Source organism: Sphaerodactylus townsendi, linkage group LG02, assembly GCF_021028975.2.
Source record: "Sphaerodactylus townsendi isolate TG3544 linkage group LG02, MPM_Stown_v2.3, whole genome shotgun sequence".
Taxonomy (NCBI): domain Eukaryota; kingdom Metazoa; phylum Chordata; class Lepidosauria; order Squamata; family Sphaerodactylidae; genus Sphaerodactylus; species Sphaerodactylus townsendi.
In genome coordinates this window covers 31,458,208-31,602,386 of record NC_059426.1, presented here as the reverse complement: position 1 = coordinate 31,602,386, position 144,179 = coordinate 31,458,208, and the positions used below count along the sequence as shown (strand labels likewise).

The 144,179-nt window shown below is 44.7% G+C and overlaps 1 protein-coding gene across 2 annotated transcripts; it reads left to right on the top strand.

Moving 5' to 3' along the window:
- The first annotated feature begins 40,007 nt into the window (after positions 1–40,007).
- CERS6 (ceramide synthase 6) lies at positions 40,008–143,687 on the top strand. Of its 2 annotated transcripts, XM_048484293.1 has the most exons (9): positions 40,008–40,115; positions 71,325–71,382; positions 102,372–102,422; positions 105,535–105,627; positions 111,721–111,849; positions 119,497–119,603; positions 131,577–131,733; positions 132,431–132,454; positions 137,225–143,687. In XM_048484293.1, the coding sequence occupies exons 1-9, from the start codon at positions 40,078–40,080 to the stop codon at positions 137,378–137,380; spliced, it is 813 nt and encodes a 270-aa protein (XP_048340250.1). In that variant the 5' UTR covers positions 40,008–40,077; the 3' UTR covers positions 137,381–143,687. The 2 variants fall into 2 exon arrangements, with proteins under 2 accessions (XP_048340250.1, XP_048340252.1); XM_048484295.1 differs by lacking the exon at positions 132,431–132,454.
- The last annotated feature ends 492 nt before the right edge of the window (positions 143,688–144,179 follow it).

Genomic DNA, 144,179 nt, shown 5'->3' with positions numbered 1-144,179 from the left:
GGGGTGGGGGGGGGGGGGGGTGGGGGGGGGGGGGGGTGGGGGGGGGGGGGGGTGGGGGGGGGGGGGGGTGGGGGGGGGGGGGGGTGGGGGGGGGGGGGGGTGGGGGGGGGGGGGGGTGGGGGGGGGGGGGGGTGGGGGGGGGGGGGGGTGGGGGGGGGGGGGGGTGGGGGGGGGGGGGGGTGGGGGGGGGGGGGGGTGGGGGGGGGGGGGGGTGGGGGGGGGGGGGGGTGGGGGGGGGGGGGGGTGGGGGGGGGGGGGGGTGGGGGGGGGGGGGGGTGGGGGGGGGGGGGGGTGGGGGGGGGGGGGGGTGGGGGGGGGGGGGGGTGGGGGGGGGGGGGGGTGGGGGGGGGGGGGGGTGGGGGGGGGGGGGGGTGGGGGGGGGGGGGGGTGGGGGGGGGGGGGGGTGGGGGGGGGGGGGGGTGGGGGGGGGGGGGGGTGGGGGGGGGGGGGGGTGGGGGGGGGGGGGGGTGGGGGGGGGGGGGGGTGGGGGGGGGGGGGGGTGGGGGGGGGGGGGGGTGGGGGGGGGGGGGGGTGGGGGGGGGGGGGGGTGGGGGGGGGGGGGGGTGGGGGGGGGGGGGGGTGGGGGGGGGGGGGGGTGGGGGGGGGGGGGGGTGGGGGGGGGGGGGGGTGGGGGGGGGGGGGGGTGGGGGGGGGGGGGGGTGGGGGGGGGGGGGGGTGGGGGGGGGGGGGGGTGGGGGGGGGGGGGGGTGGGGGGGGGGGGGGGTGGGGGGGGGGGGGGGTGGGGGGGGGGGGGGGTGGGGGGGGGGGGGGGTGGGGGGGGGGGGGGGTGGGGGGGGGGGGGGGTGGGGGGGGGGGGGGGTGGGGGGGGGGGGGGGTGGGGGGGGGGGGGGGTGGGGGGGGGGGGGGGTGGGGGGGGGGGGGGGTGGGGGGGGGGGGGGGTGGGGGGGGGGGGGGGTGGGGGGGGGGGGGGGTGGGGGGGGGGGGGGGTGGGGGGGGGGGGGGGTGGGGGGGGGGGGGGGTGGGGGGGGGGGGGGGTGGGGGGGGGGGGGGGTGGGGGGGGGGGGGGGTGGGGGGGGGGGGGGGTGGGGGGGGGGGGGGGTGGGGGGGGGGGGGGGTGGGGGGGGGGGGGGGTGGGGGGGGGGGGGGGTGGGGGGGGGGGGGGGTGGGGGGGGGGGGGGGTGGGGGGGGGGGGGGGTGGGGGGGGGGGGGGGTGGGGGGGGGGGGGGGTGGGGGGGGGGGGGGGTGGGGGGGGGGGGGGGTGGGGGGGGGGGGGGGTGGGGGGGGGGGGGGGTGGGGGGGGGGGGGGGTGGGGGGGGGGGGGGGTGGGGGGGGGGGGGGGTGGGGGGGGGGGGGGGTGGGGGGGGGGGGGGGTGGGGGGGGGGGGGGGTGGGGGGGGGGGGGGGTGGGGGGGGGGGGGGGTGGGGGGGGGGGGGGGTGGGGGGGGGGGGGGGTGGGGGGGGGGGGGGGTGGGGGGGGGGGGGGGTGGGGGGGGGGGGGGGTGGGGGGGGGGGGGGGTGGGGGGGGGGGGGGGTGGGGGGGGGGGGGGGTGGGGGGGGGGGGGGGTGGGGGGGGGGGGGGGTGGGGGGGGGGGGGGGTGGGGGGGGGGGGGGGTGGGGGGGGGGGGGGGTGGGGGGGGGGGGGGGTGGGGGGGGGGGGGGGTGGGGGGGGGGGGGGGTGGGGGGGGGGGGGGGTGGGGGGGGGGGGGGGTGGGGGGGGGGGGGGGTGGGGGGGGGGGGGGGTGGGGGGGGGGGGGGGTGGGGGGGGGGGGGGGTGGGGGGGGGGGGGGGTGGGGGGGGGGGGGGGTGGGGGGGGGGGGGGGTGGGGGGGGGGGGGGGTGGGGGGGGGGGGGGGTGGGGGGGGGGGGGGGTGGGGGGGGGGGGGGGTGGGGGGGGGGGGGGGTGGGGGGGGGGGGGGGTGGGGGGGGGGGGGGGTGGGGGGGGGGGGGGGTGGGGGGGGGGGGGGGTGGGGGGGGGGGGGGGTGGGGGGGGGGGGGGGTGGGGGGGGGGGGGGGTGGGGGGGGGGGGGGGTGGGGGGGGGGGGGGGTGGGGGGGGGGGGGGGTGGGGGGGGGGGGGGGTGGGGGGGGGGGGGGGTGGGGGGGGGGGGGGGTGGGGGGGGGGGGGGGTGGGGGGGGGGGGGGGTGGGGGGGGGGGGGGGTGGGGGGGGGGGGGGGTGGGGGGGGGGGGGGGTGGGGGGGGGGGGGGGTGGGGGGGGGGGGGGGTGGGGGGGGGGGGGGGTGGGGGGGGGGGGGGGTGGGGGGGGGGGGGGGTGGGGGGGGGGGGGGGTGGGGGGGGGGGGGGGTGGGGGGGGGGGGGGGTGGGGGGGGGGGGGGGTGGGGGGGGGGGGGGGTGGGGGGGGGGGGGGGTGGGGGGGGGGGGGGGTGGGGGGGGGGGGGGGTGGGGGGGGGGGGGGGTGGGGGGGGGGGGGGGTGGGGGGGGGGGGGGGTGGGGGGGGGGGGGGGTGGGGGGGGGGGGGGGTGGGGGGGGGGGGGGGTGGGGGGGGGGGGGGGTGGGGGGGGGGGGGGGTGGGGGGGGGGGGGGGTGGGGGGGGGGGGGGGTGGGGGGGGGGGGGGGTGGGGGGGGGGGGGGGTGGGGGGGGGGGGGGGTGGGGGGGGGGGGGGGTGGGGGGGGGGGGGGGTGGGGGGGGGGGGGGGTGGGGGGGGGGGGGGGGGGGGGGGGGGGGGGGGGGGGGGGGGGGGGGGTGGGGGGGGGGGGGGTGTGGGGGGGGGGGAGGGGCGTGGGGGGGGGGGGGGGGGGGGAACCTGCAATCTCCAGATGTTCAGGAACTACAATTCCCATCAGCCTCTGTCAGCATGGCCAATTGGCCATGCTGGTAGGGGCTGATGGGAATTGTAGTTCCTGAACATCTGGAGAGCCGCAGGTTCCCTACCCCTGTCCTAGAGTATTCAGAAAATTAGCTTTCTCCCAGGAACGCCTTCTGCAGTTCATTCTTTCATCAAGCTTTAATATTTTGATGGATGCTTTCCCTTCAATTAAAACAGTTTTTAGTGTGTAGCCACATTCCTCTGCAGTAGAGCACATTCCTCTGCAGCTAGATTTGTCCAGTAGTGCCTTAAAAACTAATAAGATTTCCAGCAGTCAAAGCTTCCTTTGTCAGATTTGGATTTAAGGCATTTTAAGAACAAAATATCTTGGGGTTCATTTTTCCTGTACCTCTGGCATCAGGAGACCAGAGGATTTGAGGGTGTTTCCATTTTGGGGGAGGGGGTGGTGGCAGACCAAGCATCAGAGGCTGCCATTGTTCCAAGTAGGGTTGCCAGGTGGTCCAGTTTGATGGGCAACCTCCCAGCCTCAACATCCATCCCGCACTGCTGCTTGATATAGCAGCAAGGGGCGTGAGCAAGGGGGGGGGGGTATGACATCCTGCAACTTAACAGCATCATGGGATGCCATTTGTATGTCTTAACCCCCACCTCCAATCTCCCACGCACTGCCGACCAAGAACGAGCAACCCAACTTTCCTGTCAGCATGTTGTAATTATGAAGGATTACATCCAATCCTGCTGATTTCTGTTGGTTGTCAGCTTTTGCATTGTAGAAACTGATGTCTGTTCTGCACAGCACAAAAAAGATGTAATGGGAACATCTTTAAAAGAGATGACTTCTTCTTTTTACTCCACACACTCAAAATAAGATGTCCTGGGGAATGTCTAAAAAAAACCTGCCTCTCATGTTTTGTCCAGGCAGCACTGGCGTCTGAGGAGAAAAGAGGCTTTTTTCCACCTGATCTGTAGGCACTCCAGTAAGCTCTTTGGTCAGTTTCATCTTCAGCTTGGACCACACATTTTGTGGGCTGTTGAACAGATTCTCCATGCCTCCATTTGCTGAAGGTAGCCCCAGGACGTTTGCTGTGCAGGCTCCTATCCTGGGCGCCTTTTCAGCCTCAAGAGTGCATAGTTATACTCAGCTCATCCTGCCAATTCTGGCAATATATAGTTTTCCTATTTTAAAAAACTTTTCAATGAGGTGTCTGCGAAGAATCACAGACATGAGTACAAGAATCTTAGCCACTCGGAGGACTGGTCTACCGCCCATTGAGAAGCTGGGAGAATCCTTTCAGCAACACCCAGGTGCAAGCTGAGGAGGAAACTGTCTAGAGAGCTTAATAGTTGGTCGGGAAACGTAAGATGCTTCCTGACCTTCTGAACTCTGCACAGCCAGGCAGGAGACATCTTGCAGACATCTTGAAGGAAAAATGTCCTCCTATCATCTTCAAAATAAGATGAGTTGGGCTGAAGTAAGACTTCCTGAGTACATCTTGGGGAAAAAGCTGTGCAGAGTTCCTCCCTAAGGCACCTATTTTTCCCATCCTCAGGATGTCTTATTTATGCTTTTCAGAATGGATCTAATTTTCTGGGCCTCAAAGGGCCGCAGAGAAGTGCTGATTTCTGTGCCAGGATGGAAGGAGAGAGAGGAAGGCTGCCCAAATGAAGATTTGCTGGCAAAATCATGTTGTCCTCTATTTATTTATTTTTAAATAGATCCATCCCTTGTTTTAGAAGTGAACAAGTAGAAAAGTCTATAAATATACGTGGCTGTAAATAGTATGAAATTCAGTACTTTCTAATGGAATTGTAAATGGTTCTTCTGTTTGTATGTTTATTTAAAAGTACTTAACTGTATTGTTAAATGCTTGTTTGCTGGAAGTGGCATATCATCCGAACAGGAGGAGGCTGGCAGAATTCTGTCGAGAGGGCTGGCAATCAGAAATACGAATAAACTCTTTTAAAGAAAAGGAAACCGTGGTGATTTTCAGTTTCCTTTCTTCCCTTCAGAGTCTGGGAATGCCATATGATGAACCAACAGGGGAGGAAACCACCCCATGACTCTTGCAGAATTGATATTTTAATTGTAGCTTGCCTGCTTATGAGCTTTATTCTTTTTGGTTTTCTGAACTTTAAATCATCGTGACTCATGTGTTGACAGTGCTTGATAAGTCTGGAATACAATGAAATCTGTTTCATTCAGGGATTCCAAAACATGCCTCTGCTTCTCTGGTGGCGGGGTGCGTTCTTTCACAGGTATGCTATAGGTTAGGCAGAGAGTGAGAGAGAGAGAGAGAGAGAGAGAGAGAGAAGTATTCTGTAGCAAGGAATTCACGTTTGCACATGTTTTCAGGAATGGAACACGGAATTTGCCCCATTTTTGGCAATATTTCTAAGTCTGTTTTGTACAAAAAAGGTTGGCGAGATTTTTTTTTTGAGTTGGCATCTGTTATCTTCATTTTTCCCCTTTTAAATGTCTCCTCAATTAAATTGACATTCTTCTGGCATGTCTTCCCCTCCTCTTTCCCTCTTTATTTAACAAAAATATCAAACTCTAAGACATGGTAGATTTGGCTTTTCTAAACTAGAGAAACTGTAGTGGGAGCTGGTTTCCCTATTTGAGCTTCTAGCTGCACACAGAAAAATATATACTGCTACCATGAAAGAGTCTGGAATGAATGGAGACTTTTTAAAATTTAAAAGTAAACCCCCCCAATTCCCCCCCCCCCAACCCTGAAGTTCAGCAAATTGGCTGAGATTGGCTATAGCCACTAGAGAAAGATCTGACCTAGTTCTGTCAATCTGTTCAGTGTACCAGACAGTTGTTTAATCTGCATTGTCTTAAAAATGAAACATACACATGTTTTTGGTTAGAAAAATTCACAATTGTGTATTTTAGTGCTTTCAGATAAAGCATTAAGACATGCATTGAAAATAGTAATGTCAAGCCTCTTCAAGATTTTTTGGAGAAAAAAAAATGCTTGTTATATTTTCTTCCTGTTTTGCGACACAGTCAGTGGAATATGTCCAACTGTGTCATGGAGGACGTAGGGCATATATTTCTGTTTTTGCAATAGTTCTTTTGAGTTTAGAGCTGTATCAAAATGGCAGGCCATATTAACATCTGGTTTACAACATTCTGGTAATTTTATATTGTCAGCGAGATTTTCCATAATCTGTGGCATTATTTGTATGTTGCAACTGGGAGGAGAAGGCTTGGGGGATGTTTTCATCTATGTCAATTTTGTGTGTTGCAACTGGAAGGAGACATTTGAGAATGTTTTCGGCGTTTGACTGGAGCCTTTGGCACTATTACAACACACAGCCCGACCTGCTTCCCATAAGCCTTATAAGATAGGTGATATAAATGTCAATCAGGTAAAAATGGATACTAGTAACATCAACATGCTGATGTAATTCCGCATTAACTAAAACAAGGAGTGTCCTGTTAAGGAGTCTTCTAAGAGGTGGGAAACCTGTTTGGAGCCTGTTTAAACTACACCAGCCCATCATTCCTGTGCAGCTGTTAGATGTTCCCCTGGATTCCAGTAGAAAGGCAGGACCATGATATTGTCATAAGAGCTTTTAAGAATCTCACCAGTTTCTGTCTCTCAGGCATAGTTCAGTCTCTACTTCTGATATTCACCCACATGCATAGGAGTATTTAATTCCAAAGGAATGGGAAAAAATAGGCTGATTCCACATAAGCCAAAAACAGCAGTGTGAAAAGGGTGTAAAAGGGTTTAAAATGGTGTAAAAGGGTTTATACTGTTTTCACACCAGTTTCACACCACTGTTTTTGGCCCATGCGGAATCAGCCATAGAGCTCTTTCTTTTCTGAGGAATCTTGCATTCGTCCATAAGTCTTGCTGGGGAAGATTTTTCTAAGCTCTTCAGTGTATTTATCTGATAACAGTTTAGATGCTACATGTGGTCAGAATAAAGGTGTTCCCTCAATGCAGATATGTGGGGAATATGGCTTACTTGGCGACTGGGCCCCAACTTGACATTTAAAATAAGTCCCATTTAAAGAAGCTACCTTCCCCAATTTTTGTTAAGTTGCAGGGTTGAACACCCAAGTATAAGCAGTTGTCAAATTTAGACTCTGGTACATATCCACATTAGTTATTTAATTACTTTTTTAATACCTCGTCTTTCTGCCCAGCAGGGACCCAAAGCGACTTACATCCTTCTCCTCTTGTCCATTTTGTCCTCCCAAGAACCCTGTGAGACAGGTTAGATGGAGACGGAATGATTAGTCCAAGGTCACCCGGCAAACTTCCATCACAGCATGGGAATTCAAACCCGGGTCTCCCAAATCCTAGTCCAGCACTTTAACAACTATATGAAGCCCAGGTAAAATGAAAATCAGAAATGGCATTTATGTGGAAGAATGCTAATTCCTCCCCCTGTGTATTAGGACGTCTTAAGCCTGTCAACAATACTAAGTACTTAAATCTGAGTACATGACAAAGGGCAAGTTACTGCAAGTGCCCAAGTTTTAACCAAAATATTCCACTCAGGATGAGAGGCAAGGGCAAGGGCCTAGCAAGGAAGGAAGAGATTTACAATGATTGGTCCTAAAGGATGAACCAGGAATCTAACATCAATTCGGACTTGGGGTGTCAAATATAAATCTTATAAGGGCACACATGCAGCCTGCAAAGCAGTCCACGCCCCACAGCAGCTACTGCCTCTGTCCCAGCCAGTCCAGCTGCTGCTACCACACTGATAGTTTGCTTGTGAGGAGGACAACACACTGCTGTCTTATCCTGAGCAAGCGTGCCTGTGCGAGCTTTTCTGCCACCCCTTTTGCATTGGTGCACTTTAAAAAAGTAGTGTCTTGGGCATTCACATGTTTACTGTTCAACCAGTGTGGCATTTGCAGCTGGGCTTACTGGGGATGGGCAAGGCGCGCTGCCCATATCACAGCAGCTAGGGTCAGGGGCAGCACCATAGGGAAGCAGGTCTTGCATCCTTTTATGTACGTGTGTACTCATGCTTCTCACTTCTGTACACTTCCTTTGCTTCCCCAGTCATCTGTGCTACTACCATCAGACACTTGTCCAACTGCCGCAGCTGATGTCTGGGCCTGGCAATTACTGAGGGTTCAGGTGTGATAGGAGAAGAATCTACAATTGTGACTTGGGAGATGGCAGAAGGACTTGACAAGGAAAGTAGTTGTGAAGTTGGCCCCTCTCACAGTGTTCACTTGCCTCTTTTTCAAGTTTCAGAAGGAACAACTAGCCCCATGTTCATTATTGGATTCTCCCCCACTCTCCTGGTAGATAATTTAAAAATTGTCAGTGTGATTCTAAAGAGAAGCAAGTGTAAGGAATTCCATAGAAGCAGAAATAAAAGGCTTTTTGGGTGCAAAAGTCCGTTTATTAAGACATCTTAGAAAGCTCACGTACACGTAGTGGCAGGAATGACTCTTCCCGCCAGAGGCACAGGTTATAACACCATTCACCTTATCCCCCCTTCCCTGCTTCCCATGGGAGCGGAGTCCCTCATCTCCAGCGCTGAGATAAAGTCTCCGCCCGAAGAAGCTGGCTATCGCCCGGGCTGTGGGAATGCACTCAAGGTTAGCTTCACCATCGCTTCCATTGAATCCTTTACACTCTGCCTCCCTTAAAGAAGACCCCTCCCCCCCAGGTTTATGCGGAAAGTAGCGGTGGAAGGAAAGCAGAAATAAAATTAGAGACTTCAATATTCTCGGAATAAACCCATTGATTATACCCCAGAGGAATATCCCACCCAAGAGACTAAATATTGCAAAGCGTTTCTGCGATTAAAGCGAGAGTCCAGGATAAGCGTCAATTTTAAGTAGTGCTTGTGACCATCAATAATATTAATTAGAGTGGGGGCCTCTCCGGTAGACCGTGCCAGGCATCCGGAAGCGGGAGCCTCGCCAGAGCAAGCTGGAATGGAAGACAGGATGAATATTTACTAAAAGAGAGTTAGAGCCAAATCTAAAGGGCAGTGACATCATTAATCCCCTTTAGTAATCACAAAGGTCCCACAAAATCTTTTGCCAAGTTTGGAATATTTATGCACGTCTCACAGGATTTTTTTGTAGATAAATACACCCAAGAGCTATGCAGAGGAAAATCCGAGCGGTGTTTATCCGCTTGCAGTTTTAGGGAGTCCTTAAGCTTGTTGTAAAGCCGGTCTGGACCGTCTTCCATCCCTCGGCTAGGGATGAAATCCATTGTTAGCAGAGGGAATTCTGGGGGGTCCAAAATGCATGGTGAGATTTGTGGCAAGCAGCGGGAAGGAGGCGACCAGACACCAATTTCAAAGGGGGTTTTCTTTGTGCATACTATGAACCGCATTGTTGTAGGCGTACTCAAAAGCGGAATAAGCTTCAGCACCAATTGTCTTAGCAGTAGTAGTTGGTGTAACAAGCGTAAATACTGCTCCTAGGGTTCTGTTAGTTCTCTCCGTCCTAGCCGTCGCTGGGCATGCAGTAGAGCCGGCGAAGGCCGACTAACAACCCCAAAAGCGCTTTCCAGAACTTTGAGATGAATTAGGGGCCTTGGTAGGAATACTACCTTAGCGAGTAGCGGAATGGAAATGATAAACATGTTGAATAAACAGCCGTGCCAACTTAGGAGGCCGGAGGAGGGATGGAAGCACATGGAATAAAATGGGCTTGTTTAGAAAATAAGTCCACCACCACCCACACAAAACCGTGTTGCCATGACTTTCGGGCAAATCTGCGTAAAATCCATGGAGATGACTTTAAAGTGCGGGAGGCCACCGGGAGAGGTTTCAATAGCCCATAGGGCTTACACCGGGATAGTTTTAGCTTCTGCACAAAGCTGAGGCAGCCCTTAATGCTTATGCCTCAATGTCTTTGCGCGTTGCGCGCATACAGAAGACTTTACCGGCCGGGCTAAATGCAGAGTTTTCAAAAAGCCAAAATGTCCAGCCCGAGCTGGGCATGCGTGGCAAGCTTCAAGAACCTGCTTGCGGAGGGAGGGAGCCGCGTGCCAACATTCCCCCCTCCGTAGACTCCATTGCCAAGGCAATTTGGGGAGTCACTTTCTTCCGCTGGAAGCTCAGGAGCCAGCCCCGCCTCCTCAAGTTCCCGCTTGGGAAAGGAGAGACGAGACTAGGAATGGGGGGGGTGGAGGAGGGAGGTGAGCGTTTGGGATGGGGTGACAGCCAGCCCCACCTGGGAGGGGGAAAGGAGCAGTCGCGTGGAATGTCACAAGTAAAGGCAGCTCCGCACCCCTCCTGAATTGGCCCGAGAGCAGCGTCCAGCCAGGGTTATTAGTTTTCCCAGGGAAAAAAATGGACTGTAAAAGAGAGAAGCGAGAAAAGAAATGTCATTGCTTGAAGTTGTTTCTTGAGGACATCTCTTGAGGGGGGTGGAAAGAGCTGCCAAGTTTTTATGATCCGACCAAACCTGAAAGGGGTGTTTAGCCCCCTCCAGCCAGTGGTATGAAGTGGAGAGTGCTGCCTACTTTGATGGCATGAGTCTCTTTATCTCCCACAGTCCAGTTAGGTTCAGCACCAGAGAATTTCTTAGACAAATAAGCTGGAACCAGCCTACCCATGCCTTTATTTTTCTGCAACAGGGCTGCCCCAAGTGCTTTGTCCGAGGCATCCATGTGAGCCACAAGCGGGAGATCTGGAGTCAGGAGTGCTTTAGGATAGGTTCGGTAAGTAGCGCAGACTTTAAGAGTTAGAAAATGACACTCCTCAGACCAGGAAAGGGGGGCCCCGGGCTTGGCCGGACAGTGGATCTTTACCCTTAGTGCGTATTAAGAGGTCTGTGAGAGGGAGAATCCAGTTCAGCGGAGTGAATTATAAGAATCCTGATGTTGAGAATTAGCAAAACCAAGAAAGGACTAGGAGTTCTTTCTTGATTTGGTGGGGGGCAGGCCATTGGAGGACTTCGTCAATTTTAGCAGGATCCATTTTGCAAGCCCTCGAGAGGAATCCGGTATTAAATAGTCAGCTGGAGGTCTGATAAAAGCTTAGCATTTGCAGAACAAAGAGAGGTTTATCAAGTAAGCGTTTCTACCAATCCCGAACCAATATTTCATGCTCTTCTATGGTTTGTGAGTAAATTAAAGCGTCATCTAAGTATACCACAACTCCCTTGTACAATAAATCATGGAGAACTTCGTTGACTCAAGGCCATACAAAGCAGGGGGCCCCAATTGCCGCCGAATGGCATTATTAAGTATTCAAACTGTGTCAAACTTTGTGTTAAAAAAGCGCTGATCAAGTGTTCATAGCCTTCCAGCGAATTCTGACTCTGTAGTAAGCTTCTCTCAAGTCCAGTTTAGTAAAAATAAAGCCCTTTGCCGAGTGCATCTAAAAGGTCCTTGATCAAAGGAAAAGGATATTTATTGGACAGAGAGACCGCGTTGAGACCTCGATAATCTATTGCAAAGCCGTAAAGACCCATCTTTCTTTTTTACAAACAAAAGCGGGGAGCGAAGCGTGTGTGTGTTTGGTAGCAGCCGCCCGTATGAACCCAGCGAGCAAAGGTTCTTGTCCAAGAAGGCCGCGAAGTTCCTTCTCCTCATTGGGACTCATCACGGTAAGATTCTACTGCTGGAGGTAGTTGCGCCCCTGGTTGTATATTAATTTTGCAGTCATTATTCTCTGTAGGGTGGCAACTGATAGCATTCTTGCTCCTAGAAAAACTCATGATATGCAGGTGGGATGCCAATAGAGATCGGGAGCAATATTTCAGAAGAAGCCAGGGGGGGGTGTGTGTCAGGAGGCGTTGGGTTTCTCCCCAATTCATGTGTTTCACCGCAGGGAGGGTCAGTGAATTCTAAGAGTCACGTTCAACTTTTAAAATGAACTTTGGTTCATGTAACAATAGCAAAGGCATACCCAAAACTATGGAGTGTTTGGCCACTGGCGCCAAAATAAAACCTAATTTTCTCCCAATGAATTAAGTTACTTAGCGGAGGAGAACCGGCTGTGTTTTGTACCTGGGCGGTCCTTACCGTTCGAGGGCTGCCGATCCATTTGGGTGTTGAAGATGGTATGGAGCTTAGCCAGGGGAATTTAGTCCAGACCTAGGCTCACTCTGCCACCTGGGGCCGCGATTAAGCAGTGGGAGCAGCAGCGGAAAGATCCCACAAGGAGCGAGGCTATAATGCGAAGAGTGTGTTTAAGCGGGGAGTTGGCCAAGAAATGCTTGGACAGTAATGGGAGCGCTGCCTTCACTCACAGCGTCAGGAGTCGGGCCCATGTCCATAGGGGGAGCTGAAGAAAGGCAAACAGCTGCTTCCCCCTCCTCTCTGGAGTGTAGCCGATGACCGCTTTAGATGAGCCCGTCGGAGGCTGACCCCTGACCTCGCGATGGTAGTTTGGCAGATGGAGTCTTGCAGCCCGGGGCTGGGCGGTTGGGTTTTGTTTCTTGGGACAACAGTTGGCTGGACTAGATGACCTGGCCCTCGCGCCAGTAAAAGAACCACAATCCCAGTCCCGGCGACGGCGTTCAGAGAATTGAAAAGTTTTGGTAGAAGCTGGCTGGGCTTGACTTGGTGGACACCAGTAGTTGGTTTTAGTGAAGTAAATGACCTCCGGCCGCAGCGCAGTGTTATTCCAAGCGAGGCGCCACTTAAGGACCCCAACTGGATCAATCTGCAATGATACGAGGGAACCCGAATTACAAAACACCGTTTCACGCAGCTTGCCGTCCACTGCATCCGAGAAGTATTGATAAGCATTTCATCGCGTTCCAAGAGCCCACTCAGGAGGAAGTCGAGGCAGCACGCCGCCACCGGCAATTCCGCGGGCCAAATTCTGCCAATGGGCGGTTGCCTTGCTGGATGGTTTTGATGGATGCGGACCAAGCTTCATTCTCGGCGCCCTGGATCTTGAAAGCTGGCAGCTCTTAAGGAAACTTGGAGGAATGCGGGCACTGTCGCGAAGGAAGTCTTCATCCTGCAAATCCAAAAGAGTCACGAACCAGTCGGCTGCTGCCCCATCCAGGACTGAGCCCGATGTCCCGTATTATTTTCAGCTCAGACCCGGTATAAATCATCATGTAGTCTTCCAGAAGTGGGCATTGAGTTGCAAAATGAAGTAAGGAAGGTTTGGAAGCGGTCCCATCAAAGCAGGGCTGGTATCGGGGGGGACGATAGTAGCAGCCCGTTCAACGACTCTTAAGTAGCCTGCTGGGAAGCGGTGGATTTAGCGGAGTTGAGCAGGTTGGGCAGGCAGCTGTTGTAAGGGGGGGGCCGGAATCGAGCTAAAGCGCTGGCGGTGCCGCTGGCGTTTAGAGTGCTTAGGACCCAGGTCACGTGGCCCCTGGCACAGGCAGTGATCAGTAACTAGCATAGACTCCAACTTGGGGACTTCCTGGTCTGCCTGCCTCCTTAAGGCTCCCTCTCCAGCGCAGCTTATTAGCTCCCTTTCTCCTTAACGAGTCAATGCATCACTGAATGCGCTATGCAAAGCAGCTTTTCGTTCCAATTTAGCCAGTTAAGATCCCGTTTAAGGGCTTCCAGTGGAAACTCACTTTGCGTCGCGCCAGGGCCTGCAAACGCTTTTCGGCGTTTACCGTTGTAAATCCAGTCTGGAGTGTTCCAGGACTTTATCATGGACCTGACAGATTCTGGGCATATTATGCGTTGGAGCTAGCGTCTTTGTAGCGGTCCAACTCGAGGCCTGGAACTTCTTTAGCGTTGCCCGTTCCGGTCCCCTCACTGCAGGTTTTAAGCTCTTGCTGCAACTGTGCCCGTTCCTCCCTCCCATAGCGGCTGGCGTTCCGCGGGTCCATGCTTCTTGGGCATCCTCGCGGTCGCCCACTTCCTCATCCCAGGATGCTCCTTGATGGGAGAGGAACAGATCCGGCTGGGAGTGCAGGCTTTCTTCCGGACTCTTACCGTGCGTCTGGAAGCGAGACATCGGAGACACCGTAGCTTACGCCCATTATGCCACGGTGGCTCCCGAGGCCACCCTCAGGTCTGCGATTAAGGCTGGCCACGGGATCAGGGGAGTCGATTAGGAAGTGATACGGATACCCCTCAATTCCAGGTTTTAGTCGGTGTCCTTTGGCCGGGCCCCGAATGCGCAATGCCCGCGGTGGTTCTTTGGGAGCATCACCAAAATCCCGAGTCAGGAATCGTTCAATGGATTCCTGGGTTGCCAGCGTGAAGGTGGTCAGGCCCGTCTCCTCCATGACAAGGTTGCATCTGGAGTTTGTAATCCACACGAAAGCGGGTAGAGATCCAGATCCACAGGCGCTCGATCCATAGACCGAAGCGCCCCAAGCGGCTCATGGATGATGTCCCCATGGTAAAATGCGTAAATCCGTCCCTTCGATTCCAGCGGAGTAAAGGAAGACTTCGTGCTTTGTCACGAGGCCGGGAAAGAGCCACCAGCGAGGCCGTTCTCCCTGCCCGGTTCCTCCAGATCCAGAAGGGAAAGGTGGGAGACCCTCTCTTAAGGAGGAGCTACCGCTTTTACCTTCCGCCAGTAACATTCAAGCCTCTCCATGTCAAGACACCCAGAGGTCAACTGCACTAGGAATATAGATGAATTAAGGATTCCGCACCTGCCACAATGTAGAATTCCGCATGAGAAGCACCGAAAATAAAGAAGGCTTTGAAAAGCAGGTGCAAAAGTCCGTTTATTAAGACATCTTAGAAAGCTCACGTACACGTAGTGGCAGGAATGACTCTTCCCGCCAGAGGCACAGGTTATAACACCATTCACCCCATCCCCCCTTCCTGCTTCCCATGGGAACGGAGTCCTCATCTCCCGCGCAAAGATAAAGTCTCCGCCGAAGAAGCTGGCCCATCGCCCGGGCTGTGGAATGCACTCAAGGTTACTTCACCATCAACACCATTGAATCCTTTACAGCAAGCTGGAAATGTCTTCATTTTAATGGGTCTGAACAGCAGGCAATAGATCCCTATTCAAGTCCAGGTATGAATTAAGTTCAGGCCTTCTTCCTTTGCTGGCTTGCTGCCTTTGATTTCTGCAGTGTCCAGAGACTTGGTTTACTGCCAGAAATGCAGAAGCATACAGAAAACCTGGTGTTCTGCATCAAGGCAAGAGGAGCTTGCAAACAAACTTAAAGCAACCTCCCAACCTTGTGGGTCAGAGGAATACCTTGTGGTCTACCAAATTAAAGTACATGTGACCCTGTTCTTACATGAAGCGGAACTGTGTGGATGCGATTTTCCTTATGTCTTCATGGCTCAGAGAGATAGAAATGATGTCATAAGCTTGTACTATATATCCAGCGCAGTGGAGCTTTAGGGGAGCACCATTAAGGATACTCCAGTAACCAAAGAATGGGCCCTAAATTTGAATAAAGAAATCGATGAGGTAGATAATCAATCCTCTATTTTCCTGGATCTTTGAGAACTTGAAGTTTAAAACTTCCCAAACTGCGATAGTATAGTACATTAACCGCACACACACACAACACCCCCCCACACACACACACACACATATAAAATAGGCTGTACAAGCAGGAATGGAAACAGTTGTGAGAAGCAAAAATGTAAAACATGCACAGAGAATCTTGAATGCAATTTAATAATAAGATGACTCTAAAGCATTTTGTTCAAAGCACTTCCTCAAGGAATCAAATGTTGCCATCCACAGCACTTCAGGTATGATAAGTATATGGAACTGTTTCATCATTCACTTGGCTTTTTATTATAAATATTCATAGCCCATTTTCTGTTTACATTGCTTGTTTTAGCTTCACTGTTGCTCGTGAAATAATTGAGTTTTACAGACATAGTAACAACAATTGTAAGAGGGATTTTGAAAAAGACTTTGAGCAATAAATTGAACATACTTGAAATATATGAGGTATTTTCTGACTCACTTCAGATGTGTCTGCATGGGCAAAGACACTACACATATCTGTACCTAGTCATGTGTGAACTCTGTTAACCTCAAAATGCAAACTTTGACGGAAAGTGAACAATCAAATGGAATTGCCATGGTTATCTAAAGAATTGCCATGGTTATCTAAAGGCTAATTTTACTCCCTTCCTCATGTCACTCACCTCAGTCTACAGTTGTATCTCTCCAACAACAACAATAATGGTGGTGGATATACATCAGATCCCTCTCCCCAGGGCTGACTTGCCAACAGCATATGGAAAGGACTGCAGTATAATCCAAAAAGTGACTTTAGGGGACAAGCATCATACCAGTGGAAACAGCAATATCCATCCAGACATCAGTAAATCCTTAGACCAGCTAATCAAAATGGATTGACTACTAACAGACCTTTCATTCTCAAGCACTGAGATTTTGGAATGTAGTTGGCTGCAGAAATAAGGCAAATGATCGAGACTTTCTGTTTGGACTTTTATATCATCCTGCACTAGGAAACGTGGACGCAACATGAACTGTATCTTGAGCAGAGGCGCACCATGGGCAAATGGCGCCTGGAGACAAATTGTCTCCAGGATGCCCCCCCCAGGCTCTGCCCCACTGCCCCCCCGGCTCCGCCCCCTGATGCCCCCAGGTTCCACCCCCACTGACCTTGACCCCGCCCATGTCACCATGGACATGAGCAAGGTCTAGGGTGCCCACCTCCCCTCCCCCTGCCGGCTGGGCTCCCAGAGCCTGCAGTCTCTTCTGACTGGGGAGGGGAGGAAGGAAGGGAGGGGGGAGTCCAGGGGGGGTTGAGGGTGCTTGGAGGCAGCAGGAAGTCCTGCTGCCTCATGCAGACCCTGCGTGCCTGCTCGACTTTGACGCTTGAGGGATAGGTTGAGGCATGCGAAAACGACGAGGCAGCAGGACTTCCTGGTCACATGGGGGGCCAATTTTGCGCCCCCCAAGTGACCAGAAGAGTGGCGCCCGGTAGATATGCCGCTGATCTTGAGGGTTATGAATCTTAATCGGTACCTGCATATAGAAGTAATTGTAAGAGTCATTGCCAAGTGGGATTTAACTTTTTAAAAATCACAGCAGGAAAACCTTAAACTCACTGTTGTGTCAAGATGTGATTCTATGGTACAGACGGTCTTACTTAATTCAGACAGTGTAGCTTTTATTTTAATTAACATTTACATTCCTCCTTGCCTAGATAAATCCACTCCATATACCTATTTGGCATTGTCTATCTGCATAGATGGAGGAGCAGGAACGAAGCTTTATTGTCGTGGTGTTATGTGCAGTCCTGCCATGGAAAAGATTGACAAGCTTTTCTTCAGTATTCCTATATCTCCAGGATGCTCTCTTCCCCTCCCCCTTGAGCTGAGAGCAGGAAGCTTGCCCGCTGAAATGGTCATGAGGTCAGGGGGGTGGGGAGTGCATCATTCAGTTATCTTTTCACAGCCACGTTGAGAGGATGTCCTTTTTTCCTTCGACTTTGATAATGGAGAAAAAGGGCTCTTATTCAAAAAGTACTCCAAATACTGAACTAAAATGGCCAAGAATGATGACCACCTTGACTGTCTTTTGTTCCCAGCTTCCTGTAAGGCCTGTGTCCGTTAGGGCGTTGAGACTTAAGGTGATCCTATACGAGTACTCCTTAGTTGCAGAGACTGTGTTTTGTGCAGCTGGTAAGTTGTAAAAAGTCACTTTGGTTGTGTCAGTGCTAACTGCTCAGCCTTCTACTTGGGTCACTGAGACAGGGCCTCGTCCTTGCCTCCCCCTCCCAAGGCCAGGAAGAGATCTAGATTGGTGGACAGGGATCATGCTTCATCCCTTCACAAGGAATCTTCCTCTCTGCCAAGAAATCATCTTTCCCCCGAGGACGCAGTTCAGTGCAGCCAGGGTTGGATCAGCGTCAGTCAACACCCTCTGTTCAATTGAGCAGAAGTGGCTTTCGATGGATACAAACTCTTTGAGAACACAAACTCTTCCTCACTCTCTGAAGCACATCTGTTGAGTTGTGTCCCCTCACCTCCGAGTGATTTGGTATATGCATTGCACATGATTGATTGGGCATCTGGATCTCCCTGGTGCCACAAGATTTCTCCTACCTGGGAGTCATACTGCAGCAGCTCCTCAACCCAACTTTGGAATGAGCTGACTGGTGTCATCCGTCACGGCACCAAGCATGTTTGTTGTCAGGATTCTGCCAAGGGCGATTTGGCTTCTGTCAGCAGCATCAAAGGTGTTCAGTTCTGAAGCCCCAGCCTATCAGCTAGAAGAGGGGCTTTGTGCTCCGAGTTCAGAGTTGCACAGCCATCACTTCTCAATCTTAGCCTCATTCAAATAATTGATCCTGCTCTCAGATCAGAAGTGTGAAGCAACACTCCACACATCATCATCTGCCCAGGGAGTCATCTTGGCATCGGTTGACAAAGGATCTCTTGGCGACACATAGCAGTGCAAGTCCTAGACGTCCCAACAATGATGCTATTTCCAGCATTGAGGAAATATACAGCACCGAGGGCTCACCGAAACTCAGTGTTGTGGGCTGAATGCACACGATGAGTTGGGACTACTGAATTGGGCAGCAACATGGAGTGAAGGAAATGACTTCTAGACTGACCTCGACAGTAAAGCAGAGGATATGACCTGTAGTAACACTAATGGCAGCAGTGGACTTCACTCATGAGAACTCCTTACCAAATTTTATTTCTTTTAACAGGCACTCCAAAAAAATCAGATAATAAACCATGTAGGTTTTTCATATGTTTTGATAAAATAATTGTGAATGGTTCATCTCACTAAGGTTTGGTTGTGGTGGATTTTCCGGGGTGTGTGGCCATGGTCTGGTAAATCTTGTTCCTAACATTTTGCCTGCATCTGTGGCTGGCATCTTCAGAGGTGTATCGCAGAGAGAAGTCTGTTCCACACTGTGTCTAGTGAAAAGGGAATGTTTAGTGGGGTATATATTGTCCATGTCCCAGGGTGGGGAACCAATCAGTAAGTATTTGGGTGGAACTTGCTATGGAAAGGTGTGGTTGAGTGCAACCAAAGCAAGGCTACTTCACCTGAGCCTGGGAGAAACACAACACCCCCAGATCCCCTCTAAACTAAAGTTTAGAGCCGCAGACCTGCCCAACCCACAGCAAGTTTAGAAGTTTAGAACCACAGACCTGCCCAGCCCACAGCAAGACCTACCAGGAAAACGAATTGAAATCAGGAACAGAAACCACAGAAACAGAAAGGAAAAGCAAAATCTAAACCTTTGGAACAGTTTGGAATGAAAAGCTAAGACTAGTCAAACGGAAAAGAGAAGCAACTTAACAGCAAACACAGGGAGAAATTCAAATGATCCAAACCTTAACCAAAATAACAGAAGTCAAGTTCTAATCCAAACAGCAGCAAAGCAAGAACAGAAGCAGCAGCACACTGGGGATGGGAATCAAACTGGGAGACAATTATACAGAAATTTAATAAAAGCAAACTAACAGTAAAACAAGGGAAAACCACAAGTTAGAGTCCTCCCTTAAGTAGATTTTAATCAAAGGCAGGCCTGTGTGGGGTTGGCCTAAGGCAAAATGTCTTCCCTTCCCTCCAGTAGAAAAGCCCTTCACGGTAAGTATCAAATGGACTCTTCTCCTGACGTCAGGAGAAAATGCCACTAGAACACGGCCTTGCTGCCCGGAAACCACACAACACCCCAGTGATTCCTTCTGTGAAACCCTTCGACAATCTTTGGCTTTGTCCATGAATGTGTACATCTTATTGTACAATGACATGATTGTACCCTAGGTGTGCTTTTCACTTCAATATGTCATTGAACTTCCAGTTTGTTTGGTTTCCTAGAGAAATTTATATGGATTATGGTTTCAATGTAGATAGCACTTACTAAATATCCTGATTAATCCAGAATCTTTTAACAGTAGCCTGCCCTTTAAAGAGCAGAATGTAGGCGATATGATAATCTTCTCTGAGACAGTGAGAAAAGAACAACACGTCTTTTCAACACACTAACAGAAATGCCATTTCATATGGGGAAGAATATTTGTTTCAGATTGTTCTGAATCCCAGTCCCTTGGGAAATCAACACTGCATGTGTTAATATTCAGAGATTTTTAAATTGCCCTGGCTCTGCGATGCATGACAAATCAAACATTTCTACTCTCCATAGAAGCAGGATGTTGGCCATTTGAAGAGTTCATGCTTGTAGTTTACTGTCAAAATTGCCCTGACAAACTTACTGAAAGGGCTACACTTTACACACTAGTTGTTCACTTTCCTTTGTGGAAATCATATGTGACGTGGGCTATGTTGTACATTGTGGCTACCACATTTAGTGAAGAAAGTGTAGAGTTGCTTGCTTGTTCCCAAGTGTCACACTGAATAAGCTTGTCTCCTATTACTTGCAAATATGCACAGAAAAAATAAAATGGATCCTGTGTTCCTGGGTTCTGCGTTTCATCTGATGTCGATATGAACAGATAAGGACAAAAGCAGGAAATCATATGTGCGTATATGTTGTGAAAAAATTGTATTCACTGCTTACAACCAAAATCAAATTGCATTGTTTAGAAACCTACTTAACCCAAACTTTGATGGTGAACCATCAGTCTCTGGGTTTCTTGGGCAGAAAATTTGGGTTCCACATTTAATGCCAGGAAGCTTCTGTGAATGGAAAATGTGCTTTGCTGGGATGGAATGGCATTGGACAAGTCATGTCTCAATCCTGGAGTCCCAATTGGAAAAGAAAAGACAGAGGGCCTGTTTGCCAGCCTTTCTTCCAAGGACCTAGAAAGAACAATAAAGGTAAATGTATTGTCGAAGGCTTTCACGGCCGTAATCACTTGGGTGCTGTGTGGTTTCCGGGCTGTATGGCCATGTTCTAGCAGCATTCTCTCCTGACGTTTCGCCTGCATCTGTGGCTGGCATCTTCAGAGAATCTGATGTTGGGAAAGCAAGTGGAGTATATATATCTGTTTAGAGACACAGGTACTATCCCATCATTTCTTGCAGCCAAAAGGACTTTAAACACCACAGGTTCACCTCATCTATAACCGCCTAGAACGTACGCTTTTATGTGAGAGAATCCACATGAACCGCAAAGAACTTGCAAACTTAGACAGGGAGTTATTATTCCTTCATATCAATACCAGCCAAAAAATGAGTGCACAAGACTGGGATAAAATTGACAACTTCACCAACAGCAAAATGGAGAAAGACATGGCTTACCACACAAAAAGGCAGAAACAAAAATTCTACAAATGCCAAAAACATCAGGTGAAACCTGTACTGGACACATCACGGACCATCATCAATCTGACTGAGAGGCAACTCTCTGAGGCTGAAGTATCCATCCTAGCAAAAGGAGGCAACTTTGCTGTTACCACCACCAGAATTCCAGTAGAAAACATCATTGCTAATGTGGAATCAGCAATTTATCATCTCCCTGAGGAAGAAGCTGAGGAAGTAAGAGGGGAAACAGCAAGGATTCTGAGAAAGATCCTTCGGGGATCGGGCGGTATAAAAATTGAAACAATAAATAAATAAATAAATAAATAAAACTTCCCTCCAGTAACATAACAAGGAAAGAAAGAAAAGCCATCAAAGATCTCAATTCTGATTTAGAAATCATCATTCTACCAGCAGATAAAGGTAATGCCACGGTTATCATGGAAACAGACCAATACAAAGAAAAAATCAGACAACTTTTGGACCCCACAACATACAAGAAGTTAAAGGCCAGGACCCAGACCAACAAAATCACCAAGAGAAACCAACACCTTGATTCAAAAACTCCTCGAATTGATCAATCATTCGCCATGCTTCTCTTGCAAATCTGAAGCTCACCCTCCTAGACTGTATGGACTCCCAAAAATCACAAGGACTCCACTATCACAGACCTAAGCCCAGCTTGTGAGTGTAATTGGTTCTCCTACATATGATTTGGCAAAGATTTCTGGCCACACAACTACAAATCCATATTGGACTTACTACACACATTACATTGGGACTCCAACCCACTTCATTGAAAAAATCAGCAAACTCAAACTCAGCCAACCCCAATGACAAACTGATCAGCTTTGATGTGGTTTCCCTATTCACCCAAGAGATCCCCATAGCAGAACACCACTTGACACTCATTAACCAGAAATTCCCAAAGACATCCACAGCCCCTGTTTCAACTCTATTGTCCTCACTACTACTTAGCTTCACTTCCAGTGGGATAATGAATACTATGAACAGAAAGATGGGAGTAGCCATGGAGTGAAACCCTCTTAGCACCCCCTGTAATAGCCCGAATTTTTATATGGAACATTTTGAAGAACAAGCCCTGGAAACAGCACCAAAAGCCCACCATATGGTTCCATTATGTGGATGACACATTCTACCATTTTGGAGCCACGGAGAAGAAAAAAAAGAACTAAACAAGTTCCTGGATTCCATATCAAACAAGATCCACCCAAACAAAACAAATTTTACTATGGAAAAAAAAAAAAAAATGAAGGAAAACTGCCATTTTTTAGATGTTTTGTAGTCATCCATAAAAGCCAAAGCCAGCAATTGGGCCCGCACCCATTACTACAGAAAACCTACGCACACGGATAGATATCTACACAAAAACTCAATCACCATCAGGACAAAAAAGGAGCACCAAAAAAACTTTTGGTACATGGTCAGCAAAACAGAATCTGTGAACCTCCTTCAAGATGAGATTGAATCACCCTAAACAGGGGCTCCTACAGGCTAATGGTTTGCTCTAATACAAGAACGCGCATCAGAAGGGCTGCAAGACCAAAGAACAAGCCACATGAACAAAGAGATAAAGAGGCATCCTAGAGGGGAAAGTGTTCTTACCATGTACATCAAAGGGAACCACTGATGCATAGGAAAACTGATGAAAAGAAGCACAATGACCTACCAAACAAATGCACCACAAGACCCACTAAGAAAATTCAACAGATGCTACGTTCAGCAAAAGATAAGAGGGATCCTCTAGCTGCTGCAGGAGTCTACCGCATACCATGCAGCTGTGGACAAGTCTACATAGGAACCACCAAACGCAGCGCACAGACACGTATCAAAGAACACGAAAGGCACTGCAGACTATTTCAGCCAGAAAAATCAGCAATAGCAGAACACATGATAAACCAACCTGGACGTAGAATATTATTTGAAAAAAACAGAAATTCTGGACCACTCTGAAAGCCACTATGTCAGACTACACAGAGAAGCCATTGAAATCCATAAGCCAGCATCTGACAGGGGATGATGGGAAGTGTAGTCCATTACATCTGGAGGGCCGCGAGTTTGACACCTGTGCTCTAGGCTGATCCTGCTCTGTGCAGGGGCTTGGACTAGATGGCCTGTATGGCCCCTTCCAATCTGATTCTTGTGAGGATAAAATATAGGAGAGGAGAGCAATGGAAGCAGCTTTGGGTCCCTATTAGAGAGAAAGGCAGGGTATGAATGAAATCAAATAAAGTGCAAAAGTCCTCGAGGATGTAACAATAAAGATAGTTGTATTGTGGAAATTATGCAGATATAATGCGCCTTCACCCGTGCAAAAATTATCGTAGAGCATGTAGTACATTTGAGAATAAAATTACAAAAATGCACAATATATGATCTATGTAGAAACGAATATGATAAATATCACTGATAACAATCAAATATGACACTGGCATCAATCAGTCATATGTTGTATTGCATACGCCTATACAGCATGCCAGCAGTACCCTATTCTGAAAAAAAATCTTCATTGGGAAATCATTTTAGAAGTCTATTTTAAACCTTCAAATTAGTCTCGATTCATATATATCCTGTGTTGGATTGCTTGAATTGCTTTATATTGAATTGAAGGTTGGATTGCTTTATATTGAGTTATATTCAGATTTAAATGGGTGTGAAAATCTCTGTGTACAGTCTTCTAAAACGGAAAACAACAGTAGCTAAGACAAAACCAACATGGTTTTCATACAATATGAAGGGCAATCCACTTTTGATATTACTGTACATGCTCTACAATCATTTCTGTATGGGCTAAGGTACATTGTAACTCTATAATTTTCACACTACTCTATTTTTATTGCTACAAATCCTAGTACTTAGTATTTTTTATGTCTTCATAGAGGATTTTTATCGTTTTCCATTCCCAAAATAAAATAAATATTCAGTTCTTCATAAATGAGGGTGTTCATATCTGCTTTTTGCTGTGATGATGGCAGCCAGAATTACCCCTATATTCATTTATATACTGCAGCACTTTTTTTGTAGCATTAATAAGATTGTAAGAAACTGTGAACAGAAGGAAGGTAATCATTACGTGATAGTAATCATTAGAAAATGCAGTTCTTAAAAATATAACACATGGAAGGCTGAAAATTGAATTGTGATTCTTGGGGGCTGGCTCCTACATCCAAAGAAAACTTGACTTGGTTCAAATTAGGGGCAAAACCCCCAAGATGCTGATGCAGGTCCAAAGGAGATTTTAAAGACCTGTGCTTCCAAAGCTTTTGTGAAGAAAATTCAACTCTGAAGAGCAACATTACCTGTAAGTCATGTAGCTGTGTGGACCCCGTATTGGTGCCATTCAGATATGGTGGCTGCTGGCAGGAGGAGCTCTCCCAGGTGGCTCTGCGCCATTCAGTGGTAGGAAGCTTCTGCACAAACCCTATCACAGTTAGAGGGACTGAGGCTGCTGGTAAACTGAGGCTGCTGGTAAAATCTTCTCATCTTGATGTGCTGTTTTTATTCTGTGCCCCCATCCCACCTCAGGCCATATAACCTTTATGAATGCACTAGGTCCTTGGCACTAGGTCCTTTTTCTCCCCTCACCCCTTTGCTTGCTGCCCTGCTGATAACTTGACTGTGGAACCTGTTCTTTCCTTCCTTTCTTTGTCATACTAAACCACACAATTATGACAGCCTTTGAGAACATTTGCATCCATTTCTGGATCCCGTCCCAGCTCTTGAGACAGCTTGTATCCTAACGCTTGCCTGCTTTTCTTCTTTTTTCTCACTCTCCCCCTTTTAAAGCCGCCCACATGAAAGCAGCTGCGCCCGCCAAAGTTCCGCCCACTCTTGTACACGCACACTCGCTACAGTTCTCCGGTCTTTACTGTGGCACAAAAAATGTCAGCTTCTGTTGCTAGCAGCTTTATTTCAACATTTGATATTGGTTGAGACTTTTTTTGAACCTGCATATTTTTCTGTGTATTGGGCTGCCCAACTAATCTTTTTTTTTTGTGGCAAGGGCTCCTATGCCTTCCAACAGCTATATGGTTCAGTTAGTGAACCTTTTTCCACCACAAAGATGTTGTGATGGAAGGTGAAGAGTGCTGCCAAATGAATCTCTACTCATCAGACTGCTGTCACAGGCATGGAACCTCTATCAGAAATGGGTAATCCTTCCTGTAGAAGTTTTGGATAGTGAATACAGTAGAGTCTGTCTGTCTCTATCATATTTTTGCTCTGTTGAACAATTTTGGAATGTGACTACCGTTCAGTTTACACACTGTCCGCTGTAGGTTTCAGTAGTATTCATCTCTGATTTGTTTCTGTTGGCACCCTTCCATCACAGGATACAATATGAAATGGAGTAGTGATGCAGAGAATGTCTGGTAAGCCAAGAGAAGGACAGAGGGAGAAACTTCACAGCAGCCCAGGAATGCCCAGACATAATCTTGTTTACCTGAGTATTTATCTAAGTAGGACTTGCCGATGCCATCATCCTCTGACAAAGCTGAAACCTTTTTCTTCTGTGTATATGACAATCTTTCTATTATTCTACCCAAATACACCCACTTTTTTGGGGGAGGGGGACGGTATATGTTTACTTATAAGTACAGTTTTTGTTGAACTGCTCAATAAAATGACAAATGCTCTATGGGTGTTGCCTTTTACTGCTTCTAAGTCATCATATCTTCATTCTCTGATAGAAAACTCTTAAATATTCTGGTAGTGATGTTTTCTGTTTTAGGTTACAACCATGGGGACTTGGCAGATCCCCGTTTTGATGTCCTCACAAAGTGTCCATGGATAGTCTGCTGCTAGGATCTTTATAGTTTGTTCTTCACAAAATGATCTCCAGTTCTCATCGATGATCTCCTTACCTTCCCATCAAACCTAAAACTGTGTGTTCAAATTAAGAATGGAGTGAAATTTGAACACTGTATGCAAACTTTGTGCTTGTCTTTCCTATTTTGAGTGGTCTTTGTATCTGATTTCAGTTAATTGCTGCAAACAATTAATTTGCTCTGTGTGCTTATGGTGGAGACTTCTAATTTTCTTTGCGTTTTTATACTGGTCATACTGATTATAATTGCTCCATTACCCAAGAGCTGTGAACTGTATTTTCTGGCAATAATTGTTTGGTAATGCCTTAACTAAACAATGATTAAAACTTGCCTAGCACTTTGTTTCAACTTGAGGGAGCTCTTGCTGCCGTAAAGGACTTGGTGCAGAGAGAGGATCCCAAGATGATAGGCTAAAGAAGCGAGAATTGCTAGCAGATCCCCAGCTGAGATGCAATTCAGTTGTTGTAGTCCATGTGCATAATACCTTTTGAAGTTGCTTAGTCCTTGAAGACGGCACACTCTTATTTTTTGCTTTGCAGACTTAGGTCTCAATATTGACTCTGTTCTCACTTCACTGAACATTCCAAAGTCCCTAAACATCGGCTCTGTTTCGCATTTAGGTAAATATCCCAAACAAAACCTATCAAGGAACACATTACCATGTGTGATCAGAAAGGCATGTATTTAGTAAACAGATGAAAATAATGTGCATATCAGTCTTTCTTGAAAAACTGCCGTATGGTGCTTACAGCGTAACCCAAATGGTCGGTTAGAACAAACAGTGCTAAAAAGCTGACTTAGTCCGTAGCAAAAAGCCCAAAGCTTAGCAGCATAAAGCAGAGTTAAAAAGTGAACATCATTAAACCCACCAGCTAAGCACAGGCCCTAAAATGCAAAATAAGATGTAAAATAACCGAGTAATGATGTAGGGCTGCTAAAAGCCTTGGCAAGCAAGGATGTTTGACCTGGAGCCTAACTCTCCGTGAAGTGACTCCAGCAGGATGGTATTCCAGAACCAGGATTACATCACTATAAAACTCCCGTGTGTAGTTGCCACTCTGCTTTCCTCCATTGATCCAGCTTGGAGACAGGATCTTAATTAGAAAGAAAAAGATACAGAAGGAGGCAGTTCTTCATGTATTCTGGTAGCACGACTACTTATAGGAAAGGGAAGCTGTCCTTCATCTATTACCATATTTAGTAGAGGGGGCGTTCTCGACTCGAGCAGTGACATGCATGAACTTTGACAGAATGGCAAGGTACCTCTGTAAGCTTGGAAGGAATACTGAGAATCTGAAAAGAGTGAAGGCAGCAATAAAGTTTATTTTGGTGAGGGGGTTTGAAAGAATTAGCACATTCAAACAAGCATGAGAATAGCAAGCATTCATCAACAATACCCAACACTAGAATGCCCAAGTTAAGAGCCAAGTCTACCAAGCAATAATGTACTCCACTCCACTCAAAACAGGGACGAAAGAGGTAGAGCAAGAAAATAAAGCAAGTTGGATATCTCTCCTATCTGTGTAGGACTAGTAAAGACCTTGTTTCCAAAGCCAGGATCCAGGCATCTGGATAACCAGTAAGGGAATCAGCAGAGAAGGCACAAGCAGTCAGAGTCTTTGCTGCTCACAAGACAGCAGTAGTCCTGGTCAGGCAGAGGTCCAATTTGGAGACAGATTCTTTATAAAAGTAAGGGGGAGATGTGGCTGCAGGCAGCCCTTGGTTACCCCATAACTGGGGTTTTGGTAGGCATCTTAACAGTCCAAATTAAATTACTGGGACAGTCAGATCTGTTTGTGTAGAAATGCAAACATAGCTACAGTTCCTCCTTTGGTAGGATAGTAATGCGGTATGATTCTTTGTTCTGAAAAATAATCTGAGCAGCTGGGATTAATGTCCTGATAGCCTGAGACTGTGATGTCTAGGTTGTGTTGGGAACAACCATTTCCCGCAACAACTGTAGTCAAATTAGATGTGTTCTGACTCATTCTGTCAGCCCCTGGACCTTTGATTTGATATAATGGCCAGCAACAGGCTGCTGGAGCTAGCAGAAATAAACTAGTCTTATGTCCAACTGCAGATGAGGGAGAAAGGCAAATCATAATGGAGGTTTCTGTCCTTTCCATAGCTATGAGGTTTCTAGTTGCTGGTGATGCATGCATGTCTTCTTCAAGTCTTCCCTGCATTGCTCCTTGCCTCTTCATCCAATGGTCTTTTCAACATATACCCCCTGACTAGTTTGAGTTATATCAGTAACTACCACAAACTTTGCATTTAACATTAACGCATTAGCATGTTTTAGTATACTAGCATTAGCATAGGATTATTCCCTTAGAATTATATGCACTTTTGCTCAAAAATAATTCCTATAATATTCCACGGGGCTTACTCCCAAGAAGGTGTTCTTGGGATTGGAGCCTGAGGTGTGTCTGGCCATGATGCCAAGTGGTCAAAGAGTCTGCCAGCAAAGCACAGTAAAACCATGAGATGAATCCCCACTTCAGTCCTTGGTGCTGTCTGTTTGCATTCTTAAAAGGCCTGCACTGGAGATATGTGGGGTAGCTGAAGCAAAATTAAATGGTTCGGGTGTCCTTTTCATTACTTCCCTCACTAACGTAGCCTCACTTTTTTTATAAGGTACTTTTGAGAACATCAGCTGCTACCTTGGCATTGTGCTTTTAAATATTGATGGACTATTAAAAAATTTGCCCAAAGATAAAGAGCAGCCATGATTAATCTGGTTGCGTACATGTAAGTTCAGTTATTTAATTGAAATGTCAAAATCTAATTTACACATATGCTTGTTTTCTTCATGGTATACAAGATTCACAGCCTGGGTGATTGGCATGTATCCAGCCACACAGCATCAGCTGTTTAAAACTCCAGGAGATGAGGCAGCTTCTTACCCACTTATTCTCCCTGTGCCATTCCTGAGGGTCTGCTGAACCCAGAAATGAAATGGAGGTGGGGGGAGGTGTCTTCCTGTACTGTAGAGAGTGCGGAATGGGAAAGCTGTGCTTTGGAAAGTCCTCATGAGGACTGATAACCCCACATTGATTAGTCTTATGTCCCCATGACTTCCTCAAACGTCTGTTGTGGGACGGCACAGAAATATCAATGCAGCAAATACCAAAAAGTGTACCCAATATCAAAGTCAACTACTATTTTATGTATGGAAACAAATAAACTTATTCAATAATACAAAATGTAGCCTTTCTTTTATACAATCTTTCTTGTACACAAGTATATACATTAGAAAATATAAAAGTCCTTAAGTAATAGCCCTTTTAATAGCTGTCGTTCCACCAGATCCTCTTCTGGAGAATCACAGGTGATGGGCAAGGCCCTTCCCAAAGACTCTGGAGAGCCACTGTCAGGCAGAGTAGACAGCACTGTCCTTAGAAAAGAGCAGGAGCCCAGTAGCACTCCGGATACTAACAGATTTCAGGTCAAGCACTGTAGATGTTGAGGTCTGCTATTTCATTAGAACTTATCGTGGTCAGTTCATTGTAGAGCAGCTATAAATAAGGCCAAAGTAACAGCCACAGCAATTGTTTGCTTCTTTTACACCCAAGGCCATCAGTTCATTCCTCCTGCTCTAAAAATCTTCCAACACCAAAGTCAGTGCACAGTTATTATATGGAGCACCTATTCGGATAGAACATATTAGGACATTGTATCTCCTCAATCATGTTTTTTGCACCGCACATTTGGGACCTCAAGATGTGTCCCTTATGCGGTTTTGCTCAAGGAAAACGGCTCAGAACAGTATGGAATCCACGGCCTGAGGGCATGCAAATATTGGATTCGCATTCACTTTAACACCAATCCAAATAGCCTTCTGTATCATTTTGCTCACAGAATCCAATACGGTCAGCTGGTTACCAGTCGTGGAGAAAAAGATGGCCACCTTAGGTTTATCAATCAATTTTTTTCAAACAAACCTACTCATATTGCATCATACAATATGCAGCTATAGTTGAAAAACCAGCTGTTAGAGCCAGACAGGCAATGGCTTGAGCAGCAATCTAACAAAAGCTGTTCCCTTCAGATCGACTATTTCAAGCATCATTGTGCTAATTACTTGTATCTATTGAGCAATCCAGAACAGCGCAGAGCCTACTCGCTTAACCATTTCAACTTTATCCCAATGCCTTTGGTAGAGTCAATAAAATTCCCTATAAGGATAGACTATGCCCATGTGAACTGAATGAAATGGGACAATATGACATGTCCTTGTGGCATGCCCAATTGATGCCTTTCATAGGAAAATGTATATTTCTCCTCTCCTTGTTGGGTTAAACGAAAATTTATTGGTGGGTTTGACGAACTACTTACTTATTCGTTCTAATAGTTTCGTTTGTGAAAATGTTTCTAACTTTTTAATCTCTGTTATAGCTAAACAAAACCAGCTTCTTTGAAGGGTTGGTAGATTGAATTCATCCGTCTTATTAGGTCCGTAGTGATCAATCTTATTTAAGGTTGAACCTTTTTATGTTTTGTATGTAAATTTAAATTTTACTGTATTCCTAATGCAAATAAAGGCTGTGATGATGATGATGATGATGATGACTGTCAAATTTCTGGAAGGGTTTGAACTTTCATGAGTCACATCTCATTTCTTCAGATCAGTACTGTCCTTGACAGACTATGAATCTGATTCAATTTAGGACAGTATGTGTATGTGCATGTGTGTTGTTTTGAGTTTGTGTGATTAGCTACATGCTTTAATCGGCAGCCTGTAAGCACTTTACTCAACAGGTGTGCAAACAGTTAATAAGTACTTCCAGAGCTACAAATCTGAAAACACAAATATGAAGGTAGTGGGGTTTTATAGTACACATCATAGCACCAGTCAGCTTGAACTTGCAGTCTCTTTACTAGCTACTTGATGAAAAACATTCACTGCAGGAACTTCTATATTTGGTATATATACTGAGTTACCCCTAAGTTTAGAATATTCCTGTGCACTACTTTTGTTGCACTTTAAATAATACTTTAAGCGTAATTAAATGAATTAGCTTAACCAAAGCTACCTTAAACTAGAATGTGTTGTAAGCTGCTTGAGGAACAAAACCAAGACCATAAATAAAAGCTCTATAATGGTTCTAAAAGGTCTGTTGATGTTAAACTATTAGTTCTCTTGGAGGCGAAAGGCATCTTGTTGGGTGCTTTCCACCCCGGCTCAGGGAGGCAGGAAATAGAATTATGTCACTTCCTGTCGAGGCTTGGAACCCGCCCCTTGCCAGTATTTAGCACCATGCTGTAGCCAGGAGGTGCTGCAATTCTGGCTCTCTGCACAGAATTCCATTTGACGATTCTTATTCAACCTATTTGTCTTCCTGTCTTACCTTTGTCTTGTGTCTGTTACTTCTATTGGCAGGGGTAAGTGTTTAAGGGTCCCAGGGGGTCTTACAGAGGGTTCCCTCGGAGTTCCTCCCCCACTTCCCTTCCATAAAAAAAGCCACCCAATATATGGCCAATGCGCTTCTCTCCCTCCCAGGGATATTTTCATAAATCAACCTTGAAACTACTGGTCGCTTGCCGCTCCGCCACCGGAGTCCTTAGAGACTCAAGACCTGAACCGCAGGAGCGGCGGGCGGCTTACACAACCCGCGCCGATAAAGAGCAGCGCCCTGACTAGCGAGCGGCCAGAAAGAAGGAAACTCGGCTCCGCCCCTCTTCCCACCGGCGCCAACAATGCGACCGGCGGACGCATTCGAGCACCCCTGAAGCTCCACACCGGTGCGTTACCCAATTCTCCTGTCCGCACATCGAGTGCGCTCGGCTGACGCCTCCCCGCCCTGCGGCCGAAGAGCGGCTCTCAGCAGGCTCTCGTTCTTCCCGACGAACGCCACAGCAGGGATCCCAGCGGCGGCTGGCTCGGAGCCCTCCCCCGGGCACCAGCAGACTGGGCAGCTGGGGAGGGAGGCTCCTGCAATATGGAGGGCGGGGAGGTTTGGTGGATCTGAGCCCCCGCTGTGGCAGTCTCACCCCTTCAGACTTTGCCGAATTTCTGCCTCAACAAGGCAATTGAAGACAAACTGCAGTTCACGGGGCTGGGGAGCTTGCCCTCTTCCACCCTGTCCATCCCAGGGCCACCAGCCTGCGTGCATGGGTCTGGGGGGTTTACCCTGGCTCCCATTGCCAGCTCTGGAAAATTTTCTCCTGGGCTACTTCTGGTAGACCAGATCTTCCAGGAGGAGCCATCCTCCACGCCCTAGATCTCTATCCAGATCCTTCTCCGACATTGGATACCTCCATTTCCCTGGAGATAGAGAGACAGTGCGGAGAGGAGGGATGATCCCTCAGTGTTTCAGACTCTGAAGAGGAAGTGCCAACTATCAGACAATTCTCCCCGAATTGGCGGCTGAGATGAGAGTGCTTCCTCATATCCAAAATACATCTCTGCTTTGGACCTACGGCGCAGCAGATGCCCGGGTCCCCAGGGCTGCAGCTTCCTCCCGCCCATTAGGGGATGCCCCCAAAGGAAGTACCCTGCCTCAGGAACTGAAAGACCACAATTGAATTAACTTTCCCCATCCCAGAATGCTTCATCAAAAGATTAGAAGGAATTAGGAAGCACCAGCGGCTAACAAACAACCACCTTAGCCTCAGTTAAAGAGGCATTATTTGTGCACGAGTATGTGGACGCTCTATTCTTCGAAGTCCCACGGCGGTAGGCGCTATGGCCATCAATCAGCAGGCCTACTGGTTAAGGAGAATTGAAGACATCAGAGATCCCTGGACAAGCGTGGGATGCTATGCTGAAAGATCCATGAATCCATTTCTGCCTTCCTGCATCAAGGCCCACCACAGCATCGACTGTCGCGAGAGCTCTCTAGTTTGAATAGCGGACTAGAACTCCTACCACCTGAACTGGTGGCTGTCCAGAGAGGGACTAGACCGCATCAAAACAGAAGCGCTTGGCCTTCATTGCCGATGCTACCTTAGATCGCGGTGATCCTTTGTTGTCGCTAGCCTCCTCATTGGTGGCGCGCAGCATGGAGTCAGATCTTGGCAGGTCGATACACATTCAAGACGCTTACCAGCTACTCATTCAAGGCAAATCCTTGTTTGGTGAGGATCTACAGCGCAACCTTGTTGACACCAAGGACAGAAAAAAGGTCCTTCAAATTTCTCTATAGGACGGTAACAATCCTGTGGTCCCAGGGCCCTCACCTTTCGTTCCCCATGGGCTTCCCAGGACTTCAGAGATGTGAATCGACTTCACATAGACCCCAGGTATGACAAGAACCTTCCTGGGCGAACAGAGGATCTAACTCCTTTAGTGGCGAAGAGGGAACTTCAGATCAAAGTTGACAAATCAAAATAGGACCGGCCAGTGCCCCAAGTCCTGACTCACTCCCGTGGAAATTCGTCTCCTTCCTCCTTCCAACAGGCATGGAATCAAGATCACTCAAGCCTGGGCGGGGATCATTTCACAAGGCCTCGCCATGGGAATTTATTCCGGTTCCCCTCCAAATTTCTTCCTTCCCCTCAGCCAAAGCAAAAGACAAGGCCATACGAACCTTCTGGCCGGTGGAACATCTCTATCATCAGACCGATAGAGATGGTTCCCCGAGCAGAATTTCCAGGCATTACTCTCCTTTTTTCACATCCCCCCCAAAAGAGCCGAGGGGACTGGAGAGCAATCCTCAACCCTCAGGACCCTGAACAAATTCCTCAAGCGAAGGTTCAAGATGGAGTCCCTCCGGACCATCTCGGAGCACTCAGACCAGGAACTTCATGACTTCCCTGGACCTGGCAGGGAAGCATATCTGCACATTCCCATCAGGCCTTCGCTTTTAGGAAGTTCCCTAAGATTCTCCATAGCGGACCAACACTACCAATTCAGGGCTCTTCCCTTGGACTGCCTCAGCTCGCATTTTTTCTCCAAAAGGTCCTTCCTGGCTCCAGTCACCTTGCTTAAGACAGCGAGTATTCACATACACCATTACCTGGGCGACCTGCTAGTGGGGTCCAAGTCGAGAGGAGCAAAGCCATACAGGACCTCGAGATTGTGATGCAAACCCTTCCTTCAGCACCATGGGTTCCTAATCAACGAAGGGAGAAAAGCATTCTCCTCAACTCAGCGAATCTTGCATTTGAGCCTAATAGACTCCAGGAACAATGCCTCTTTCTCCCAGAAGGTATCAAAATCGAAAAATGACCACCTCTATTATGCTCCCCAGAACAGTCTCCTTACTATTCCTAGTCAAGCTCCTTGTACGATGTCAGCGACCATGGATCTGGTCAGTAGAGGCGATTCCCTTGGCGCGTCCCCTCCAGCACGTATTCTTCGACCCTTCCAGCGGGACATCATCTAAAAGCGGGACCATCCCATCATGGTACCGCCAGTCCGCAAACAACAACTCCGTTGGTGGCTTCAACAACAGAACCTGACCCAGGGCAAACCTTACCTGTACCCAACCAGCTACAGATCTTCGCGGACGTAGCCTCCGGGGTTGGGGGGCAAGCCTCAACCAACATTATGCCCAAGGCAGAAGTGGGAACAACACCTATCAAACTGCCAATCCAGCGTTAACGGAGGTGAGGCTATCCTCTGGCTCTTCAGCTTTCAGCACCTCATAGCGGAACATCACATCTTGAATTTGAATGAGGACAACACCACAGCAAGTCTTATATCAACAACCGGGAAGCTCAAGTCCTCGATCTGGCCAAGAGGCCTCCTGATATTGAATGGCGGAACTCAACGTTCGAGAGCATCAGGCAGAACACATCGGATCTCTGAACCTCCAGCGCCCGAACTGGCTGAGCGACAGAAGCCGTTACCCCAGCGGAGTGGACCCTGAACAGGAGAAGTTTTCAGGACGCCGAGCGTCGTTCGGCGAACAAAGTGGACCTGTTAATACGGCACAGAAACGTAAGTTCAAATTCTGTCGATTCCTACCATCACAAGGCCCCTAGCATTATGATGCTTATCAGTCCGGTGGCCCAAGGAGCTCTGTATGCCTTCCTTGTTCCAATCATTCCCAAAATTCTCCGGAAGATCATGACAGAGAGGGCGCTGGTGATCTTAGTGCAGTGGTGGCGAACCTTTGGCACTCCAGATGTTATGGACTACAATTCCATCAGCCTGCCAGCATGGCCAATTGACCATGCTGGCGGGGCTGATGAAGTGTCGATCATCAGAGTACCAAAACGCCTCAACTGTCGCTCTGGCCACCGGAGGCCTGGTTCTCGATAATTCGGAACTATTACGCCGACCCCAAGGTACCAGATTCCAGTCTCTTGGGATCTTCATCAAAGGACTAATCTGCATCCCCAGCTAGACTGGCTCAAACTGACCGTCTGGTTGTTGAGTCAGAAAACTGGCAACAAAGGCTGCTCCCAGGGAGGCACCTGATGGCATCTGAATGGTCAGGTCGCCATCAGAATCTATAATTACCTGGAAGAGGTCGTCAGTTGGGCCAGAACAAACACATTGACCCGGAAGATCCACCTTATCTTGGGTCTTAGGCTTCCTTCAGGAAGGTTTTGAGTCCAGACAAATGACAGCCTCCGGGGCGGTGACAGCCTGGCTGATGGCATCATGCGTTATCCAGCAAAACATAAACGTCACGGACGTTATCGTTTTCACAAAGGGTCAACAGTACTGAAAGCCTCCCTACACAATCGCCATGCATCCTGGAGACTACTACGGTTCTTCGGCACTCACCAAGTCACCCTTTGGGCCATCCAAAGCATCAATCTGAGAGATGGCTCGAATGGCACCGGTTATTTCTGATAGCCATCACCTCAGCCAGAAGGGTCTCGGAACTCAGCTCACTCTCCATTGACCCCAACCTGTGTATATTCCATGATGACAAAGTGGTTCTTAGAATGGACCCTACCTTTAAACCTAAAGCGGCCTCCGCTTTTCACCTGCAACAGGACATTGTACTGCCCTCTTTTTGTCCACGTCCATCTCACCCCAGAGAACGCTCTTGGCACACACTAGACGTTAGGAGGGCCATTAAGGCGTTCATAATTCGAACAGAGTCCATTAGAAAATCACAGACACTGAGGAAGAACCTGCTGCATATGGTGTTTAGCAACTCTATGTAAATATCAGTGTTCTTGGGACTCATCACCAGAAGTAATAGCCGATTCTTCTGTGGAATCAAACTCAGAAGTACTAATGTTGCCATATAGATCAGTTTCTTTGTTAATTTGTTAAATTTGTTAATTTTGTTAATTTTGTTAAATGTGGATTATAAAATGTTCACAACTGTTTTAGCTGAGAGACTAAGAAGATACATCCCAGAAATATCCATGAAGACCAAACAGGATTTGTCCCTCAAAGATGAATGAAGGAGAATATATTTATTCAATATATTTACTAAATATTCAAAAACGGAATAAAATGTTTTTATGTTTTTCAAAAACAATAGAAATTTTGAAGACGGAGATTAAAACGCTAAGTGAGCAATCAGGTCTTAAAGTAAATGAAACTAAAACAAAAATGATGAATTTCAATATAAGTCAAAAGCGATCTCAAGAAATAGAAAAGGATTTAAAATTTACTATGGTAAACAAGGTGAAATATTTAGGAATAAATCTGTCAAAATATAATATTCTGCTATTTGAAAACAACTACGAATATGAATGGAAAAAAATAAAGAAAAAATTAGAGAAATGGTCAGATCTAAATCTATCACTGATGGGGAAAATAGCTCTAATTAAGATGACAGTATTAGCGAAAATGAACTTTCTTTTCCAGGTAATTCCAATCGAAATACACAAATTTTTTTTAATGGTTGTAAAAAAGATTTATCCAAATTTATTTGGGGAAAGGGGAGACCCAGAATAAGCTATAAGGTTTTGTGTGATGATGTAAAAAGAGGAGGCCTAGGACTCCCAAACTGAGAGCAGATGGATTGTTGTGGTTTAGGGAATGGATCCTACTGGAAGACAGTGAATTACTCAATCTTGAAGGAATAGATTTTTTTTTGGTTGGCATTTTTATATCTGGTACGCTCAAGGGAAAGAATATAAGATCTTTATGGACCATTATATAAGGAAATCTATCTTCCGGATATGGGAAGATTACAAAAGAAAACATATTAATGCAACTCCAGGTTGGTTAGCACCTTTAGAAGCAATTAGGATGAAGGTAGAAGAACCAGGCAGTATAATAAGATACAGCGAAATAGTCAAATTTATAGGAGGCAAATTTACATTACGAGAAAGACAAGAAATTAAAATAAATAAACAAGAATGCCATTGGTTCCAATTTCAACAACTTAAGGAAAAATTTAAAATAGATAAAATAAAAGGTTTTGATTTGAAAGATTCTATATTAATTAAAATATATAAAGAAACTTCTAAAGGAATAATTAAGAAGCTGTATAAACATACACTTCAAACAGAAATGGTAGATGAGCAAGTGAAGCACTTCATGATTAAATGGGCCTTAGATTTGAAGAGAGAGATCAGTCTTGAAACATGGGAAAGAACCTGGAAAAAAATATTAAATATACTAAAGCAGTAAGATTACAAGAAAATTACTTAAAAATGTTTCACAGATGGCACTTATATCCTAGCAAGCTATTAAAATATGCATGGGGTTAACTCCAGATAAATGTTGGAAGTGCCATTCTCAAAAAGGAACCTTTATACATGTCTGGTGGTCATGTCCTCTTATCCAAAATTACTGGAAGGACATACATAAGATAATGGAAAAAATAATAGGAACGAATCTGGTATTTAAACCAGAGTTATTTCTTCTTAATATATTTGAAACAGAAAAAAGTAAAAATATTGAATCCTTAATTCTGTATATGTTAGTATCAACAAGGATACAACTCGCTAAAAGATGGCAGAAGACTACAGTTCCAACAGTGGAAGACTGGTTATCGCAACTTATAGAATATGCAACTTATGATAAACTGTCTAATGTACTTAAAAACAATACAATGAAAAAATTTATAGAGATATGGCAACCGTTGATGCGATTTCTTCAATCAAGAGACGAATACAAGACGAATACAAGAATATAAATACTTATCTACAGTGTTGATTTAAAGAAAATAAGAGTTTAAGGAAATAAGTATAGAGGATAATTTCTAACTGGTTTAATGTAAATAAGACTCCAAGAAATACGAGTTATGTAATTAGTTAACAGAAACAAGGCTAAGGGGAGGTCCCATATATAATTTTTTTCCCTTTCTTACTTCATACATATATACATTTTCTTTATTTTTTCCTTTCTCTTTATTTCTTCTTTCCTCTTTTTTCTCCTTTCTTTTTCCTTTTTGGGGGGTGATTGGGATTCTCACTATATCTTTAGTTAGGTCTATCTAAACTCTAGCTCTGATTCATCTATGACTGTACCACAATTATTATAGAAGAAATCTGTATTGTTAAGTTGTACTAGGAAAAGTGGAATTTGTAACTATTTTATTATGCAAAATTAATAAAAAATATATATTTAAAAAAATAAAATGTTTTTATGTTTTTAGATGCAGAGAAGGCTTTTGATAAAGTGTCTTGGAAATTTTTGATAAGAGTCTTAAAATGTCTGGATTAAAATGTCTGGATTGCTGAGAATTTTTTAAAAAATTGGATTCAAAGTATATATACAAAACAATATGCAAAAATTCTGATAAACAGATATTAAATGAAAAAAATTGAAATAGAAAAGGGAACTTGCCAATGATGTCCAACTTCACCATTACTGCCTTTATTAGTCCTACAGAGGCAGGAAGAAAACCTGATAGTTAATTTGCCATCAAAAGGCCTTTCCATAGAACATTGTAGAGCTTTTATTTATGGTCTTGGTTTCATTCCCCAACTAGGTTACAATGTTTTCCAAATGAGAGTAGATTTGGTTAAGTTAATTCATTTCACTAAGCTTAATGAGTTCTTTGGCATCAAAGGTGGTACAAAGGAATATTCTAAATGTAGGTAGATTCCACACAGCATAAATATTTATTTATCATATTTATACCCCACTCATTCCCGAAGGGCTCAGCATGGGGTATAACATCTTTAGGACATTATACAAAGATCTGTTTTTGCATTTTGTGTTCCCACAGTGGAGGAGAATACAAGCGTTGTCAGCCAACATTAATCTTTTTCTACACTGAAATCTTGTCAGTTTCACAGTGGCACCCACCATTTTGTGTGCGGCAGCAAATTCTCTATGGATATTCCCCACGAAGGTTTTCTCTGCGTGCAGCTCATCCGTTTGCAGCACACAGAGGAAAACTCTGTGGGGAATCTCCATAGAGAATCTGCTGCAGCACACAAAATGGTGGCTGTGAGCAGCAGAAATGAAAGTGAGAAGTTTGGGCTGGAGAAATAAAGCACTGGTGTTCACTTAGCAAGCAGGAATCGTCCTCAATCCGGGAAGAATATGGCTAGTTTAGTGATTTTTGATTGAGAGGAATATAACAGGCTGAACTCATATTGAGGGAGAAAGCTATGCAAAGTTCTTTCCCCAAATGCTTTTTATGACGTCCTAAAACAGTTTACCTACCTTTAGAATGCTGCTAGAACACTGCCATACAGCCTGGAAACCACACAGCACCCCAGTTTACCTTCTATTTGTGTTGTGCGGACTCCACCTTAGATATAAATCAGTATACATATCAAACATAGAAGGGCCTTTGGAATAGCCTGCCTTAGGCGGTGGAACTGGGAAATCGTGTAGGACAATTCTGTTTCAGAGAGCAGTTGTAGAGAGTAAACTTTTTTGGCAGGTTTTGGGCGCGTCTGTAAGCTATGCATTTTTCCAATATGTGTCTCGTTAATGGACTGTCTCATTAATGAACTATTTTCTGTCTCGTTAATGGACTGTTCTTTTCCTTTTAACTTGTTTTGGTTCTGTTAGCTACTCTGAGTTTAAGGAGATAAGGAGGAGGTAATATTGGGGGGGAAATCCCCTTGTAAGAGGTCAGTAGAATGCATGTAGGGTGTAATGATCCCTGAGAGACAGCAAGAAGAATCTCTATAATTATTACAATTAAGTAAGAATTGACTCTTGGTAACTCCAGTTCCGTGGGATTTTCAAGGCAAGAGATAAACAGAAGTGGTTTGCCATTGCCATTCTCTGCATAGCAACCCTGGTGTCGCGTGGTGGTCTCCCTTCCAAGCACTAACTAGGGCTTACCCTACCAGATCTAACAAGTTCAGGTTTGTCTGGGCTATTCAAACTGCTGAGTAATATTTGATCTACCATAGATCATGCTATTCTTCTTCAGCAAAGCCTCTTCTGCAGATGTGTTTTATTTTAAAGAACGTTCTCATGATCTCTAACCAGTAAATTTTGGGGCAAAATGGGATGTTTTGAATATTTTATTATTCACATCTAATAATTCTGCTATTCTGTCTTTGCTGTTGTAGGTTCATTGCCAAACCATGTGCCTTAGCCTTAAAAGTCCAAGCGAACGGACCACAAAAAGCTCAGCCTAATGCTATCCTTGAAAAGGTGTTCACTGCAATTACAAAGGTATGGTACCCTTTTAGGATATTTCATATTTTCTTTATGATGTTAGTAGTTGTTCCTTGTTTCCAGTGATCAGCAAACCAAAATGGATTCAAGAGTCCACTCTTGGGTGAGCTTTCCTCAGCTCTTGTGGAGTTGACATTCGAACAGTATAGCTACTAAAATCAGTATGAAGCATGAGGAACTACACTTCCCAGAATGTGCATTCTTCCAGGCTGATTCATGGATGCTTACTGGCAAGAAAGACCTAGTGGGTGTGACATTAAAATGATAGTCATGGTGTAATGAGAGGTTTCACTCCCATGTCCAATTAGAGAATCTGGACTAAACAAATTGAGAAGTTCTTCTGGTGTTTTTTTTTCGTACACATATAGTCTATGCTAATGGTACTGTGAAATTGATGTACTTTTGTTCTGTTGTACCGGTCATTGACTGTAAATAAATGGTTGATTGACCTTCAAATTCAGAAGTCTTTTCCTCTGCAAACAGTTTAGCACCAGAGTTTTCCAGGATTTATCTATTAAAGGAAATCTAGGACTGGCTCTTTGCTATGGGGGAGAAGCAAGTGGACTCCAGAAAACACACTGGTGAACACCACGGCATCCATAGTCACCATGCTGGAAACCACTGATGTGGCTCCTGTTGCTCTAGACTTTGTTCTCTAGGGCACTTCTGCCATGTCAGAGTTCTGCATGCTTAATACAAAAACTGTAGTCTGTCATAATCGCAACTCCACTTATTTCCATGCTTGGAATGTAGTTTGCACAGTATCCAACTTTAAAGTATGTTCCCATGAATTAATACTACGTTAGAATTCTTAGAAAGAAAACTCTTTTGCAAGAGAAGGTATACTGTGATGAAGAAATTGCATAGGTGGTGGTGGTGATATGTAAGTGAAAAGTGCCATCACTGCTGACTTATTGCAACCTAGTAGGTTTTGAAAGCAGGAGTAAGAGAGGTGGTTTGCTATTGCCTTCCTCTGCATAGCAACCCTGGTATTCCTTGCTGGTCTGCCATACAAGTATTATCCAGGAATGACCCTGCTTAACTTCTGAGATCTGACAAGATCAGGGTGCAAAGTGTTTCAGGAGTGGATGCCTCTCTGGGGAACTAACACTTAGAACAACGTCTGTTTTGAGACAAGTTGTTAGAGTTGCACGGCTATAGAAAGTTTATTCCATAGTTCAGTCTTAAGTGGGATTTGTTCTACAGAATTTGTAACTGCAGCTAATTCATGTGCGATTGTCCAAAATAATATATATTTTTAAAAGCCCTATCTTTCAATATGTTCATGAGACCTTTCTTTCCAATGCAAGCTCTTATCCACGTGTCAACATAAGATGTCCTGCCTTATTCTTTGGCTATTTTTATTTGCTTGACTGGAATGAAGGAACTCATTGAAACGTAACTGAGCAAAGCGTATAAAAATGGCTGCAGGAAACATGCAGTGGAAATCCACCAGGAATGAACTCTGTGTGTTGCTTTTACTTTCTGATCTAGCTCTGTTACAAGAATTTCAGCATGAACCTCAGAGCTGTGGAAGCCATTAATGTTAGTGTGTGCCAGTTACTCTTAAGAAAGTAATGCCATCAACAACACAACGCTGCGTATCAGTGCTGCAATGGAAGCATTCCGTTAACCGCAAAAGACCTGTGAAACAAGTCGTACGTTAGTTTCATATACTAAATTTGACTTGTGTAATACTTATTCATTAATTCATGTGACTGGAAGGGAAACGCATAGCAAATCCTTTTTGGACTGAGCCAAACTATACTGTTACATAAATGTAATTGTAATAGATGATATATATGTTGCCAGTATTGATTTAAATTTTATTAGAGAAGAGTCTGTTGTTTAGATATAGACTATTATGTAGAATAGCACTTTTGGTGATAGTAAAATAATTTGGAATATTGCACAATACACTTTGCCATTGCAGCACTGATATGTAGCGTTGTGCTGTTGGTTGCATTACTTTCTGATGGTTTCGGTTGCATAGGGTCTTATATATAAATTATTCTTAAGAGCCAGGTGACTGGTACAAGCTACCTGTATTATTCTGATGATTGGCAGGTCTAACACTAGAATCTATAGTGATGAGTGCCTAAGTCTACTATTTTGCACAAAGCTTTTGAATTCCCCTGGGCCAAGGAGGTTTGCATTAAAATATACTGCAAAATGCACCGATCGAGGCATGCCTTGCCTGATCTTTTTATAGCGGCAGCTGTTGGCTTTGAAGATGTTATGGTGCATGTTGGTGAACTGCAGAGGAGACACTGAAACTGCTGTTCTGAGGTTTTGTTTTCTGCAAATGACATCTGTAGGGTGCTGTGGTGGCCCAGAGCTAGAGTGTCTTATTTTGCCCAGGTTCCAGTTAAAGGATCTCAAGGTAATGTGCAATACTTCTACCTGAGACCTTAGAAAGCCACTGCCAGTCAGATCAGATAACCCTAGCCTTAGCAGAAATGTAGTCTGGCTCCGTATGAGGCAGCTTCATGTGTACAGGGTCAGCATCTTGGACAAACTATCTTTGAACAACCAGGCATCTTCCCATATCAAGCATAGGTTGTCCTTCTCTGTATACATGTCAGAGCCTTCTGATTCGATGGCAAGAATGTAGACTGGTAGAACTGCATTTAGCTTTTTAAAAGCTTGGCATTTGAGAGTGGGTATATCTGACAGAGGGAAGGAGAAAATTAGGGACAACCCTTTCTTTTGCCTTTCTTCCCGGAGCAAGGGCTGCTTGCATCTGTTTCTGTTGCTGTCTGTCTCCCTAGGAAATCAGTTGTTGATTGTACGCTTTTATGCCGGTTTGCCTTGGGTTTGGCAAATTTGGAATTTGTGACTTAGCAAGCCGAGGTGACCCACTAGGGTATGGGTGTCAAACTCATTTGTTTCAAGGGTTGGATGTGACATAAATGTGATTGGGTTGGGCCAGTTCAGGCTAGGTTGGGTGTGGAGGGGTGGGGGAGGCTGCCATGGCTGGCCCCAAAACAGCACTGTGGGGATGTGCCTGGGCTGGTGAGCCTGCATTGGGGTGGAGTGGCTGCCTTGAGAGGACTTTTCAGGCCTGCGAGTGTTGAATGTGCTCTTTTCACCCTGATAAGGTCATTTTGTGCACTGATCCAACTTTTAGACCTAAGGTTTGCTCAACCTTTCACTTAAATCAAGAAATTGTTCTTCCCACCTTCTTCCCTAAGCCAATGGGGGGAAACGAAAAGATTTGGCACAAATTAGGCGTTCGCAGAGCCTTAAAGGTCTACATCGAACGTATCAAACAATTTAGACGGACAAATAGTATGTTCATCAATATCTCATACCCCAAATTGGGTCAACTAATGTCTACTGCAGCCATCAGCTCAGCACTAAAACTATGCATAGCTGAGGCTTATAAAAATACCAGTCTTTCCATCCCATCAGGTATTTCAGCCCATTCGATTCGGAGTGCAGCAACCAACGCCGCACTCAGACAATGAGTGTCTATTGAAGACATCTGTAAAGCCACAGTTTGGTCATTATCATCCTCATTCGTGCGACACTACAAGATCCAATCCTGGGCAGCCTCCGGAATGATTTTTTGATCTAGAGTGTTTCGACACATTTACGGAGACCAATAAGCCCGCCCGAAGAGAGGGGGGCACTGCTTTGTTAGGTCCCATCCAGATTCCCTCCGCCTTCAGAAGAACGGTCCACTGTTGCCATATGAGAGGCACTTCTCCCTGGAAGGCGAGGAGAGGGAATCTAGATACTCTGAGATGTGCATTAATCCTTAGTTATTCAGCTGGTTTTTATTAGACTACTAGTTAAAAGTTCTGAGTTGTTAGTATTGCACATTTCTGGATAATTCATGTTAGGATGTTTTTCAGTCATGCAGGTTGTTTTTCAACTGTTGTTTTTGTCACTCAGTTTTTTCTGCTCTGTGGTTTGTTATGTGGGAGTGTATACATGTCTTTCCTCTATGTTCTGCGTGGTCAATCTGTAACTGTCAACGGAAGGAAGTGACCATTACAGGGAGGAAGTGAAGTAAAAAGTTCAGAGAAGTCCTGCCTCCTAGTAACAGGAAGAGAACAATTGGGCATTCTTTCCTTGATCTTTTCTTTATGGCTTCACACACTGAGTAGATAACTAGACTTTCCCCTGACGCTTTGGTCTCATGAGAACCGGGATTGTTTCCATTATCTTGTTGGGGCAGGATGCCAGGTGGCTCTCTCTGTCTGTCGCCGACCTTGGGGTGCCTCAGCTCCAAACTAACTCTTTCTCACATTCCTTGGGAAAATGGGAGGGGTGGACTAACATCGGAATAAAGGGGATAACAAAAGCTTGGCTTTGTCAAGCTGGGTTCTTCGATGCCTACCAATAAACACTACTTATCAACAATACAGAGTCCATTTATTGCTTCAAGATTCAAGACCTAACAGTAATCCAGCTGAGGAACCCACCCACCTCTCCTCCGTCCTGTTCTGGGGCGGGGGGGGTTGTCTCAGCCGGCTCGCAAGCCTAATAAGTCCCCTCAAGGGACTGAATCTGGCTGCTGAACTGCATGTTTGACACGCCTGCACTAGGGGCTTTTAAACCTCTTCTGTTGGTGTGTGCCTAAAAATGCAAAAAACAGGAAGGATGTGGAACAGCTAATTGGCCATGAAATTGTGTGGGAGGGGGACTATATTCGTTTTGGTAAGTCATAAGCTATAAGGCTGCTTTCTAAACTTTGCTCTAAGTTATCATAGGCGCTAATTTCAGAAAAGTTCAAGAACTTTCCATTATGAACTCAGTGTCTTTTCCATAATAGCCAAAACCGACCTCTGCCTCTTGCCCTCCAGACTCTGAAGTGACATATAATTACCATGCTATGTGGTTTGGTTCCAGTGCAAAAAAAATGGTAGGTTGCTGTGTCGACCCATTAAAAACGAAGAACAATAGTAGATTCTATTGTACACTACATCCTGAAGTTGTTTGGAAGAGCTATCTTTATTTTGGTGGGGGTTGTTTAATTGTTTATTTATTTTTGTTTGGCTATCCCTAACTGGGATACAAATCAACTTACATCATTTGCTGTTCCTCATTTTATCCATATTACAAACTTGTGGGAGAGAATAGGCTGAGAGTGTGTGGCTGGTTTAAGATTAACCAGCAGGCGGCCGTGGCAGAGCAGGCGTTTGAACCAGAACCTCCCAAATTTTAGTCTGGCACTTGAACTTCTACACTACAATGGCTACCATTATGTCCAAATATTCTACCTTCTTCAAATGAGCCATTTAAATCAAAGGGCGCCTTCAAACTTTAAGTAGTGTAGTAATACAATACTGGCCAATGTATTTAGGTGTGGGTTGTTAAGAGTAGTGATCTTTCACATACGGGGAACAGAGGCTGAGGAGCTAGCCTTTTAGCAACTAAAAGGAACTCTGTTTTCAATCTTGAATTTAGGTGGACATTCATTTACTTGATTACAATATGATCAGCTGTAAAAATCTGATATTCACATACTGCCTCTTAATGACATGTAAGCACAAGAATAACTTCTTGATAATTTTTGGTAGCATCCAGATGAGAAGAGACTAGAAGGGCTATCCAAACAGCTGGACTGGGATGTACGCAATATTCAGCGTTGGTTTCGACAGAGACGCAATCAGGAAAGGCCAAGCACTCTCAGAAGGTTCTGCGAGAGCACGTAAGGAACCATTTCTGAGTGTTTCCTCTTTTTTTATATTAGAGTCTGTTTTCATGGTTTATATGAACCATTCCTTGCTTGAACTGCTACAATATATTTCTGGTGGTTGCCAAAAGTTAAGGATGTGCTCTTAAACTGAACAGATTATCTCTTCTCAGATGGAGTTCAGCACAATATAAAAATAGGTATCTTCTGTTGGCTTATCACCCGTTAAGGCAGAAATGTTTTCTAGGAATAACAAAAGACCTTTGTTTTCAGTGTTTACACAGTTTCAATGTGTAAATCTTAAACTGGATTGTGAGCGTAGCTACAAGCTGTTGTACTTTTTCTGAGGAGCTTAATTTATCTCCAACAGTAATTGAGTCTATTGTATGTATGTTTCAACTAAACCCTTTTGGGTTGGTTGACTAATCAGTTACATTTTCAAAGAAATGGTATTGAGAGAAAGAGAGTGACTTCATCTATTGCATAGCTCTGATCTGAGACTCTCCAGCCAGAGCAGTGTCCCTTTTCAGTGTCAAGGATTGGGGGGCTGCAGGGAGGTATTTTTTTTACAGTAACATAAAATGCTTAGTCATCAATCCATCCATCCATTGCCTCATTTGTTGCTTTGTCCTAGCATTTTGGTCCTCTTCCCTGTGACATTTCTTCTTCAATATTTACTGGGCTGATACTGACTTTTTAGGGCCTCACTGGCAGTCCATTTTTGTGTTTTAATGTACTGCACATACACAGCTATAATGTACTGCATATTACACAGCTATATTACACTGCATATTACACAGCTTTTAATGTACTGCATATTACATCTATATACAAATCATTGTAACTATATGATTGCTCAAAGCAGCTCACAAAATTACAAAAGCAACCCAGGGCAGGAATCCATTGGCCCAGGGAACGATCAGTTTTCAGAACTGGGTTTCAGAGGAAGGATTGGCTGAGCCTGGGCTTGTCCCTCTTGGAGGGGCATTTGAAAGACGTGCCCTGGGGCAGCCAGGGAAGAAGAGCCAGACCCGCTCCCCAGCAGGTGGAATAGGTAGCTGGTTGGGCAAAGGTGTTCTTTCCTTGTTCTGAGGCTCTCCTGGTGGCAGTTGCGTGATAAAAGAAACCCTTGAGATTGAGACTGCTCCAGACTCAGACCCAAACCTGACAAAACTTGACAGTGCTCTAATTAGGGGCTTCTAAAAAGGCTTCATCGTGTCATCTTGCCACTAGATTTCCCCCTGATCTATTAGAATATTTATGCCCTGTTTTTATCCTTGTGGCCGGAGGCAAGTTATAATTACAAATTTTAAAATGTACTGCAAACCCCTAATTAGCTCTCCCTTCCCAAGAAAATTCCTGCAGCTGATATACCATTAAAGTCCTAACAAATGAAAATACTTCACAGTGCCTCCTAAAATACGTCTAACTGTTCCTGCTCCATCGTCAGGGAACCCGTTACATAGGATGGGAGTTACTGCAGAAAAAAACACAGGCTCTCTAAAGGGGGAGCAACCAATAGGACAGCAATGAAGCCTGTAGTTGGGTCATAAGGACATATGGGAAGGTCTTTTAGATATATTGTTGAAGGCTTTCATGGCCCAAATCACTGGAGTGTTGTGGGGTTTCCGGGCTCTATGGCCGTGTTTCAGTAGCATGCCATACGACCACACAGCCTGGAAACCCCACAACACTCCTGTCTTTTAGATATGTAGGTCCTAGTTGTGAAAGATCTTGCATAGAGGCTTGGAAGGGCAACAAACCCCGTGTAGATAAGGAAAATGTCTTGTTCCCTCTGATGATTATTCCATTTGTCTTGCATGAATGACATGTCAAAGGTGCTCTTTCCAGAAAATCAAAGGAGTCTATTCTGCAGATTGATTTTATGTAAAATAATCATAATTATAATAAATCTTTCCACTGGGCATTGTAATCTATATGGTGCTGTCCCTAAAACAAATAATGAAATGTTAGATTTCTATGATTCTGGCGTGGTTAACATGAAAAACAAATTAAAACTTCAGCACAGCGCTTAGTTTCCACATAATGTAGAAGTAGCAAAGATAATCACCCATTGCCGCAGTCAGAATACTTGAGAAAATACTAGAGTGGTCGAGTATATTTTTTGTGGGAGGGAGAAAAGTCCAAAATATTTTCCTTGATGAGTCTTCAGACGCTTATTGATTTTGGGCTGGTTAACAGTCCTGATCATCTGTGCTTTTCATGCTGTTTCAAAAAGTTCAAAATACTCTATTGTTCTAGTAGGGTTGCCCACCTCCAAACAGAGCCTGAAGAGCTCCCTGAATTAGAACTGATCTCCAGGCGACAGCGATCAGTTCCCCTGGAGAAAATGGCTGCTTTGGAGAATGGACTCTATGGCAGGGGTGTCCAACTCTGGTGCTTCAGATGTTCATGGACTACAATTCCCACCAGCCCCTGCTGGCATGGCCATGAACATCTGAAGCACCCCTGCTCCATGGTATTTGGAGGATAGCTGCTTTGGAGGATGGACTCTTATGTCCTACTGGGGACATGCCTCCCAAGACCTCTCCACCCCCTGATTTCCACCCCCAGGAGCAGCAGTAGTGTAGTGGTTAAGAGCAGTATACTCTAATCTGGAGGAACCGGGTTTGATTCCCTGCTCTGCCGCTTGAGCTGTGGAGGCTTATCTGGGGAACTCAGATTGGCCTATGCACCAGCGGCAAAGCTCCCAGGGGCAGGGGGAGGGTGCAAAGCACCAGGCGCACGAATTTGGGTCACATGGGAGGGTGCAAAATCCCCCCAGACCCCCCCCTCGCCCCCCCGCGGCACCCCCCCCCCCCGCCCCAAACTTACTTTAGAAAACTGAACAGGCTGGAGAACAGGCCTTCCTGTTCGGGTGGGAACTACATTTCCCAGGAGACCCTGGGAAATGTAGTTCCCACCAGAACAGGAAGGCTCCGTTCTTAAGCCTATCATTTTCTAAAGTAAGTGAGATGAAGTGAGAGTGCCGCCGCTGTGGGAGCTGGCGTGATTCCCCCCACAGCAGCCCCCCTGTGGTGCCCCCCCCCCCCACACTTACTTTAGGAAACCAAGCAGGCTGCAGAACAGGCCTTCCTGTTCTGGTGGGAACTACATTTCTCAGGAAGGCCTGTTCTCCAGCCTGCTCGGTTTTCCTAAAAAAAATTAAGTGGGAAGATGAAAGAATGGGAGTGGGGGGGCATGGCCAGCGCCTGTAGGGGGGCGCCCAGCTGGCTGGTGAGGCGAAAAGCTTCAGAGTGCGCACTGGGCGCACTCTGGCCCTTCTACGCCTCTGCTGTGCACTCCCACACACGCCAGCTGGGTGACCTTGGACTAGTCACAGTTCTTCGGAGCTCTCTCAGTCCCACCCACCTCACAGGGTGTTTGTTGTGAGGGGGGAAGGAGTTTGTAAGCTCCTTTGAGTCTCCTACAGGAGAGAAAGGGGGGATATAAATCCAACTCTTCTTCTTCTCAGAATCTCAAGATATTTCCCAACCCGAAGCTGGCAACCCTAAGTCATACTTATTTCATCATACAGCCCATCATTTTTTGTCTATGTCGTGACGTCTCTGTCGGCAACCAGTGGTAATACAGAGCGATTGTAGAGCTAATTGAACCAAACAAAACATGTGGACGCAGTAGCGCATTAGGGCTGCGCTTGCTTTGAATCACTATCCTTTCTTAAATGCTGAGATGACGTGTATATATGTGTGTGCAGGCTACCTAAGAGCTGGATCATCCCATTTCTCTGCCGTGCCTCCCAGCTTCTGGCCACTAAAACAAAGGGTTCTTAGGGGAGGGGAGAAAATGCTTGCAAAATTCTCCCCCTCCGCCAGTTCCAGTTCAGTCCTATGAAATCTGGACTGTTTCAGGCTTAGAAAATGGACAGGAAAGAAGGCTGAAGCCCTTTACGTTCCTGCATCGTCATTTCGATCCGAGGGGGTTGACAATGCTAATAGATGTTCATGCTCTTCTAAAAAGAACTGTACTAGGATGACCTTGATTTTGTAGATTACAAGAACTGTTATATAGTATACAACAATAAATGCCCCACAAAGTTGAGAGCAAGTAAACAAACCCATCCCTTATTCCGTTGTACCTCTTTGTTTCTGGCCTGCTTACATAGGCACGCTGTTATGTATGCGGCCACATGTAAATCTAGAGATTTACTGTATGCAGAAGGGTACGTCTATGCTTTAGAGTGTAGTGTTTTCTCTGTGTCTCTTGTATTTCCCCTCCCCTTCTAGTTTTTTCAAGAATACTAAACTTGCTCTGTTTAGAGTGTGAGTTTGCAGATTTAGGATGGTGCTGATCTCAAGTGGCGCTATTAGTATTAAATATTAAACAACTGCTTAGAGTTGCAGCCAAGAAAAAAAAATCAGAAGTCAGTCAGGTCTCTAGCCATAAAATTTAATAAAAAGGCAATGAAGATTTCCTAGTATGTACATTACCACATTTGATCAAGATTGTAATGCGCTCGCAGTCCCTCTCCTTTTTAGCCGCCAAAATGATTTGTCGTTTGTAAGAGAGCAAGTGCCAGCTGGAGCCGCCAAGAATTACTTTAGCTTTATTAAAGGTCACGTGTGCTGAGAGGTTCAGGAATTTTTGAGTGCTGTGATCTGTCTTGAGGGGGAGGTCTAACTTGTTTCAAACATGCAGCCACATAGCAGTAAAGACGTTTGTATGCAGTGAAGGAAGAAGAAGAGTTTGGATTTATACCCCACCTTTTTCTCCTGTAAGGAGACTCAAGGTGGCTTACAAGCTCCTTTCCCTTCCTCTCCCCAAAACAGAGACCTTGTGAGGTAGGTGCAGCTGAGAGAGTTCCGAAGAACTGCGACTAGCCCCAGGTCACCCAGGAGGAATGTAGGAGTGCAAAAACACATCTGGTTCACCAGATAAGCCTCTGCCACTCAGATGGAGGAGTGGGGAATCAAGCCCAGTTCTCCAGATTAGAATCCACCTGCTCTTAACCACTACACCACGCAGGCTCTCAAGCGAGTGGGAGTGAGAAGTTTGTTGCTCTGCATTTACGCCACTGTTGTTGTTTTAGCAGCAGCTGTCATCAACAAGTGTGTCACGTGCTGATTAGGAACAGTCTCCCACTTAGCGAGGAGAACATCTTCCCGGGTATTTCCCACCACCTACCTGGGAGGCAAGAACTAGATTTTTTTCCTGCTTACCAAGAGCACCTCTATTTTCCCAAGGTTAAATTTCTTACTTAATTTATACTCGGTCTTTCTGTCCAATATGCACTCAAAATACTTTACACCATTCTCCTATCTCCATTTTATCCTCCTCAAAGCCTGTAATGTAGGTTAGACTGACCCAAGAGAGTGGCCCATCATCCCCTAGTAAGCTTCCATGGCAGAGAAGGGATTCAAACCTGGTGGGTATCCCAGGTCCTGGTTTGACTTTCCAACCTCCATGCCCCACCGACTCAGAAGCTTCTGAATCTTGGCCCAAGCCTGCGGAAGTAGCAAGATAGACATCTGGAATAATAAAAAATTCAAAACTGTTAGGCCTGAGCCTGCATACTTAAATTCATACTTGAAGGAGTGGAATCGTTTTAATGCTATGCTTTAATTCTTTTGAGACGATTGCAGCAGCTGCAAATCTTGCTGGAGAGAAAAGCATATTAACATAATCAGTGACAGGAGCAACAATTCAGTGGAACCGCAAGCGGTTTGCCTCGTTGCCTCAAACACTGGGCTGGGCACAAAATATAAGGCAGTTGTAATTACACACTTGAATTGGCTGGATTTGGGGTTGCAGGAGCTGCTGGTGCAGCCTGAGCTTTACTTCTATTCACTTAGACAGTTTAAGAATGAACTTTTCTTCCTCTCCCATAAGCCTTTCTCCAGTTGTCTAAATGCTGCCTCATTAATATGCTGTCTCTCCCAGATCTCATTTTCTCCTTTTTGTCTGAATCTGACTACCAGCAGCCCTTTGGCACGGACGGTGGATTTTCATTTTCCACAATGGGTTTCTAAATTGTCCCAGCAAGGACCAATTTTGTGCAGCCATCTACAGTGAAAGTACAAGTCAAGATGTATGGCTAATTTCAGGAGCTCATTGTACTGTTACAGTGACCATAATTGCAGGTTAAATAGGTGTAGGGGTTGTTTTTTTTAAAGCACAACTGTCTCCTCTGATTAGAAGTCATGTGACTCGAACTCTTTCATGAGTCGCAGTCATGGCATCTGTGTGTACTAATGAATTGCTACGGACCTTTTTTGCAGGTGAGTGGACTGTGTATGCATTTGAAGTTGCTAAGTACATTTTGGATTCTACCAAGCACATCCATCTGTACAGCACAGAATCTCACTGTGATTCGTATTCCATCCTATCTTTGGACCTAGCTTGTTTTCTCCTTGCTGGTCCTTGGAATTTCAGCCAGTTTTCAGTCTGAACCTTTTCTTCAGTGATACAGCAACCTGTCTCATCATGGGTTTCTAATTTTGATCTCTATTGCTGCTTTTCCTTATTCCTTTCAAGGTCTGTCACCACTTGATTCTGTTTATTTTCATGTATTATCCAGAAGTACAGTATATTGTGATTTGATAGATAGATAAATAGATAAATAGAGAGAAAGAGAGAGAGAGAGAGAACACCAAAAATTGAACAAGTAACATAGAAATTCCACAAGAACTACAAAATGGGCCCAAATAATAAATAGCCAAAATGTTAACAATAGTGTTTGCAGTAGTAAAACAAAGCATTTGCCAAGCTCTTCCTAAATCTGTTATCCTGCTTGTTATCTAATCTTCCTAAGTGATTGTCTAGTAGAACTCACTTTTTACTTCTTAGGGCAGTCCCCCAGTATATCAAGAATTAAACTTCAGCTGATGAAGATTTTCAAAACAGAATTACTTCCAGATTCCTGTACCTATTACTGCAAATATTTTGTCTTATGACAGTAAACATTGTTGATAACATTTTGGCTATTTGCTATTTGGCCCCATTTTGTAATCCTTGTAGACATCTGTATGTTGCTTGCTCAGTCATTGGCGTAGTAAGTAATTGCTAATGTGGTTTTTTAAAATCATGGTGTGTGCCATTTCTGGCTTGTGTTTCACTCTGTGATCCCCTTTTCCCTGTTTTCACGTATAGACAGTTTCTGCCTTTAATTTGAATTATAAAGATACGCAAGATTCATGCCTGGCAGCCCAATCCACAGTGAGGGTGGCCGGCCTTGCCGTCAATCCGGTGCCACTCCCTTGCTCCCAAAGAGGCTTCCCGGTGGTATGGCAGCGGAAGTGCAGTGTCCTATGCCCCTTCCCGCTGCTGAGGGAGGACTGCTGTGGCTGCATGGCTACAGTTTTGCCCCTCTGGCAGGGTAAATGCCCTGGAGAGGGTGAATTCACCAGCACGGCTGCTCCGCTGCTCCCTTTAGATGGGGCTATAGGTCAATGGTGAGGATTGGGTGGGGGGCAACTTCAAAGAGACTAATATTAAGTATGAAAGCTGAATTTGGTCTGCAGCAAGATATGGACTGAATTCGCTGGCACAGCAACCCAGCAGTTTGGTAGGAGTCGCTGGTGTAGGGTCTGAAGGAGAAGCCACTTGCCTTTGAGGAACAAACCAGGTAATCTGTAGTTTGGGCAGCTAACTGAAGGTTACATAGAATAATGTCTCTTTGTTGGAGCCATTCCCTTGTTTTTGGAGAATGACTGTTCAACAAATGTATATCAAAATGAATGGAGTGTCTCTAACCATTTATGGACACTAGGTAGGAGGACTTTCCTATTCCTGCTGCATCCCCCTGAAATTTTTGTTCCTCGTTGGACTTTCAAGGAACAGCTCAGAAGAATTGGTTAAAATACCACCACCAGCAGCCTCTTCACCGAATGAAAATACAATTCATTTGGGGGGACAGTGTGGTTGAATGCAACCTGCTGTCCTGAAGGTAGCTCTTGGTAAGGCTAAGACGCTTTCTGCACGGGTGGGCGAGCGGGGGTGCACCAACATAGTTCCAGTTGGTGCACCCCCCTGGGCCATTCACACGTCGTTCTGAGAATGGCCCCGGCAACCCACTCGTCCGCAGGGCCGTCTTCGCATGGGGCCGCCACTTTTCCCCCCTCTTACCTAAATACAGCCAGACAAGAGGAGCAGCAGTGGCGTAGTGGTTAAGAGCAGGTTCATTCTAATCTGGAGGAACGGGGTTTGATTCCCCGCTCTGCCGCTTGAGCTGTGGAGGCTTATCTAGGGAATTCAGATTAGCCTGTGCACTCCTACACACGCCAGCTGGGTGACCTTGGGCTAGTCACAGCTTTTCGGAGCTCTCTCAGCTGCACACACCTCACAAGGTGTTTGTTGTGAGGGGGGAAGGGCAAGGAGATTGTAAGCCCATTTGAGCCTCCTACAGGAGAGAAATGGGGGATATAAATTCAAACTCTTCTTCTCCTTCTCTCAGCTGCTGTCGCTGTACAGAGGCCAGGGGACACGCCCCCATGGCCATGGTGACACCTCCAGGGACGGAGGCCAGGAGGCGTGTCCCCTGGCCTCTGTACAGTGACGGCAGCCGAGTAAGAGTGGGGAAAAAGCGGCGCGGGGAAAACACCGGCTTCCGCCTGGTGCCATTCACTTGGGGCCTAAGTTTGCTAGCAGATCTCTTTCTGTAGATTTTTACAATGTAAGTCCCAAACAGATCTACATTGTAAAAATCTACAGAAAGAGAAACAGACTTAACCTCATAATTGTCTCTAGAAGTGTAATTTCTCTTAAGTTAAAAAAAACTGACCCTGGGGCAAATTTTAAAACTGGGCTATGATTATTACAGCACAAAACTGTTTCTATTTGGGGCTTGTAATATCCCTTTAGTGATACAGAATCTGATTGGAGAACCCACTTGTGAGAGCTATCTTGAAAGAGAATTGCCCAAACGTTTAGGAACTGCTTGACCTTTTTAAAAAGACTTAATTCTGAGCCATTTTAAAAAAAATGTTTTGTAGAGAATGGGTGAGGCTTTACACGCCTTATATGACTCTGGAGAGCCTAATCATTGACTAAACTGGGCAGATAATGCATCTGTCAGCCGAATCTACACAGAGCCTCCTCCATAGGCCTGAATGTGTCATGTCTGGTACACATGGGCCCCTTCCGCATGGGCCAATAAACATGGGCTAGCCACAGAATAAAACCTGTGCGTGGGGGAGGGGAATTTCGCACAGATCCCACTCCTGAGTCCGCTCTGCATCCCCCCCCCAAAAAAAACTCGGCTTTTATCGATCTGCTTTTATCGATCTGCGATTCTTTTGTTTTAACGCTGCTCTCCCTTGCACTTGGGTATACCATTAAAACCCTATACCATGGCCAAGTATTTCCATTTGGTCTTAGAACCCAAATTGCGACTTGTAGCCGGAGCCCTGACTCCTTTGCCAGGTGCAATATTCTCCCTTCAGCTACCACTCAGGGCAGAATACAGAAAGTGCCTTTTAATGAAAGATTTTGTCCCTGCAGTTCAGCTTGCGAAGAATCAATCCAACACGTGATATTACACTGCCCGTTACACAGTTTAGCCAGGAATAAATATCTACAACCTGCGTGGTTAAAACCCCCCCATTGATAATATGATAATCTATCAATTGTTGAGTAGCGATGTTGGATTGTGGTTCTTGCAGAAGTATATTAGGCAAGCGCGCTGGCCTAACTTTTTTTTTTTTGTGCTCTGTCATCAGCAAACGGTTATAACTGTACTGGAGATTGTATCATTACACTGAGGTCGCCATTTTTCTGGTATATTGCTGCTGTTTTAATTATGCCATTAAAGGTTTATATATAACATGGATTGCATCTGTGACCGAGCAAACGGCTGCCCCGGGGAGCATGTTACTTGGCTGCACTTCCCGTTTTTCCCCAGTCCCCGCCTCTCCTGCATAGCTATGGAGGTCCATGTCTGCCAGCCTTCATAGCTACACAGCGGAGGGAGGTGGGGGGGGGGGGGAAGGTGCATGCCCTGGCCAGCGCACTCACTGATCATGGAATGCTCAGCCATGTGAATGGCCCGGGGCTACGACTGGTTCATTTATCCTTCCTGCAACCCGCTTTACATTTGCTGTTCGGAAAGGTCTGTTGTCTGGCTGTATTTAGGCCAAAGAGGATTTGTTAGTATTCTTGCCCTACTCATTGGTTTCCACCAGCTCATCTCTGTCTTAGAAGATGATTAAACAAGCTTCTGGCCCTGAATTTACTCCTCACATAGGCAGTTCACCTATCCTGCATAAGTGGGCTAAAGTTCCCCAGACTAATGTGTAAACCTATGGAGAGAACTGGGAGTGATCATTTGTGAAGAAAGATGAATACTTTCTCTAAAAAGAGATAACTGGTGATTCTGGTCCTGTGGGAATGTAACAGTAACACAGAAATAACACGTTTTGTTGAACATGGGGTGACATAATAGTCATTGATCCTGCAGTGTAAAATGATAAAGTTCATAGTACTGTGGAAAATTATGAACGAGGCTTGGTTTTCAGTAGTTCAGTTAAAGAAACAGCTCTTGATCATCTGTAGGAATGATGAAAGCTGCATTTTGATCTGCGATGAGAGGATCTTGCGACGACGGGCAGGACAGTTAATTGTGTGTTCAGTTTCAAATATTCTAGCATTTGTATCGTTAAATAGTACGGCTATGTTTAGTTCCACAAAAGACTGAATAGTCTTCTATTGAATTAACATATCTCCATATCTACAGTAGTACCCTCTCATTAAAGATTCTGTTGTGATCAAACTCTCCCTGATCCACTGAATGACAGTTATAAAAGATGGCATGTTAAAAATTTCAAACATGGCTTCTGTGGTTTCATCGACTGCCAAGACGAAGTTACTGCAATATTGTAAGCCTCACCGTTTGTGTGGACTGATCGACATTCCCTGATTCCGTTTTTAAATTAAAAACCTGCAGTTCACAATCAACAAAGCAGTCAGTACTAAGGTTTATGTATATGGGTTGGTTTGCCTGTTTCTTAGAGTAATCTTTCTTCCCTAAAGTTCCAAATAAATTCCAATAACTTTGTCGATCAGCAGATTAGTAATTATTCAGCTCTGGAACATGAGGAGGTTCATGGCCTGCAGCTATCGTTTGGGCAACAGCTGTTGTTATAAGATGGTGACTTTTATGCTACATGCTTAGTGGAACGAATAGTTTTCTTTATGATGCTTAAAGCATTGTCATAAGTTTTCAAGTTAGGAATGGTATAGGAGCAGTGTGGACCGTAGCTTCTCATATCCTTAAATTATATTGGTTCATTTTTCCAGTAATTCCTGAATCATAGAAATGTATACCCAGTAATCTCAAATGATGCAGGATTTTACCAGTGTCCATATCTGTCAAACACCAAAAACCCTTCCCAATAGTCCCTGAATCAAATAATCCCTACATCAGAGCTCATACATAAGGTTTTCAAATTTTGTTTTGTAATCCTTTGAACAGTCTTATAGTCTCTGAAGAAAAGTGGGTAGTGAGAATGCAGAATTGGTTGACATTATCATGATCACCAGATGAAATCAGATTGGTTTTTGGTATGAGAAGTGAGACAGAGAAGAGATGAAGTCTGATCTGGAAGGATTTTGCAGTCATCTCTTGTAGAAAGTCGGCCATTGTTTCCTGTGCGATGGGTTGCAGGTCATAGAAAATATCAGCAGGTAAGGATTTCTGTTTCCTGTTCTGCTACAAACTCCCGGAGGCTTCCGGGAATAGGGATGTCTTAGATTTCATCCCTGCCCATTGTTTATGTTAGTAGAAGCTCTCCCTATCTGATTTGGCTTTATGGCTCTTGTCAGAAAGGCTGAACTTGCATGTCACATCAGTACAGCAGCATGCTGCCTCGGAAACAAATAATGCTATTTATCAGTCTTCACGAAGTAATGCTGGACGCCGATAATAATTATTCTATATTTTGTATTGAACGCTGTATTTTAAGGGGTTTTAGCATTTATGGTTAATGGAGCCTGTATTAGTTATTTATAATTTGTATTCTGTTTATGTTCTCCATCTGTTTTGTTGTTGTATTTCATGTTGTGCACCACCCAGAGCCCTTTGGGGGAGGGGCGGTAGATAAGATTAATAATAAATAAAATAAAATAAAACAGTGAAGACTAGTGTAGGTTCACAACATGTAAAGTTGAAGGAGGTTGGTATGTCTGGAATGAGCAATACTAGATTGTTTGTGAGAATGCACAACCAAATGCTGGGGATAGATATGTTTTGCTCTTTTAGATGTGTTCCTGCTCATCCTGACATCAGAGCCCAAAAATGTGGGTTGGTACATAAGAAGCTAGCACGAAGGAAGAAAAAACTGTACAAAAAATAAAGCTAGAAAAATGTAAAATTACATGTATGCCATTCGAATAGGTTTGCCGCCATTCTTAAAAGTTTTTACAGCATTCCTGAATGAAAATAAACTAAAATAACTGAAGCTTAAAACAAAAAACTCAATCTAAAATGGGTGCAGGAAGGTTTAATGAAAACTCATTCGAAGCGAAAGAAAACTGTGTGGGACCAAAAAAGTTTAACAAAAGACTTTTGTTAAAGGCCATTTCAGAGGCCATTTCTTCTTCTGTCACGAGTATCTAACAGGATTTGCAAAGAATTTGGGGATTAGCAAAGAATCTGGATTGGGAAATTCCTGGAGATTTAGGGCGAAGCCTGAGGAAGGCATGTTTTGTGGAAGGAAGGAACCTGAGCAGGTTATAATGCTATATAGTCCCTCCTCCAAAGTGACCATTTGTTCTGGGAGAAGTAAATTCTGTAGTCTGGAGATCAGATGCGATTCCAAGAGAATTCAGCCCAGAGGCCGATTTAAAACAAAAAAAAAATGGAGCTGTTCATCAGCATTCACACCTCTTTCTGTCCTTGTGCCCACCCTGCAGGGCTTGTTGTTGCATGGCTGAATATCTGATTCCACAGTTCTCCTGGAGGCGATTTCGGGCATCTTGGATGTGGGTGATTTCCAACCTATACTCAGGGAGGCAGGGCTAAACGATGTCACTTCCTGTGGATTGGTTGGGCTCCATCTTAGATCCCCAGTATTGTTCCTGCCTAGCAGGGAGTGCAGGCTTGTACCTAGGGCTCCAAGCCACTTAATTGAATTTCGACTAAATTGTTACTATTTTTCCTTACTTCGTCTCTATCTGCCTCTACTGTGTCTATTTGTCTGTCTCTGCTCTCCTATCGTGTCTGTGGCACTGTGAAAACCCTCCGCCTCAGTTTTCCACTTCCCGCCTAAAAGGGGCCTGAGGGAAAATGGCCGCTCAGCGCTTTTTTGCGCGATCTTTCTCCCCCTCGCCAGACACTTTTAGCAAGTCGGCGGCTGAGGGCACCCCGTGGCAGCTCCCACCCGTGACAGAGAGGAGTCGGCCCGGCAACCCGACACGACTCGAAGACTCCAGGTGGAGCTTCGAGTTTCCCTCAACTTCGACTGCCAAGCTCTGGCAGCGGGAGGCGTGGCAACGTGCAGTCAGCGTCCAGCGCCTCAGAACATGGCGCGCAGGGAAAGCCGCTGCGTCAAGGCCCGGCGTTAAGAAGTCGCGCCGCTCGCGGGGCTGTGCCGAGGCGTAGGAGCACCAGCGCCCCAGTCAGGGTCGCGGCAGGTGAAGCTCCTTTCTCCCCCCCACCTTCTCAATTCATGACGGACTAGTACCTCCGCAGTTATGCAAGCTGCGAGGGGAAGGCGTCCGGGAGATAATTGGTGGCCAGCCATGTCGACCATACTGGCAGGCGAGAGGGCAGCGCATCGAATCCGTTGGCCCTTCCTTCTCACCTCCAAGGCAAGAGTCAGGAGAGCGTCGGAGGGGGAGGGAAGGTCCCAAGGGGGCCTTAGTCCCAACATTTCTGACCCAGCCTCCTGGACTAATATCTCTATGCAGGAGATATTGATATGAATATGTTTTAGGCCACCATGCGGGAGGAGATATAATACTCAGTGATAGAAGGGCTAAAGAAAAAGGACGCCAACAGAAGCGCTAGGAAGACGCAGATCCCCGCCCAGAGAGGGGGCATAGACGTAGATACCCATCCAGTTTATCTTCCAGTGATCCACCGCCAGCTGCTGATTGGGCTTATAGGGATTCCCTCAATGTGCCTACCTGAGGAGTGAGAGGAGGCTAGTGTGAGAAATTGACTATTCCCCTCAGAGCATTTTTTCCGAGGCAGAGGAGGTTCCCAATTGAACCTAAGGAAAAATGCATTCGATTCTTTAAGAAGGAGGATTTAGCCCTCATTATGGCCAAAACCATCTCCACACTACAATTGGAGGACCCGCAGCATGCCGAGGATCCAGGCGGACCTCCCGTCCTCCGTTAAGAAACCAGTTAAGAGGAGTTTGCCCCTAAGTGGGTACAATGGAAATTTTTTCCACAAGCAGAGGGATACCCCTTGTGATGCATTTCCGCTTTAACTAATATTTCAAGAAAGCATTAAGAAGCGAATGAAGCAGCTGATGCCAGCAAGAGTTGTCCGCACAGCCTTAAGAGGATTTTTTATAGCTTCCTGGCCATATCCACAATGTCATCAAGTCCCCATTAGTTGATTCACCAGTTGTCACCCTACAGTCGGGGTTAATAACACAAGGATGGGGAGGATCTCCCTCAAAGATTCCATTGATCACAGAGCCGATGTTTCCTGAAACGCCTTCATGATAGGCTTGCCTTGACTATTCGCCCCTGTCCTCGCCTTCCACCATGGCTAGCTAGAGTCTTCGATTTGGCGGCTGGTTTTAGGACATTACTTACCATGACTTCCTCGGTACGCTAGAGGGGTTGGGAGAGAGGGCTTAGAAAGGGTGTTAACCGCCGGGGTCTCTTACTGGGCCGATTCATCTCTTTGATTCTCTTACGGCTGGTCTCGTAAGGGCCTTAAGCGTTGCTGGTGAATCTACAAGCCTGGTTAAGGGCTTGGTCGGGCAGATTTTCACTCCAAACAGGTAGTCTCTACCTATGATTACCATGGCTCTAGGCTGTTTGGGAAGGAATTAGATGCGGTCCTGAGACTAAGGGTGATAAAAAATTCGTGCCGAGGTATGTTAGGGCAGATCAGGGTTCCTCCACATACAGGGGTTATAATACCTTCCGCACACAACGCGACACCGGTTCGCTCCCAGAGACGCAGGTGCAGGCGCTATTCCTCAGCAGCAAACATCAACAACAACAGCTTTCGTGACGAAACTACTTCAACAACTCCTTTTCGCCCCTCCAATCCTCGCCAACCGGGTCAGAAAAAAAAAATATTCCAAACGGAGCGTCCTCCCAGATCTTGACTGTACCCGGACGCCCCAGTCAGTGGTCGCCTGCAATTTTTCACCAATCGATGGTAGGCGACCATGTCGATCGGTGGACGAAGGAGGTCCTAACATCAGGCTATCTTCGTTGAATTTTTCGACATTTCCACGCCCCTCGCATTCAGAACGTATCCCAATAACAATGCAACCCGGACAAAATAAAAGAACAACAGAAGCCATCCAACATCTGTTACATTCAGGCCATCGAACCTGTACCCATATCGAGCGTTTTGCGGTGTCTATTCTCATTTTTTTCACCGTGTTCAAAAGAACGGGCGACATAGCAATATTGAACCTTCTTCGATATGAACAGATTCATCAGGCTTCGCATTTCAAGATGGAAACACTTCGCTCCATTGTAGAGGCCCTCCGCCCAGGCGACTTTTTGACATCGCTCGACCTGACGGAGGCATATCTTCATATACCCATCAATCCTCTGCACAGACGGTTCCTTCGATTTGCCGTGGGACCGGATCATTTTCAATACAAGGCCCTCCCATTTGGGCTGGCTACGGCACCGAGGGTTTTCTCGAAGATTCTTCTAGCCCCCATTATGGCTCTACGGGAAAGAGGTCTACACATTCACCCGTATCTCGACGACATATTGATTCGGTCGGGATCCAGAGAACAAGCTCTTCGAGACCTGGAAGCTGTCCTGTCGTCGCTTCGCCACCACGGGTTTCTGGTCAACATACAGAAGAGTTCCTTGACTCCCACCACGCGCATGGAACACCTGGGTGCAATTATCGATACGGTGCACAATCGACTCTTCATTCCTCCGGTGAAGATACACAAGATCCAACGTCTGGTAGCTATTTTCCTGTCTGCCAGGAAGGCTTCCCTCCTCCAGCTCGCCAAGCTGATGGGACTGTTCATATCAGTCATCGATATGTTACAGTGGGGGAGATTCCATGCACGGGTCCGACAAAAATTTCTGCAACCTCATCAATTCCGAATAATGAGGAAGGAGGACAGGTCTCTTCAGATTCCCAGCCAGCTTCGCGCCAGCCTCCGAAGGTGGTCCCATCAACGGAACCTTTCCAAGGGGAAAGTTTACATCTATCATCACAGGCTACAGTTGTACACCGACGCCAGTCTTCGCAGATGGGGAGCTTCCTTGCAGGAGAGTTCGGCCCAGGGGCTCTGGACGCCAGAGCAATCTTTCTTTCCCATCAACCTGCTGGAGTTGAGAGCCATCCTTCTAGCACTACAGACCTTTCAGGATCAGATCCAGGGTTGTCATCTATTAGTCCGTACCGACAACATTGCGGCCAAGGCCCATTTGAACAATCAGGGGGGATCCAGATCCCCACGTCTTCATCGGCAAGCAGTGGAAATATTGACCTGGGCCGAGACCCATCTTCTGTCACTATCAGCAGAGCATATTCAAGGAAACCTCAACGTACAAGCGGACTGGTTGAGCCGACAAACGGTGGTCGAGGCCGAGTGGAAACTTCATCCAGACCTGTTCCAGTTAATCATCCGAACCTTCGGCAATCCCAGCATCGATCTGTTTGCCTCCGCACAGAATTGTCAACTTCCGCGGTTCTTCACCAGGTATTTCCACAAGAGCGCATTGGCAGTAGACGCCCTGACAATGCCCTGGCCACAAGAGCTTCTATACGCGTTTCCACCGACTCCGGTCATTCCGAAGCTGATCAGGAAGATCTGGTCAGAGAAAGCCAAAGTGGTGCTGGTGGCACCTTGGTGGCCCAGACGTCTGTGGTTTTCCTCAATCCTTCAACTAGCCGTGTCCCTTCCTCTGCGACTGCCCACCCCCATGGACATGCTGTCTCATACTGCACCCCAATCCCAGTTGGTTTTGTCTGACCGCGTGGCTCTTGAGCGCAAGATCTTAGCCAGGAGGGGTTACTCCGCTCAGGTGATAGACATTATCGTCGCGTCCCTTAGGCCCTCTACAATCCGAATTTATGATTCATCATGGAAGTCATTTTTATCCTGGGCTCAATCCAACGACATCGATCCGTTAAGGCCTTCAGTCCCACAGGTGCTTCGTTTCCTCCAATCCGGGTTCGAGAAGGGCCTCAGAAGCTCCACTCTACGAAGAAAACTTGCAGGTCTTACGACAATATGGCCAAAGGTTCAAGGGGTTCCAATGTCCAGGCACCACGACATCATTCGATTCCTCAAGGGTGTCTCACAGAAACAACCACCCATAGTACACAGGTTCCCGTCGTGGAGGCTCAACTTGGTACTTTCGGCCCTTACTAGCCGATTCAATCAGTGGACCTGAAGTGGATCCGTATGAAGCTTCTATTTTTAGTCGCCATCACCACCGCTCAAAGAGTGTCGGAGTTGCAGGCTCTTTCAGTCAATTCTCAACTTTGCATATTTCATAAGGACAGAGTTGTTATGCATCTCAACCCCACATTCGTCCCAAAGGTGGCTTCACCATTTCATCTGAAGCAAGATATCATCATCCCTACCTTTTGTCCAGCTCCTTCACATCCTAAGGAGATTCTTTGGCATTCGTTGGACGTTCGCAGAGCGCTGAAGTGTTTTATAATTCGTACTGAGCCTATCAGGCGGACTGAGTCTCTCTTCATAAACATCGCCTCGCCTAATCTGGGAGCCCAGATGTCAAAGGCATCTCTGAGTTACACACTTAGATCTTGCATTAGTGAGGCATATAAGGCATCTCACACATCAGTCCCTTCTGGTATTACTGCCCATTCTACTAGATGTGCAGCAGCTAATTCAGCATTTCGACGTCACATCCCCTTAGAGGAGGTGTGCAAGGCCGCTACATGGTCTTCGACCTCTTCCTTTATTAAGCATTAGTAATTACATACCATGTCAGCAAATGAGACTGCCTTCGGCACGCGCGTGCTGGAGCATATCTTTGGAGACTGAATTCCCACCCGTTACGGGACACTGCTCGGGGAGGTCCCACATCCAAGATGCCCGAAATCGCCTCCAGGAGAACGGTCCATTGGTACTTACCCTGAAGGGGCCTTCTCCTGTGGGGCGATGAGGGCATCTTGGCCCTCCCTCAGATTATATCAGTCTCCAGTTTAGTTCATACAGAGCTAGAGATAGCTATACTAATAAGTTCAGTACTCTTCAGAGTTATGACAGACTTGTCGACAACAGTTAGTAGTTTTTATCGAGGTTTATTGACGTTTCAATGTTCTGTTATATGTTTATTACACTGTTCTTGTTACTTCCTGTTTTATTTCTTGAGAGAGTTTAAGCTTTTGCTACTGCTATGTCATTCGAATACTGGGGATCTAAGATGGAGCCCAACCAATCCACAGGAAGTGACATCGTTTAGCCCTGCCTCCCTGAGTATAGGTTGGAAATCACCCACATCCAAGATGCCCTCATCGCCCCACAGGAGAAGGCCCCTTCAGGGTAAGTACCAATGGACCGTTCTCTGATGTGGTTTTTTTCCTGACAACTAGGGCTGTGTGTTTTCCTAGTGTGCGGTTTTGACTAGTATTTACAGAGACAACTGTTTTCATTCAGTTTTCCTTCCGACTCTATTTTAAAGAGTCTCAAAACTGATTACAACCTCTTCCTCTCCCCCCAGGTATCTTGCTCAAAACAATTTGCTTTCTTAAAGTATGGAAAATGTATATTGTGAAATCAGTGAGAAAAGTGAGTGTATATGACATCCTTGGGATGATTTCAGAAGATTCCTAGTTTTATTTTTTGTAGGTATATTGGTGTTCACGACAAAAATGCTGTGTAGCCTTGCAAGATTTTTTTCCAGGATGTGTCTGTTCAGTATTGTGTACATTCATGAATACATAAACTCAGTGCATTCATAACCACAGGCTTATTATTCATGATCACAATCTAATACAACTGTTTGTCAGATTGGGCTAGGAAAAGTGTCGCAGTTATTCATCCAGCATAAACCTCTTAACTGGCTTAGATCAACTGTATTTCCTAATGTACCTTTATGGACACATTGTCTTTTCACCTAAACTGTACAATTACAGTAACTAATTTTAGTTTTAATTTCCTAATTTTAAACCCCCTTCTTTGAATCCTCAGCTCTGTGTGTGTGTGTGTGTGTATGTGTGTGTTCATGCGCATGCGCTTTTCAACAGTGTTTTATTTTGCAGCCCTTGGAAGGCGAAAAGTTCTTTTAAAAAAAGGACACTCTCAAACCATATTTTATCCTTCTGTTCAAAGGAATTATTCCCCCTATGTAAAAAAAGCCCCCAACATCTCCCTTATGCTTCAACTTCAAAGCTAAGAGTGATTCACCCAACCCTGAACACCTAGCATGCTGCTTGGGGGAGAGGTAAACTGGGAGAGAGGTTTTTTGTTTTTTTTTGCTGACTCATTTCAGCCCGTTTTGTTCAGAGACCACTAGTTAGGCGAATGCCATCCTCCAGATGGGGGCTGGAGAAACTCACAGAAAGTATAGCTCGGCGGAAAGCTTGCTTGCTAGCTGGAAGCTCGACGGGGACCTGACACTCTCTCTCCAGCATCATAGGAGGCTTCAACAGGGCCCTTCCTTCAGCCTCAGTTTCCTGTTTGACCAGAGCACTTTTAAAGAGAAGTTTAGCCATGGCAGTTTAGCTGCGAGCTCCCTCTGAGACCTTTCCGCATTTCTTAGCAGAAAGCCAGAAAGAAAAGGATTTTTAAAAATGGAACACTCTCTCGGTAGGAAAAGAGCTCATGCTGAGGGCGGTTGTAGTGCTGCCGTGTTTTTGCAAAGCTCATCTGCACACTGTGAAGGCAGAAACTTGTGGTGGGGGTTGATGTTTGCACTCTGAAGAAAAAACTGCATTTTGTGGCTAAGAGCAGAGTGTCCTTCTAACGATTTAAAGTGGTGTGTGTGTGCGTGTGTTGCTTTAAGTTGAGAGGTGAGTTGTAGAAGGAAGGGAGTGAAAAGGAAGATGAGAAAGAATGAGGTGATGGGTTGGCGCTGGAGTGTATCTGGGGTGAGTCTTTGCTGAACTGAGATTGAGGCAGAGCATGAAGAACTTGAGAGAAAGACATTACTCTAGGCCCGTGGTGGCGAACCTTTGGCACTCCATATGTTATGGACTACAATTCCCATCAGCCCCTGCCAGCACGCCCAATTGTCCATGCTGGCAGGGGCTGATGGGAATTGTAGTCCATAAAATCTGGAGTGCCAAAGGTTCGCCAGCACTGCTCTAGGCTAGAGACTTGAGAGAGTCCTTCTGTGCTAAACTTACAATGTTAGATGAAGTGCAGAATGGCCAAAGAAATAGGACGAAACATTGAGAAACTAGAAACAGAGTCAAATCCTGATTAGGATTTCAGCGATGTAAAGGGGAGTGTGGACTCCCCTTTTCATCGTAAAGGGAACGTTACCTGCTGAAGTTGTCGGCTCAGTTTGTTTTATTTATTGGAAATTATTTCTTGAAACCTTTAAGCTAAAGAACGTGCGTAAATGGATTTTAATTGGTTAAAATGTAACCTGGAATCCCACAGTAGCCATTTCCTCAGGACCTTGTAGCCCTTCAAAACTGTTTTAAAGGTCAGACACACTACTTCAGGAGAAATTATAAAGGGGTTTGGAATTAAATTCCTGGTGGCAGCAGAATATAGATAAAGGAATAAATAAACATTATTTTGCAGCTAATATATTTATTTGCAAATAAATAAGAGAGTGGGCATCGCAGTGCTCTTCTTGTAACAGGAGAGGAGAGAAAACTGCTCGTTTTCAACAGACGCATTTGTTCTGTGATTTTTGCTGAATGCCGATACTAGTTGCCAAACTCCTGCCAGGAGATGTGTGAATACACATTTTTGGCCACTTACTGGGCCTACCAAAGGGAATTAGAGCGATGTTTTTGCTTCCAGCAGCACAACCTTTGAGGGTAGGAAAGCCAAACCCCTGCTCATGCAATTAGTGGGGAGAGGGGAGAGTCAAAACGCACCCTGTTCAACAGAGATAAACCCCACTATCACTAAGCAGAGCCAATGCCTACCTGTTTTTCCTACACCATCCGATACACGAGTGGGGAAGGGAATGGGGGAGAAAGTTGCCAGCTCCCCAAAATAACTTCCTGGGGGACAAAGCCATTCTCACCATGAGGGACTGTTCTTGGCTAACTACACACACTTCAAGGGAAGAGTTGTGTCTCTGAACACATCACAGATGGTGGCTCATTCAAACTGTAGCACCACCCAAATATAGGCACTGTCAAATTGATTAGGAGATAGGAAGGTTGCCCTGCATTTTCTCAAACTTAATGGAAAAATTTAGAAATTCACAGTGTGTGTCCTTTCCCCCCAGTGTATTTGCTTCCTTCCTACTGAGATAATCACACCTGACACAGAGGAAGTATTTATATTATTTGTTTTGTAAGTATCTGTGTCTTGCATGCCATTCCTTCCTTCCTTCCTTCCTTCCTTCCTTCCTTCCTTCCTTCCTTCCTTCCTTCCTTCCTTCCTTCCTTCCTTCCTTCCTTCCTTCCTTCCTTCCTTCCTTCCTTCCTTCCTTCCTTCCTTCCTTCCTTCCTCTTCTGCCTGCCTGCTTGCATTGGGCCACATTTAAATTCATAAGCAAAGTTATAATTTACCCTTGCATACCAGGAGACAGTTCTATGCACCTTAACTTGATTGACTTAATTTCAGGCCTATTGCTGCGGGGGACAGGGGCTGGGTGTGCCTTGCTCCACCTGAAGCCCTCATTCTGCCAGCAGAGGCTTTTTAATGGCGTATTTTTTCTGTTTCAACAATGCAAGCTTACATTTACATCTGAAGCCTTCCAAAGAGCAACGTTACGGGTATTACTCACCTGGTCAGTCCATCTTTTTGCTGGCTCAAGTTTTCCCCTACCACTGGGAAACTGAGTTTTGCCAGTTTGTAATATATGCCTAAACATAAGCATTAGAAATATGACTTTAAGGCAATCTTGTATCAAAACCAGAGAAGACATCACCTTCTTCCTTGCTTTGTGATAGCAGCCAGCAATCTCTGTCTTTTTCAGCCCCCCCCTCCCCCCACCTATTTCAGACAAGATATTTCTGGGAAGGACAGAGTGCCTGCCATATAATGTGGGCTGCCTCTAGACTGTATTTCCCAGACCACCCCAGGAGTGGAATCGATGTTTCAGAACAGCCTTCAAGGCACTGAAGAGGTGGGTCAGGAAGGAGAGAGAAACCTGGAGAGGAAACAAAAGAGAGCAACAGTCTCTTCCCAGCTGCCCCACAGCAGCCGGTGCCTCTCCAGCAAACCATGAAAGGGAGGGGAGTGGGGAAGGAGCTCAACAGTTGTATCCAAGCATTGGCAAAATTTTATTTTATTTATTATTGGTTTTATATCCTGCCCTTTCCCTCATGGACTCAGGACAGTGAACAACGTTTAAAATACCGACACATAATTTAAAACCAACATATAATTTACTAAAATTTATAGCGCCAATTACTATAACCCACCAAGGGGAAGAGGTGGGACAATATGCAGTAAAAGATGGAAAGTGGCAGAGAATGGTGGAGCGGGAGGCCAAGATGGAAAACTGTAGCTGCCTCACTCATCTGCCTGGTGGAACAGGTCCATCTTTCAAATCCTGCAGAACTGTGTTAGGTCCCTCAGGGCTTGGATCTCACTAGGTAGATTGGATCCAGGGCAGAGAATGCCCTGTCCCTAATTGAGGCAAGCTGGATACCTTCTGGGCCAGAATGAGGACCTTGAACCCAATCCGGTACTTCCCCTGGAGCCAGTGCGGCTGGCAGAGCACTGGTGTAACATGTGCCCGCCACAGGATCCCAGTGAGGACTGTCACTTCTGCATTCTGCACCAGCTGGAGTTTCTGGAGCAGGCCCAAGGGCAGCCCTGTGTAAAGTGAGTTTCAATAATCAAGTCTAGAGGTACCATTGCTTGGATCACCATGGCTAGGTCAGTCCTGGACAGCTTGTGTGCCAATTGTTTCACTTGGTGAAGATGATAAAACACTGTGTGAGCTACCTGTGCCATCTGAGCCTCCAATGACAAGGAGGCATCAAGGAGCATACCCAGGCTTCTGACTGATGATGTAACAGTCAGCTGTGCACTGTTGAGAGCTGGGAATTAGCAACCCCCCTCCCCTGCCTGCCCGCCCGCCCGTCATAGGATCTCTGTCTTTGCTGGATTTAACTTCAGCTGCCTCTTTTCCAACCCTTACTGGCCAAAATATCTGGGGCGGTATCCAGATGATCCTCCATCAACAGGTGTAGCATACTGATGGCACCCCAGTCCAGACCTCCAGACTAACCTGGCAAGAGGGCGTGTGTAGAGAGAAAATCGCCCCTTGTGGGACTCCATATTCTAATGGGGCATGTGGAGGTTCTCTCACCGATTGCTACCCTGTCTCTGGCTATGGAGAAACGAGCACAGCTACTGCAAGGCTGTCCCATGAACCCCAAATGCAGCTTACCCAACCCTGATTCAAAGACGAATGTGGGGAAGTCCCCCCCCCCCCCATTACTACTCACATTCCAGTGATCCTGGAAAAAACAACTACCCTTTACCTCATACAACTGGGATAATGTGACAGGGCACTTAAAAAGGATAAGAGAACTGTAAGGGTGTTGGGAGGTTGTTCATAATTTTAAAAAGTTTTTTAAAAAACAAAGTCTGTTCAAGGCAGGAGGATCTTAGCTCTGTTTATGTAACGGAGTAGACAAAAATAATGGGGGTGGGGCAGTACCAGTGGGGAAAGAGTATTAATGGGTGTGGTGAGAAGATAGTGAGGTAACAGATGATAATGTGTACCAAATGGGAGATTCTATGGAGGTAAGAGGAGGCTATAGAGATGGGGTGAGTGACTTACAGAGACTCGCAGTGATGCAGTTAGTACAGAAGGTGGCGCTGTGATGGTGAAGAGAAAAGTGGCAGTTATACGGGGTACAGAGCACTGGGTAACATGGTCAATATGGACATGTTGACACTTTTGTGACTTTCATGGTGACCCGAATCTTTCTTTTCCATGGTTTGAATTAATATTGATGTATTCCATTGCATGTGACCTACATAACTTCCTGTATCCATTCCCTGCAAAGCCTCTGGTTTGTTTTGAGACAGTTTGCCATAGGCAGGTGGAAGTTCACAAAACCTTGACATGACTGCTTTGTTCAGCTTATTTCTGTAAATGTTCAGAGCCAAATATGAGATTTCGAATGAACTGTGATTATAACTTTCCCTGTGTAAATGTAAGTTCAGAAACAAAGTGAAAAAGACAGTGGAGGGGTGTGGAAAATCTTGAGCGGGGTGTAGTGATTAAGAACAGTGGACTCTAATTCAGAGAACCTGGTTTGATTCTCCGCTGCTGCACATGAAGCCTGCTGGGTAACCTAGAGCCAGTCACAGTTCTTCAGAACTTTCTCAGCACCACCTACCTAGCAAGGTGTCTGTTTGGGGAAGAGGAACACACACACACACAACACACACACACACACACACACACACACAGAGCTGCTATTATATCAGCAGGGGGAAAGGGATGTCTTTTTCCTTTTCAGATCTAGTAGCTGAGTTTGGGGGAAGATTATGACACAGGAGGGAAGTGTTAATCTCAGTGCCACAGGCTTGATTGAAATTTCTCCCTTGCACTCCTACTCTCTCTCTCTCTCTCTCTCTCTCTCTCTCTCTCTCTCTCTCTCTCATTGGCTGGTTTTAGTAGAGGTTTGAATCCTGATCTCCCATCTCGCCTCTCCTTTTGTAACTTCAAATCCATATCTATACTTGAGCTTTGCAGAAAGATTAAAGTTTCTGTTATTTATATGACTATAATAAAGAAGTCCACCTCAAAATCAGGCAACCCTCCTTACTAGACCAAGTGCCTACAATATGTCCCACAAAGAGCATTATGTGCTGCTAACAACAACCTTCTGGCTTTCCTCAACTAGAGCCAGAGCGTTCTCAGCTCTGGCCTTGGCTTAATGGAATGCTGTGTCTAATGAGACCAGATCCTATGGGATTTATCTGAATTCCACACAACCTGCAATATGGAGCTGTTCCGCCAGGCCTATAGTTGAGGGCAGCAACGGGATCTGATCTGTCTTGGCTGGCCTCCCTTCTCCTCCCCTTCTGTTAGTTGGTTTGATTGAGTAGTATAGAGATTGAGGGATTGTTTAAGTTTTAAATTGTTCCACCCTTGGTTAGGGTGTTTAAGGTGTCTTAATGAATTATGGGTAGCTTTATTGAAACAATGTTGGAAGCTGCCCTGATGCAGATAATCTTAGGGTAAAATAATGCAGATAATCTTAGGGTATAACGCTCAGTAACATATTTCCAGTATGCTATTTGCAGTAGAAAGATAATATCTGTTTTGTTTTGTTTTTTGTTTGTTTGCAGGTGGCGATTTACATTTTACATGTATATGTTCACTTACGGAGTTCGGCTGCTGAAACAGGTAGGAGATTTTGTCCTTTGCTTTGACTGCAGTTTGCTTCTCATGGCAACAGTGGTAGCACGAATCTCACGGCATCTACATTTTTCAAGCATTATACACACACACACTGTTGTAAAATGTTCCTCATCTTTTTCTGCTCTTTATTCCATGGACACTTTTAGAAGCCCTGTTTAACAAGGCGCGTTTTAAAATGAACATATTGTTTAGATATATTTTCTTGCATCCGCACAGCTTACCTTCCAGTCATGCGGAAAAGATCCTTGTGTTGTGGTGGCAGCTGCTGCTGAAGCAACATTTTAATAATCTGAAAAGCCAGCCAGAAGCCCTGCTGAGAAAAGCTGTACCTGCCCCCACCCACTTTCTAAAGACACTTGGAAGGTACCAGGAAAGATGTCAGCAGGTGCCACGCTGAGGACCCCCCTTTTAAACTATTGTAATAGGCATATTTTTGCATCCTCAACTGGTGGCGAACCTATGGCATGGGTGCCAGAGGTGGCACTCAGAGCCCTCTCTGTGGGCACGCTCGCACAGAGTTCGTCATGTGGGGGGGATTTTTGGAAAATCGCCCCCCCACCCCACATCTAGGCTGGCCTGGGCCGCTGGGCACGACGTATAGGTAACCCTGTTAAGTGCTGGTAAACCCCACTGATTTTCATGGGAAGAACTAAAGCGCAATCCTTTACCTGGGAGTAAGCTCGATTGCTGGCAATGGGGCTTGCTTCTAAACCCTCCTAGGGTCGTGATTTACCCATTCGAAGCGTTGCACAGTTGCTTCAAAGCAAAGCCACCGACTACCACCAAACTTACTCACAAGTAATGTGTGCCTTGGAGCCAACTGGTTTTTCTAAATTAAAACCTTAGTATTCAGGTTAAATTGCAGTGTTGACAATTTGCGATGGCAATAAGTGGATTTTGGGTTACAGTTTGGGCACTCGGCCTCAAAAAGGTTCACCACCACTGATACAGAACTTAATGCAAGCCAGGTCAGAGATGTCTTTTGGCTGCCATCATCATAGGTCATCCTGTCGGCAGCCGGTGATAACACATAAAAATCTATCATACATGTCTAGTTTCCAATATGAGCAGGATCAAATAGCACCCTGGGAAAATATCACATTGCTTGAAAGGACCACCTTTGTTGTATATGTTGCCTATGACAAAGATATAGCAATTGTGAAAGCAGGATTGCACCATTTGCAGAATAAGTTTTGAAATCTGATGTAGCAATCTCCCCTTCAGCCGTCTTTCTTCACACTTGTGAATACTATGGCCCTTTCCACATGAGTTGTTTGTAACATATTTTGTTGCTACATTTTTCCCCTTTTAATTCTACACATCCCCTCCCCACCCCGGGGGGTTGGTTCTAGAAATGCTTTCCCTTCATTTTTCATTCATTGTTTTTTCAAGCATTTTTATTGAATTTTTTTTTCAGTCTGTTTCTGAGCTGGCTTTGCTTGATCGTACGATCATGTTGAAATGGTCTTTATTAATCCACTGCACCAAACATGCCTGTGTAGTCTCCCAATCTCCCCTTCAGCCGCTTTCTCTTCCCCCTCTATTTTCAGAAGGATTTTAAAAAAAATCTCTCATTTTATATTAGTGACCTAATGACAAGGCAAGGACACATTTTGAATCTGCAGTGAAATTGACAAGGATCTGCTGCGATATCAGTCATGCATTACTGTAGCTTCGATTTGACTGAAAAATGTGGGGCTTTTGGGGGGTGGGAACTATATGTTTCTGTTCCTCCAGGTAATGGCGCCTGCTTCAGAAGGGGGTTTTCTTGGCTTCCATTTTGTGTGGGCCGTTGTCAGTGGCAGAAATGAAGACTGAGACATTTTTTGAATTGCTGCTTCCTCGAAACTACGCAATAACCCTAGACTGCCTGCACAAAGGAAAAAATGGGGAGGGGAGTATTGTTCTCCTGCGTTTCGACTGACATCCCACCACCATAAGGAATAGTATCAGTCGTGTGTGGAATAAATGCAACTGAAGAAACAAAGGGAAAAACGGTGGGGGAATTGAGATGTACAGAATGATTTTCACAGAAAATGCTTCCCAGACACAAGGTTTGACCACTGGGAAAATCTGTGGTAAACTGCGCATGCCTTAACGGGGAAGAACGGATGCTGGTGTGTTGTACAAGAACTCTTCCTGAGATTTTTATGGCTATCACAGTGAGTGTTGCGTAGGATCAGAGATTTCTTGAGCAGATTTTTTTTTTGCAGTCACATTTGAAGAGACTGTCCTGTTCTGGGTCATCTATGAGATGACCATTTCACAATATTAATTGTGAAGCTAGGCTTTGTGTGTTTGTACATTTTTCCCAAGCGCATTGTCCTTAAATAAGAAAGGGCTTGCTTTCTCCAGAAGGACTCTCCCATTCATTCTGCATAGATAGAACTCAGGCCTCCAGATGTTCAGGAACTACAATTCCCATCAGCCCCTACCAGCATGGCCAATTGGCCATGCTGACAGAGGCTGATGGGAATTGTAGTTCCTGGACATCTGGAGAGCCGCAGGTTCCCTACCCCTGGGGGGGTTAGAGCACTCAGTGTGATGTGAGTGGTGCTAAGATTAGGTATGCTTCTAATCTGGAGAATGAGGTTGATTCCCTGCTCTGCCAGTTGAGCTGGGAGGAGGCTTATCTGGGGAACTAGATTAGCCTGTGAACTCCAACACATGCCAGCTGGGTGACCTTGAGCTAGTCACAGTTCTTTCGGAGCTTTCTCAGCCCCGCACCCACATGACTGGGTGTTTGTTATTAAAGGGGTATGTAAGGGAAAGGAGTTTGTAAGCCTCTCTTTGATGTCTCCCTACAGGAGAGAAAAAAAGGGTATAAATCTAAACTACTCCTCCCTCCTCCTCCCTCCCTCCCTCCCTCCCTCTTCTTCTTCTTTCTTCTCTTCTCTTCTCTTCTCTCTCTCTTCTTCTCTCTTCTTCTTCGCTTCTTCTAGTCCGCATCTTCTATCTTCTTCTTTAAGAATAGCAGTTGTTCAGATAAATAGAATTGTTTATCAGTTCTCTTACCAGCATGGCCAATTGGCCATGCTGACAGAGGCTGATGGGAATTGTAGTTCCTGAACATCTGGAGAGCCGCAGGTTCCCTACCCCTGTTCTAGCACCAAATAAAGAATTTTCCTCAGAAGTTTGCAATGCCTAACCCTTCACGCTTGATCAGAATGTCTCATGTTAAAAAGCCAGATACCAGTTTGGGGAATTAGAAGTGACTAGTGGGGAGGGCAGGGTGGTAGGCAGTTTCAGCACACTACCCAGTATAAGCCATTCATTGGGAAAGTGATGAGATTGAGAAAGAAGATACTGCAGGCTTTGACACAAATCACTTTCCTCCTTGATTTCCTTTCATGTCAGCGTTGGTATGGCAGTATGAAAGGCATCTGCCTGATGTGTTCCTGGAAGAAGACGTAAGGCAGGGTTTTCATAACAATGATATCCTTGTATTGTCGGTATTAGGGTTTTCATCGTCCGAATATTAGCTTGTTGTAACTTGGCCATGGTTTTAAGTAGCAGGGTTGTTTCGATTGTTACTAGATATCTGTGGCTGGCATCTTCAGAGGATCAGATCCTCTGAAGATGCCAGCCACAGATGCAGGCGAAACGTCAGGAGAGAATGCTGCTAGAACACGGCCATACAGCCCGGAAACCACACAGCACCCAAATGATATCCTTTCTCTCATTTGCTATGTCCACCTGGCCAATGTGATGTGTATCCTTCAGTTGACCCTACCTGCCATCTGTGACCTTTTGACATGCTAATAGTAATTGTGGATGCTCAGTGGTCGATTCCCCATGGGGAAATTCTGTATAGATCAAACCAAGTTTATAAAGAAACCGCACCTTTTCATCAGGGTTTCAACCTCCCCACCGCACCAGGTATTCAGCGAAGACATGTAGGCCTGTCTCGGATTCCAGAAATGTAGCAATCCCCACTACCACACAATCTCCTTTGCTGGTCTCTCCTGATTGGCTGGCATGCCGTGTTGGGGTGGGACCTTTTGGGGGTGGGAAATTTTTCCCAGCTCTTTGCAACCTGAGGTTCGCTCGTTTGCAAGAATAAGCCGCCATGTTTTAGTGCTTAAGCTGGGTTTTGCTCGCTTGGAAGGGTGGAACGGTTTATCGCTGCCAGCAGTTTTTCATTCCTTCCCATATGCTTAACGCCTCTCACGGCACTCAACAGCTTAAATTGAACCCAGAAGAGGCTGCACGCCAAGATCGGCTTCAGCACTCCACCGGTGAGCTGATTGGTTGCCAGACTTACATCACGCTCCATGGCGGGAATTTTAAACACAGATTGGACCCCCGTTCCTCCCCTCAAAACTGGATTGAAAGTGTGCTAAGAGGAAAAGTTGTACTTGCAAGCAGGTTCTGCCAGGACGTGGGATAAGGGGGAGAACGAGCACCAGAGACGGGACAAATCCCTGTTCATCGCTCAAGCAGTGGGGAAACCTTGAAACCTTAATATTTCGCATGAGTATCACACGATTAATTGACTGTGGGGAATCGACCAGTGTTTCTCCCAATCCCCCACTCGCCCTGCCCACTAACAGAAGCCTTTGGTGTGTTAATTCCTGCTAATTCTACCTGCCAGGGATTATCCAGGGCACATCTGTAATTTTTTATGTCCTTAGAACTTACTGTAAATGATAAACACAACAACAGGATACCCATAATGCCCTTCTTGGGCAAAGCTATTATTTTTTTCTAGCACAGGAAGAACCAGGTTTTTGGATAGAGTGATTGGCAGGACAGAAAATTAGAAAGGCTAGAAACCACTTGTATAAGGCATCTTTAGAGTGTTGGTAAGGAAAAGGGCAGAGACTGGGTGGGCAAGGGGACCATAAGGCAGACCATAAGGCAGACTTCTCTTCCCATGTACATCCCTATCCCATTGTGCCTATCCCATTAGCCTGACTAGAATTAAACTAGTTTATTAAACTGGTTTCTCTATTTCCCTGTCTCAGCCTTAAGGGTGAGCACTTTTTAATCAATATTTTTTGGGTTTGAGTTTGATATCCTGGGAAATTTTTTAAAAAACTCCCCAAAAGCTATTAAATTTTGTGTCTGTTGCCACCGAGCTCACGGTGAAGCTGGAAGGTAGCAGCATTGGCGGTGGGTCCGAAGTGGCCCTCAGCCCAATTTTTCGGCATGATTCCATATCAGCTTTTTGGATCTCTTTAGACTGCTGCCTTTTTCAGCTGGAACCCCCCCCCACACACACACACACACTGTTAAGGTATTGGGAGGGGAGTCTGTTTGGCTTGAGCCAAATATCCACACCTAGGCGGATTCTGCAAGGGCCAAAAACAGTGGTTTAGAAACAGTGTGAAAACAGTGTAAAACCTTTTGCACCATTTTAAACCAATTTACAGTGTTGTGTAAAACACTGTTGTGTTCCCACCTAACAGACATATGTTAGAGAGGGAAAAGCGACTGGAGGGACTCCGGGAGACTAGGTAGATTTCACAGATGTATTTAAAGTAGCAGAGTAAAACGGTGTGAAAATGGCGTGAAACCTTTGCTTTATGACCAATCGCTATAAAACCATTTTACACTGTTTTCACACCACTGTTTTTGGCCCATGAGGAATCTACCCTAGCCTCGAGTCCTTGTATTCTCTTCCTGACATGAAATTATGATTTACTTTCATGGAAATGCACACTGTTTATGCCTTCAATAATATACAAGGCTGAAAAGACAGCCATTGTATAAGGGTCAGACATAGTAACATCCATGCACAGTTGCCCATACGATCTCATACTTTTAAAGGCTGAAGGGTAGCTGAACTTCAAGGGACCTGCGGGCATTATCAAAAACCTTTGTGCATTTTTCCAAAATTCCAGATTTAAGTGTACAATGCGGCATCATGCTCCGCCAAGAAATTGTAGATTGGTTTCAATTTTTTTCTTTGAGAAATGAAATGGAATGGAACCTCTCAGTCTATGTGCTCTTGACACAGGACAAATGCTTGAAAACCCTCTCTCTTTCTTCCCAGGCACGTTTCCATGATGCTCAGAATAGCCATTTCGGGGAAAAAAATTAGAATGATGGGACTATATTGTACAGCTAATGGATGCCAATAGCAGTTGCTTTTTATCTTGGCTCTTTAGCTGCAAGTCTGCTTCCTGCAGTTATTCTCCTTGTTCAGCTAATCACTTGGAGGCTCTCAGTGATTGTTGTAAACACATTTAGAACCTGGGGAATCAATAAAATGCTACAAAGGCTGCAACTGGCACATAAGTAAACCTTTGGGAACAAATAGGACTTGTTGGGGAAAGAAGCAGATGTTCATCTGCATGATCTTCATGTTCAGTTCCACATTGGGACTGTGCGTACACAGGCCTGCTGTGGAGCGCTTCTAGCAAGCTTTTCAAGAAATATCTGCAGAGCTGAGTGCCCTCTTCCCTCCCAACTGTGGGCAGAGACTGCCTTTCCCGCCTAACAGACGTATGTTAGAGAGGGGAAGAGGATATATCCCTCAGTTTGTTTTCTGCCACTGTGGAGAAAGGACATTCCTTAGTGAAATCTGCAGTTTTTGTTCCTGTGAGAATGCTGGGAAAGTATTTTTCTTCACCTTTATTCAGATGAAGGCCCCTTCCGCACACGCAAAATAATGCATTTTCAAACCACCTTCACAACTGTTCTGCAAGTGGATTTCTGCTATTCGCCCACACAGCTTCAAAGAGCATCCTGAAAGCAGTCTGAAAGTTCTGATTATTCTGCATGTACATAGAATTCTGGAGCCATAGACAGTAAAGGGACTTGTTCTCTTTTTTTTTAAAAAAAAAAAAAAAAAATGTGGAAGTACTCCAGCAAAGATGGTCTCGCCCCCTCTGTCTAATTTGCCTGGGAGGATTAAGTATATCCCTTCCTAAGCTTTAATACATTAGGAATAGCAAGCCCCTCCTTTGGAGGTCCCGCAAGTCTTATTCTAACAGTCTCGGCCACTTAAGCACCATGTTAGTTCTTTCTCTGGGATGCAGCCGCATCTTGTTGGCACTTTCTCTGTCAAGTTAGAGCATTCTTTTTCATAAGAAGCCTTTTCCCCAGGGTTTTGGATTTTGGTTTTTGCTGTTGCCTCTCTCCCCCGGATATACTTGAAAACTGGCAAATGTCTCTTCTATCCAAAGAAGCACATGTGCATAGCACAGCTCAGAAACTGATACGAGAAACTCAATAAGTCTTCCTTTCATTGAGGCAGTCGCATATCTGCACTGAGCCTAGTGTTAATTTTTCCATCTTATGAAAAAATTGTTGTATGGGCATCAACCATCTGTGTTAAAGAGGCTAGTATGTGTGTAATTATCTATGACAGGATTCATGGGAATATATCACTGAAGTCCTTAACTTTACTGAAGTGCTTTAGTGTAATTTATTTCTCGGAGAAACAAAAGATAATAAAGTAATTATGTTCTGAATAGGTTTTCATTGCCAAGGTGTCACCCTCAAAATTGGGGTTAATAGCCTTTAAGGGTTTTTTTAAAGTGGAGAGTAATTTCCTTTCTGATTTTAGAATAAGACTGTTGTTCTTCTGCTGTACATGGAATCTAGTAGCAGAATAATTCTATTGATTCTCAAAGGGGCTATAGCAAAATTTCATTAAGGTAAACCGGAAAACTGCCATGCAAGCTAACAAATGCCAGAGGTCTCAAACAGCAAAAATGTTTTAATGTTGCATCTTTTGTTGTGGGAAGGTTTTGTTTTTTTAAGGCAGCAGTCCTGGAACAAATTCATGAGACAGTCATGTTCACAGATGAGTCCTGGGCTTAAGTGTGTAGAAGATAAATTTGCAGTATGATGTTGAGGAAGAGAGAATTACCCTAATAACACTAGGATCAGTCTGTAGCCAGAAGCATCACAGTTAAAGATTTTACCAAGGCATAGAAATGGAAAAGAGTAACAACTGGTGTAGACTTGAGTTCTGGTTGCACTGTGAATTTTCATAGAAAGGATTAAAGCCAATGACATAAGAACCAGTAGAATAGGAATTAGAGCAGAGAAACAGTAGATGGTATGAGTAAATATAAGTATAAGTAAGGTTTAAAAAGACATTAGAAGAATTGGAAGTTGGAATAAGCACAGACACTGGCTATTACTGCTCTCCCCTGAGGCAGCTAAACCTAGGCTCTGGATCAGGGGTCTGCAACCTGTGGCTCTCCATGTGTTCATGGACTACAATTCCCATCAGCCTCTGCCAGCATGGCCAATTGGAGAGCCACAGGTTGCAGACCCCTGCTCTGGATCATTAGTTCCCAAACTGTGAGGATCAAAGTAAGATTGTTCTTTGTCCTATGACACGAAGTGTCTTCTGAAACGTAGCTTAAGCAATGGTATGGTAGCTCACCCCTATGTGGGGTAGAATATTGCCGGTACTCTGGGGAGATATATACAAGCAAGGACCCCAAAAGTGCTTACAAGGGACATCTGATTTTCATCTCCCCACTATTTCTTCTCTCCCTTCTTGAAAGCACCTGTAGCCTTTTCCTGCTCCTTTTCCTTCATTCCTTCTTGCCCTCCAGTCAGCTGATCTTCCTTCCTTCCTTCCTTCCTTCCTTCCTTCCTTCCTTCCTTCCTTCCTTCCTTCCTTCCTTCCTTCCTTCCTTCCTTCCTTCCTTCCTTCCTTCCTTCCTTCCTTCCTTCCTTCCTTCCTTCCTTCCTTCCTTCCTTCCCCCAGCAGTTTCTCCCCTGGAAAATTCTAGCCTAGTTCCATAGTGCTGACTGAGCTGTACCCAGTTGCATGGTGGGTAACCTGCAAGGACTTTCAGGGGCACCTCAATTTCTCAGGTGTCCCTTTCCCACACTATTTCCTGTTTCCTTCAATATGACAGCCTCCATATTCTCACTTTTCTCTACTTCCTACTCTCCTTCCCACCCACCAACCACTCTATATTTTATCTGTCCCCCATCTTCAGCTGTATTCAGTTATTTACTTCCTTTATATCCTGTTGTTGTTTTTTCAGAGGCACTTATATCATTAGGTAGGTTAGGCTGAGCAAAGTGAACCTAGTCTGAAACTCTGAGCAGTCCTCCGCAGCGGCTTCCATGGGGTAGCTTCTGTTGCAAGCAGCTAGTAGGAAAAAGGGAAAAGAAGAGCTAATTGTTTCAGTACCTTGATTAAAGCGAAATGGTGAGCCTAGGAAAATGAGACCTTAGATATTCTCCTGGATTATCACTTAAGTCTCGCCAGCATGGCCACCGGCCATGCTGGCAGGGCCGATGGGAATTCTGTAGTCCATGAACTTCTGAGTTCCATATAGGTCTTCATGCCACCCATCGGCCCATGAGGCTGAAGCATATGCTCTCATCAGATCTCAGAAGCTAAGCAGGGCTGGCCCCGGTTAGTACTTGGAATGCTAGGACCACTATGCAGGGGAAGGTAAAGGCAAACCACCTGTTAGTTTCTTGCCTTGAAAACTCTACTGCGTTGCCTTAAGTCAGTTGTGGTTTGACACAGTGCCAATAAGATCACACAGCAAAGATAGCTTGAAATTAAATTAAACAGTAAGAAATTTAAAAAATAACCCATGTAATAAGCCCTAAATAAAAACTAAAATAAATAAATAAAAGTTTCAGATACACCCCACATCTTTGAGTCTCCTGCAGTATCATACCTGAAACCTGAAGTCCCTAGTCTCTGATTTCAAGTATCTGCAGGTTTAACTGTGTTGAGAATTACTGATATTTTCAGTAATGAAACGCACAATCTTATCTGGCACCTTAAAGGATAAATCAGTTGCTTGAGCAATCAAACGAACATATTTATAGATGTACGTATGTATGTCTTGAGTTAAATTTGTCATTCTGCTGCTCGGCTATGTGTACATGTAGGGGTGCTCCTGTAATTTTTTAATTTAAAAGGGGGTGCTGCTATATAAATTTTTAAAGGTTTTTGTAGGCAGCACTCCTTGAAGTAGCAACCAAAAACCCCAACAAAAATACATCATTAAAACAATTGCAAGCAGAGCTAAAATACATAAAAATTACATCACTGGGCAGAAAGGAGTGATTTCTGACGGAAGTAGCCAATATGTGCCTGGCACTCAAGTATATATTATTGAGGATACTGAGTTCTCAAATTGTATTCCTCATTGTTCAAGGCAGTTTGAGATTTTAACTCTAAGTTATTATATCTCACCTAGCACTGTTGAAGGGAAGAAATGGTTTGCGAGGGGAGAATGCTGGGGATTCTTATGGAACTCTAGAACCTGAGTCCTTTTGGTTCAAGAGTAGAAGTGTATAATTTAAGGCCATGCGGAGGCGCAATTTGAATCACAGCTACAGAGGGAGGGGAGGTTTAAGTATTCTCCCCTATGCTGTGTTCCCAGCTCTGACACCATCCCAGGTGGGAAGGAAAGGACATACAAATATTATTTTGGTGACCTAGAAAACAGTACATTCTTTTCATACTTCCCTGCCCTTCATTAATTAGCTGAAAGCTTGGCTGACTTCCAGCCTTCCTGCTGGTTGGCAGGAAGCCTAGCAGAAACATGCAATCTCTGAGGAACTCTCCATCCTGAATGTTCTACTACCCTTTAAAAAAATACTTCTGGAGTCCCTTCTTTTTCGTTTGTTTCCTGCTGTGCTCCTATTAAAAGCTGTCCTCAGATTTTTCTCCAGGTGGAGTGTTGTCCTCAAACTCTGCCCACCACCCCCAGGCTGCTTCCCGGCCCCCCTTGCCAAGAATGGTCCGTAAACCTAGAAGGGAACCAGGAAGGAATGTCAAATGGTGTGTATTAGCCTTCTTGAAAAGAGTTTCCATCTAGTTGGCATTTGGTTGGCACCAGCATTCCATCTTGAAGACCTTTTGGTGCCAGATGGCTTTCCAGCTGTGGGTAATGTACAAAAGCCCTAACCTTTTTGAAGCACGCATCCTGGCTCCTGCGTTTGGAAATGAAGTTCTTTTTGGAGCACCCAGGCCTAGGCAGTCAGCGCTGTCTGCGATACCAGTTGTGTCTGTTCAGTTATATAAATGTTGCAGAGAAATTTCGGAACACCTCAGACTTTATAAACGTTGCATCTTAAGTTATTTTATTGACTGCTGAAGTTTGTAAAGAAGGTTTTGGGTAACTTGGATGGCTCTTGTAAGCGATCTGCATACAGCTCTTCCTGAAAGTAGATTGGATTCTGAGGGACATTGGAGGATTATTTTGTGATTACAGAAAATGTCAGGAAAAAAACCATTTGTCCCCGAATATTTGAACAAAGTAGCACGGGGGTGTTTTTTCATCATGAAATCTGAATGACTGTCTCCTCTTTTACTATCCAAACTGCCACAAGATATGCCTTTCAAGCTATGCTGTCTGTGCTCCAACCTTTAGAGGTGAAGTGGGTGGGTGACAACTAGAGACAGGGCATTTCTACTGGAGGCAGGAGACATCTTGATTTGGTGTCTTCTCCGCCAATTGCAAGGAGGCAGGAACTAATTAAAAATATGCATCACTTTCTGTAGAGGTCCCCTAGTAGCTATGCCTCAGTATTTTTTCCTGCCTTGCAGGGAGTGCATTACAAAATCAACTCCATTGATGTCTACGAACTGGCTTTGGCAAGAAGTGTTCTGGAGAACATCATTGGGGACTGATGCGGCCCACCCTTCTAGGGACACTGCTCTGGGAGGTCCCAATCAAGATGTCTCCCGCCTCCAGTAGAAGGGTCCATTGAATACTTACTGTGAAGGGCCTTCTTTCACTAGGCAGGCATAGGGAGAGACATCTTTGGCTCTCCCCTGGTTGCTATCAGTCCCTAAAATGTCAGCTCCAGTTCTTGTATTGTTAGGTATTCCTGTTGGAGCACAAGAGTAGTAATGTTAGTTTATGTTGTATAGTTTTGTTATTGTTCCTCTCCTGTATTGTGGTGTGTTACTGCTTTGGCCAGAAAGGATACTGAGGCATAGCCACTAGGGGACCTCTCAAGCAGGAAGTGATGGCATATTTTTAATTAGTTCCTGCCTCCTTGCAATTGGTGGAGAAGACACCCAATCAAGATGTCTCCCTAGCCGTCCAGTAGAAAGGCCCTTCACAGTAAGTATTCAATGGACCCTTTCTGTGGTGGCCTCTCACCTTTGAAAAACACCCCACCCCTTTCAGGCTCACTCGGAGCCTACTTTGCTGTCTTTTAGCTGTCAGTTCAAAACAATTCTTTTTTTTATCCAGGCTTTTAATTAGGGGTTTTATCTTACCAGCTTTTTAAATAGTCAGCTTCTGGTCTGAAGTGTTCTGAGCCTGAATGCTCTGTCCTTAATTTTTTTTATGCCATTCCCTGCAGCTGTTATGTCCAGTTGCTGTGCTTATCTGGTTTGGCCCATATTATTGACTAAAGCCAGCGTAACACCAGCAGCGAGGTAACAGATACAGTAGCCAAATTTCTTGACCTATATATAATCCAGAGATCCAGGTGTTTTAATCCTGCCTAATTCCTTCCTCCTCTCCCCCCCTTTGTTTTAGCTTTCAATTTATGCACTGATATTTAGTCATAATTTTATTTTCATTACCTATTTGATGACTGAATTCTTTGTTGATAGAATTGTATTATTATTATGTCAATAAAGGTTGTTGAGTTGACTAAAGCCAGCAGTGGAACCACTGCTCAGTGGCAGGGAAGTAAACCTGGAATAAATGTCAGTTCTGGCCGCTGTAGCTGGAGAGCCGAGGCTGGTAAGAAGGCAATAGTATACGATACACCCAACATTGACTCAGATGGTGGAACCTGAGAAGGCACAGAGAGAGCTTGAGTCAACCAACCAGAACTTAGGCCAGACAGCCACTAAGCTGGAGTGTTGCTCTAGCCCAGGTCTGAATCCTGAGGGCTGAACTACTCTGGTATTGGGGGAGAGGGGAGGGATGTTCTAGGGCACACTTTGCCTGTCAAGGGAAAGTTCCTCTGATCCAGTGAGACCATATTCTGCTTCAAGTACTACTAAATCTTCTGCTTCCTCCGGAATTGACGTGGTTATGGAATGGCAGAAATCGCCAGAGCCAGAAAGTAAGCAAAATGTCTGGGGAGAAAGAACAGCAGTCTTGTGGCCCTTTAAAAACGAATAGATGGTGGCACAAGCTTTTGTGAACCAGAGTCTGCTTTGTCAGATGCAAGTGGTCTCTTGCTCTTGAATGTTGGTGCTGCAGTCAATGTCTTAATCATTAAGGTGCCACAAGATCCTTTGTTGTTTTGGTGGAGTCAAAGTAACATGGCTACCCCCCTTCCTCAAACAGTATTTGTCTTTTACAAATGCTTTTTAATGTATCTTTAGTCTCAAAATGTCTTGGCTCTCTTTTTCAAAATTGTAAGGACAGCATTAGTTGGGATTGACTTCAAAATAAGCTTTCAGTGCTGATGGGCTACGAGTTGCTTAAACTGCAACCATTATCTCTGTGTTTGTAAGTTTAGATTGAGTTTGAAAGGATGTATCGTTTCAGAATGGTTCAGGAAAATACAGACTTTCCAGCAGAAACATTTGAAGAATCTTAAAATCTTTCCCACGCATCTTAAAGATCTTCTTAAATAATTAGATTGCTGTAGCAAGCCATCAAAAGATTTTTTTAAATTTATCTCCTAGTATGAGAGATGTAAGCTAAAAATGGTGTTAGTATTTTAATCATCATGAAAGCCAGAAAGGAAAAGTGGAATATAACCCTCTAGATTTTGTTTTTTAATTATGATACTAATTCAACAGCTTGTGTGATTCTCGAAGTGTACAGAAGTGACTGACATAGAATATTAATTGAGTAATAAGAAGTATTTCAATATATATTCCCTAGAAAGTATGTATTCATAGAATCATAGAATATAATCACAGAATCATAGAGTTGCAAGAGACCATAGAATAGAATCACCATAGAATAGAATCACAGAATCATAGAGTTGCAAGAGACCATCTAGTCCAACCAGAATCATAGAGTTGCAAGGGCCATCTACTCCAACCCCTGGCCATGCAGGAACACACAATCAAAGCACTCCTAACATATGTTCATCCAGTCTCTTTTTAAAAACCTCCAAAGGAGACTCCCCACACTCCAAGGCAGTGAATTCCACTGCTCTAATCAAGCCCTGGACAGTCAGGAAAGTTCTTCCTAATGTTTAGGTGGAATCTCTTTTCCTGCACCTTGAATCCATTACTCCGTGTCCTAGTCTCTGAGGCAGCAGAAAACAACCTTGCTCCCTCTTCGACATGGCATCCAAATATTTAAACATAGCTATCATATCCCCCCTTAACCTTCGCTTCACCAGACTAAACATCCCCAGCTCCCTAAGTCTCTCTTCCATAAGGCATGGATTCCAACTCTTTACTTCTATTTTGGTTGCCCCTCCCTTCTCTGGACATCTCTTCCAGCCAGTGGGTGAAGTGCCCACCAGGGGGGGGCTGGGGAAGCGACATCACCGGGCTAGACCATTTCTAGTCACGGGGGGCCCTCGAAAAGTTTGTGCTCCCTGGCTACCGTCTGTATCATCGTGCAATCTCACCCCACCCTTACTTTTAGGAATGGATAGGCTTGAAGTTTCGCTCAGTAGCAGCTAAGCCCGGTGGAGGAACCACATCTAGGGGCTTCTGGGAAATGTAGTTCCCCACCCCCAGGCCCAAGCCAACTCAGGCAGGCCTTCTGGCCTTCTTCTCCCGGCCTGCTCCCTTTACTAAGCAAAAGTAAGTGGAGGTGGGTGCGCATGTGGGGGAGCACCGCATGGGGGGCGGAGGAGGCTGGCGGGGCTTGTGCCAGGGCTGCCGGGAGGCGTTAAAAGCCAGAGCATGCACCAGTGGCACACACACTCTGGTCTAGCTTTTACTTCTGCTTCCCAGCTTGTTAATTTCCCTCTTCTTTTAAAATTACAGTACCCTAGAACTGGAACACAGTAGGTGTTCTAGGATGAGTTCTGACCCAATTCAGAAGTAGAGTGGTAGAATTCTTCAGTTCCCCTTGATCTAGACACTATGCTCTTATTGATGCACCCCAGAATTGCATTGGCTTTCTTGGCTGCCATATGATACTGCTGACTCATGTTCAGTTTGTGGTCTACTAAGACTGTCGAGTCGAGGAAATGAACAGCAGCAACACATTTTTTTCAGATGCAAAGAGGCAGGTGTTATAGTAATTAAGTGAAGGATTATATGTTCTTTAAAAGTGCGAGTTGAATTGCATCTGTACCCTCTCCTCTTTGTCACTCTAACAGGTCACCTCGTGATATATGTAGATGCATTTGTTTATATATAAATTAATATCTCAGTAAAATGTGATCTTGGTCTGAATGGCTCAGACCTTCCTTTCCTGAATGGCTCAGACCTCCCTTGCCATCACCAGGCTCACTGAGTGGAGAGTCACCACCACCATCGTGCTCTAAGCATGCCGCTGCAGCTAGGCTGCCAACTGGAAAGCTCTCTCGCCCGCCTGGCCTCAACTCTTCCCCCCTCCCCTTCTCCCTTACCCTGCTGCCTGGAGCCAAAAAGCTGTGCACTGAGAGCTGGAGATCTGTGAGCTAGCACACACTAGCGCAGCTTCAAAGAGCCCTGGTCATGACTTGGCGGCTGGTGATGGCAAATCCACCTTTGAACATCTCTTGCCTCAAAATTGGGTATGTCGACTGTGACTTGCCGGCAAGAGAAAATGTGAAACATAACTGCTTTCTATTTACTTGACTAAAAACCGGAGGGTGAGGTCAAGCCACCAATCCATTCATAATTTTCATGTGAGCTGTAGACACAATGATCCCAGTACCTTTGTCTCTTCTGCTCATTCCTTGGACACTGGAGTGATTGAATGTTGCCTTTTCCGTCAAGGGCCCCTTCCGCACAGGCAGAATAATGCACTTTCAACCCACTTTCACAATTGTTTGCAAGTGGGTTTTTGCTATTCCGCACAGTAAAATCCAACAGCAAAGTGCATTGAAAGTGGATTGAAAGTAGATTATTCTGCCAGTGCAGAAAGGGCCGAGGAGTCAGCAACGCTATTCAGCTCTTTTCACCTACCCCTTATGAATCTGTAGCTATTTTTTCATCCTCCTCTTGAGTTGCCCCTGCTTGTTTTCTACATGACTGCTCACCTTGTTCTCTGCCTCCTCAGGCCTTATTACCAGATTTTGAATTTTCCCTTGCACCTCCCCGCTTTAATAAGCACACATCATAAATTCTAAATTACATAATTCCTTGTCAGATAAGTTAAATGAGTGGCAGTATGGGAAGGTGCCTGCAGGATATAAGAAAGAGTCAGACTTGTAGTACAAAACAAATACCTTCTCAGGTGACTGAAAAAAGAGCAATGTGATTTCTGCATTACTTTGCTATATTTATTGGGAGGCTGCTAAGACCACTTCTATTCTGCACATTACGAACGCTATTGATTTGCCTCTAGTTCTCAGATTTCTCTCAGTAGAACAGCTTAGGGCTGTTGATATATGGAGGATTCAAGATGATGAATATTCTATCATCTTCTAGATAGATAGGTAAGAGTCTTACAGTTCTCCATAAGGATCATGTTTCCATTTGATCCCCTCGCCAGCAATCATGCTGGCAGGGGATGTGGTGGGAACTGTAGTCCATAACATCTGAGGGGTCATGAAGTTTGACAATCGAAGCTCTACAGCTCTGCTTGAGGGTAAAGCTGGTAGATGATCATGGAAGGCAAATGGAAAACCACCCCCCATAAACGCTGCCTGCTTCTCGCCTAGTAAACATGGTGAGATGTCACCCCATAGGTCATTAATGACCCAGTGCTTGCACAGGGGACTTCCTTTACTTTTACCTACACAGAGTGAGTGAGAAGTAATTCAAAGGGATTTTTTGTGTGTGTGTAGTAAGCATCCGCTTTGGGTGGTGGTCAGAATAAGAAAAAATGTCCCGTGCTGTGTTTCCCCCATGAACTCTTCACTTCTGATTCTGGTTTTGGTTTTTTGGTCACATGACTGGTTGCCGTAAATTATGTCAGCCCTGACCAGGCAGCTGGCGACCTGAGACGCATGGGTTCATGCTCACTCCTGACATAGGCTGCAGGTAAGCCCCTGAGCTATCTCTCGCCATCATCAGCATAGGACCTCCAGTGGTCCCCTTAACAGAGTGCTGTAAGAGTCAAGCCAAAATTATGAACTTCTTTGCAAATTAGCGCTACAGTCCTATGCATTCTGGCCAGCACTTCACATCTCACTGAATTCAACAGCGTAAGTAAAAATACATATGGCGGTATAAGGCTACAAATCTAAGCATGCTTGCTAAGAAATGAGCCCCACTGAGTTGTGGGAGATTTCCTAGGAAACATTCAGGAGTAGATTATAATAGTGCTACGAGAGTGAAGAAGAATACAGGGCAGAGCTCATTTATCAATTCTGATAGGCTACAGCACAATAAACCTTTCCGTTACTAAATGCACTTATCTGGAATCTCCACACTTAGGATTTGCTGTTGAACTAATGCATTTGGCTGAAACCTTAGCTTTTTTCTTGACCTCTCTTACAAAAACATTACCCACTAAAAGATTTTACCGTACTTACTATGATTTCTTTTCAAAGAAATCATGACGCTTTAAAGGTGCGTTGTGAAATGAGGGGAGCTGGCACACAGTTGCTTTTAAACCATTTGGTGGGATCCTTGGGTGCAATTTTCCCAACCGGTGCTGTGGATGAACTCAGCTTTTCAGCGAGCCGTGTGTACAGGAGCTTTCCGGTGGGTCACATTCTGCGCCTTCACAGAATTGCTGGGGGCAGCTGATTTGCTTCCCCTCCTTTTTTTTTGCTTCCAAGCATTGCTAATAACACGTAGCCCAGAGAAACAGAGTGCACTCTGGCAAAGAGAAAGGGAGAAGGCAGCAAAATCCTGATTTAAGTTATATGCCCTAGAAAGTGGGAACAGCTTCTCCCGAATGAATGAGATGGAAACTTTCTGCTTGTCGAAATTAGTCAGGTGCACATTTCTGGCAAGAGTGCTACAGATCTCTGTTGGGAAGGGAAGTAAATATATAAAGATGATTCCAATTAATTATTAACAAGTACATGAAGATCTTGGAAACGACAGACCTTTACATGCCAACTATGACCTACTTTGCATTTCGGGAAGTATGTCTCATTGGACCAGGGCCCAACCATGTTTCTGAGATGTAGACAAACTATAGATTGGGTTGCCACACATGGACTCTGACCTTTTCACTCAGCAATGTGGGTGGTCTTCAAAGGAGACAATGGATACTCATACATTAAAGAAAGAAGTAAAAAGACTCATGAAATAGTGGAGGAGTGTTTCTTGCCAGTGACTAGCCGTGGTGGTATCAAAAAGTTTTAGATTGTTCAGTTATAATGTCTAGGTGAATACCTGGGCTCTAGCAGATGGGGGAAATGAAAGTGGCATTTTATAATGTTGCAAGTTTGGGATAGGGAGAAGTGTTTGGTGTTATGTCACGTGATGTTGCAGTCATTAGCCAACAGGTACCTGTGGTGGACCTGAGGAAAATAGCATATAAAAAACCCATTCCAAATAATACTACTTCAAAGCTAGGTGTGTTCAGAGTTAGGGAAAAACCTGGCTGTGAAGCGTTAATTCTTCACAGAGCCGTGTGTGTGCATGACATGCAGGGAGTGTGTGATGTTGGCAGGGAAAGAGTTTTTAGGAAAAAGGACCCTACTCTAGCCAATGAGGGAAATAAACTTCTAGGAGAAGAGGAATTCTAAAAACAGAGCTAGTTCATTTCCTCACCTCTAAAAACAGAGCTAGTTCATTTCCTCACCTCATTTCCTCACCTCTGCGAACAAAGGAAGCTGGATGAGTGAGAGAGAGGGAGTCAGAGAGGGACCAATCTCCAACCAGAATGGGAATTTAAATTTTGCATGGGGGGAAAATTCCCATTCCTAATTCTGAGGTTGGGTTTGCTTCAAACTATCGTACAATTTAGGGAAGTCTGAAAGGAAAAGGGAGTTGAATGAATACTACATTCCTTCTAGATTTTGGGCACCAGAATTTACACATATAACAAGAGGAAAGTCTATCTTAGATCCTCTGAAGGTGCCAGCCACAGACGCAGGCGAAACGTCAGGAGAGAATGCTGCTAGAACACGGCCATACAGCCCGGAAACCACACAGCACCCAAAGTCTATCTTATTTCAGATAATTTAGAAGTTCGCAACAAAGTGTAATCTTGTCAAACACCAAAATGTCATGTGATCTGTAATATTATGAGCATCTTAATATTTGTATATAACACTTTTTCTTTCTTCTCCCAGTCTTTGTCTTATTCCCCTGAGAAATTTAATAACATTTCTAATGTTTTTCAGTTGAACATTGAAAAACCTCTAACATGGTAATCTCTGAGATCATGCACAGGAGAGAGAATGGGGATCACCTCAGTTCCTTAAACTGGTTCAATTTTGCCTTTACTTTATGATCCAATCCATCTTGGAAGGGCAAAACATTCAGGAGTGGTGGGGGGCTACACCAATACATTTGCTCCCTCTGCCACCATAAAGGGTACCTACACAGGTGGAGAGAGCAAAGATGCCAGTGTCTGGCCACCCCACAGCACTGTGGCAGACAAATGTGGAAGTAGGTGTCACTATGGAGCTATGCTGGCGTTCAAGCGGATGCTGGTGTGGGGGGAGGGATGTTCCCAGGGGTGGAGCGGACTTTAGTCGGCTTCCACCAGCATTCTGGCTCAGAAACATCACCCTCTGGGCCCAAAGACTTACACAACACAAAAGTGTGGCATAACCCTGTTTTGGCTATGGGTCGATTTGGGTAGGAGGAGGATTTTCAAATTTCCCTCCTTTCCGCACCGCCCAAAGCCCCTTTGGAGGTGGTGTGGTACCGCCTTCACCACACTATCCCCAGCTGCCAAAGCACTCCCCCCATCTGGTTTGCCCATGAGGTACAGGGGGTGAGACAATTGAATAAACCCCCCAGAAGGTTATATATAATAAAGCTTACCAAAGAGATGATCAGAAGAAATGAATTACAAAAGAATTAGGGAACATTCCTGCCTATGGATTATATGGGAGGCAGGAAATACCCCAGCATGATAGTACCCACAGTAAATTATGTCTGTATTCTTTGCAGTTGCAATGGAGCCACTTTCTGAACAGGAAACAATCCCCTTTACCCACAAATAGTAGTTTGCAGTTCTGATTTTGGGCTGGAGGGGTTTTCTGTAATCAGATCTCTAGGCACCTGGAAGAAAATGTTTAGATCCTCCAACACCAGATGGGTTTACTTGAAGAATGTTTCTTGTGTCTGGCACAGCTACTGTTTGTTCCCCTGAAACTGTTAGTTGGAAAGATCCAGATTTTTTTAAATAGTGCATTTCAGTGAAGAATTATTCCAGTACAGGTCCACTGAAGTCAGTGAACATAGACTGGAGTAACTCTGCATATATACTGCGTGTGTAAGTGTTGTAATATGTTTCAATTTCAAAGCCAAAGGTATCAATACTATACCATTGGAACAGGACAGAGTCATTGATCTGTGGTACAGATATTATCAATACCAGGCTTACACAGTATCCCGACACTGAAGGCATTACCGTTCATTTTAACAGTATTTTCATTTTGTTTCGGTCATAAAATGTAATCGAAGTTCCTCGTTTGCTCATTAAGTGCAACCGAGTCTCAAAATTATTATGCAGAGAATGATTAATACAGATTCCTTGTTCCTGAGTACCGCAACCCACTTTGTTGTACTGGAAAACAAGATTAATAAAAAGGGTAGATGTCCCAGTTGCATTGCTTGTGGATGAAATGAATACAAAACAACATTACCTGACTGTGAGTCCAAGAAACAGGATGGGTTCCTCAGCTTAATTTGGCACAAGCCGATGCAAAACTATTCTATTTGCAAAATAAGTTGGATATCTTTTATTTATCTGAACTGTTTTTTACCCGACACCCCCACCCACCCACTGTTCTCAGTAGTATCATTCTGGACTCTGAGAGGCTCATCAACCTCCCCAGCTAGTGCAGCAAGCCTTTTGTGGTAGCCAAGAAGGACACTTACGTGCAGAGGCGGGGGGGGGGGGCTGGCGCCTGGGACAACACCTGCTCCAGGTGGCCCCCTTCTCCCCTTGCATCCCACATAGCTAGCAGAAGCCTGCCGCAGGCCACCCCTCGACCCAGCCCCACCAGGCTGCTCCTTCAGTCGATGGAGCCTCCGCTGGCTGAAGGAGCAGTCGGGCAGGGCCAAGCGGAGGGGTGTATGTGGGATTCTCTGCCTGCCCCCCCCACGTGACCAGCTGGCATGTGCCCGGGGACATGTGACCCCCCATGTCCATGTGAGTGCTCCGCCCCTGCTTCCACGGCATCTGGAAGTTAAAGTTGTTCTAGAAATCTGTCCTTGGTATTCTATTTTGTGTCTTGGGCGGAAGGAAGAACGGTGTTGCGGGACTGTAATTCAGCATATCCGATCACAGCTTGTAAATTCGTTCTACATGGAAAAGTTACATCTGGCACGGGAGGTTTGTATGGGGGGGGGGATTGTGAGTTCCAGAAGGGAGACACGAGTGTTGCCACGGCAATGTGATTTTGCTGGAGAGCTTCAGTGGTTATTGTGTCAAGGGGATGCAGGTGTCAAAGGGGCAAGGGTGAGAAGAGTTTTGAAGTACTCCTGATAGAAATATGTATTTCAATAGGCCAGCCAAGAATGTGTAGCCACTTAATATGCAGAATAAAATAAGCTTGCTGATCTACATGGGTTTGCTGATAGAAGGGATTAAACACTGATGGAGACACTTACTGTGTACAGCAGAAATATGTCACTGGCCTCATCTACTAATATTATGACGAACAGTTGAGTTTTGAGTTTTAAATGATATTGTACAATATTTCAGAGGCAGCCTGTTTAAATCTTTGAATTTCTAGGGAGATGTTACATCAACATAGAAACCAGTTTTCTGATTTATAATACCTTTATTATGGGGTGGGGGTGGGGTGGCCTTGTTGAGTAAGCTGTGTACTTAAGTCAAACAACTAAAACTAATTTTTCCACATCTGAGGCATACCTGTTGTTGGGGCAAGACTTTCAGAGGCCCCTAATCAGACATAGTGGTTAAGAGCAGGTGTACTCTAATCTGGAGGAACCGAGTTTGATTCCCCACTCTGCCGCTTGAGCTGTGGAGGCTTATCGGGAATTCAGATTAGCCTGTGCAACACACGCCAGCGTAGTAACCTTGGGCTAGTCACAGTTCTTCTGAGCTCTCTCAGCCCCACCTACCTCACAGGGTGTTTGTTGTGAAGAGGAAAGGGAAAGAAGTTTGTAAGCCCCTTTGAGTCTCCCTACAGGATAGAAAGGAGGGATATAAATCCAACTCTTCTTCTTCTTCTTCTTCTTCTTCTTCTTCTTCTTCTTCTTCTTCTTCTTCTTCTTCTTCTTCTTCTTCTTCTTCTTCTTCTTCTTCAAGAAATCTCTAAAAAAGGGAGGGTTGCACTATATAAGTTATCACCAAAGTGTTGTTGCCTTGCTAAAATGTATATTTTATGCAAATTTAAGAGCGGAATTTTATGCAGTGTTACTATACTCCCCTCCTCTTGAAGTATTAATCCTGACCTTTCCTTTGCACGCTTGATGAAAAGCGGTACTTCAAGACAGCTCTGTAGTTCTCTCTGCTCCGGGGCCTTCCAGAAGCTTGAGCTCAATTAGCCTGTCTTTCCAAAGCCTCTCTTTCCAAAGATAACGAGACAAGACAATGTATGCAAAACGGCCTCTGGCACCTGGTTAACGAACAGACTTTTTTCTTCCCCAGGCGCACTTTAAAATTCTTCACTGTTCTTTCAGTCTTGAGGATATTTAGGAGAGCTTGTTGCTTTTTTTTAAAGAAACGAAACAAGAGCAGAGAGAAATGAGAACAGCAGACTTCAGACATTTGCATAAGGAGAAGTGGGATGTTTCTTGGTAAATGACAGCAAATTGGGGCGCTAGTTATCATCCATTCTTGTTCACAGATGCTGCGGTGAACAGGCCCAGTCCTAGAATGGTACGAAAGCTCAGGTTTCATTATGCGGAGGGCAAAATTGCGAATCCTTCCCCTGCCCCAGGGAAACCAATTTGCCTGGCATAATTCAGACATGCTTGGGAAAAAACCTGACCCAAAAGATTTAGAAGGTATTTCTAACTTTTACAGGGTTATGCTGTCCACTTGCTAAGATCTTCTGGAGTGGAGACAGCCCTGGGCTGACACAGTGTTAATAGACGGTACGAAGGCTGCCACATTAACAGAAGCTCTCCTGAGGGCAGCCCCTCCACCCCCACTGCTGCTCAGTAAGGTGGCGGAGGAAAAGGGACAAGAATCAGTGTTACAGCGACTCCGTGATGTCATTTCCGGTACAATTCTGGAAGTGACATCGGCATGGCACTCTGAGATAGTTATTGCCTCCTTGAGGGTGGGCATGGCTACAGCTTTGAAACAAACTGTGGTGTTTCCTCTGCTAAAAGACATCTACCCTGGACCCAGGAGATTTCAACTATCTACCAGTCTCGGATGCTTCATTCTTGAGCAAGGTGATTGAAAGAGTGGCGACTGGTCAGCTTCAGACATTTCTGGATGAAGCAGATCGTTTGGATCTTTTCAGTCCAGTTTCAGACTTGGTTACGAGACTGAAATGGTCACCCTGGTAAATGACTTGTGCTGGAAGGTGGAGGAGGGAGGAGCAACTCTGTTGATTCTCCTGGATCTTTCAGTGAGTTTTGATACCATTGATCATGGTATCTTTCTGGACTACATGTCAAGGCTGGGTCTGGAAAGCACTGTTTTGTGTTGGTTCCAGACTTAATTATGTTTTGGAAGGAATGAAAGTGCCTTTAACTGCCAGCATGAATTTTTTTACTTTTCAATTTTGGGGATAGTCTATTGTGATAGTTTGGAAGATTTATCGAGCAAAAATCTTCTTACTATAGGGAGCCCCTATTTGGATTTTAGCAATTTTAGCTAGGCTGGAGGTAGTATGAACTCTTTAATTCTTCTGTAATCTTCTGTGAGCTCCTAAATGTATTTCAGATTCTAATTTCCTGCTGGAAACTGGTTGTAGTCAAATTTCTTTTATGGCTTGGGGTTGCTGCAGTAAAATTAAAACTCTTTTTATTAGATTGTGAGTCCCTACCAGAGCTCTTAAATTGGACTCAGTTGGACTCCCATAGATTATCTTGGAGGATAATGCATAAACTGTTGAATGGAGCATAAACTGTTGAATGTAGGGTTTAATTTGTCCTTCTTTGGAATCACTGAGGAGATTTGATCGGGAAATTATTAATTTAGATTCTAGGAGATGTTATTTCTCCCTTGGGGGGAACTTTTGGCCCATTATGTCTTATTTTGGTGAGTTATTTTATTTATTTGGTGAGTTATTTATTTTCTAAAAGTTCCCAATTTTTATCATTTTTTATTGGCTAGAGTAAATATCCTTTATTGACCAGGTTCCTTGACCTCTTGCAGAACTGTTGGATCTCTGAGAGTGAATTATTGCGCGCGCGGGTGTATGTGTATCCTTTATTGACGAGGTTCCTTTGCTGGTCACATAGTTTTCATCAGTTACATCTTAATTATAAGCATGTTACTTTGTCTATGGTAAAGTATATATTTTGTGCCTATGGAAGTAGACAGGCATATGTTTCAAAATATCCCTAGGATTAAGGGCGATTTCCCATTGGCGATTAATCCTGGGATAGTCACCCGAAATATCCAGGTTTCCTCATGATCTCCCCTCTGCCAAACCACGGAACGCAGATCAGTCCCATTTCTGGCGTTTCCCCCCCCCCACCCCCCCACCCCCATCACAGAATTTTCCTGGACCTGCTTGTATATGCACCTTTTTGAAAAAACACTCCAATGGGAGCTAGTGGGAATTAGGGGCTACACATTTGAGGGTCCATAACTTTGGCCCCCATGAACCGCACTTCACCAATAAAACCTGGGTGGTATCATCAGCAGAATCTCCTACTGATACCACCCAAGTTTTGTGAAGTTTAGTCTAGGAGGTCCAAAGCTATGGACTCCCAAAGGGGGTGCCCCTTCCCCCATTGTTTCCAATGGGAGCTAATAGGAGATGGGGGCTACACATTTGAGGGTCCATAACTTTGGCCCCCATGAACCAAACTTTACCAAACCTGGGTGGTATCCTCAGGAGGGTCTCCTAAAGATACTCTGAAATGTTGGTGCTGTTAGCTTAACAATTGCACCCCTGACAGCAGGCACACACACCCCCAAGGGGCAGTTCTAGACGTCTTCACTAGAAACATGCTGCAGTGAGGATGTTGGAACCAGGATGAAAAGGTGCCGATTCTTTTGAAATTTGGTTGTATCTAGATTAAATTTTCAGTGGGAATTCGGTCTAAGTGTTAGGAGGCTGTTGTTTTGTTAAATTTCACCAAGGCGCTTTGGGGCAAGTGGGGGCTCTGATTTTGAAATAGGAACAGAGAATCTGAAAAAGAACAGAAATTCCACAAATGTGTGAAAAAATATTTAAAAGAAAGCCTTTTGGCAGACAAGCAGGTGATTTTGAAGGGGTTTCTATATTGCAGAATATTTCAGTTATGTTTTTCCTCATAGCAATAGAACCCCCTTGTATATCTGTTAAGCTTGGGATAAGCAACTATCAGCTTTCAAGGAGTTTATGCTGCGGAAGAATCTAGTTCTGTTGTGCCGTATCTCTGTAGCACAGTGTTATCCTACCATTCATCCAAGGGGCTCAGAGAAAATATGTTATCCCCTCTTCCCCAATTTCTTCTTATGACAACCCTGTGAGGTAAATCACAACAATATCAGTTTGATAAATTTTCACAATGCAAATTAAAATTTTTGGATGATCCAGACCTAAACATTGAGGGGGAGTCTCTTTTTATAGATGGCTTGAACCAATAGGGGGATTTTTTACATTGGACCAATTGATAGACCTTCCGTTCAATCCCAAAGGGGAGGCCAAGTGGGTTTAGGGAACCAATTGATCATTCCACCAGTGTCTCTCAGAGATATACTGGTGTAAGAGCTAGTTACACCTGCACAGGGCTGCAATGCCCCTGTGGCACTCCCAAGCGCTGGTGCTGTTGCACAACAACACAACTCAGGCACTGGACCCTGCACTGGCATTATTGTGGCTGGATTGCTGGGGTGGGGTATTTGGAGGTAGCTCACACCCTATTGCCTTGCAGCCCAGAAGCACGCCATGACAGAGAAGGAAAGCTGCACCAAGAAAAAAGGCAGTGCAGCCCCTTAGGTACCCATAGAGCAACACAAAACAAGTGCCCCCACACCACTGCAGTTATTCCCATGAGGCCCCAAGCAACTCCAAATGCTAAGGGTGCTACCAATCACCTCCCTTCCATTCAGTGACCAAGCCCCCTTCTCAACACCCAATCACATCCTCCCAGGCCTACAAAAACCCCAGCCACGACTCAACACAACCAATGAGGTAGGGTATGCTGTACAGGACACTGTCTGACAGCTCCATGTTGTGCAGACTTAAAGTGAGCACTGACAGCGAGCTAGCATCTCTGGGCATCTATTCTGGGCTGTGACAAATGCTCGGCTCAGCTCAGGCCCCACACCTTAGAACTGGTTCTGACAAGATATCCGTCACAGCCCTGTCGCCTCTCCGCAACATCTCCAATGAATGCCACGGCACTGATGCGGTTGCAGCCCCTGACAGCCAAAAGAAAGGACTTTTTCCCCTTGCTGATATTCATGTAGCAAAAATCCTCCAAGGCATGGACTAACAGCACCATTTTTTATGCTGTGGCTGGCCAACCCGGCATACACACCCTTCAAGGTTGCTCAGCCTGATGGCAACTTTTTGTCATTTTTTTTAGCTGTGGTCTAGATAAGACTTGCCACCTTATGTAGAACTGAAATATTTACAATTGCAACATCTATTAGTATCTAAATATGACCCTGTGGCAAAAAGGTCTAAGAGCACCTTTTGTTCCTGGATACTCTAACAAATCAGAAAACAAAAGCTATGAAATTTGGTTGTACGTATTTGATACTGATTAATAAATATGGCATGCAGAGTCTCTGGAATGAATGGAATAAGGAACTAGATCAGCCTGTTTTGCCAAAACCATAGATATGGCCTTAAGGTTCATGCCTTCTCTCTCTGTGGATCTTAAGTTGTGACTTATTCAGCGAAAAAAATATGTTTAGGATATACTGGAGACCACAGTAACTCTTTAGTAAAGGACCAACTCAAGTTTCCGGACCATTTTCAAAGGCAGTGTCATGTAAAGCACATTGCATTACACCAGGTAGAGCACATCAATCTCATTTCCTTCACAAAAGAACCACACTGCTACAATGCAAAGCTTATGTCACTTTTTTCCTCCCTTGAGTGACTTTTATTCTGTGGATGTCATGAATCTTCAAGGCTATCCCCCAAAGCACTAAATTCTTTATGTGGTGAAATCAGAAGTTTCCACCCATTCCAGTGTAGTAACCTACTTTATGTTGGGAGGAGAGCTGCATCTGAAGTCACTACATAGAATATTAATGATGTTATGGTCCACATCATGCACTCAGTGGCTGGGACACATGTCTCCATTCCAGACTCCATTCCACATCATAAAGAAAGAAACAGATTTGTGGGAGGGGGGTCTTTTCACACAGCCCTTTCCCCACAGTCTGTGTGCCGAAGAGCACCTATTTTTCTCCTCTCTTTGTCATTTTTCCATTTGATAGCATTCAGTGTTTTCCACATGGTTTCCTGATGCTTTCTCAAGTCACCTTTGATCCCATTTGACAGAACATAAAGGAGGGACGAGGAAACCAAATGGGAAGTGAGGAAGTAAGGAGAAAAATCACTGCTGTTCAGCACGCAGGAGAACTCTTCATGAAAAGAGTCCCATGTTTTTCCCTCAAGCGTAGATTGTGAGGTTATGTAAAACCCTCATAGGTGTCAAACTTGTGGCCCTCCAGATGTTATGAGCTACAGTTCCCATCATCCCCTGCCAGCATGATGATGGGAACTGTAATCCATAACATCTGGATGGCCGCGAATTTGACACCTGTGCTAGTCCTTGAAACTCTCCCTTCCCATATGCATCTATGACTTCTATGTACCTCACTGGAGGTACAGTGCCATAGAGTCTATATTCCAAAAAATGCATTTTCTCCAAGGGAAACTGATCTCTGTAGTCTGAAGAAGAGCTGTAATTCCAGGGGATCCCCATGTCCTACCTGGAGGTTGGCATCCCTGCTAGCAAAGCTGGATCTTCCGTTAGCAAATTTCCTTTGAGCTTGGGACAGCATTCTGGAAGTTGCATGTGGGAAGTGTGTTTGGGCAGAATGAAGGTTTTGTGTGTGTATTTTTTTTGCATATTATATGCGCAAGTAATTGAATCTATGAAACCTCCTAGCGAATGCCAATCTCTGTTATTGTTGGTTTGGACAGAAGATCTCCACAGGAGTTCTGGCAAACAATGAGACCTGAAATGGTACATAAAGCTGTCTTTAGAGATACCTGTAAGGTGCAGGATACATGTGCTTTCTGCTTATAATTACTATAGCCAGCGTTTGGGGTGAGGAGTTATTCCTTTCCCCCAACTGTATCTCAGATTCCAGCTGTTTTGTCCCTCAGGAACCAGTGAACTGACCCAGCCTGTGAATTTTCCCTGCATTTCATTCCTTTACCAGGCAAAATAATCCAGTGTCAATGTGGGCTTCTAAAGTCTAGTAGAGCCTTGGGGAATATGAGATGTTGGAGAGAATTTAAGCTTTAATTTAAAAGGGTTGGGAGTTTTTTTCATTAAGAACGTTCTTTCCACTGAAAGATAAAAAATATGGTGATCTCCTTCTTCGATCCCTGTAAACATAATATCTAGCATACTTGTGTTTTGACAGTATGAGAACAATATCTCATAAAATATCTACTCTTCAAATGTCAGAGGATGCTTTTGTTTGGGGGGGGGGAATTTCACGTTCTTACATTTCAGGAACTTGGAGGATAAGTAGACATTTTGTGCAAGTAGTCAGAAAGCATATGGAGATTGTTTCTACTTCTCATCTTTTGCTTTTTCTGAACAAAAAGGGCTTTTATGATTATTTGTGTTTACTCATATATGACAGTATTTCTTAACTCTCCTTGCTATTACTTTGCCTCTGGGTAATCTTGAAACATGCTGAATATTCATCTCTCTACGTTTTGATTCTGTTTCCTGAAAGAAAGAAAAAAAACAGGCTTCTGCTAAGTTAAGAATAGCATGGGTAAGGAACATTGACCATAGGATATATGATATGTTTGTGTAGCTGATACAGATTATATAAAATGATTACCGTATATACTCGAGTATAAGCCGACTTTTCCAGCACATTTTAGTGCTGAAAAAGCCCCCTTCGGCTTATACTCGAGTATATATGGTAATTCCAAGATGGCAGCTGGAGCTGGGGCTGCTGTGGGGATCTGGTAAGCATGTTGCTGCTTTTTTTCTAACTTACCAGAGAGCTGTAAAAATGAACTATAAGGACAGCCTTCATAGCATTACAGCTAGGTTGTGTGTGTGTATTAAAAGAAACCGAGGCATTTCTCTCCTAAGGGTTATTGGTGCTTTGCATTCTAGATGAATACAATTCTTCATACAGTAGTTTACTGCCAAATACTGATGTTGCTGAAGACAAAGACTTTCTTTGGAGCAAAGTTTAAGCTGGCATGGCTATGAATCCCAGAATTATTCTACATTTGGAGGAAAACAGTGGTTCATTTCTATTCCTAGAGTGCTGGAAAGCTGCTCATCCCTAATGCAAACTCTGTTAAGCAACTCTATGTCATCTTGCTCCCAAATCTTCTGTTTTTAGCTGCTACTGAGTCAAGTTCGAAGGCTAATACTCGAGTCAATAAGTTTCTCAATTTTTTGTGGTAAAATTAGGTGCCTCGGCTTATATCCGGGTCGGCTTATACTCGAGTATATACGGTACTTCCTAGAGAAGTAGATATGAACAGAAGGTTACCCTTCGCTGACACAAGGGTGCTTCATCTAACAGAGGGTAGAATAACTTTTGTTGGTCCCCCCCCCACCCCGTATCATGCTCAGTGCTCTTTCTGGAGGGGGGTCTCTTTCCCCCAGGGGTACCATTGCAGTAGCACAATAAGATGCTGAAGGAGGGGGGGTGATAACACTGCATTTCCCAAGCAGAACCCTGGTTGCAGTGCTCCAAATCCAACCAAATATGAAAAACAGAACTTTTAAATGATTTTATTTTTTAAAAAAATAGACAGATAATACTGCAGAGAGGTCAAATAATAGCTAACTATTATAGTTAAATTGAAATGTCTGCCTATAAAGCCAGGATACTTTCAGGATTCCGATGCAGTGAACGAAAACAAAGGAACAGTTGTCGTCCCTCGTTAGTAAACTACCAGAGGCCACTGGGAAAACAGAATGGTTTGGATCCTGCTCGTAGTTTCTAAGGACCAAAGGATTCCTGCCCCCCGAAGCACAGTTTTCCCACCTTCTACTTCTTGCTCCCCCAGGAATAGCTTGGAGAGAGATCAGAGGTCTGCCTTGGAAGTGGGGAATTGGCAAGAATCTCCCCTTTTGCACAAGTGAAAATGTTAGGCAGGATCCAGCACAGTGTTGCACTAGATATAGAGATGCAACACCGCAGTTTAGACCCCTTTTTCAAGTTTACATCTCCCTTGTGCAAAATCTTTATTTTGTTGAATCTTTCTTTTCATGCCATGTTATCTTTTCTGACGCCAGTTTCTCCCCTGACAAATGGACATAATCTTTCCTGTGATCTGTGCATCAAATTGGCATGTAGTGCCATGTAAGGAACACCAGCAGAGAAAAATCTCTCAGTAACATATAAAAATAAATGGGGGGGAAAGTTATGCTTGGCTAAGGGGTGTGATCCAACATCGGAAGTCTTTGCCTTCTAGTACAGTCTGCTGTACATATTTAGTGAAGCTGTGAGCATCCCACTTACCTAAGTAAGCCACGTTAATTTCTGTTAACCAGTTTTTTAGATGGGGCTACCATTGGTAAAAACAAACAAACCTGATTTTGGTTTCATATTGTTTACACTTTTTTTCTCTCTCCTTTTTTTAAGAGTCCATGGTGGTGGAATACCAGGCAGTGCTGGATAGGATATCCATTACAGGTAAGGGTGGGCTGTTATTTTGCATGAAAATGAATATAAATTGTTTGAATTTGCTGAAAAACTGAGCAAACTTCTTGCTCTGTTAAAAAGTCTTGTCTGGTCTGTTATTTTACAAGCAAGATAATGATGGGTGTGGCCCTGATTCTTAAGGGCAGGTCTCCATGGAGAAAGTCTCCATAGAGGGGGCAGAAAATCTCCTATGAATCCTGTGTAGAGTTGTGTGTCTGCACTATAGTGTCTTCCTTTTGCTGAACTGTTGTGGACACTTGGTTTGGTGCTAAATACTGCTGAAACAGAAAGAGGTGGGGGAGAGGAAATATTTTTTGGAATCCGTGTTCAAAATCTCACTTAAAGGGTTGGGTCTTGTGGATCCATTCAGTTTACGGCAGTTCCTTCCCCTGATACAAAAAGCAGCTGATGATAATTATGCAAAGCATTTAATTACGAGCCATTTCAGGAAGTTCTCAGGATTTCCATTTTTCATCACAAGGATGTTATGTTTCCATTATAATTAAAATGATGCAGAAGAATTGTAAAGAAGCATTAGATCTCATTCACTGGATTCTGGGGTTTCTAATTTTGTCCATATCTGTCTCAGGAACTAATTTCATGTTTTCTGTGCTGTGTCTTTCATCTTCAGGCTTTTAAAATAAATTCTTGGTTTATCTACAAGAGGTTGACATATCCTACACTTCAAGAATCACATGAAAATAAACTTTTAAAAGGGACTTTCATAGCAGCCTTAAGCAGAGTCACACCCTCCCAAACCCATTGACTCTGTTGAAATGATATAATTCATCATAGTTGGACCTGTTGGAATCCCAGTAATATGTAGTGATCATTCTTAGCGACAAGCTTCTCCGTGGCAGTTATATCTTTAATCTTGTCTGGCTGGTTTCTTGTCATTCATGTTCCACTAGCACCCAAAACTCTTCAGAGAAAAAAATAGAGATAAGCACCCTTTGTTCAAGGCACTTCCCCACATGTAGGAGCCATTTTGGTCGCATCATGAGAAGACAAGAGTCACTGGAAAAGGCAATAATGCTAGGAAAAGTTGGTAGCTGCAGGAAAAGAGGAAGACCCAACATGAAGTGGATTGACTCAGTAAAGGAAGCCACAGCGTCCCATGTTAAGACCTGAGCAAGACCGTTAACAATAGGCTGTTTTGGGGGACATTGATTCATAGGGTTGCCATGAGTCAGAAGTGACTTCACACACTCACTCTCTCTCTCTCTCTCTCTCACACACACACACACACACACACACACGGAATGATTGTGTCCATCTGTGGAGATACATTTCCTAGAACAGGGGTCTGCAATCTGCAGTTCTCCAGATGTTCATGGACTACAATTCCCATCATCCCCTGCCAGCACCCCACTCCCCATTCATAAAAAATACACATAGCTTGCTCTGAAAGAGCTGTAGTGGTATTCCAGGTATCAAGGTCAGCAGTATAACACAGGTTGTTTTGATGATAACTAGTTTTAGCAGGTATATTAGATTTTGAAAAACATTACTTGTTGCCACATACCTGTTAACAGTGGGATGTTGAGAATGGCTGCTAGCGTGGTGTAGTAGTTAGAGTGTCGGTTTAGGATCTGAGGCTCATGTTTCAAATCCCCACTTTGCCACAGAAGCTCACTTGGCGATCTTGGGTCAGTCACACACTCTCATCCTAACCTACCTCACTAGTACGGTTCTTGCTGTGAAGATAGGTTGGAGAATGGAATAATGCTATGAGTCCCTACTGGGGGAAAAATGCGAGACATAAATATCTACTTGTATAGTTTCATCCACTCTTCCTGTTCACTGGCAACACTGAAATCAACACTCTATGGAAGTCCCATTCTCAACTGTTATAATACCAAATTCCAAACACTCACGGTGGCACTAATCCTACGATGCTTCTTTCTTTTACATTCCCAGCACTTCCTTTCTCTTGGGCCTGGGCCAGGAGTGCAGAGAAGGGAAAGAAGGGGAGGGCTAGAGCTGAAATATTACTATCCAAAATGAAGGCGAGTTCTCAGCCTGTCTTTGCATTAAATATGTGTTTAAAAATTCACAAGAGTGTCCAAGTTGTGTGTCCTAGATTCTTTTATTAGAACCGTGCTTACATGCACTCGGTAACTGCCAGAGCCAAGCTGTAGGTTTGGGAAGTCTTTGTTGAATCTTTAAATAAAGTACAAAAGCCATTTTAAAATCATAATGACAGTGAAAGACCAAAAAAAAGCTATTATTTTCATGTTATTCTTGAGATACAATGCACTTATGAAAGACTCTCTGCAGAATAATAGATTATGAGGTAAAGAAAAGACTATTTTATCCAACCCTCTCAGCCCTTCGTACTTTCTCATTCTAGTCTGCAGTGTGCCACGAATGGAGAGCAGTGACCTTTTCTAGCTCCAGGCACATCAGACAAACACAGAGAACAATAGATGGCTTTAAAAAGAGATTAAACATATTTATGGAGATTATTTTCATCAATAGCTACTAAATTCAGAGGCAGAAAACGTCTGAATACCAGCTCTAAGAGGCAACATGAGCGGGATTGCTTGGCCTCTGTGCCCTGTAGTTGCCCCTTAAACGGGGTGTGAAACAGGATTCTGGACTTGATGAACCCCTTGTCTGATCCATCCGAGCTCTTCTTATGTTCCTGACAGGTCCTTACCAAGTGAAGCCTTGGGGTTCCTTTTAACAATTGGACAATGAAACATTTCATTTCCATGGACATTCTTACTTCTGAGTCTTTAACTAGGTATTCTTGACAAGCGAACCAGTGGACATAATAGTCCAAAGATAATATGACTGTTGTGAGAGCTGCACGCGGATGAGAAAGATCTGAGTTTTTAAAAACTAGTTCAAATCCTTAAATCTTGTTCTCTGTGATGAGAATGTTCTTCCTGTACATAATACGTGGCGCCTTGACAATTAAAGGAAAGGATATGTAGTTAGTATTTACTCGTGAAGGAAAAAGAAGGTAGACAGAGACCTGTGAGAAACAAAATATTCCTTGGGGTCTGTAGATCTTGTCCTTTTCTAGTGAATATCTGAGCTCTTTGCAAGTTAACTGTTTGTTAACCTCTTCGTTCTTTTTCCTGTTGCCTTTCAGCCATTGACTCCTGAGCTTCATTATTACTACATAATTCAGCTATCATTCTACTGGTCATTAATGTTCTCTCAGTTCATTGACATCAAAAGAAAGGTAAGTGAACAAATCAGTATTTTAAACCACACTGAGGCTGTAGAAGCAAACTTTGTCTGACCCTTGAGGGAACAGAGGAGTAGCTGGCGTGCTTGAATTAGCAACTTCTTATTTGTGCTGCTGCAAAGCCCTGCAGAAGTTTGGTGTGGTGATGACATCTGTGAATGGATTCAGGCAGCAAGAGGTGCTGACTTTTTATGGAACAGCCTGGAAGTCTCGACATCTGCAATGTTAACCACCAGTTAATAGCTGGTCTCTTGCTATATTAGGCTATGGCCTTACCGGGAAGGGATTTGTCCTTGATGTGTCATAAAGAGAAAATCTTATGTATAATTTGCAGGGTTGCAGTTATCCCTAGTTGACAGCAGTCAAATTCTGCATAAAGTTACAAGCTCCCTTGGTTAATTACAGCCTCCCTGTTCTTATTGCATCATGTGTTACCAGCAACAGGAACAATATCTTGTTCTTCTGGGCTGCAGAAGTCACGTCTATCCCACACTTACCACCCTTTCTTTAGGAACTGTCATATCTTGTAGTTCCCATCAGAGAGCACCTCCTCTCCCCCTTGCCATGTAACAAATATGGTCTAGCATTTCTCAGTCAATGAATATTATACACCTGAATAGGTTTAGAAAGAGGGGTGTGCCATTATGACATTGACACAGATCACAAGTATCCCAGCAATCAAGCTTTCCATGCATTCACTATAGTAATCTGGATGATACACCAAAGGTTTTCTTACAAGAACTGTGTTCTGAAGTCTTTTAGGAGTTTAAAAAAATACAAAGAGAATTGTGCTGATAAGCTGCTGATTTATTGAGTGGTTAATTGATGAAACCAATTGATCAATCAGAGCCAATCCTGATTACTTGGATATAATCTCCTGATACGTGCATTTTAGGCTTTGGAAATAGCACGACTATGGCCTCTGGCCTGAAATCTATCTGGTTGTTCTCAGCCAAAGCCAGAGCCTTCTCAGGTCTGACCACAGCTTGGTGGAACCCAGCCCCTGTGAGATTTATTGCAATTCCACAGGATTTGTGACACTGAGATGTTCCACCAGGCCTACAGTTAAGGACAGTGATGGCTGCCATCTAGCTAGCCTTGCTTCACCTCTCTTTCCCCTCCTTTTGTTCTCTTCCTTTCCCTTAACCATTTTTGAAGTTCTGTTATTCCCTTGAATAGATGTCTTGTCAACTCTTCTCCATCTTTTCTCTTGGACACCCCCCCCCCAATGGTATTTTATGGTGCTTTTAGAATATTATCATATGATTTTAAATTATGCAGTATGTTTTTTATGATGATGTAAGCTGCTCTGAGTCTAGCTTGTCCATGAGGGACATGAATGAATAAATAAATAAACATTACAGCACAGCGTAAGGCTGAACACACTCAAACAAAGTCAACTGATAAAAGGAACAAACTTTATTGAATTGTATCGCCCTAGCTACAGGGTGCTGAAACTGAGGGTTCTTGCCTTCAGTTCCAGTATATGTACGATGTACAATGGGCGGTCCTTAGCAGTGGCAGGAACGGGAGTTGTTGGGGAAAACGAAACTGAAACTTACTGGAAGTGCAGAGGTTGGGGCCTGGTCCTGACACCCAGGAGATAATCCTTATACATAATTCAGTAAGAGTTGGAATGCTGCGACGACTCACATTCCAAGAGTCGGCGTTCAGGACTCACTTTCAGCCACGGAAGTGAGTCCTGCATGGCGATTGGTTCCTGGTCCCCTGTCCTCCCTCTCCCATCTCCCAAAACCCAAGCTGAGTCTCTCCTCTTACGACTCAGGACACATACACACACCCATCTCCAATTTTTATATTGTTATACCCTACTCCATCTACACCCCTCCCCTGCAATTTTAACCTTATAGAGAGGGCCATTGACTAAGAGCTGCTGCTCCTCAGGGAGTCAGCCTCCCGCTGAGCAGGAGCACCACTGGTGAGGGCGGGAGTGGGGAGGGGAGGCTCCAGTTCCCCTTCATGTGAGGGTAGGGGGTAGCCACGTGCACCTCTGCTGATCTTTTATTTCTTTTGTTCTCCTCCTTTCTCCTTTTCTCTCTCTCTTTCTCTTCTCCTGGCTCCCAGCTACCATCCCCTGGGCATGTGTGTGTGTGTGTGTGTGTGATCCTGCCCAATCAGTCCCCCGCCTGCTCCCTGCTTTATAGAGCCCATTTTAATTGAACATAATTAAATTAGCTGCATAAAAAATACGTATTAGATTAGTACTCTGAAAACCGTAATATTATATGATGATTTTTAGGGACCAAAATATCATAAATGTGAACAATCCAAGACAAAATGTTCATGATGTCCAAAAACGCAAAGATTAGAAGTGAACATTGACAGTCATTTAAATGTGATTAGCGGTAATTTCTGAACAGTGGGGATTCCCAACATTCATTTGGGATTGCCAGAGGGTGTCAAACAAGTTCACAATTCCTGTACAAGTTCATATTGCCACTATTTTTTTCCACTGAGGCCTTATTAATTCTATGTCAATGCCAGCTCAAGAAAAGCAGCTGGTCCTGGCTGACTCATTGGGGGTGTTCCCTAAGATTTCAGCAGCAGACATGCCTCTAATTGTTCCCCCTGCTAATGTGCAGTGGACTGGCCAGAGAAGATGGTGTGTCCCCATCACCAGTGATGTGGAGATGTCACATCCAGCATGACCCAGAACTGATGCCGCTGTGCATGAACGATGCTCTAGTATTCTCCCAAAATTCTATGTTTAGCCATAGAGTTTGAAGTGAAAGCTAGCTAGAATTTTGCCCCTACATAGTGACATCACGGTGTGGCCTCCAGACTATACAATCTGCCTTCCTTAATCTAGAAAAGCAAGCTGGAGAGATGAGGGCTCAGCCTTCTCCCTGGGTTTCAAGCAGTTGTCAATCAAGCTTGAAAATCCTGCCTTATCGGAACTAATTGAAGGTAACTTTGTTTACAGGCCTGGAAGGGTGGTACAGCCGTTGCCCAGAAATGAGAATGATTCACCCAATGAAAATGAGAGGCCACCGAGATGTGTTCACAGTGCTGTTTATCCAAATAGCAAATTCCCAACACAAAAAATAGCCTCCAGTGGAACTGACTGCTGATTCTTAAAATCCGCTTTCAGTTATTGGTGGGGGTACAAATTCCATTAGATTATCTCTGCCTGACTGAAGATTAATGAGCAGTAGCTGCAGTCCAGCGCATATTATCGGCTCAGCAATCAGCTAACATCACATGACCAAGCAGATAAACTTTATAGTTGTTCACAGTAGTGTGCTGTATACCTGATCCACTTTTCTAAATTTAGGATGTCGGCTTGCAGAGGAATTGGTCGTGCTGTGGATTTTTTTGTTTATTTTTTTCTTTCTTTCCCCCCTTTTTTCTTGTTCTGTATCTACTTTTCATCCCCAGATTGCATTTACAGAGTACAGAAATAGTTAAGGGGACCAAACGGGCTAAGAAGCTTATGTCTGTCCCAGAATATCATCTGCTTTAGAATCAGTCAAATTTATGTATGAATTTTCTGGATACAGGGAGGACAGCAGCTGGTGTTTTAAAAAGTGGTGTCATTTCAAGGTCTGCGTTGAACAGATTTTAGAAACAACCTCTCCCTTATTGGTTTATTGAAATTTTTAAGAGTTGGGAGGAGGGATAACATTAGATTGTGCGCAGCACATTAATACTCTCTGAACAGAGGTCTTGGCTGTGTCATGATAGCCGGTGCTTAATTGTAGTTTCGAATTATCCTTTACAGTCCCGTTTCTCAGTGTTTTTCCTGAAAAAGCAGTCTGGTTCAACGTCTAGCTGACTCGGGGGACTGTAGACTGAGGGAAGCAGAAACAGAAGATTCAGATGTCCTTGGAGAAAAGTGGTTCTGACTGCTAATGCACAGTGGAAGAGATGTTTAAAGCCAGGGCACTCCTGAGCATATAGAGAATCTCTGTTTAAAAAAAAAGAGTCTTATCTGGGATTTCCATGCATTCCTCAACTCCTGTCCCTTCAGCTTCCATGTTTTAGTACACTAGGGGGCAGTATGAGAATGGCTCCACAATTTAATTTCACAGCATGGTTGTAAGGAAGCTGCTTCCATCACATTCATTGTCACTGCCCACTGAGAAATTTACTAAGCATCATCACAATATATGTCACAATATGTATTTTCAAATTCTCACATGGATATACGTGACTAGATTCTTTCTCAACTAAACTCTGACCTGAACAGTCAGGTGCGGAGTTTTTTGGGGGGGTGGGGGTGGGGGTTGCTGTCAGGTTGCATCTAACTTTCAGTGGCCCCATAGGGTTTTCAAGGAAGGAGATGTTCAGTGGTGGTTTTCCGCTGCTTGCCTCTGTGTAGCGACCCTGGCATTCTCTGGTGGTTTTCCTGCTTCACTTCCAAATTCTGATGAGACAGCCTCAGCTATCTGGGCCAGTGCCAGCATTCTACAGCATTTGCTGGAGTTCAGGACTGTTGGGGCAGAAAGCGATTAGTTCCCAGAGTTCAGCAGTTTCATATAATTAGGCAGGAATTCCCAATTGCCCATTTTTTATTTCCCTTTTCCACAGTTTCTCATGTGCCACTGGCTGGTATCTTTCCAAATGCACAACCCGCTTAGATTGCACTCCTAGATGTGGCTCTGTATTGTCATATGGTACATGTTCATTTCAATGAGTTATTCCTAGTGAATTACCACACACAAGATGGCTGTGTTTGAGATAGTTTTTGTTGGGTATCCTAAGGCAGACCCAGGCCTCACATGGAGGGCCCAGCAATGATCAGAACGAGCAGGCAAGATCTAGCCCCGCGGGGGGGGGGGGGCAGACGCTCCCGTAGGGCCCGTTATTTCGTGTAATAGCCCTAATGAATGGCAGGCTCTCTCCCCTTCAGACTGGATGGCCCTCATGAGAAGGGCTATGAGGGAGGAGATTGTTCAGTTCCATCAGGAAAAAGTGCATAGGTCGCCCCCAGCATCACACACACACACACACACACACACACACACACACACACACACACACACACACACACACACACAACAGTAGGGCCAGATACTGGGACTGTAACCCCCTTGCCATTCCTGAGGAGGAGTCTGGTGAAGAGGGAGATTTTCCTGATAATGGGGAGCATTTCTCAGATTTGGAAGACCCATCTCTACCCCCTTCAGAACAGTTTGCCAGATTTTTCAAGTTGGATGATTTGGCCTTTCTTATTTCAAAAACTATCTCAGCTTTAGATCTTCAGGATCCAGCAGATGCTGTGGATCCTGTGGAAGGTTCCTCTTCGATAGATAGACCACTTAAAGGTTGCCCAAAAGGCAATAAAGACTTTTTTCCTCACGAAGATGCTACAAATGAGTTCCTTCCCATACCAGAAAACTCTGCTAGGCACATCAGACATGAGTGGGCCAACCCAGCAGGCAGCAAAGGGATCTCTTCCCTGGTCAAGAAGCTGTATTTAGTATGGGTTGCATTGGCAGGATGCTGCAAGTGCCGTTAGTGGATGCTCCAGAAGGTTTGCATTTCTGGCCATACCCTTGCTTTTATACTTGCCCAAAGGAAGGGAAACTTGAGTTCAGCCCAGATGTTGTGCTGCTGGCAGAAGTGTTTCTAAACTTCCCTTCGCTGCCTCTGTTCTATTATATGATAGTACAGTTGTAAATCTGAAGCAAATAAAGAATTTAGAGCATCAGAGTTCTTTGGCTTTTTTGTAGAAGAGTGACAGGATAGAACAGTCTGGGGGAATCGCTCTTAGTTTCAGTAACTTTTGTATGCTTGCTTGATATTGATGTTATTTGGCAGTTTTTAAAAGAAATCTTTATGTTTTCCTAGAACAAAGTGACATATCTTTACATGATCTCAGCAGATAGCGTGGGTTTTACTATATTCTCCATTGTAAAGAATTATATTGAATTTGTAGGATCTTCATTGTTGTTATTGTTTTCATGTTCTTAACATTCCAATTACACGGACACTTGTGGGAGTCAGCACCATTGAGTAACATGGGGTTTTAATGAGAAAATCTGCTAAGGATTGCTTCCTAAATGCTGCAAATGCTAGTTGATTCACAAACAGAAAAGTCATTTTTATCTTTCTCTACTCCAGGACTTTGCTATAATGTTTACGCATCACATTGTAACAGTTACTTTGCTGACCTTCTCGTATACAGTCAATTTCACGCGTGTGGGGGCCTTGACACTGTGTCTTCACGATTCAGTCGACATTGTGCTGGAGGTAAGATGCTTTCTGCAAAAGTTGATCATTCTTAGTGACCTCTGTCTTGTACCTGCTTCAAAAAGGTCTTCTAGAACAAAGGTGTTATCCTATAGTCAGCTGTTCTTCATAAAAGCTGATGCTCCATTCAAGTTTGTCTCAAAGGTGCTGCTTTAAATTGGGAATCATGAATACAAGGGAATTTGCTTCTCAATAAACATGCACAGTTTCATTAGTGTAAACATGTATGCAAAGGCGTAGCTCCAAGGGGACGGGGGTGCGCGACGCACCGGGCATGCGACCCTGTAGGGGCGTGGTAAGGGCATTCTGGGGGCACTCCAGGGCGAGGGCGGTTTGGGCAGATGGGGGCGGAGGACACACCAGTGAACATAGTTCAGCAAATAAAAGAATCTGCATTGGGGAGAACAGATCCCAATCTTACCAGTATTTATCATATGCTGAGAAACTGAAAAGCTCTTCCGGCTAAGGGGTATTGTTTAGCATGGAATATTCTCTGTGTAGAGCGTGAGAATCTGAAATCATTGGTTTGGGATGTACGAGAAGTGATAGGACAAGCACTCAGAAGGGCACGAAAAGGAGAGTGGAAAACATAAGCAGTGTTTATAACAGCTAGCTGAAAGGGAAAATAATAATGATGGAAGCTTGAAAATCTGAAATCAATCAAAGAAGGACGAGAAAGCAGGAGATACCAAAAGGTCTCTCTAGAACATATCTTTCTGGGTAGTTCAAGTATAGTTAAGGAAGAAACCGCTCAATTTTTTAAAATATGTGTGTGTTTATGTATATGTATATATGCAGAAGCCACAAATTAAGTCCCATGGAACCTCTGACTTCACAGGCTTAAGATTGGGCAGTGCTGTGGGTCAGCCTGCTGCTACCTCCTCAGATGAAGAGGAGATGGAGGCAGGCAGACACAATGCCAGGCTGATAACAGAGGAGCAGTCACAAGCAGAAGCTGTGGCACCATGCCCAGGGACTCAGGCCGTGCATGAATCCCAGCAACTGTTAGTTTAACTTTCAGCATTGCCAGAGCTTTTAGAGCAAAGAAGGAGACATTTAAGATGCAAAATTCAGGAAAGACGAAGAAGCGCAGGATTGCTGGCTCAGCACGGATTAATCCCTGACAGCACTGTGGAGGCAGATGAATTACACCTGGCTAGGAATGCCAACATGACCTAATTATCTGCAGCTGGCTTATCTGTTCCAGCAAACTAATTCCCTATTTAAACAGCCAGAGAAGGGAGTCTTGCGTAAGAGCAAAGCATGAAATCCTTGCCGTGCCTGCCGTTGTTTTCTGTGCTGCACTTTGGACTGTTGGTGAACTTGGCTCTTTTGTATTTTCCCTCTCCTGTTTGACGCCTTAGAATAGAATTGTGGAGTTGGAAGAAACCCAAGGGCCATCCAGTCCAACCCCCTGCCAGGCAGGAATACACAGTCAAAGCACTCTTGACAGTTAGCCATCCACCCTCTGTTTAAAAACCTCTAAAGAAGGAGACTCCACTACCTTCCAAGGCAGTGTATTCCACAGTCCTTTCTGTCAGAAAGTTCTTCCTAATGTTTAGGTGGAATCTCTTGAATTCTGCCTTATCTGTATTCTTTGACCAACCTTTCTCTTGCCTGCCAAAACTATCTGCCTGACCCTGGACAGACTGTTTGAGAGAGGTAAATTGTCAATTATCAGTGGTACAATCATAAGTGAGAACATAAGAACATAAGAACAAGCCAGCTGGATCAGACCAAAGTCCATCTAGTCCAGCTCTCTCCTACTCGCAGTGGCCCACCAGGTGCCTTTGGGAGCTCACATGTAGGATGTGAACGCAATGGCCTTCTGCGGCTATTGCTCCCGATCACCTGGTCTGTTAAGGCATTTGCAATCTCAGATCAAGGAGGATCAAGATTGGTAGCCATAAATCGACTTCTCCTCCATAAATCTGTCCAAGCCCCTTTTAAAGCTATCCAGGTTAGTGGCCATCACCACCTCCTGTGCCAGCATATTCCAAACACCAATCACACGTTGCGTGAAGAAGTGTTTCCTTTTATTAGTCCTAATTCTTCCCCCCAGCATTTTCAATGAATGCCCCCTGGTTCTAGTATTGTGAGAAAGAGAGAACAATTTCTCTCTGTCAACATTTTCTACCCCATGCATAATTTTGTAGACTTCAATCATATCCCCCCTCAGCCGCCTCCTCTCCAAACTAAAGAGTCCCAAGCGCTGCAGCCTCTCCTCATAGGGGAAGGTGCTCCAGTCCCTCAATCTTAATCCTTGTTGCCCACATCTCTGCACTTTTCTATCTCCTCAATATCCTTTTTTTGAGATGCGGCGACCAGAACTGGACACAGTACTCCAAGTGCTTGGTCGCCCACCACTGCTTTATATATAAAGAGGCTTGACAATCTTTGCAGTTTTATTCTCAATTCCTTTTCTAATGATCCCCAGCATAGAGTTTGCCTTTTACAGCTGCCATGCATTGAGTTGACATTCCCATGGAACTATCAACTAAAGGCAGCCTAAATCCCTTTCCTGGTCTGTGACTGATATGGCACTGACCCCTGTAGCGTGTATGTGAAGTTTGGATTTTTTTTGCCCTATATGTGCATCACTTTACATTTTGCTACATTGAACTGCATTTGCCATTCTGGAGCCCACTCACCTAATTTATCAAGGTCCGCTTGGAGCTCTTACGCCAATCCTTTGTGGTTCTCCACCACCCTACATAATTTTGGTATCATCTGCAAACTTGGCCACCACGCTACCCACCTACTTCCAGGTCATTTTATGAATAGGTTAAAGAGCACTGGTCCCAAAAGCGGATCGCTTGGGGACACCACTCCCGATTTATCTCTCCCATTGTGAGAACTTCCCATTTTACACTCACTCTTTGTTTCCCTGTTTCTCAACCAGTTTTTAATCCATAGGAGGACTTCCTCTTATTCCTTCCATTGCTGAGTTTTCTCAACAGTCTCTGGTGAGGAACTTTGTCAAAAGCCTTTTGGAAATCCAAGTAGACAATGTCCACGGTTCACCCCTGTCCACATGCCTGTTTACACCCTCAAAGAACTCTAGTAACTAGTTTGTAAGACAGGATTTGCCTCTGCAAAAGCCATGCTGACTCTTTCTCAGCAGGGCTTGCTTTTCTAAATGTTTTATAATTTTATCTTTAATGATAAGATTCGACCTTCAGATTTACCAGTAACAGATGTCAAACTGACTGGCCTGTAATTTCCTGGGTCCCCACTAGATCCTTTCTTAAAGATTGGTGTGACATTGGCCATCTTCCGAGTCTTCAGGGATGGAGCCTGATTTCAGGGATAAGTTGCATATTAAAGTGCTGAGAAGATCAGCAATTTCATGCTTGAGCTCTTTAAGAACTCTTGGGTGAATGCAGTCTGGGCCAGGGGATTTGGTAACATTTAGTTTATCAATGGCTGCCAAGACTTCTTCCTTGTCTACCACTATCTTACGCTAGTTCCTCGGATTAAGCCTCCTAAGAAGCTTGGTTCAGGTGCAGGAATGTTCCCTCACCTCCTCTTGGAGTGAAGACAGATGCAAACAATTCATTCAGCTTCTCTGCAATCTCACCTGCCATCTTTTAGCACTTTTACCCTTTGTTTCCTTTGTCATCTAACGGGCCTACGGCTTCCCTTGCTGGCTTCCTGCTTTTTTGATGTTACTTGAAGAACTGTTTTGTTGCTGGTCTTGATGTTGTTCGCAGCCATGCATTCCTCATAATCCTTTTTGCCTCCCTTACAAAGCTAACTTGCTTCTCTTTTTGCCACCATTTGTGTTCCCTCTTATATTCTTCATCAGCCAGAAACTGGACTTCCATTTTCTAAAAGACATTTTCTTTTTTCTGATAATTTCCTCAACCTCTCTTGTTAACCACATGGTGGCTTTTCTTTTTTGGACTGGGTGCTGCCTTTTCTAACCTGTGGAGGAACCACATTCCAGCTGAGCTTTATTACTGTGTTTTTAAATAACCTCCAAGCATCCCTGGACAGTTTGACTCTCTTGATTTTTTTCCCTTTCAGCTTCCTGCGCGCTATCCCCCCCCCTACATCTTTGAGAAATTTCCCTTTCTGAAGGCCCGTAGATGCTTAACTACATTGAAGTAGTTGCCGCTTGTTACGCATGTCTTTGAGATACTAAGATCTGACAACATTGTGTGGTGGCTGTTCCCTATCGGCTCCAACAACACTGACTTCCTGCACAAGGTCCTGGGTCCCACATAGAATTAGATCTAGGATCACCTCTCCCCTGGTTGGTTCCACAACCATCTGCTCTAAGCCACAGTCATTTAGCATATCCAGGAATGTTCTCTCCTTACTATGACCTGAACATGCATTTTTCCAGTCTATATAGGGGGGATAGTTAAAATCACCCATTACCACTACATTTTTTTGTTTTGTTTGGCCTCTCTAATTTCTTTTTCCATCTCAGAATCCTCTTGTGCACTTTACCCACGGTCAGGGGGGGCTGATAATATATTCCTAATATTAAACTCTCCTTCACACCTGGTATTGTGATGTATCCACAGTGATTCTGTAGGGGAACCAGCTCTATACATTGTCTATTTTATGTAACGATACTATGCTCTCTTTGATGTAAAGGGCAGCAGCTCCACCCCAATAGCGCTATCTCTATCCTTCCTATAGAGGCCTGTAGCCTGGTATAACAGCATCCCACTGGTTCTCCTCATTTCCACCATGTCTCTGCTAATGCCCACTTTATATCAAAGTCCTCCTTCAAAACTCCTGTACTCTAAGCTCTCCCCATTTTAGATTAGAGATAGCTACCACTATTAGCATAGAGACACCTGTATACCCTGTCTCAATGTGTCCTTAACCTGGGATTTATGTGCTTTACCCCTCAGGTCTTTTGCAGAATTACTATCCCGCTTGTCCACATACTACATTGCTATGTTCCTAAGCTTGTATGTGGTTGATTTAGAAAAACCTCACCCTCTCTGTCTGCATCCCCATAGATACTGTATTCCGAGACCGAAGTCACCTCAGCTCCTGTGCGGCTTTCCCACAGTGATCAGTTTAAAAGCTGTTTCTGCCACCTTTTTAATGTTGGCCATGGCAGCTCTGGTTCCCTCTTTGGTTAAGATGAAGCCCGTCCCATTTGTACAGGCCTGCGCTTGTCCCAAAAGGTTCCCCCAGTTCTGACAATAAAATCTGAGAACCCTCTGCCTTACACCACCTTCTCATCCCTTACGCATTTGGAGACCCTGTATCTCCGCTTGCCCTAGCTTCTAAGCCTCTGCTTGGCGTGGAGGCAGGGTAGCATTTCTGAGGAATGCCACCTTGGAGGTCCTGGACTTCAAACCTATGTTTCCCTAGCAAGCCTAGAGATTTAGCTTCCAGAACCTCCCGGCTACATTTTCCAATGTCATGGGTGCCAATATATGGACCACAACTGCTGACTCCACCCCAGCACTGCATCTAAAAGGCCTATCTAGGCCAGAAGCGTGACATCCGCCAACCTTCAGCACCAGGCAGGCAAGTCACCATCGCGGTCATTAAGCGCCTCTCACTAAACCCAACTCTCTACCATTTCTAATGATCGAATCACACCCACTACAAGGGAGCCCCCACCTCCCAAGAGGGGTATCCTCAGTCTTGTGAGAGGATAGCTGATCACCAGTTAAGGAAGGGATCCCATCTAAGGGTGCATCTTCCCCCACCTCAGACTGGCACCCTCCGTCCCCAAGACCTTCATTCTCCATGACATCTGAAGGGATGTCACCTTGGGAGTGAGGACCTAGGCTGTTGAAGTCCCTGAAAGCCTCGTCTGTCACCCTCTCTGCCTCTTTCAGCTTTTCCAGGTCTGCCACCTTGGCTTCAAGAGAAGCGCACACGTTCCTTGAGGTGCCAAGGAGCTCATTACAGCGAGGGGCACACCCACGACTTCTGTCCCTAGTGGCAAGATAGTCATACATGTGACACTCAGTGCAAAGACACTGGAAAGCCCCATCCTCTCCTGCTGGCTTTCTGCCTTCACCTATCTGATTTGTTTAGATATGTTAAATATTATAAGCTTTTAGTCCAGTGCCACCCTGGAGCCCTATCACTTGCGCGTACTATCTGTCAAATATGTCACTTATTAATTTAAAACAAAAGAATTAGAATTAAAAAATTGCCGCAGCCCTTTCAGGCCCGCTGAATGCGCGCTGGTTCCAGAGACTGAACTAAAGCCCCACCTCTCAGGACAAAGAGGAACAAGAGATGAACTCTGTTAACCCCTGTTAAGCCCCACCTTCCAGATTCAGCAGCCTTAGCTCACAGGAGCCTTACAAGGAGAAAAAGAGATAATCCCTGTTAAAATACACTGTTTTAAAAGCTGTGGCTTTGAGAAAAGCCCTCCAAAATGAACACCAGCAGGTCACTCTGCTCTTCCTGGCCAAGTCTTCTTCCCACTGCTGCTACTCCTCTCTGCTGGTTCCAGAGACTGAACTAAAGCCCCACCTCTCAGGACAAAGAGGAACAAGAGATGAACTCTGTTAACCCCTGTTAAGCCCCACCTTCCAGATTCAGCAGCCTTAGCTCGCAGGAGCCTTACAAGAAGTGCTTTATATACTTCTAAAATTCATCACTAGGTTTAGAAAAGAGTGTAACTCTGCTGCAGGTGGCATACAATAGAAGAATAAAAGTTGGATCCAAATAGAGTTTCTGCTGATTTTCCCCTATTGTGCAATGGACCTCCTTTATGTTGTTCTCCAAACAGGAGGTTGACCTGCACTTGAAGGGAAAAACAGCCACTCGGCTGAGCCTCTGGGAGTGCTGCTTCAGCATCCAATCACCTTTGAGAAGAGGGATGGACTATTAAAGGAAAGCTCAGTTCAGGCTCAGGAATCGTGTGTGTGAGAGAAGATCCAGCCTAGTCAGCAAAAGCCTGTTTGTACCTGAAAGCATTGTAGAAAAGTCTAACTTCTCTCTGAAGCCATAATTAATTCAAATGTAGGTGCCTCTGTTAGGTTTCTTTTTTGTCTACCTGGAATCCTGTGCTGCTGAACTGTTCCTTTGAGCCAACCTATGAATAAAGAAATCTTCTCAGGTGTTTATATACTATACCTCAGTGATCTCAGTAATCTCTTTGTGTGCCACAAAATTTACTTCACAGCCGCAAAACCTATATGCTTGCCACCTTTAGAACTCCTGGTAACTGAGGGGGAGGTTTATAGTTTAAAACAAACCTGGAACCCAAAAACCACCAAAGGCTCTGTGCATTCCCTCGGTTTGTAAAAAGGCATGTCACAGAGATCAGTAAACTACAGTGAGAGGGGAAAAGCAGGAAAATTCTGTCCTGCCTCTGGGAAACCTGAAATCTGAATGAATGTTATCCTAAAATTCTGCAGCTTAGTAAAAGAAGAGAGCAAGTAAGCAGGATATCTTCCATCAGTCTGCTTGGCCTAATTGTCATCTGGTTCCTACCATCTTGGTCTCAGTCAACAGGCACCCATCCTGCAGCTCTTCAAAAAGAACGAGAGAAGGAACCAGGCACTCCTTTCACCTGCCTGTTCCATTGGCACAGAGCCACTCTCAAACAATCAATCCACCTTTATTATACAAAGCTGGAAAAGAAAAAGAACCGTGGCTTGGCTCTTTTCTATCAAGGGGTTAATATCTGTTCTTTCCTTGTTATAGGCAGCCAAACTGACAAACTACTGCAAGTGTCAAAGACTGTGTGATATCCTTTTCCTCATGTTTGCAATTATATTCATTATCACCAGACTTGGAATATATCCTTTGTGGTGAGTAAATGTATCCCTTCCGTGCAATTATAAGCCTGTCAGTCAGCTTACTGTATCCTCCAACCTGTTGGATGTCAAGGGAAGTGGTTGCTATTCATACTGTGTTCTTTATATAGAAGACACAGAAGTGCCTGTAGAAGAACAACAAGTCTGTAGATAATAGTCTGTCGACAGCAATCATGGGTAATAAAACGGTGGCTGTTGGCAGAGAGTGGAGGTATATAGCCGAAGGTGATCTGTGACATGCCGTGAGTTGCAAACAAAATAGCCATGTGCGATTTGTGCAGCTCTACTAAAATACATCAGTTTTAAATTGCACCAGAAATAACGATCCAGGTGCTGCGTATTAAAAATGATTACAAATGCCTATGGCTGAAGCTAGAATTATCTTTTTGTGCTCCTCCGTTCCCCACGCCCACACACCCTTTCATGCATGCAAAGTAAAATGCAGCAAAGGAAATGGATTTGGGCTTGGTGACAGTCAGTGCTGGATTTAGATGGAAGAGAGGCCCTAGAACCTAGACTATTCCACTTGGGAGGCCCCTCCCTATCCCCCCGCCCTCGCAACTAGATGAAAATGGAGTCCACAAAAAAGCGTCCAATGAAGTCCTGGAAGGACAAAATCAATAAAGAAATCAATGCTAGTGTGAAGTTATTGGTTTAAGACTATTATTCTGAAATGAAAATTACTGAAGGGTTGTTTAGAGACTACAGTGCATTATGACAGCATGTGTAAGGCCTATGGCAGTGTCAAAAATATTATACACCTTGGCCGGAAACCCCCTAGATTTTGAGGCCCCAGACTTCAGCCTGCCAAGTCTACTGGTAAATCTGGCACTGCTGACAGTCTTCTGGCTCAGTTATCTAATATTCCTTGCTTTTTGAAAATCATCTTCCTGACCATTTGAACTTGGGTGTTGTCAAGGAAGAAATCAGGGTTCTATGCGCTGGGAATACTTTGTAGTGTTCGGCAACAAGCCACCTCTCCAACTAGCAAGCAGGAAATCCAGAGGAGCTGCAAATCTGTGAAATTCCTTGCAGTGTTGTGCGCCTCAAGTAGACAAATACAGTGCCATATGGGTTGATATTTTGTGGTTACCTGACCCTGCCACCACATTTAGAAAGGAGGGACAAGAGCACATATGAACCTAAATGTTATATTTCAACACCCCCCTCCCTGGTGATAGGAGCATTGTAGAAATCAGTCAGATATTGCATATTTTGGTATGCATGTTCACCCAGCATGTGACTTTCCATATGGCATGTTGGGTGAACAGAATACGGAGGCCCATATTCAGCCATGTACTGTCAATATATGAACCAGCTGAGAAATTCCGTCAGAAGAAATTCAGCAACACTGCAGCTACTCCTACCAAATTTTGCAGCGCTACTTTTAAAATTGCTACTAAGGAGTGTGAGCCCTGAGGCACAGAGTGGTAAGCTACAGCACTACAGTCGAAAGCTCTGCTCATGACCTGAGCTTGAACCCGACAGAAGTCGGTTTTAGGAAGGTGGCTGTGAAACTCTCTTCTTTCCTGGCCTGCTGCCACCAGGGTTGCTGGCCCTCCTTCTGTTTCCCAGGCGGGTATCGGTCCCTACTCACTCGCACTGGTTTGGGAGTGGGTGTTAGTGTGTCAGTCTATGGAGCCATAGGGTTGTGTCTCAGGTCAGGCCCACAGGGTCTGCCTGTTGTTCCCCTTTCTGTCTCACTTCCTGTCTGTCTAGCTAACTCTCTCTGACTCTCCACTCTTTCTCCTTCTTCCCCTCCAGCTCAGTTTATCTCTCCCTATCTGCCCCTTTGTGTCCTCCCCCAGCTCCTAATGGCTCCCAAGCCTTTGGTTGGGTTTTACCATGTCCCTGGGTGGCTGCCTGGCCTGCAGCTCCGCCTCCTATCTTAAGTATGAGGAGGATGGGCTCCTCCCTCTTCTGTTTCTGTGGTTGCTGGGTGGGGGCTGGCTTGTCAGTCCCCCACCAAGCGGGGAAGACGTTGTTGCCGTGGCCCACCCAGTCACCACCCACTCTCGCCGGCCTCCTCTGCTGCTGCTCTTCGTCCACTGGGGCTATGCCTAGTGCTCCTACCCAGTGGTCCTGTGAAGGAGTCTTCCACTGCTCCAGTGAATGAGGGGTAGGGTGTTCGGGCAGAGTGCTTGGCAAATCTGGGGTGGCGACTCTGGCTGTCCCCAGACCGTGGCTCAAGGTTGACTCAGCCTTCCATCAAAGTTGATAAAATGGGGATAAAGTATAGATGACTGGGGAAGACAATGGCAAACCACCCTGTAAACAGTCTGCCTAATAAATGTTGTGATGTGATGTGATGTGATGTTACCCCATGGGACAGTAAAAGCCCGATGCTTGCACAAGAGATCTCCTTGACTTTGACCTACCAGGGAGTATGGTCTGTCTATGCGTTTCACCCTCATTCACTGAGAAGTGCAGTTGCTGTGTGTGCTGTGTTGTTTATCTTCATGAAAATGTGATTTAAAAGTGGTGGCAGTCACAGGACTGTATTAACTGATAGGTGAAATATGTTGAAAAGCATGGACTTCATCTAAATTGAAGGACCCTTCAATAGGGTAAATATTACCTGCAATATTATTTATTTATTCATAAATATTTATACCCCCATCTCCTACCAAAGTCTCTAGGCGGTTAAAAGCAATTACATTTATAAAATCGAAAAGAATAAAACATCATAAATAAATTATAGCAATTTAAAAAAATAAGCATAAAAATTAACCCCCACCCTCCAGACCAGGAGCTGTTAGGGGGGTTTCCAGGGAGGTTTGCCTGTGTATAGGGAAGAGGTATGCATGTGTATGCTTTCAGCTATGGTATTAGATGAAAAAGTGTATCTCCATGACTGGGCTTGGCAGAAATAGGTTAAAGAAGAATGGTGGCATGTTGAGGAGAGCTGCAGAGTTCCATGCAATATTCCAGAACTCTATTCAGAAAATTATGATGGATTTTATTACTGAATAATACAATTACTATGTGCCACTTCACATATGTCCTTTTTCTAACAGATTTTGGTGGCAGGGGTATGTAGGTTTGTAAGACATGGAGATCATTTGTCAGTGTTTCATATACATGAATAAAGAAACTGGCTGCAGGTGCCTATCATGACAGGGTCTTTACACTTAACTGGATGGATTTTTTTTTTCTCCACGTTCGCTACGTGTTGAGAAAAATGCTGTGCTCTGAATTAGAACAGAAGGTGATGGTTGGCATATTATAATGTAAGTACAACGATGAAGTTGTTCACATCAACAAGATCAATCAAAGCTCTGTAATCTGTCCTTTTATTTCAGAACTACTTTGTGTAGTTTATGGGGTCCATAGTAGCATTTGAGTAGGAACTGTTCCTGATCTTTGTACTAAATCTCATGGCCCGCTAGTTCTGTACCAATAGCATTGAGCAATAGAGTGTATGTAATCAATATCCAGTTTGTCTAATTTAGTTGCACTAGAAGGCTGGGCATACAACACTTTTTATGTTTATGCAATAGGTTCCAATTCCAAGGTTTTTGTTGTCTGACTTCGTTAATGTTGTTTTTAATTAGCTGTGCTCAGTTGTAGCGGATGATATTATAAGGAACCCTTTTTTTAATTACCAAAAGAAGGTTTACCTTGTTCTACCTGGATTCAGACAGGGCTATGTTTTCATTTTTCCTGCATCATTCCGATAAATTGGGTTTTAAAAACAGCAATAATTGGAAAACCTACGGTACCTTCCACTGTGATCAAGAAGAACAGAAATAAACGTGTTGGAACTTCTCAACTGGGAAATCTTATGGATTCTGTCAGACAAGATGGACTTGGCCATGGGAATTTATTCCACTCTCATATTTTAATGTAGCCTGGCCTAAGGGGCTTTTAAATGATTCAGAGAAAGTTTGGCACAGTTTCTTAATCTAAAAATCAGCATTGTGACGCTAAGACTAGTCCACGCCAAGGTTCTATGGAGCAGCAGCAGCATGTTTAGCAACATAACATTCTAAATGCTGTAAATTTATCCATCCTTCAAATGGGATGTTTCTGTTCTTCTGGTAATAAACATGTGGCATAAATACAAAAAAAAGAGAACATCTGTTCACTGGTAGGTCGATGACATGCGACTGCATATTGTAACATTATTGTTATTATGGTAGATTTCACAGCTGCCAGATCTGTAGCTGGTTGTTAGCCTTATTAATTAATCAATCAATCAATCAATCAATTTTATATACCGCCCTCCCTCGGAGGGCTCTGGGCGGTATACAACATAAATACAACAAAATACAGCAAATAAAGCACCTAAACAATAGATAGATAGACAGACAGACAGACAGACAGACAGACAGACAGACAGACAGACAGACAGACAGACAGACAGATAGATGATATGCACCATTAACCCAAATTACTTTTAAAAAACCATTAAAATACAGCTTTTCATTATCAGTATTAATTATCGGCGTCCAACTTTAAAAACCTTCCCAAGAGAGGGAGGGAACACAGTGGGTCCCATTGATGTTAAAGGGACCCGAGATTGAAAGAGGAGTACGAAAGGAGGGGATGCGCCAATCAGCGGCCGGCCTCCCCAAAGGCCCGGTGGAACAGCTCAGTCTTACAGGCCCTGCCAGCCCTGGCCCGAGTGGAAGCCAGTTGCATTATCGAGGGGCCTGGGACCACCAGCAGATTGGCCTCTGCTGAACGCATGATGAAAGATATGCAGGTGTTTTCTAAGGTAAAATGAGAATGGCTTAGTGAAGTTATCAGTAGACCCTGTTTGGCACAACAGGAGAAATGGTTCAGGTACTGAAAAGGAAGGGATGACCTATTATCAAGGGTTCTTTGGCTACATTTTTAATTTAATCCTTCCTCTAAGATACCCAGTGATCATGATTTCCCCCACCCCACTTTCCATTTTATCCTCACTGCAATCCTATGAGTGGGTTAGGCTGAGAAAGAATGATTGGCCAAAGTTTCACACTGACCATGTGCCAAATGATGACATCCGTCAAAGACTAGGAATAAAAGCAATTAGCCAGAAAATGCAGGAAGCCAGACTACGGTGGCATGGCCATGTCACTAGAAGAGAACCAACATCAGCAGCTCAAACAGCACTACGTTTGGAGACAACAGGACGACGACCACGTGGGCGGCCAAAGAAAAGATGGATGGACACCATCAATGAAGACATGCGTGCTGCCAACCTGAGCCCTGTGGAAACGACAGTCACAGTGCTAACCTCTCCACTGGGAAAATAGCCTAGAACCGTGGTGGTGAACCTTTGGCACTCCAGATGTTATGGACTACAATTCCCATCAGCCCTGCCAGCATGGCCAATTGGCCATGCTGGCAGGGGCTGATGGGAATTGTAGTCCATAACATCTGGAGTGCCAAAGGTTCACCACCACTGGCCTAGAAAGAAGTATGAGGGTGCTTCTGGATATGAATCTGGGTCTCCACTCTGACCCCAAGATCGTCGTGGCTCTCAGGTGGCACTGCTTTTCATTTGCCTGGTTTAAATGAAGAGGTCCTTCAGAGTATAGGAATCAACCGGAATATATTTGAACCGGAGGGAACAAGGACTTGTTTAGCTAGATTGACATTTGAAGGAGCTCTTGGGTAGAGAGGATGCAGTAGAGAAGGGGTCTGCAACCTGCGGCTCTCCAGATGTTCATGGACTACAAATCCCATCAGCCCCTGCCAGCATGGCATTGCTGGCAAGGGATAGTGGGATTTATAGTCCATAAACATCTGGAGAGCCACAGGTTGCAGACCCCTGCAGTAGAGTGAGGTATGTTCATTTGATCAATCTGCTGTTCCCTAGTTCGGCTTGCTGCAAGCAAGTAGCAAACTTTCAAAATCACATTGGACCAAACCGGTTTTGAACAGCCCAGATATACTGCATTTTATTTTGGGTCCATATATCATGAAGAGGCATTGCTGAGTACACAAAAAAACAAAATACTTAAAACACTGTTCAATCCAGCCTGCAAGAATAATTAAGTACAAGCATCTAATCTTTTTAAAATGTGCTTTTAGATGCTGAAAATCCTTCGTTCAAACTCGTAAAGTTGTTATAAATTCTGCTGTCTCTCTTTCCTGCATAAGGAGAGTTATGGCCCTATTGTGCTTTACGAAGAACAATACATCAGAAGAGAGTATTTCAATAAGTAACGACCAAGCTATGTGTGTAGATGTCATGTGCGTGAATCATTGTTTCCAATACAGAACCTCTGGCTTAAATGTAGTGCATAAATATTTACTTTTTAGCTGTTGAAGGCAAAACAAGTATGCAGTTAGGGCACAAAAACACTGAAAACTTGTGTCTGGAACAGCTCGCTCTCATGATCTGGCCATAGAATGTAGGTCAGATATTTTCATGCTTGCAGAACAATAGCGTTGTTTTTGAAAGAAAATAAGTGGTCAAGATTTACAAAATAATGCCCATTAGCTCGTAAAGCTAATCCTGAAAGTCACGTAAGGATCACACGTTCCTTCAGCATTGATCAGAGTTAATTTTGAGCTTAAAGGAATCCTAAATTAGTCATGCAGCCCTTAGCTACCTTATCAAAGGAATTCATTTTCTGCTATCTAATGCTGCCGTGCCAGGACTAGAGGGAGCCCCTGGTGCACTCTGACTGGTGTGATCATCCTTCTGTCCTCTTTTACATAGGAAGAAAGGATGGCTCAGCCATCTTGACAGAATTCCTGAGTCTGCTGTACAGATGGGGTTGAAATCTTGTTTGTTTTGTTTTTTATATTGCAGAGATAATTCTCTTATTTTGAAAGACAATTCTAAGCTCCTGTGAAGGACTTTGGCATTCAGTTATCACTATGGCTAGACTTTTGCTTTCTGTCCCCATTTGTGTTGGGTATAGCGCTCAAACAAGGAGGTGTACACCAGCATGGTGTGGTGATTAAGAGCAGGTGGATTCTAATCTGGAGAACCGGGTTTGATTCCCCACTCCTCCACCTGAGTGGCAGAGGCTTACCTGGTGAACCAGATGTGTTTCCACACTTCTACATTCCTGATGGGTGACCTTGGGCTAGTCACAGTTCTTCGGAACTCTCTCAGCCCCACATACCTCACAAGGTGTCTGTTGTGGGGAGAGGAAGGAAAAGGAGCTTTTAAGCCACTTTGAGTTTCCTTACAGGAGAGAAAGATCAGGTATAAATCCAAACTCTTCTTCAATACTTATTTCTGCAAAGTTACAGTATTATCTTAAGATGAAACCTATGGAGAGAATTAACCACAGGCTATTTTTTCATTGGTTGTTGTTGTTTGTTTGGTCTGCCTGGCTTTTCCTAGCCCAGGTGACCCTCAAAGCAATTAAAAACACAATAAACTGAGTTCAGGTTCTCTGTGCCATCTCGTTACATCAATGTAATGTGTTTCCTAAGTATATCTTGTCACTGAGGGAAAGGTTTACCATTCTAAACAAACCTGGCTTCCCAAAGTCATAAGAGACTGTGAAGGTCCCCTCCATTCCAAGAAAAGGAATGAATTTCCTTTCTTGGAATGTTGCTCGTCACTTGATACAGAGAAGGCACCCTTCTCAATATCCCAGCTTTGAATATCTGTAAAATACCCATGATCTCTTGAATCGGGTCTCTGGTAAGAGTATGCTGATTAGAAAAAAATATGTGGAACAATGCAGCAGAATAGCCTGTGGAAGAGCAGTTAGATTTGAGTCCAATCTACCTTAGAGACCCACAAGATTTTCAGGAGGTAAGCTTTCAAGAGTCAATACTCCCCTAGTCAGACATTGTAGGATAGAAGTGGGTAACTGAATCCTTTTAACCTGGGATGGGTGTTGTGAAGAATGCTTGAAAAGGATACAGTTCATATAACAGATCCTCCCCTATCTTCCTCTAAGTAGTGGTTAAGAACAGGTGTACTCTAATCTGGAGGAACCGGGTTTGATTGCCCGCTTTGCCGCTTGAGCTATGGAGGCTTATCTGGAGAATTCAGACTAGCCTGTGCACTATAACTCACACCAGCTGGGTGACCTTGGGCTAGTCACAGCTTTTTGGAGCTCTCTCAGTCCCATCCACCTCACAGGGTGTTTGTTGGGGGGAAGGGAATGGAGTTTGCAAGCCCCTTTGAGTCTCCTTCCAGGAGAGAAAGGGGGGATATAAATCCAAACTACTACTACTACTACTACTACTACTACTACTACTACTACTACTACTACTACTACTACTACTACTCTTCTTCTTCTTCTTCTTCTTCTTCTTCTTCTTCTTCTTCTTCTTCTTCTTCTTGTAAGTTTGCACCAAAACCAAAAGTCCTCCTCCTTAGTGTTGGGATAATATTGCGAACGCAGAGCACCGCTGTTCAGGGTGCTGTGAGAAAAAGGGTTCCAAAATATACCATCTGGGTGGCACACTTGTTTGTAAGACTCTCCCAAACTTCCTGGAGGAGCAACAGAAGTTTTCAAAGGGTGTTCATCATATCATTCAATACCAGCCAGGCTAATAACAGTGTTCTATTGTCTATATAGCTACATTCAGCTGGGAATTTTTGAACCCTCCTTTATTAACTTGCCATTTTTCAGGCCTGTGCTGTAATTCTGAATGTGTGCATCTGTTCCTGTTCCTCTGAAGAGCTGAGGATTTTTGTAGTAATTAACGAAGTTTGAAATGCTAGCATTCATGATAGTGGCCAAAGAATATAAATAGATAAGATAAATAGAACTAAACACAAAAGGCAAGGTCCATCAGAATGTCTTGGAAGACACCATTAAAAATAAAATAATTGGCTCATTTTTGGTGTAATTTAAGAAGCTTGAGAGACCTCTTGATCTCACTAGGACTTTAAGCAGTCATTTTCTAGCTTTGGCTCCTGCATCATTTTTATTGCTTATTAGTATTAAAACAGCAATGACTTTTGGAGGTGAGTTGAAATCTGGTCAGAATCCAGGAGCTGCAGTAAACAAGCAAACAAAAAAGATATATGGTGAGGGGGGAAATAGCAGAGACAGACACAAAAGAAAGAAAAATGCATGCTGTTTCGCTGTAGGAAATTTTATCAGCCATCTTGTTTCTACTAGCAGCATTTCTGTTGGAACAGCTTGCTGTGTGAATTAACTTGGGTACAAACTGCACCATTTGTAGCTATAGGAGCACCTGCTGCCAGTCATATTTTTCAGGATGCCCTGTACAAAACAAAACAAGAAATTCTGAAATTTGCTTTTCTTTTTCATAACAGTATCAAAGCTACCAAATTGCAGCCCTGAGACTTGCTTCCGCTGTGTGGATTGTTTGATCTCGGCTTTGATTATCCATGTGAGATCAATGTGATCAAAACCAGATGTTTGACCTCCAAGGGATGTTTTGGGGCTTCAGGGCGGTGGGACAGCTCTTACAGCTGGGCCTGAAGCTACCACAGTTGCAGGGTTACAGCAAAAGGGTGTGATTGAGGCTGGAGCTACATTCCCCAAACAGCATAACTTCCCTCCATCTTGTTCTGCAAATTTGCTCCTTGGGAAAGCCATTGATGTCCCTGGGTGACAGTGAAGGAAGTTTTTTATTTCATATCTGAGAAGAGCTTGTAGAGCCACTGGAGAATGTACAAATGACCAGAAGTGTAGCTGGGCAGAAGTGCGCCCAGGGCACACTCTGTGTTTTCCACCCCCCTGCAGCCCCTCCCCTGCGGCTCCGCCACCTCCCTTCACAGTGCCCCCTTACCTTTTTTAGTCAGCAGAAAACAGCTTTCTGCTGACTGAAACCAGGTCAGGCTGGTGGGGCTGGGCAAGGGGCAGGGTGATTTTTGCGCGCCCCAGGCATGTGCCCAATGCAACACGCCCCCTGTCCCCTTGTGGCTCCGCCACTGCAAATGACACAACTCCCCAGTTTTTTTGCCTCCCCTCCTTGCCTTGGCTATTTCTCTCTTAATTCCCACTTATCTAGACCTGGCCTTCTTTCTCCCACCTCTCTTGGCTCTGACTTCCAGCTTCCAAAGCTCTCTTCTCTGTCCCTTCCCAGAAGACTGCACTTCTTTAATACTGTGAAGTTTCTCTGGAGGTTTCTTTTTGACTCCTTGCATCAATTCTCCACTCCCTCTATCCATTTCCTCAAGCATCATTCTCAAGCAGCCTAACTTCAAGGTCTTCCTTTCCAGTGTTCCCACTGTACCTTTAACTTGAGCCTTCTTGCCTCTGGGTTTCTTGCTTTTAGTTATATCCTTATATAGTTATATCTTATTTTCTCTCATCACAGAATTCAAGGCTGCTTCCAGTGAAGGCCTCCCACATAGACACTGATCAGACCTAGAACTTCTTACTTTGAGCAAAATTGCTGTTAGCTTGTGCTCTGAAACCGCTACTCCCAATGTTCCCCTATTGACTGTGTAAGGTTTCATCCCAGCTAAATTGAGTGTTCCTTTTCCTCCTAGAAAATGACTAGGTGTTTTTCCCCATAAGTACTTGAACATAGCTCAGGCAGTCAGTGTCTGAGGTTTTACAGCCAGGAGCCCACTGCAGGATAAAATAACCACTGAAAATAACTTGATAAACTTGTTGTCTACTGGTTACATTTGGTATTACATACCTGTAATTCAGTGAGCTTTTTGGAATTTCCCCCCTCACTTTAATTCAATGAGTCATTTGAGATTTATTATTCAGTAATAAGAGGTGGATAAATAATATTCTCTGTAATAAGAGGTGGATAAATAATAAATAATTTAAAATAGCCGTGACTGGGGGTCTTTGCCCCATTATTGAACTGCTTATTTATTACTGTTCACTCGTAGGCCATTTACACACTTATAGTTTCCTTCACATTGAACTTGCATTTCCTTTGGGTTTGATTCTTGGTTACACACATGTTTCCCCCTCTTTGACAGTCATCCTGCCTTTAGAACAGACAATCCCCACAGTTTCCAAAAGCTCTGAAAGTGCAACTTTTCCTTTCCCTTCACAGGGGAAGCGAAGGAGATCAGTATGTGTTCAGCTCTCTTCAGGTTTTTTCACTCCTTCCACCTGGCCCTTCCCACACCACAGCAGTTTCTCCCACTCTTTGAGCCACATTTTCAGAAGGATCAGACATTTTTTGTTTCTTTTAATTTTCATGCTGAAGGTCTGTCACTGGAGTGACAGTCCCAGTGAAATGGACAAGAAATTGACTTGGTCTGGCAAAGTAACACTAAACAAAAGGTGGCACACACACACACACAAAAGGCAACAGGCAACCTACCCAAATGGAGGTTGCACAGAAACAACAAGGAGGTGGAGGCAGCCAAAATAGCAGCCACAGACACTTTGCAGGAGGAGAAAAAACTGCAGGTAAACCCCATTCCAAAGCAAACAGCCGCAGAGTAAGCAGTGCATGCATAAATGGCCATACTCATTTTGAAACAAAACGGCCTCCTCTTCAAGAGAAAAAAGATGTTACTCCATCTTGGTTAAGGGAGAAAAGGGACCAAGTATTTGTGGTAGCACTGTTTGACATGACAGGAACTTGGAGCCACCACGTCGTTTCTTGAGGGGAAGTCAAAGGGAAGTTCTAAAAAGTAGCCACTCCTTCAAAACAAGCAGGAAAAAGAAATCCTTTTGGATTCCTCAATATCTGCCAATGCATACCTGTGGGAAGGACATTAAAAAAAAAAACAGCCACGGTGCAGAATCTGGACCTGTAAATTACAAAAAAGACCAATGTTTATCCATATACATTGAACCACAGCGCAACGAAAGGTCTTGCATGAAGTCTGAATGGGAGAATAAAATAACACTGTGGAGGAGTGTAGTCTTTAAACAAACATGCAGAGTCTTTGTGCTGGTGCTAAAACATCCTTTGAGCAAGTACATCACAGAGAATGTTTTATGTGGGTGAGATTCATAAGCTACTAACTCGCACTGTGTGTTGCATCCGCAAGTAATAACCATGTGCGTGGTGGTGGTGGTGGGGGAATTGACTTCAGTAGATGAATCATTTATCTGTACTTCCATATTGATCTCTCTCCTCCCTTTCTCCTTTCTTCAGGATACTGAACACAACGTTATTTGAGCTGCCTGCAGTTATTGGCACTTTTCCTTCCTGGTCAATCTTTATCATTTTACTTCTGGTCCTTCAAGTTCTTCACTATTTTTGGACTTACCTAATAGTAAAAGCAGCTTATAAAGCTTTTTCTAAAGGCAAGGTAAGAGAATAGTATCCAGTTCTGCACTTTTCAGATTTCTTCCGGCTTGCAAATTAAATGCAATCTGTGCGTTTAATTGTTTTGTAATATGAGGTGTACTCAAGAGCTGCGTTGCCATGAATTGGAATGAGTTAAGCACAGCGCGTCCTGAAGTTGTATGTTCGATGCTGACCACCTGAGCTCCAAAGTGCTTATAACTTTGACTCCCACAGTCCTAATCCTGATTAGGTCTCCTCAGGCTGCAAATGGCTGCTGCAGTGATATGCCCAGATTTGCTACCATGTGGACGTTCAGCAAGGTGGTACCAATTCCAGCAACAATTCCTAGCGAGAATACTATCATAGTCCGCAAGTTCATGTACATTCATGGATTATATGTTGACGTTCAGAATTTTTAGCAAGGGATCTTTAAAATACTATATGTGAATTAGGTCTGAGCATTTCCTAAATGTGATACCTTGTCTCATTTTGGACAATGGGAATTAAGATACAATGTTCTTGTATGATGTGGGTGCTCCTGTGCAGGTCTGATCACCGGCCTGCTTCTCCTTTGAACTTAAGTCTGAAGATTGCCCACGTGGTGTCTCAAGGCTGCATTTTGGCCCCTTTTATCATCACTAATAGCCACTTATTTCTCACCAGACAATATACAATATTTCTTAACATTCTTGGTTGTTTTCTTTGTGCTGTCATTGAAGGCTGGGAAGTGGAACCCTTTGCATGTAAGTTTCCTCAGGGAGCAGCGAATTTACCTTTTCCCCTTGATCTTCAATAACTTTATCCTTTTCTTTCAATGTTTTTTTTTCTCTGCTTCTACTTTGTTTTGTGGGTGTGGAAAAGGCCAAACAGTTAGTCCATGTACTACACTTCTGCGTTTGGAAGATAAATGAATATTTATTTATTGTTTGTTTGTTTCAAATTAATGTCCCACCGTATCCCCTCAAGGCTCAGGGCAGGTTCGTTACAATCAATAAATACAATCCATAAAAAACATTTAAAATAGAACTGTACAAAAATTAGAACAATAGTGCAATAACACCAAATGACAATATAACATGGCAGAAGTATTGCAAAAGCAGATGGCAACATAATCTTTTTGATTTCTACTGACACCCTGTTGTGGAAGAAGCTCTTTTAAAATGGAACAGACCAAAATCCAGTGGTCTCCTCAAGGATTAAAATAAAAATCCCTCATTCCCACTTCTGCAAGTTCTGGGTAGAGAAAAGAACCGAAATTGCATGTATCTCTACGTGCGGATACTTTGGAATCCAGAGTTAGTTAACCTTTTTGGCTTGTTCTCCATGCATGAGAATAGCATTCATTTGTGGAACGGTTTTGTTAGTATTGTCGGACATATGTGGGGAGACTTGTGTGGGAAGCCTCATGCCCGTTCTCCATTTTTCCTCCACAGCCGCCATTGCTTTACTCTTTTTTCCAGCTTCCTTCTTTCCCTCTTGCCTATCTGTCTCATCCTCCCATCTGCCATTTTCTCTCCTGTTCGTTTGTCTTTCTCCCTTGCCTTTTTTCCATTTTTCTTGCTTTCTTGACTCCCTGATTTTTCACCAACCACCCTTTCTGCACTGTTTTTTCCTTCCTTCCTTCCACTCACCCACCTTCCTTTATGCCTTGCCTCGCCTCATTGCCCACTCCTTCATTTCCCAATTCACCTCCAGTGCTGAAGTGAAGCTGCAGCAGCCATTTTGGATTACCAGAGTTACCTAGGCAACTCCAACTGGCTGCTGAGACCTCGTGTGGCAATCTCAGCATTTTAAACCTTTTTTAATTCCCACCTCCCCTTACAATTTAAGATTTGTCTGCAGACTGAGAGTTCCTCCAAGTTTGTAGAAAGAGCTCACTTCTCTGTACATGGTAGGGTTGCCATCCTCCAGGTCATGGCTGAGGATCTCAAACTATTACAACTGATCTCCAGGCAACAGAGACCATTTCAGCTGGAGAAAAATGGCCACTTTGGATGGCTGCCTTTATGGTATTATTGAAGTCCTTGGCCACCCTCTTCAGGCTCCACCCATAAAATCCTCAGGAAGTTCTCAGCCCAGTCCTGGCAACCTTAGTCCATGGTCCTAATAGTTTAATGGTGTTCTCTATGTAAACATATCCACTAAATCAGGGGTCTGCAACCTGCGGCTCTCCAGATGTTCATGGACTACAATTGGCCGTGCTGGCAGGGGCTGATGGGATTTGTAGTCCATGAACATCTGGAGAGCCGCAGGTTGCAGACCCCTACACTAAATGTTTGAAGCTATCTTTCTCTGACGACCCTTGAAAAATGTTGTGGTTTTTGCCCTATGGTGTACTAATAATATGCTCTACCAAGATGTCCTGTGCTTTCCCCCCTGGTCACCCTGTTCTTCTATCTGTTTCTTTGCATTTTCTGTACATTTTGAACTTTAAATGCCAACACACAATGAGATTTTTTTTTTGAAAGAGAGGAAGAGCAATACTGGTCTGAAATTTGAAAGCATAAATAGACTCCTTAAATTAATGAATGAAACCTCAGTCTTGGAATACCCATCTCAGTTGTGAAGGCCCATCAGGATCAGAATTTGTTGTGCAGTACCAGCTCCATCACACACTTCACACCCTCAGTATAGCCCCCAGCACTAATCAATCAGCCTTGTTGGAAGGTCATTCTTTTTCAATTCAACCTCTCTCCCTTGTGAACTGGCTGCCAGCCCCTGCGCCAAACGCCCCTCATATAGTGCATCTCTGGGATATTTTGGATACTATCAATGCTGCCTTAGTTTGCCCAGACTCCTCAGTTAAAATCCTCCCTCCCTATACGGTGCCTTCCTCTCCTTTCCTCAAGACTGCTTCTTCCATATCAAATACCAGGAGAGTCCTCCTGTTCCGCGTGTGCAGATTTCTGCTGACAGCTAACAAACAAAACCATACTTTTTGCTGAATTAGCATCCTCAATGATCTTCGCTTTTTTTTTACTATCACTTCTGTGTGACATGGTAGTTATATGGGACCTCCACTAGAGAGCTTTCAATTGGAATTAATCTGCTGATCTCAGTCTGTTCTTTATTTGCCTAATTTATACTCCACCTTTATCCTCAATGGGGGCCCGAAGTGGCTTTTACACCATTGTCCTCTCCTCTGTTTTAGCTCCACAACAACCCTATGAGGTGAGTTAGGCTGAGAACATGGTTGTGTTCACACAAGGGTTCAAGCGAGGCTTTTCCCTGCTTCGCCAGAGCATTGTGGTACATTCATACACTTCCTGGCGTTTCCTCAACTTTTCCTTAATCTTTCTGAAGCCTGCTTTCCTGCGAAGTTTTGGGACTGATGCCAACAAAGCCTGGGTGGCTGCTGTGTGGGTGGGAAAGTTTGGATTTTCCCACTTGCGTGGTTGCCATTTTCCTGACTTTTATCTGCATCAGTTTCCTCCTCCTCCTCCACCAGGAGGCTTTTAAATAAAAATTGCAGTGGAATATCATTATATTGATGTAAAATAACATGCATACCAGCTTCTTTGAACTCTAAGCTTTCATTTTTAAGCAAAATTTTAGCCCCTTTTGTTGCAGAGATGTATGGGGAAAGGCATGTATCCTTAACAAAGGGACTAAAGGCTTTTTTAAAAATGAAAAGCTGTGAATTTAGAGAATCTGATATGCACATTATTGTAACACTGTAGTGATGCAACAATGTTCAACTCTATGGAATACAACAGTGTTATTTTTTTAAAAAAACTGAAAATAAATTGTTTGTTTGTTTACTTACTCATTCATTCATTCGTTTGTTTGTTTGTTTGTTTATAGACTGCCCTCCCCTGAAGGGCTCAGGGCAGTGTACATCAAGCATATATATCTCAATAAAATCAGCATAAAACAATTAGCATAAAATTATGCAATAAAATCAGCATAAAATTAAAATTTACAGTACAACAAATTTATAACAGCAACTGATGGTGACTTTTCCCTCCCATCCCGCCCACGGGAGGCCTGTATGGTACTCAGTGATCCAGGGTAGAAAAGGGCTCAGTGATCCAGGGTAGAAGGAGTGGCTACTGCCAAGGGACTGGACAAAGAAACTGCAGAGCAATTTGATGTGGGGAAACCCTGCAACAACAAGGGGAAAACCACACAATCCTTTTTCTAGTGGAAACTTCCTGTGTGATTGGGCCAAGATCACCCAGCAAACTTTCATGACAAAATGGGGATAAGAACCTGGGACCCCACGATCCAAGTCTGGTCAACTAACAACTGTATCACATTAGCTCACACTGGGACTTAGTCTAGAGCCTTGAGGAATTGCCAAATAGCTCCTGGTTTGCTGATCCAATGGTAAAAGGAATAGAAAAAAAGGAGAGAAGGAGGAGGCATGCATGTAACCAATGTAGCATTTTTTTCTTCGGCTACCAGCCTGGCTCCTACTGTTCCTTTCCTCTTGCTGGTGTATATGAAGGTGGGAGAAAGCAAGAGGGAGGGAAGCATAAGATAGCGATGGCTAAGGAGTTACCTAACTTTTTTCTTTGCCAATTCACTCGCCTCTTATTCTACAAAGTGCATCTCAAGCAATATTAATTGCATGTGCAATCAAGGGCTTCGAGGAGATGGAATGGACTGAAAGTAGGGGGTTTGGAGTAGGGGGAGTTGGGTACCAGCCCAGGTGGAGATGAGGTGATTCAGAAGGTGAAGGGTGTTTTTTTTAATTGTCTTGTTTTTAATGCAGAAGTGGTTGACATAAAAATTTGCTTGTATAAGTATCTGGAGAAGTAAGATTGATAAGGAATTGAAGGAAAGAGAGTGTGCATATGTGTGCCATAAACACACAGCTAACTTACGGCAACCCCAAAGCGTTTTCAAGGCAAGGGACACTTGGAGGTAGTTTGCCGGTGCCTGCCTCCATGTGGGCTGAGAGAGTTCTGAAAGAACTGTGACTGGCCCAAGGGCACCCGGCAGGCTTCATGTGGAGGAGTGGGGAATCAAATCCAGTGCTCCAGATTAGAAGGAAAGGGTACAAGCAGCAAATGAAGGGGTATGGGGCATGGAATGTAAGATATAAGAGAACATGAGTGGGAGGATGTAGTTGGGGGCAAGTTAGGTGTAATAGCTGGTTACATTTTTATTGAACTGTCACTCCTGTTCTTGTATACTTGTGAGGACAGATGCATTTTAACACTGAGCAAGCATGCAGATGAGGGGAACAAATGCATTACTTCCTTCCCAATCAGATTTGACTTCACCTTGTTGCCTAATCTTCGCCCATCCCAAATCTTGCTCCAGTATTGATGTCAGTTGACCTCAGGGAACTGAGAGATAAGGACAGGGAGGAGAATTGAGCTCGCCTCCCTGGCGTGCCCCTTGATGCTGTAATCACTTCAACACCCACCATACACTCACAGGCCAAGCTAAATGCTTGATAATTCTTAACGTCTGTGATGAAGGTTGAGCTGGAAAGACGGTCCATCTTGTCTCTCTTGTGCAACATCTTCCAGTGTGCTTTCCCCTTCTTCTTTGTTTTGCAGGCAAGGGACGACCGTAGTGATGTTGAATCGAGCTCGGATGAAGAACCCTCACCTCATTCAAAGACCTCCCATAGCTCTGCCACCACCAATGGGACCAGCGGAGCAAATGGGACAAACGGCTACCTCACTGGTGGCAGTTCTGCGGAGGAACACTAATTTCTGCAGATTAAGCACTAAGAGACAAAATGAACTGTTTGCTACAGGAAGTAAATAAGTTATGAATGCTGGGTCTCTTTTTTCTTTCCTGATTCTTTCTGTCAACATCAGAGGGGGGAAAAGCCCACTTAATATATTTAAATTATTCTGATAGTGCACTATGTATTTCCTGTTTGTGAATGACAGCGCCACGCCATTCTCTGTATGTAGGCATGCTGTATTTGTATATAATGACCAGATGGGAAAAGTATTTTCTTCTGTACTCACTATTATTTTTTATAGATAGATAAATATATTATTTGAGGGTGACTTGCAGGTGAACAGGAGCTTCCTGCCGATTTTCTCGTGGTCTTTGTCCAAGCTAAAGATTGCCAGGCTGAGGTAGGTCTTCTTCTGGCCTAATGTTTTAGGCATCTGCTTGAATTTCATTCCCACTAGAAGTCCTTCTTCAGTTTTCAGACCTCTTTGCTATTTTTGTGCTGAAGGATGCTGGGTTTTGAGATTGCCAGTACAATCACAAAAGGTAGTCACCATCCCCTCCCCTGGTATGAAGTTTTTGAAATGGTGTGTTCATGTTTCAGTAGCCTCTAGTTCAGTTATTCAGACTAAACTAGTTCCTGTAGGATGGGATTTTAGCATCCTTTTAAACTCCGAAGTTGGTGGTGAATTAGAATAGAAGAGACTTCACTGTTGGTGCAAATGCCCAAGCTACGTTTACAAGTACAGCAACCTCATCTTGTGGAAAAGTCCCATCTTGCAAAAATTTAATCTCTCAACAAGATTGTTGTATAGCTTTTGTGCTGAGTTTTGGGGGGAGGGGGATGAATATTTACACAGATGTAAAACCATGACCTCAAAACTTACGCTTATTTGGAGAAATAGCAATTGGATGAAGAAAACAGAACAAATTAACTGCTTATTAGAAATACTGTGGATCAGAGGTATTGGTGTATTAGTATGTGTTGAGGCGGTATATTAGAGAGAAATTAGAATGCGTTAAGTTTCACCAACTGCAGAGGTATTGGTAAAGCTGGCTCTGGACCGTACCATTTCAAACAGGGGAGGTCTGTCATATGACTGAATGATTTCCCGTACAAAATAATTCCCTGTAAGAAGTAAACAAGCATCTCAGGAGGAGGAGTCCAGGCTCGTTTTCTGCATGAAGGGAATTATTTAACACAGAGTGGTATGTCATGTCACACGCCCCAACATGCCATTCTGCAGCTCAGCCAAGACTGATTTGTTTCCTTATCTGCTGCAGGTGGAAAATTAGGCCTTACACTAACCCCCGAGGGTTATTTTATAGCACGCATGCAAATGCTGTCCTGCATTTTTCAGTTCTTCAGGACCACTCCAATTCACTTGTGGGATCACAGCGGCCAGCAGTGATCCTACCCCAGTCAACGCAACTAGGAGCAGCAGCAGACTCCCCTACCCTAGCAATGGCAGCAGAAGTCTTATTCCTGTAGTATTTTCTCCCACCCTTTGTGTGAGGAAAAAGGCACTTGCCTTAACTAGCAGCACTTGCCGCATTTCCAGGTTTTGTGCCCAACCTGGGAGCTGCAGAAACTGCTTCCTGGACGTCCCCAGATAGGAACTCATACGAAACCTCATTTTAATTATTAGGTAAAGCTTGGAAGTGACATTCCCCTTACTTTTCTTTGGCATAAGAGCAAACTTGTATCTATTGCTAATCCCCCCCCCCCAAAAAAAAAAAAAAATCAGGAGGAGCGCACGCCTTACTGGAAAAGTATTTGTTCTTTTTTTTTAAAAAAAAAAAATCTCTCTTCATTTGAAGCTTCCTGATTTGACAAAAGATCCCTATCTCCAAAGATATTTCTGTACCTAGCCAAGCAAGTATCAGCCCATTAAAAGTTTTTGGTGGGTGTTTCTCTGTGCAGTTTCATTCTGTAGCAGGGCTATGCACAGAAGAAATGTGTGTGCCAAAGAACCTACAACAGCAGTATGGACGGGAATACTCTGGAAGCAGGAAATGACCTGCTGTGAATCATAAGATCGGTGCCTCCACTAGAACCAGAATTTTTGTTTCCTTCTACACACTTCTGCAACATAATCTCACGTGAATATTTTGCTGAGCAATGCAGTATTTTTGCATGGCTTTGTTTTGTACCAGAGAGGTCGGGGATTGGCTCTTGTTCAACAGAAAAGCCTGTCGTTGACTTCCTGTTCCTTATTTTTGAAGCCAACCAAAGTTGAAGGCTTTCTCCTCTCATCCCCTTCACCCCGTTGAGTTGGAGTATTCTGAATAGCTCTTGTGAATACCTGGACTCAGATCCAACTTGCAGCTCTTCAGTTTGAAGCTCTTCAACACCCAGGAGGTAGTGATTTTGGAGATTGGTCCCATGCAGGATTTCCACAAATGAAAGAGGTTGTGGTTCTCACCGATTTGCCCCTCTTCTGTTGCAGACTTCAAAAGCCTCACTATTCCTGAGGATTCCCTGTTGAAGAGGGTTGTTTTGGGCGCAAGGGGAAGGGGAGGTGTGGAAAGTTTGTTCTGTCGGCTGAAGAGTTCTGCAGGACCCAAACTTTGATGTTGAACCTCTTACAAAGTGAGTTCAACAAAACCCCTGGAAAAGTCAGTTACATCGCAACATGTTAAAGGAAAACAACCCTTTAACTGTCCTTTATTTAATAGTTAAAAAGCCGGAATGTTTGGCGAGAAATAAACAGTACCAATAATCCATTTAAGTTAGCTAGAGGTTAATTGCCATTGGAGTTTGTTTTTCCATCCCCATGCTGTAATTCAGGAGCTATCACAGGTTGACTTCTGCTTCTGATGCAGTCTTACCTTTTCCAATACTGAAAGCCAAACCAGACAGGATGCTGGCATTTCTACGAATGGTTTGGGGTTTGGGGGATTATGATTTTTAGTTGTTTGGGTTTTTTAAATCTTTTTACTTCAAAAAGCAGGTGCAACAGAGCTAGTTTCTGATTGGGACCATGACGAATGGAGACTGAAACCTCCCTTGCTCGGTGTGGTTTTCCTGACATGAATTAGTCCTACAGAGCTGATTTTTGCTCTGTTGGTCAAACATGAAGTTACCTGTGTCAGCATATGTATGTTTCAGGTCAGGAACAAATTGCATGTGGTGAGGGAAGGGTTAAATTCTCCCTGGTACCACAGTCCTAATCTGAGTTGTCCCCTGTGCTCTATGTAAAGAAATAACTTTGCAAGCTACATACAGCATCAAATTGGATTTGTCCCTAAGTCTGTAAAGCTAAGCTGGATTCCTCTACACAGTATGAAGGGACACCTGTATGAAAAAAATAAGTCTGCATGGGTTTGAATGGGGGACTGAAAGTGCAATCTAATTGAACATACACACATCAGTAGTCACAATTAATTTTCCTGCTAATGATGAATACTGATTTGGAGGGAACTCTGTTGATTTGGAGAGAGGGGATCTTTCAAATGCTTAACAGAACTTGAACAAAGAGCTGGTCTTTTCTGAACTCAGGGCCACTATTTTGAAGAAAGGGGTTAGGACCGACAGCTAGTGGCCATTACAATTCTTTTGGCTACATTCAGTTTGAGATGAGATGCACAGTAATAGGCTCGATACAAAGGAATCTCCTTCGCACTTTCAAAAAGTGGTCTATAGAAACTGTAGTTGATCTATAGAAGGGTTATTACAATTTAGTATACACTGGATATCCTCCATCATTTTGTTGCCACAGATATCCCAGTGTATGGATGGAGTCTTCCTTCAGAGGGAGATTCCCTATATAGCGATGGATTGAAGGGTATGGGAAACGCCCTTGGGGGTGTACCCACTAACCCCTTGGGGATGTTCTACCATGTATGCAAGGAACTGGAGGTCTAGACAAAAAATGTTTAATCGCAATGTATTTCTAGAAGAAAAAAGTCCACTTTCTGAATTTCTGTTATGAATATATATAGATAGATAGATATTAAACTCTATTACCCACTCTTGTTAGTGAACGTTCTTTGAACCCTTTTAACACTAGAATTAAGAGATATAATGGCTGGGATATATAAAGTAGAAAAAGTGAAGAAAACAGTTATGTAGAACTTAGTAGCGATTAGGTAGACTGAGCAGCCTGTTAGCCGGCCCTGGGGATAGTCAAGTGAGACCCGTTGTTGTTTGCATTTACTTAAGTATTGACACTTAAATCGCTGAAAGAAGAAAATGTGTTTTGTAAAAAGTTGGTCTAGCGTCTGGTGTGTAGGTTTCTAAAGCATATATCCAATTGAGGGTAGAAATGTTGGGGATTTATTCGCAATCTCTGTCCAGGTGATCGAATGTCAGATTTAAAATGCCAAAAAGAAATAGATATATCTCTGTTGCCATATATGGTTTTCTTCATTTCATGTGTTCATGGTGAGTTAGGTTGCAGTTTCCTTCCATCTGTTTCCAAGGCAGAGGGCCGGTTCACTCGGGCAGCGTACATGGGCAGGGTGCAAGAGTCGGCTTCGGCTTGCGCATAACTGTCCTGCCACATGGAGAAACTTGAATATGAACTTGGCCTCATGTGCATAAATAATTATATGAGTAGCCCCCTCTGAAAGTGTCTTTTAAACAAAAACTTTTTTGCAATTCACATATTTGTGGAGTCTGCATATGTAGGGGCTTATGTCCCTCAACTCTGAATTCACATTCAGGATTCCACAAACAGCAGCACGGAAAGCTGCGCACGTCTGCCGCTCACTTCTTTACTTTGCCACGAGTGCAGTCTTTACGTCAGTGCTAGTCCACAGTTTATTTGCATGAAGGGAAATTGTTGGCTATTCATATTTGATGGCTACACGGCACAGAGTTTGCTCCTTTCGGGAGCCTTTACATGACTCTCGCCCCCCTACTGTCATGCAATCCATGTGGTGGTGTTAGGAAGCCGTTGGTGTGATCTGCAAGGAATGAATGACCATTTAAGGTTTGGGATCCTGTCGTAGAAAAAGGAAGGTTAGCTGTGCAATTGGAATGATTGTGGAGATCCTTCACTGGTGACTTTATTAACGCCCTCTTCCTCTCAAGCAACTTTAATATCTGAGCTGAGCATGCCGTAACAAGCAAGAAAACAGTCTGCATATGTGTGTGCGTGTACCGTATTTTGCAATAAACTAAGGGAAGATTGTTGTGTAACCAAATGCCACATGGTTTTGAATGTCTGACATTGCCCATAGAAAGGCATAGATTACACAATATTCTGGTGATTCAGGTTGGCCATCCTTTCTGCCGTTTCCCTTGATTGGCAGAGCATGGCAGAGAGTTCTGAATATAGGGCTATTACTGTCCGTATTTCACATCTCAAAAATATATGCACCGTGACTTGGGGTTTCTGTAGATTTCCCATGCGAGAGAAAGATTGCCCCATTGCTGTATGTTTTGTATTTATTTTTGATTTACTATGGGATGATAATTTTGTGCTGTTTTAATGACCCAATATCTCATGTCCACATGAAGTAATTATTTCAGTTCTGTATGCCCGCGTGAAAAAAAGGCCAAAATATCCCAAATCACAGTGTTCTTCAAAATAAGAGTTGCCTTGAAACCATAAGCTTCATAATGGCTCTTTTAAATCAGTGGGGTGTTGTATTTATACATGGAGGGGATTTTTTTCTACTGCACTGTGTTGGTTTCTTTCTGTTGGTACGTTGAGAAAACCATGCATTTTAAGCTTCTTTTCTTAACATGGTTGTGAGTTTGGAAGACAAACATACACAGCGTATTTTTTACTTTCAGGAAGTTCCAGTTTGTAATTACAGTGAAACTCTGAACCTTACAAAGCTCTACACTTAGGAAATCTCTTCTACTTATTTTAATGGAGGGGAAAGGTTACGTATTTTAATAGTATTTATTCGAAACTTGACTCCAGCCTCATGATTCAACAAGACCTGTTGACCAAAAGCATTTGGTAATTATATTCATCTCCAAACCAAAAGGATGATACATACAGATCTGCATCAGAGCAGTTTTGTCCCTGCATGCTGATTTCTAAATAACGAAAACAATAACGATCAGTCTGTGTTCTATACGGTGGTTACCTTCCTCACGTCAGGGCAGGAAACAATGGTGCAATTTTTTTTCACCCGTGTTTTCAAGACAATCCAGTGTTTGAGCAACTCTCGCTACGACAATAACATACTGGTATTCCAGTGTTGGAAATGCCGTGATGTGTTAGCCTTAGATTTTGCTTCTGGGGTTTTGTTTTGTTTTTTTAAATATAGAAATTACAATTCTTCCTGGAATATTTGAAATTAATATTGTGAACTTTTAATTTTAAAAAAACAACACTTTCATAATAAACACTGAGTATTATGAATGTCCTTTTTTGCTTGCCTTCTTTTGCACTTATATGATGGTGGAGGGATTTCTGAGATTTATTAACATTACCCCTCTAGTAGGGTTATTCCCAGGAGGTTTCATGGATACCACGTGTCCCCGAAAATAAGACAGGGTCTTATATTAATTTTTGCACCAAAAGATGCATTATTTTCGGGGTAGGGCTTATTTTAGGGGAAATATGGTACCTTCACAATTCCTTAAGGCATCAGCCCCGTTGCTTCCCCGTCACATGTGATGCAAGCCGCATCCTCATTGGCAGGGAGCACTCTGCTGGATCACACCATCCTGATCTGTAACTACCAGTAGGGCTTATTTTTGGAGCAGGGCTTGTATTTTAAGCCTCCTACAAAAATCCTGAAAAATTATGATAGGTCTTATTTTTGGGAAAACACGGTAGTTTCACTCATTATATAACTACAATTGCTGTGCTGTTATCCTCCATTCCTTCTTATTTCTACCCATAGGGAAACTAG

Bases quoted from the DNA above. Each gene is read 5' to 3' on its own strand.
- CERS6 (XM_048484293.1), top strand. From the start codon at position 40,078: ATGCTATCCTTGAAAAGGTGTTCACTGCAATTACAAAG. The intron at 40,116-71,324 runs GTATGGTACCCT...GTTTGTTTGCAG, and splicing joins TGTTCACTGCAATTACAAAG to GTGGCGATTTACATTTTACA. The intron at 132,455-137,224 runs GTAAGTTTCCTC...TTTGTTTTGCAG, and splicing joins GGAAGTGGAACCCTTTGCAT to GCAAGGGACGACCGTAGTGA.